A 142,940-nucleotide genomic window follows, 5' to 3' on the forward strand; every position below is an offset into this window, starting at 1 on the left:
TTACAAAAAGTCACGAGCAGACATGCATTTCTCCTTCAGCCGGAGGGCTTAATAGATGCTTGAACATTAAGGCAGTGATGATTCCAAAACACAACAGAAAATCTAAGTTAAGGCTTTATGTCTGTTCTGAACTCACATTTACAGGCAATTGTGACCCAAACCACTGTTTAGCTAGTGGGGTACACTCATCTGCCAGGTGTGTTAGCCCATTTCCGAGGCCTTCCATCAGGTGGGTGGGACACAACAGCAGCAACACCACCCATTTACTTAAGGAATCATCGGTCCCCTTAGGTTTTAAGGGTTCAGCTTTTGGCAGCACAAGCATATGCTACAGAAAGAACAGGGCTTCCCAGGGAGGACTGGATGGTTCCCCAGGCTGTGTGTACTCAGATTTGCCTAAGAATCCATGATCTACTTAGCACAGAGAGCCCGCAAGGCATGTTTGACCACGCTAACTCCTCAAAATGCTCTTGATTATTGAAGCAAATGGTCTACCTTTCCCCTTTAAAGAATGTCTCACAACAGAATCTAGACTAGCATACTTTCGATGGCTCCATTCTACAATTGCTAGTCTCAAGGTATACATAATATACTTGCCAGACCAAAGTGCTTCTTTCAAGGAAAAGGGTAGGGTGGGTGGAAGGAAAGACTTTGTAGGCCACGTTCCTCCTATCAAGATTAGAAGTGCAAAGTACTGAAAGGGGGCTCGACAGGGATGCTTTTGCCTTACCCTACTTCCTTTTTAATTTTTAGAGAGCCTGTAAGTACATAACAGGAAGCGGTAGGGTAGCCCCCAGGGTCTACTGTCGAATGGGAAGGACGTTTGTGGATGCGATGATATAAAGTATGTATTTGCACACAACACTCCCCAACCCCAAAATATTTAGAAGAAAGGTTTGCTTTTGCTTGCTATGAGGTCACTGGTAGCTGATAGCTACTCCAGGTAGTATTAGGACGGGGACAAGTCACAGGAGAGACCAAAGCATGATTAATGACTGGAAGATTGGGATCTTTTCAACTTCATCCCTAACTCCCAATCCAGTGGGGAGGGTGGTACCCAAGGTTAAGTTGATCACTAATGGCAATGATTTAAGCAGCTCTACCCATACAACAAAGCAGCCACTAACCCCAGAAGCCTGGGTTTGAAGGGTTTCTGCAAGGATAATAGGCGGATTCTTGGTGGGTATTATGCCTACAAAAAGTGTAGAAACCCTCTGCCCCTTTCGTACCCACTCTACCCTTTGCAATAACTGTATCCCTGAGTTCTGTAAGCCTCTCTAGTAAATTAACTGAGATCAAAGAGTGGAGAGTCACAGGAACCCAGATTTACAGATAGGTAGAAGCTCTGGGGTCCTGAGCCCCAGACAGAGTGACTGTCCTCCGGCCACTGTGTGCCCACAGCTGGCTGCCGGCTGACATGGGCAACCAACCCCATAAATTTGGTCACAGGGATCTTCTTGACCAACAATAGTGAGAGGAAAACTTTCCCACGATGCAGGATGAGGCTGAGATGAATGAAACAGCAGGATTCCACAGAGCTGACTCCACGGTCTGGAGACTTTACTCTTACTAGAAGGACTGCTAGTTACACTAAGTGCTTGCTACTCTCGTGCTGGCCGGTAACTTCAGAGAGAGAAATGAACAGCAAACAAAGCTGGCAGTAGTCACTGCTTGGGAGAGAAGGGACAGCAGTGACGCTGTAGAAACTGTCATAAGAGCTAAAGACAGCTGTGGCTTCCTTTAGTGTTTCCAAGTCAGAACGGACGTGACAAGGCAAAGGGCGCAGCATCAGAGCCAGGGCCACACAGCGTTGTCTGACGTTGGAGGTACTGTTTAAGCGTGCTATACTCGGTTAAAGCGGTTGCAAAGCTTGCGCCCTACTATCTGGTAAGCTTGGCTTCAGCTAAATGGTTGTAAGTCTTACAGTGTGAAATGCTTTTTTTTTTTTTTTTTAAGATGGAAAAAATAGCTACACAGGAGCAAACGTAGGCAACACTGAAACTTTTCAGATCAACACCTTACACTTTATAATACACTCACATTTGTACACCAATCTTGTGTTCACGAGTACAAAGGCCAAGAACTGCGGAGAATCTCAACAGCTGCTGCCCCACCAACTCCATCCCCAGTTGGTACAGCTGTCCTTTTGCCATGTCCTAAACCACAAGGGGAGGGGAGCCTGGCCACCCCTTCAGAAGCTGGAGACAGCGTGGGCGTGCAGCTCCGAGCACGTCTGGGTCTCCACAGAGCTGAACTGGGACTCCATTGTGTTCCAGGCCAAGTCGGCTAGAAGGAAGTCACCCATTGCTGTCTGAGTTTCGTTGCTGGTGAAGAACAAGTTCCCCAGGGGCTCAAAGCCAGAACTCAGGGTCTGTGTTTCTGTGCTGTTCAGCTGGACCTTGCTCTCCAGCGCGGGTGTGTGTTGAGCCGGGGAGGCGCCTTCAGTCTGGGTCTCTGTGTCAGATGAGTCAGTGCTCATAGAGAAGCTGGAGTGTTTCAGGATGCTGCCCAGGGGCAGGTGAGGACTACTGTCCAAGAAGAAGTTTAAGTCTGTCTGTGTCTGTGTGTCAAACATCTCCAGGCCCAGAAAGCTTGAACTTGCCCTGAAGCCATAGGGCTGTGCGGAGGGGTCTGTGAGGAAGAGGTCAGTCTGAGTTTCGATGTCCAGGGACTCCAGGGCGGGCTCAGTGCTCACGCTGGTGAGCTCACTCTCTTCAGTCTGAGTCTGGATATTTGAGGCTGAGAGGAACTCCTCAAGATCGAAATCAATCCCAGAATTCTGGGCTGAGCCTGCTGGGAGCTGGGTGTCAGGCCCGGGGTTCGTGTCGGACAGAAGACTCCGGTTATCCAGTGCTTGGCCAGGCAGGTTGCTTGACAGGATGTTTTCTAAGTCACTCAGTAGATCTATGGTTTGGGTCTGATTATCAGTCATGTTCTGTGAGGGAAGCATGCTATTCTGGGCACTGAAGTGTAACAAAGGCGCAGACTTTTCAATGACTTGGCTTAATATCTTAGAGTCATTCTGAGGTAACAGACCATGAGTGACCGTCTCTGAAACTAAACTGCTACTCATGATGCTGTCCGCGGGGACACTGTATGATGAATGAACACTTTCAAAGATGTCCCCACACAGGCCAGTGTGGTCCACCTGCACAGGGTCATGGGTGGGGTCTCGCATCCTGCTGGTTTGGGTTTCCCTGGAGATCCCACCTGGCTGGAAACAGGCATCAATAAGTGCATCTGTCTGAGCAGCTATGGATGAAGTGACCTTTGAGCTGGGCACCAGCGTCTGGGTGTGGACACTAACGGGAAGGGACACTTGAGAATCAAACGACAGGTCCGTTTGAGAACACGATGACACAGAGGAATCTGGGCTGAGCCACTGAGCAGAAGGTATCAAGTCCGGTGAGGCATAGGACAGATCTGTCTGCACGTTGATTGAGGAGAGGCTGCTCTTCTGACACGCACTCCCGAGTTCTTGTAAAGGACTACAAGGGCTTTTCCCCAAGTTCACCTGAACACCTGTACTGATCGGCCCGACAATGGGACTGATAACTTTCGAGAGGGGTAGGCTCTCCTTCAGAGAGCAGGCCTCTGGATCCAGGCTGAGGATCAGGGTTCCTACCGGCAGGGGGACTAAGTGCACAGCTCCGGCCGCAGAACCACGGTCCATACCTAACACCACAGGCTGGGCCGAGGGGTCAGCTGTAGGCACAAAAACAGGCACAGGGGAAAACTGCATGACCGGAAGTTTAACCAGAGCCACCTTGGGCTTTGGTAAAAGCAACTTCTGGGGGCACCTGGAAGGTGCTGTGATGCTCTGCTTTTTGGCGTGAGTGCTGCAAGAGTCGTCAAGCGACGCCACTAGCTTCACTTCTGCCGCTTCCAGTTCATGAACGTCTTGGGGAGGGACTGGCTGGTCGCTCGGTGGCTCAGTGTTTTTACTGGACAACTTCTGGTTTTGCAGGTAGCTTTCCAGTTTCCTTTTTTTACTAGGTGGGTCTCTGGAAACAGCGACAAAGCAAAAATAAAACCAATTTTAAAATGAAACAAAAAGGATTTAAAAAAATTTATGTGCACGCGTGTCTGTTAGTATGTGCACATGGCCACAGAGGTTGGAAATGGACGTAGGAATCCCTTGGAACTGGTTGTGAGCTGCCTGGCGTGTGTCCTGGGAACCAGAATCAGGTATTCTGTGAGAGTGGAAAAACCTTTCCTAACCCCTGAGCCATCTCTTCGGCTCCTAAAATGTAGCTTTTGGGCTGGAGAGATGGCTCAGGGGTTAAGAGCACTGACTGCTCTTCCAGAGGTCCTGGGTTCAATTCCCAGCAACCACATGGTGGCTCACAGCCATCTATCATGAGACTTGGTGCCCTCTCTGGCATGCAGGCAGACATGCAGGCAGAACACTGTATATATAAAAAACAAATCTTTTCTTTTAAAAATGTAGTTTTCATTGACTACATCGCTCTATCTTCATTTCTCATTAACCACACAGGAAAGGTGGGATCTGGACAGTGACGACACATCCCTTCTGGCATCTCTGAGAGTTCGGCTTGCACTCAGAAACATTCCCACTCCCTTTTTCCAGGGACTTATATCTATGACTGGCCTTAACTTTTGGGACCTCTACTGCTTCTGCCTCCTAAAGGATTACAGGCTTATGTTACATGAACTCCATCCTCAAATTGGAGTTTTCAAAATTCTTCTACATTTTTATTACATTTATTTATTGTGTGTGAACACATGTCCCACGGCACATGTATTGTATGGAGGTCAGAACAACTCTCAGGAATCAGTTTTCTCCTTCTACCACGTGGGTCCTAAAGATCAAAACTTAGGCTATCAGGCTTAAAAGCAAGAGCCTTTACCCACTGAGCCATTCTGCTGGCCCCCTGGACCTTAAAAATCAGATCAAGAAACTTGTAAGTAAAAAAAAAGAAAAAAAAAAAAAAAAAAAAAAAAAAAAATAAAAGCCGGGCAGTGGTGGCGCACGCCTTTAATCCCAGCACTCGGGAGGCAGAGGCAGGCGGATCTCTGTGAGTTCGAGACCAGCCTGGTCTACAAGAGCTAGTTCCAGGACAGGCTCCAAAACCACAGAGAAACCCTGTCTCGAAAAACCAAAAAAAAAAAAAAAAAAAAAAAAAAATAAAAAGAAACTTGTAAGTACCATACCTGCAGCAGAAGCCACTGCACCAAACATAAATTTGATCTTTAAAAATGAAGTTTAACGTGGGGCCTGGAATTATCATCCTCGCTACACATAGGCTGAGGTAGAACATTTACGACCAGCCTTAGCTACAGAGTGAGTTCAGGGTCAGTGCCAAAAAAGAAGCAAAATAGCCGGGCGATGGTGGCGCACGCCTTTAATCCCAGCACTCAGGAGGCAGAGACAGGCGGATCTCTGTGAGTTCGAGACCAACCTGGTCTACAAAGGGAGTTCCAGGACAGGCTCCAAAGCCACAGAGAAACCCGGTCTCGAAAAACCAAAAAAAAAAAAAAAAAGCAAAATGAGGAAGGAATGTGACTCAGGGCTGAGCAGATGCCCATGATTCATGAGGCCTCGAATTCAACCGTCAGCACCATAGGATGAAAGTAAACAGACAAATGGAACCCTGTGTTACGATGCAGCTTTCAGTGCCCAGCAATCCATTTCTCTAGAGAAGGTGCTGAAGGCTGAGATTCTCAAATGGGAAGAGGAAGGAAGCCTCAGGAACTATGTGCTTGAGAGCTGGCTCAGTAGGTAAGGACACTTGCTGTTTGTCCAGAGGACCTGAATTTGTTTCCAGCACTTGCATTGGGCAGGTCACAACCACTTGTAACTCCAACTCCAGGGCGTCCAATGCCCTCTTTTAACCTCTTTAGGAACCTACATACATGTGTCATTCACACATAGTGATATGTATACATGCACGTAAGTGAAAATAAAAAATTCTTAGGAGAAAACATACAAAGCAAGTGGGTCGGCATCTCAGGCTCAGCTGGGCAGTGGTGCACACATCTGCAAGCTCAGCCTCGGGGAGGCTGCAGCAGGGGGACCACAGGCCCAGGCTCAAACACAAAGTAAAAGATCCTGGCCCAGGAGTGCTCTTCTGTTATTGCTGCTGCTATTCCAAAAGAATTCTTTTCGGGGGCTGGAGAAATGGTTCTGTGGTTAAGAGTACTGACTACTCTTCCAGAGGACCCAGGGTTCAATTCCCAGCACCCACATGGCAGCTCACACCTGTCTGTAACGCCAAGATCTGACACACTCTCACACAGACATGCATGCGGGCAAAACACCAGTGAAAATAAAATTAAAATAAAAGAATTGAAAAAAAAAAAACCCTTTTCAAAGTCACAGGTTCTGTGCCCTGTTACTTTCTTTCCCTACGTGGCTGGCTCCCCAGGAAGCCCCCTTTCCAGCCCCTCACGGCTACTCAGCACCATCTCTTTGTGCTTTACCTGTGTTCTGCAGGGATCTCGTGGCCAGTTCGGTAGATGTGAGATTGCAGTGCGGTTCTGCTGGCGTAGGGGCAGCCACACGTACACTGGAAGGTCTTGCCGCAATCTTCCTCGTGTCGTTTCAGGTCCCACTCGGTGCCGTAGGAATTACTGCATTTACTGCATTTGTGCTTCTTTTCTGCGTGCATTTTCATAAAGTGCTGCAAAAAACACAGTTGGGATTAAGATGAGAGACAGCATCACATAAGATCCACCCACACCCCCAGCTTCCCAGTGATCACCAGGTATAGCATTTGCAAGCAGACAAGCTTCAGTTTAACATATGCTTCCCCTTCTGCAGAGTGGGCAGGCTGCCTTGGAACCAACCCGTGTATTCAGATTCTCAACTACACATTAAGTGCTGTGAGCCAAGAATATACAGTGTGCTGGCTAGGTTTATATCAACTTAACACAAGCTAGAGTTATCTGAGAGGACAGAGCCTCAATTGAGAAAATGCCTCTATAAGCTCTGGTTTTAGGGCATTTTCTTAGTGACTGATATAGGAAAGCCCAGCTCATGGTGGGTGGTGTCATCCCTGGACTGGTGGTTCTGGGTCTTATAGAACCCAGGACCAGACTGAGTAGATCATGTTGAGCAAGAGCAGTAAGCAGCTCCCTTCCATGGTCTCTGCATCAGCTCCTGTCTCCAGGTTCCTGCCCTGTGTGAGTTTCTGTTCTGGCTTCCTTCAATGATGGGCTATGATATGGAAGTGTAAGTCAAATAAAGCAGCTCCTCCCCGACTTGTGTTTTGGGTCACAGTGTTCCATCACAGCAATAGAAACCCTTACCAAGACATACAGTCTCTGCAATGTCCTTCTCAAGGCTCTCCAGAAGAACTTCAGCAATCATTTCACTTTTGTTTATCGAATTTTATCTTTATGTGTGTCTATGTGTGCATGTGAACATGAGTACAGTGTCTGTGGGGCCAGATGGCTTTGAGCCACTGTTGACATGTGTGCTGGGAATAGAATGCAGGTTCTCTCCGAGAGTCGTATGTGCTTATAGCCACTGGATCCTCTCTCCAGCCCTAAGGATAAGTCTCTTCAGTCTCCAACCTCTCTTTCCCCAGCAGCGGGTTCCCTCCCTCCTCACAAGACAGTCTGGTTATGCCTGCTCAGCAGGTAGAGCACAGCCAAGTCTATGCCTATACACCATGTGCTGGTCTGAATGAGAACCGGCTCCCCAGGTGGTGCTGTATGGGGAGGTTTAAGAGGTGAACTCCTGCTGGAGGAAGTATGGCACTGGGGACAGGCTTTGTGGTTTCAAAGCCACCTGCCTCCCTAGTCTGCTCCCTCAGCATCCTGCCTGCAGTGGAAGATGCGAACACTTGGCCTTTGCTCTGGCCACCATGCCTGCCTGCTGCCCCACTTCCCTGCCATGATGGACTCCCATCCCTCTGGAACTGTAAGCCAAATAGACACTTCTTCCTATAAGGTACCTTAGTCATGCCATTTTTATTTATTTATTTAAAAAAAAAGATTGTATGTGTATGGGTACTTTACATACATGTATGTTTATGTACCACATGTATGCAGTTTCTCCAGAGCCAGAAGAGAGTGCTGGATTTTCTGGAACTGCAGCTACAGACATTTGTAAATTGCCAGGTGGTTGCTGGAAACTGAACCATCCTGAAAAAGGCATAGTGACATACCTGTTTAACCAGAGAGAACTGGGAGAATGGTCGGTCAGGGCCTCGAGGACATCCTTTGATTGGACAGCAGTAGAATTTTGGGACAGTTTTCAAATCTTTTCTTATCGTTGGATTTACTATGCCATCCTATAAAAGTAAAATCCAGCAATTATCACTTGTTAATCCATCCATCCATCCATCCATCCATCCATCCATCCATCCATCCATCCATCCATCCATCCATCCATCCATCCATCCAGGACAGGGTCTCTCTCTATAGTCTTGTCTAGCCTGGCACTCATTATGTAGACCAGGCTGGCCTCAAAATCAGACATCTGTTGTGCGATATTCTGATCACACTATGACAATAAAGCTTGTTTTGAATCAGAGGGTGGAGCTAGCCACTAGCTGACCAAAATTAACCATAGAGATTTCAGAAGACTGAGGACAGACAGACAGAAAGTAAGGCAGGGCTTAGAGTGGATCTCAGTCCTTTTGGATGGAGGATCGGAAGAGCTAGGATGTCACTGGTGGTTTCTCCATCACTTTTCTGATCATTCAGGTTCTTACCCTGATATCTGACTCCTGAATTTTTATTGATAAAAAATAATTAAATAAATGCATCTGAGATCTGCCTGTCTCTGCCTCTGGAGTGCTGGAATTAAGGGGTGCCCCATCACACCTTGCTTAGCAATTGTCTTACAAAACCCATCGCCACAGGTTAGTAGAGATAAGGAAATAGGCATCCGTCTACCCTCCCAGCCAGTTTGTCTGCAAGTAGAGTCGCCCTCCCAGGCTCCCAGGCTTCTTCTTACTCCCGTTTCTCATCCTCACCACATTCTTAGTGCGAGCCCCTGGGAAAACCTCCTGTGAAAAGGACCTCAGCCTCACTGGGAGCACTGTGGCTTTCCGCTTTCCAGTGTGTGTGTCTGAGTCCTCACACACGGAGGTGCTCATACGTGCTGTGCAAGTATAAGGTCAGAGGTCAACAGCAGGCATCTTCCTAGCTCATTCTCCATTTTGTTTTTACTTTTAAAATTATGTTTATTTACTTAGTATGTGCATGTATGTGCCACAGCACACATGTAGAGGTCAGAGACAACTTGTAAGAGTCTATTGTTGTTATGTGGGTCCAGGGATTATCCTTAGGTCATTAAGCTTGACAGCCAGCACCTCGACCTGGTGGGCTGTCTCACTGGCCCTCCATTGACCTGGTGGGCTGTCTCACTGGCCCTCCATTCTATTTTTTTGAGATATGATCCCTCACTATGATGGCTATTCTTAGTTTTTTTATTGACTGAACTACAATCCAGAAATGGAGGGCACACCCGTGAGAGATCTTTTGCTTGGTTTGAAGTGTGTGAATCCACTTCTAGTTCATAATTTTGAGGTGGGATGACCTTTAATATGGGCCAAATTAATATGGGCCAAATCTTCTGCTGAAGTCTATATAGGGTCACAGAAGAAGGAAGCATTGAGCCTACTTCTTTGGGACTCTAACGTATACGGAAGACCAGCTGAGACATCCAGCCCCGTGGACTCAACTACTGAATTCCTGACTTTCTGTTCACAGCCACCTATTGTTGGGTTAGCAGGACTGCAGCCTGTTAAGTCATTCCAATAACCCCCTATCTATCCATCTACCCATCTACCTACCCATCCATCCATCCATCCATCCACCCACCCACCCACCTACCATCCTCACAGATCCTGGAGCTCATCAACCCACTAGGTCCCAGGGATCGTCCTGTCCCCCTTCCCAGCGTTAATACAGGCCTGGCCTCCAAACTTGGGTCCCTATGCTTGCATCACATGCACTTAATAAACTGAGTCACCTCTTAGCCTACATGAAGAGCCCTACCCCCACCCCATTTTATTTCATGAACATGGGAGTTTTGTGTGCCAGGACCCACCGAGGCCAGAAGGCACCAGATCCTCCGGGACTGGAGTTACAGATGGTTATAAGCTGCCATTGTGGGTGCTGGGAATTGAACTCAGGTCCTTTGGAAAGGTAGCCAGTACTCTTAACCAATGAGCTACCTCCCCACTTCTGGTAAGTTTCTGCTAATCACAATCCACTTTTTCCTAACCCAATATTCTACCATCTCCAGCTCCTCCTCCCGAACTTTCCTTTGTAAGTCCTCACTAAGTAGTCCAGGCTGGCCTTGCACTTGCCCATCTACCTCAGGCTCGGAAGTAGCCTGGAATGTCTGCATCACCATGCCTAGCTTTTGAAAAGTTTTATTTATTTTTTCATTCTGGGCCAGTGAGATGGCTCCAATGGATAAAGATGTTACATGAGTCCAGTGACCTGAAACCAATGAGAGGAGCGTACCATATCCTGAAAGTTGTCCTGACATCCACACATGAGTCAGCCCTCACTAATCATAGTAACAATAACACATAAATAGAAATAAAGTATATTTTAAGAGACATGGTTTTTAATATGTTGCTCAGGAAGGTTCCGAGGCTCAAGCAAGCCTCCTCCTTCAGTCTCTGGAGCAGACAGGCCTATATTTATACCACCATGTCAGGCTCTAAGTGATGTCAACCAGGAGTTTAAAAAAATGGGGGCTGGAGAGATGGCTCAGAGGTTAAGAGCACACTGGCTGCTCTTCCAGAGGTCCTGAGTTCAATTCCCAGCAACCACATGGTGGCTCACAACCATCTGTAATGAGATCTGGCGCCCTCTTCTGGTGTGCGGGCATACATCGAGGCAGAATGTTGTATACATAATAAATAATCTTTTTTTTTAAAAAAAATGTAAATGCATGTATATGTCCTATGTGTGGAAGCTGGAGAAAACCTTAGGTAACAGCCTCAGGAATGGTGACCAGTCCTTTTGAGAAAGAGTCTTTCACTGGCCTGGGACTTGCTAGCCCTGGGATTACAAGCACATTCAGGCGTTTTTACATGGGTTCTATGGGGGGATCAAATTCAAGTCATTTGTGTGGCTTTTCACTCTTGGCCTGAGATTCTTGGTGGCTTCAGACATAATTCATGTCTGATCACTCTCAGCTGACTCTAAGGAAGTGGGTGGGTGGTGCCCTGCCTGTCTACGGGCCATTAGAGAAAGAAGTGGGTGGCAGTTCAGGTGCCAGCTGCTGCGGAACACCTAGAAATCCCATTCCTCTGGCATCCTGCTAAGAGGTACATGGCCCTGGGACACACCCTCCTCTCTATCTGTTGTGCACTCAGGGTGTGAGAGTTACTAACGGCCCGGCCTAAGTCTTCCCACGTTCTTTTTTTTAACTTTATTCTTTGTGTCTTTCACGTTGTGCATCTTGAGCCCATTCATTTCCCATCCCTTCATGTCCACCCTCTGCCCTTGCAACCTCCCCAGGATAAATTTTCAGAGAAAAAGAAAGAAGGAAAATCTCATCATAGAAGCTGTAGTGTGATACAGTGAACCCTTCTATCCATATATCTTTATGTGCAAATGTTCACTGCAAAGTCACTGGTCTGGTGTGAGGCCTCTGATTTCTATTATACTTTCAATCTTGGACCCTCACTGGGACTCCTCTTGGATATCCTGTTGTTGTTGGGTGACGTGGAAGTCCTGCAGCTTTGGGTCTGCAGGACCGGTTCCTTCATTTGCTCCAGCAGATCACATGTTCCCCTGGTTCTTAAAGTGGAACATGTGGCCTTCCTGCCTGCCCATTCATTAAAAGGGAAGTAAGCCCGGTTTTGCCCAAACTCCATCCCTTGCCTTTGTTCATTTCAGATGCAGTCATTTCTCCAAGCTTTTAGTGCTGGCCTACTCCATCAGGACTATGCCATGGCACTGTCTAAAGCAGTGATTCTCAATCTTCTAATGCTGTGACCCTTTAATACAGTTCAAGTGGCGGTGATCCCCAGCCATAAGATTATTTCCTTGCTACTTCATAGCTGTTATGGATTGTGATTTGATACGCAGGGTTGAGACTCACAGGTTGAGAACCACTGGACTAAACTCATAATCATTGGACATTTACACGTCTCCACTGAAGTCTCCTTTCTCTTCAGTTTCCAGTGAAAGTACTCATCTATCACTGTTTAACCAAAGCAGGTAATTCCAGCTCCTCTGGACCCCTCTAAGTGGTCACTACAATCGTCCTTTTCTGTTCCTTCTTCATGCACAGCTCAGTCGCCCACCACTCTTTAAGGATCCACGGCTTTTACTTTACTCAGCTTGCTCCCTTAAATCCTCTTTTAAAGAACATCATGTATGTATGTGTGTGTCATGTCTGTATATGTGTATAGTGCCTACTGAGGCCAGGGGAGGGCATCAGAGTCCCTGGAGTTGGAGTGACAGGTGGTTGTTAATGAACCGATGTATGTGGGCGCTAGGAACTGAACTCGGGTTCCCTGGACGATTGGAAAGCACGCTTAAACACTGAGCCATTTCTCTAGCTTCAGTCTTTAGCTTTCTGTTTTTGTTATTGTTTTGTGGGACTAATTGAGCTACCTCCCCAACCTTTTTCTTTTGTTTTTTGCCAAGATTTACCATCAATAAACTAGTGCTTTTGCTGACCACTGGTGCCTGCTACTAATGACAACTGACAATGTCCCGCACCAGCAGCCTCATTTCGTTTATCAGCTTTTAAAAAAATGAAATATAATTTTAAAAAATTATTTATTTTATATGTATTAGTGTTTTGCCTGCATGTATATCTGTGTGAGGATGTTGGATAATCTGAAACTACAGGTACAGACAGTTGTGAGCTGCCATGTGGATTCTGGAAATTGAGCCTGGATCCTCTGAAAGAACAGCCTTAACCACTTTTAACCACTGAGCCAAATCTCCAGCCCTATCAGTTTTTTTTTTTACATAATTTTTAATTGATTCTTTAGAAATTTCACATCATGCACCCTAATCCCACTCATTTCTCCAGTCCTTCTGCCCTCCAGCCTTGTAACCTCCCCCCCCAAAAGAAAATAAAAATTAAGATTAAAAACTACATCTTGCCAACCCCCCGGGCAGCAGTTTGCTCCTCTATGGGTTGTAGCTGCCTCTGTCCTTGTGTCACTTCGACTGTCTTCCCTGTCTCTCTGTGACGCTCTGGTTTGTCATAGCGGCATCGGGTGCTGCACTGTGTCACACGGTAGACTCTGCCCAAACAGCTTTCATCGCAACTGGTCTGGCTCAGGGCCTCTGGCTTCTGCTACACCATCAATACTGGACCCTCACTGAGACTCCTCTTGGATATCCTGTTGTTGCCCAGAATCATGGACATCCTGTGGCTATGGTTCATGGGACTGATGCCTTCACATGCTCTGTCAGCTCAGTCGGTCAACTCGGGGGCCCTGGATCTGGGCCTGGGTGGTAGCTGAGTTGGTCAGGCTGGGTCTCTGCTGTTCCCCAGCCCAATAGCTGATCTGGTCAGCCTGGGTTTCCACTGCCCCCCCTCACCCCCCGGCCCCATAAATCTGGTCAGCCTGGGTTACCACTGGCCCCCTCTCCCTATCCTCCTCCCCCACCATCCCAGCTCCACCTCCTACTCCATCTCTCCAGCACATATCTGCTCCTCATAGTGGCCCCACGGAGGGTGCTCGGGTGGCTTCTAGCCATGCCCCCCAGGACTTTTTTGCTTTTATTTTTATAAAAACTTTTGGGTGGAGCATGGGGGTGCACGCCTTTGATCCCAGCACTCAGGCACCTAGGTAGGTGGATCTTTGTGACTGATCTGCCTTCCTCAGCATGAGTTCCAGGACAGCCAGTGCTGTTACACAGAGAAATCCTGTCTTGAAAAACCAAAAAGGAAAAGAAAACATTTGAATTGACTCATACTTTCCCCACCTAGTATTATTAGAGAAAAGGGATATGAGTGTGTTCAACTGAAAGAGCCTCCTGACTCCTTAGCGCGCATGTCCACGATGGAGTTTCTTCCAGCCAGTCCATACTCAGAGTTGTCTTCATCATCAGGTCCTAAGCTGTTAAACTGCCAAAAAAGGGCATCTTGCATATTTGCCAGACATATATTTTTTGTACTAAAAATTTTATTGTGAAGTATTATGTGTGCATGCATGCATGCGTTTTTGCATACTACAAACATGGCCTGTGGAAGGCAGAAGAGAATATCAGGTCATCTGGAACTAATGTCCCATGTGGTTGTGGCATCCGTGTGGGAGCTGGGAACCGAACTTGGTCAACCACACCGTAAAAGCAGCAGTCACTCTGAACTGTTGAGCTATCTCTTTAATTACTATTTTAAAATTAAAAACATAAAATTCCTAGCCCTCAGATTAATTTTATATTTGTTTGTTTGTTTTCTGAGATAGGGTTTCTCTATGTAACCCTGGCTGTCCTAGAATTTACTCTGTAGACCATGTTGACCTCAAAGTCATGGACCATCAGCCTCTGCCTTCCGAGTGCTGGGATTAAAGGTGTGCACCACCACTGCCTGGCTCATATTAGTATTTTAAAAACTTACCTTCAATCATGGATTACCTTGTTCGGATCATTTTCAACAGCTTCCCAACACCACCCACGTGCAGACTTCACCAGCCAGAGACACTCGCAGTTCCCAGCCTTCCCTGTACTACCGTCACACCTAGTGGAACGCAGACTGAAATGTCCGTCAGAGTGCTTGGCACCAGAACCGACTCTGAGATTCAGATATCTGCATAGGCTTTCCTGGCTGAGTCCCCAGCTGGAAACCCTGAAATGATCCCAAACCTGAGGTTTTGAGCTTCATGTCGGTGCTCCAAGAGTTCTGGATTTGAAGCACTTCAGATGCTCAGCCTGTAATTTAAATTTCCCAGCCTCTTCATTTGTGTTACCTGGTGGCTTCGGGAGTAGTCTGCACCCAGTAATGTTCACTACCAGCTTGTCAATTCTACTGGTTGTTCACCTGGCCTGCCCAGGGAACAGCGGCACTTTATGTGGAGATGAGACCTCAAAACTCGTGCAAGTGGATGCTTAAACCCCTGTGCCACAGCAACCGCCCACCATTACACATTTCCCCACTGTCTGGGGGCCAACTCCTTCATCGTAGATCCCCACATGGCTTTGGGGTACCTATGTCTTCCTCCATTCTGAGACAGAGTTCAAAGGGAGTGGAGACACAATGGCACACTACAACAGGGTCACAGTGGGAAAGCAGTCACCTGCAGTCCTTTACACAGTCACAAACACTACGTCTTGTGTCCACAGTCAGCCATTACACTTTTACACCCCCCCCCATCGCTGCTGCCTCCCTTGGTTTACTTTGCTTTCAGAAGGTGCTCTACTTCCAACCAAACACATCTTTCTCAGATGGAAATGTGGGAATACTTTATTTAAGTAATACTCATACGAAATAAACTAATAAGTAATCAAATTTAAATAACATTTAAGTATTCTAAGAATTTACAAAAGATAAAGGCAGTCTTAAACAAGATGTTGGGGGGCAAGAGTGTAGCTCAATGAAAAGCACTCGCCAGCAGGAGTGAAGCCCAGGTTCCATCTTCAGCACCATAGAACAAACCCCCAAAAAACAGGATTGGAAAAAAATACACAAAAGAAAGACAGAGGAGCTGGAGAGGTGGCTCAGTGGTTAAGAGCACTTGCTGCTTTTGCAGAGTTCTGTTCTCAGCACCCATGTGGCAGCTGGCAGTTCACACACTCCACCTGTAACAACCACTGGGTCCCCATCCAGCTTCAAGGGATCCAGTGCCAGGTTCTGGCCTCTCTAAGCACCCACACTTTGGCCACACACACATATACACAAGTAAAAACAAAAATGCTTTATAGAGCAGAGAAAGGAGAGCAAGGAGGCTGAAGAGAGGCAAGGAGAAGACCATAAAGATGGCAGCAGAATGCCGAGCGCTTCTCCACCCTTACAGAAAGCACCCAAGGAGCCCAGTCTGCTTTTTTACCTATTCTAAACTGGAAGTCAGTAACTTCTGTATACTATTGTTTACAGAGCAACCTGTCAGCCTTTCTTTCCCCTCTAAAACAGTTTCACAGGAAATCACGGAAAGCACACCGCTGGATGGAACAGGATGCAGAACCCATTGAGCTAGGCTTTAAGGCATGAATGCTGACTGACAACAGACTCCATCAGTGCCCGCCTGCCCTCCATGCTGTCAAACGCATGTCCAGCAGTGGGGCAGAGCCTGCTTCCTCCCACTCTTCCTCTGGTCATTTCAGCTCTCACTCCAAAAGCTTATGGCTCCCCTTCTCCGCTGAGCCCACTGCTGGCGCAGCTGGCTGATGACGCAGTCAGATTTTCTTTCAGGGCGTGGAATATAGACAGGCATTTATTTTGATAACCCATGGAAAAGCAAAGGTGGCTCATAGCTCCTCAGTCTCACTTGCCTTCCTTCAGAAGCTTAGGTATTCGGCTGGGGGTGGATTAGAATAAAATAACCATATAACTAAATGGGGGAGGGAATAAAAGATTATCATGGCCAGGAAAACAGAACAACAAGAAAAGAAATTAGAATCACACAAGTAGCTGTAGCCCAGACAATGAAATTTTCCACTGAGTTGAAGTCAGTCAATATGGGGCTAGGAAACGGCCAAGAGTGGCTGAGACTGTGAACTGTTCTTGTGGGAGACCCAAATTCAGTTCCTAGCACCCATGCCAGCTAAGGTGGCTCACAACCACCTGTATCTCTAACTCCAGGGGAGTCAACGCCCTCTCTGGACTCCAAGGGCATCTATACTTGTGAACGTATGTCTACACACAGACACGCATAATTTTTTAAAAAATCTAATTAAAAAAAAGTCAATCAGGTAGTCTTCAGAGCAGCTTTGGAACAGGAAGGGGGTACACATACCTAACTGATCCGTCATGATCCCCAAAACACATAGATCCTTTTGGGGACAAAAAGACATTTGCTCCCAAGCCACACTCTTCCCTTCCCTAATACTCTGAGAGTCAAGAACTGAACTGAATGAAGAGCCTCTGGGTAGTGGCAGCCTGAAGGGACCACAGTTCCTGCCTGAGGCCTTTCCACATAGGTATGGCTTCCTCACACAGCTCCCTTCATTAGAAAAAAATGGACTCCTTTTCCACCAGACAACAGATGCCTAGGGGTTGTGGGCTCCGAGGTTACTAAGCCAAGGTTACAGGGAAGCGAGCTGCCTGACAGGGAAAGAGCAGCCACAGTTCTGAGGCAGTTTAAATACTGCCAAACAGGCCATCTTTCTGTTGCTCAACATCTGGGTTCTGGGAGGGAGCAGCCTATTTACTGCTATCTCCAGGTAAGAGAATCTGAAAAATGAATGACACTTCTGGAAAGATGACCTCACACAGGCTCTAGGTAAGAGAGGACCCCAGTACACCGACATACTCAAATCTGAGTAAAAATCTGACTCTTGACATCCATATTTGCTAGAGCAGGGCATGGTGGTACATGCTATAGTCCCAGCACTTGGGAAGTAGAGGCAGGAACATTATTCCCAGCAAGTTTAAGGTTACCCTGGTCTACACAATGAGTTCCGCCCAGCCAGGGCTATGTAGTAAGACCCTGCCTCAGAAGAGAACCGAATGAAACCCGATCTGTATTGGCTCAGATGTGTTCCTCCTGTCACGGTCCATCTGGCCTCTTGTGTATTCCTGAGCTTTGGGCTTCCAAGGCATTGCAAAGTTTTGAGGGGCACAGCGCTCCTAACAGCAGCTCCAGAGAAAAGAGCAAGAGACTTGCTAAGAAATGCTGGCTAGAGTCATAGCAGCCAAGACCCAGGAAGCCTTTGGTCAGACTGGCGGCTTTGGTTTGCAATCAGAAACATATAACGTGGGGCCGAGAATGTAGCCGAGGAGAGTGCTTGCCTACTAGCATTTTTCCTTCCTGGGTTTGATTCCCAGCATCCGATAAAGCTGGGGCTGAGAGTGCATGCCTGCAATCTCAGCATCTGAGAGGTGGAGGCAGGAGGATTAAAAGTTTATCGTTATCCTCAGCTACATAGTAAGTCTGAGGTTAGCTTGGCTACATGAGACATGAGACATGTCAGCAAGGGGACAATACTGAAGAAGGCAGGTTATGGTTTTGAATGCAAGTTACAACTGAGGGATTAGGTTGTAGAATTCTTACAAACACACTCACTTTTCACCTAAATTGTGGTGAGAAAAAGGGAGAGTTTCATTAACATTTAGGATGAAAGCGAAAACTGCAGGTCGAAGCCTACAGTGAGCTGTATTTAAGGAGGCCCATACTTTTGCACAGAACTTTCTCAGCATAGCCCTGCTGGCATTTCCTGACTGACCTTTCTGTGAGATCACTGTCCCTCTTGTGAGCAGCTGCTAAGTAAAGGCGGGCCATCCCTCAGGTACACACTTATTTGCCCGACTACAGACTAAAACTCAAGAGTTGCTGCTGGTTAGTTCCCATGGGAAGGGCCCAAGGTGGATTTACCGGAAGGTCAGACAGAGCCTGCAAGCTCTGAGCCGACCCTCAGATCCGACCAGAGTAACTTGCACAAGGCTGCTTTCAGTTGACTGGTGTCTTCCAGATACTGCATTGCTGGCATACAGAGATCTCATGGTGGAAGGAAGCTTCCTTTTCTAAAAGCGGCGATGCTGTGACTTTAACAGATCTGCTGTGGGGTCCAACATCTGATTTTTACCAAGCTTCCAGAATATACCACAGGTTTGAAAGTCACTGTCTCCTTTTACATAACACGGGGAGGTCTTGCTCAAACTGTCGTGCTGTCTACCGGTGGACCTCCTCCTAACGATCCAGAGAAGCCACCCTCCCCTCTCATTCCGGCGCAGAGATGATCTTAGCAACCTTGTGAAACTTGTAGCTCAAGTGCCGAGAGCCCAGCCCACAGCTGTGTTTGAATGACCACCCGGGTAGGACCCACCGGCGACTTCGCGGAAGGGGCGGAAAGCGCTGGGGTTGCACCTAGGTGCCTTAGTGGCATCACCTGTCGCGCATCCGAGAACCCGGGTAACAGGCAGCTCGCTGTGGTGTTGTGGGCACGCCACCGAGAAGCGGCTGGCCCGGTGCGTGTGCGTGCCCCGCGCTCCCTTCGTGCGTGGTCGGGCGCAGGTGGCCGTGTATCCCGCCAACCCCGCAGACCCCGCGCCCCCCACCACGGCCAGCTCACCTGCAGTCGGTGGCTCTTGACTAGGTGCATGTTGAGCGCCGGACTGTTAGGCAGAATCTTGCCGCAGCCATGCACAGTGCACAGAATATTGGTGCGTACAGCCCGCGACAGCTCGCTCACAGACGGCTGGATCAGTTCCCGGGCCGGTGGCACCGGGACCGCGGCCCGAGCCCTGGCCGGTCGCTGTCGGCTGCCCTGAAGCCGCGACTCCGACGGCCCCCAGGGGCCCGAGGCGGCGGCGGCGGCGGCTCCCCGCAAGCTCGCCGGCATGGCCGGGACGCCCGGGGCCGGAGCCGCGGACGCAGCCGCCGCCGCCTCCGTGGCCGCCATGACTCCCGCACGGCCGCCAGGCCCCTCTCTCAGGGCCCGCCCCCGCCGCAGCCACTTCCGGCAGGGGGCGGGGCCGCCGGGCTCATTAGCATCCGGCCGGGCTACCGCTGCAGCGCCCCCAGCCGGCCGCGTCGAGAGCGGATCAGAGGCTAGTCCATTAGGGGAGCTAACAGTTGGGAGAACAGGTGAACTGGATGGGTTCCATGGACCCACGCATTTTTCTTCCCGAGCTCAGGCAATAGCTGGATAGAAGAAAAAGGGATGCTTTTATTTTTTAGTTGTTGCTTTATTATTATTATGAATTAGTTTCATATCGCCTTGGGTTTGATCTGTAGCACTTAAAAAGGAGGTGGGGGGCAAAGCGCCAATTTATTTTACTTTCGAGACAGAGTCTCATGTAGCCCAGGCTGGCCTCAATCTCCCCAGAGAGTCAAGAAGTCCTCGAATTCCTGATTCTCTTACCTCCACCTTCCCTAGTCTGGAATTATACTAGGCCTTGTTTGTGGTGTTGAAGATTGAACTGAGGGCCTTGGACATGATAGGCAAGTTACAGCTGAGCTACATCCCCAGCCCACGAAGACTGATTATCTTCTATCTCCGAGGAGGGCAGAGAAGTCTGAAATGGATCTATTCAACTGAAGTCAAGGTGTCCGCAGGGCTGGTTCTTACTTGAGGCTCCACGGACCTTGCTTTTTCCAGCTTTCTTTGCCAATGGCCCCCTTCCTCTACACCAGCATCAGTAATGGGGAGTTTAATCTGTCACATTCCATAACTGGTGTCTTCACTGAACACATTTCCTATCACACTGGGCCTGTCCAGGTATCACAGAGCCTGGCGCTCAACTGCAGAATCCCTTTGCCCTGGGATCACACTCAGATGTGTGACATGTTTGAGAATTATTCAGTATGACGTTAGGCTATGAAGGCTGACTGCTGGATGGATATTCATGTCAGCGAAATAAGGTTAGTAATGCTGCTGGAGACGGTGGCTCACCTGCCACCACAGAACTCGGGAAGCAGAGGCAGAATTGCCGCAGGCTCAAGGCAGCTAGGTTGCAAGGTAAAACTGTCCTGAACATTTCTCGCTCTCACAAAGGTCAGAATGCTGCCCGTTTATAAGAATGTGGATAAGAGCTGATACACATGGGGCAACTACCACTGTGCTTGCCACATGCCAAGTGTTTGAAAAACAGCTATTATTTTGGGGACTGGTGGTTTGAATGAGAATGGCTGCCACAGGCTCATGTTTGAAAGCTTGGTTCTCAGTTAGTGGAAGTGTTTAGGAAGGACTAGGTGGTACAGCCTAGGAGGAGGTGTGTCACTGAAGGTGGGCCCTGTGGTTTCAAAAACACAGGTCATTCCCACTTTCCTCTCTGCCTCATGTTTGTGAAGATGTAAGCTCTCAGCTATTGCTCCAACATCATGCCTGCCTGCGGCCATGTTCCCTCCAATGATGGGTATGGACTGTAACCCTCTGGAACTGTGAGCCCTCAATTAAATGGTTTTTTGTTTGTTTGTTTGTTTGTTTTTGTTTTTGTTTTTAAGACAGGGTTTCTCTGTGTAACAGCCCAGCTGTCCTGGAACTTGCTATGTAGGCCAGGCTGGCCTTGAATTCACAGAGATCCACCTCTCTCTCCTCCAGAGTGTTGGGATTTAAGGTGTGTGCTACCACACCTGGCCAACGCTTTCTTTTACAAGTCGCTTTGGTCACGTGGTGACCAAATAGAAATAGTAACAAAGCAAAAAAGTAAAAAAGCAATAGGAAAAGTAACAAAGACGGATTATATTGAGTCGGCTCTTCTGACTCTGAAGGTCTTTGCCTTTGCATTGACTGCAGTATCTGTCCCCAAGCGTTTGCAGATGGCCGTCAAGCACCTAGTAGGTGTGAGAACTTTAAGGAGCCTCACTCTGGGAGGTCCACAGGACACAGCCTATGGTACTACTAGAGGTTACTACTAGAAAATGACTATGCTGGGTCTTGTTCAGATTCCAGTCTTCATTCCCACCATACCAGGGAGAGCTAGGGAGTCGTGGAATACCCCAGGGAGTTCAAAGGTCTCTTTGAGACCCCAGAAAGCTCAAGGATTTCTGCAGTTCCCATTTGGTCATTCAGGCACCTTGTGGGCAGAATGCCTTCTTAGTATGTAGCTGGTCACAATGGTCAAAGGGAGTGGTGTTGGAGGGATGGTTCAGTGGTAAAGAGCCCTTATTGTCCTTACAAAGGATAGGTTTGATTCCCAGTGCCAACATGGTGGCTTACCATCCATGCCTCCAGTTCCAGGGGATCCAGTGCTCTCTCCTTATCTCTGAGGGCACCAGGCATGGTATACATAATCAGATGCAAGCAAAATACATATACATAAAATAAAATCCTAACGAACCCGCCCCCCAAGGTTTCTCTGTGTAACAGTCCTGGAACTCACAGTTCTCTGCCTCCCAGTTGCTGAGATTAAAGGTGGGCACCACCACTGAATGGCCAGTTCCTAAAATCTTTATAAAGGAAAAAAAAAAGGTATGTATAGAGGGTGTAGCATTCGAGCCTGTCTAACTTAGGACTCCTATTCCTGTGATGGAACACCATGACCAAAAGGCAAGCTGGGGAGGGCCTCCCAGAGTTTATTTGGCTTACACTTCCACACCATAGCTCATCATTGAAGGAAGTCGGGACAGGAATTCAAACAGGCAAAAAACTGGAGGCAAGAGCTGATGCAGAGGCCACGGAGGGATGCTGCTTACTGTTTGGTTTTTCGAGACAGGGTTTCTCTGTGGTTTTGGAGCCTGTCCTGGAACTAGCTCTTGTAGACCAGGCTGGTCTCGAACTCACAGAGATCCACCTGCCTCTGCCTCCCAACTGCTGGGATTAAAGGCATGCGCCACCACCGCCCGGCTCAGCCTGCTTTCTTACAGAACCCAGGACCACCATCCCTGTGGCATCACCCACAATGGGCTGGCCCTTCCCACCAATCACTAATTTAAAGATGCCCTCCACTGGATCTTATGGAGATAGTTTCTCAGCTGAGGTTCCCTCTTCAGACTACTCTAGCTCATCATGTTGACAGAGAACTAGCTAGCATAAACCCAATATCCTCATATCACTGAGGGACAAGGGAAGTGCCTGACATCTGATCACATAACATGCAAAAACATACATGTTTTCTACTGGCTGGCCCAGTCTGCACACATCACATTATATAGCATAACTTAGGCCCTTCTTTTTTTTCTTACTTAGTTTTTATTTATAATCATAAAATTAACTCTGCAATCCAGCTAGACTTGAAGGGGACTGTGGAAAATATGGAACCCAAAGAACTTCAGTGAGAGCAGAGATGAAGGGTACTGCGAGCAGATGGGGCTGGGGTGCTCTCCTGAGCTACAGAAGGAATGGTCTGGTGGGAAAGAAGCCCACAAGTCAAAAGAATTAAGAGTTGTCCACAGTCGGAAATGGTGATCTTCTTGCTGGTCTTGCCATTCCTGGACCCAAAACGCTCCATGGCTTCCACAATGTTCATGCCTTCTTTCACCTTCCGAAAGACCACATGTTTGCCATCCAGCCACTCAGTCTTGGCGGTACAGATAAAAAACTGGGAACCATTTGTGTTTGGTCTAGCATTTGCCATGGACAAGATGCCAGGACCTGTATGCTTCAGGATGAAGTTCTCATCCTCAAATTTTTCTCCATAGATGGATCTGCCACCAGTGCCATTATGGTGTTTGAAGTCACCACCCTGGCACATGAATCCTGGAATAATCCTGTGAAAGGAAGAACCCTTATATCCAAATCCCTTCTCTCCAGTGCTCAGAGCACAAAAGTTTTCTGCTGTCTTTGGAACTTGGTCTGCAAATAGCTTGAAGGAGACACGGCCCAAGGGCTCGCCACTGGCCATGATGTGGCCATGATGTCCAAGAACACGGTGGGGTTGACCATGGCTGCAGCAAGCGGCAACAGGGAACAACGGTGTCTGCAAAGTGGTACTTAGGCCTTTCATGCTGTATTTATGCAGTCTATTCAGCCTGGTTGATTTCCTCCAAATTTATGGCTTAAATAGCATGTACTAACTGGGTGGTAAAATTAAAATTAAAAGCAGTATTCTAAACCCCTCTCATAACTCACATAACATAAAAAAAGCTAGAACATGTTAACTGTTGAAAAGTCCAAAGATAGTCTACTTGCTCCTGAACCAGAGCCACTTGTGGTTCAAGGTCAATATGCCCAATTGAATATGTCCATTAAGATCAATTTGAATGTCCAAAGCATTGCTGACTCTTTCAGCCATCTGGTTGACAGTCTCAGCCGTCTGCACAGGGTGCATGGAGAGGAGCAGGGAAGCAGTCTTGCCGCCCTGGAACCACTGAAGGGGCCCTACTTTAACAATCTTTTAGAGAATTGTCAATCTGACTGGCTACTTCCTGCTGACCGGGTGTGTGTGTGTGTGTGTGTGTGTGCTGCATTCTTAGGGGTATTTTACATCAACATTTCGGGGGGGGGGAGGCTCGGTGAATCAAACCACATAAATTTGCAATGAATCCACAGGATCTCATCCTCTGTGGAGACAAAAGCAGAACCTCTTTTCCAAAGCATCAAATCCTTAGGCCTGATTTTTAAAGTCAAAATACCTTTCCTAGCAGCTCCCAGAATCAAATGTCTTTCTCCAGTCCAGAATACAAAAGACAACACAATCAACACAATAACATATATCTGTAAACATTATTTTTGAGGCCTTCAATTCACCCTTCTGCCTCCTCTTTATTACTTCCCTACTGGCTAGTCTTCCAGAGGGTGTCCCTCAGAGCGTCTCTGGGGATGAAAAAACACATACTCCTTTTAATCTGACTTGGCTTGTTCCCAGTCTGGAACATTTAAACCCCCTCCCATAATAAACCAGGGGCTAACTTGAGCTATTGTTTGTACGAAATCTCTGGCTGTCTTCCTTGTTACTTCCGTGCCTTGTTGCTTTCAGAGTTTCAGTTACTTTTTGAGGCCTTCAATTCACCCTCCCGCCTCTTCTTTATACTTACTAGTCTTTTGGAGGGTGTCCCTCAGAGTATCTCTGGGGATGAGAAAAAAAAAACACATTATCTTCTCCAATACACTTCTCAATTTAGCTGGTGGATGGAGTGACCCCGTTCACAAATCCTCACTTTCCAGATCTCGGTGGAACCTCCACTTGCCGCACCAGTGCAGCTTGGATGCTGAGACTGGCAGGGGTGGTGGTGGTGCCGGGATTGAGACATGGAGGTTTCTTTTTAGTTGGAAGAACAGCAACCTTTATTTTTCTCCGAGCTAAAGCCTTTTATACCTTTATGTAGCTGGCCCAAGACCTGCTGAGCAGCCAGAGGTATTGCTTCTCAGATGCCCACAGCTACTGTAATTAGCAGGCCAGAGGAGCAAGAGCGCAAGAGCACACAGGGAGGACATATACAGTCCCAATAGTTACATTAAAACCACTGACTTTCCAATGCCAAGGATTGATTTCTAAAACACAAGAGCCTATACAGAAGCCAGCCGGCTACAATCAGGATTCCATGTGCAATACGAGCAAAGCCACATGTATCTCATTTATCTCTAATTTTAAAATAATTCATTTTCTTGCTTGGTATACAGGTGAGCAGTGGAGAAAGCGGTGCATCTGCTATACCTGAAAAAAAGAAAATAAAAATCAGATGATCCTGGGGACAATCAGTTTAAAAATGGCCAAAACCAGAAGCAAATTAGGGACACCTTCTCTTACCACCTACTAAGCACAGAAGCAAAAAAGGGCTTGGTGGGCAGCAGACTGGAGAGACAGAACACTAAGAGGTAACTAGTTAGTCTTCTACTGAGAACCAAAAGCAGCCGTCTGGCTGGTAGGACATGCTGACCACTCACCAGCAGGTGCTAAGGATTTCAATGCTTCCAAAAGATGTGGGCTTGAGAACTTTACAAGGCACCGGAGGGGTTCTTTCCTGTCAGCCAAGATGCCGCCACTTATGTCACTCTTGAATCTGGTCTCCAGCTGTCAAAGAAAGTTTATAAATGATGGTCAGTACCAGGAGCAGCTAGGATGGTGAGAGATAACGAACAATTTATGTATTCCATTAATTCCTGCCTTCAAAAACCACACGGATTAATACAGGCAGAGCCCATGTAACTTGCTAACTGCAAAGAGTGAAAGCATCTGGTATAGGAAATACATCCAACTGAGAGTGTTGGCACTGCCCTCAGCACAGTATGGATCCACAGGTGAGGCTGAGTGCCAGCACCACCCTCAGGATAGCAACTGATCTGCAGGAGAAGACGAGTCTGGGCTGCCCTCATGTGCCTATTACATCTTGCATCCAACATAAGAACAATAAATCTCAGGGCTGGAGAGATGGCTCAGTGGTTAAGGGCCCTTGTTGCTATTGCAGAGGACCTGGGTTAGGTTCCTACCCATATGGTATCTTACAACCATCTGTCCACAGCTCCAGTTCCAGTGGATTCTACATAGCCTCTGGCCTCCGCAGGCCATGGGCACACATCTGGTGCATTACACACATTCAGGCAAAACACTTACACACATAGGTAAAAGTCTTGGATTTTTACTACGGAGACTGAGAGCATATCTAAACGCTGGATGTAGTAGCACATAACCCTACCTCCAGGAAGCTGAGTCATGGATTCCAAGTTTGAAGCCAGATACCATCTCAACAGCCAACTGCCTCCAAGAGCCCTTCCTACCTAACCACATCACGCAGAAGGAGCACACTGTGAGCTCCACATGCACATCATCTAGCTGAGAAAGTTATCAACAGCTCTGGATTCATCTGTTAGTGCTCTCTTGTCCCCCAGACTGGAGCAAATCTCAAACAACATAGTATTGGACTGGAAATACTTTAGTATGTACCTAAGAGGTCCATTGCCGTACATCATTTTATTTTTTTGCGAGACAGGATTGTACTATGTAGACCAGGTTTTAACCTCAGCCCCCCGAAAATGCAGATTGCAGCAAATGTTTGGACTGCTCATTGTTAACTTTTCAGGTGCTGGGCCTAATGTGTGTAAACACTTGTGATGTTTGAGTAAGAATGGCCCCCCATAGGCTCATATATTTGAAAGCTTAGTCACTAGGGAGTGGCACTATTTGGAAGGATTAGAAGGGTTAAGTGGAATGGCCTTGTTGAAATAAGTGTGTCACCGGGGATAGGCTCTGGGGTTTCAAAAGTTCATGCCAAGCCCCAGAGTCTTTCTATTTTCTTACAGATCAGGTTGTAGCTCTCAGCTACGGCTTTAGCACCTGCTTATACGCCACTATGTTCCTGGCTATGAGGATGATGGATTAAACTTCTGAAACTATAAGCAAGCCTCCAATTAAATGCTTTCTTTCGTAAGTTTCCTTGGTCATGATATCTCTTCACAGCAACAGAACAGTGATGACACCGGTGCTCGACTTCTGAGCTGTAGCCACAGTCCTAAATACAAACAATTCTTCCATGCCATCAAATACCTAAGTATCATAGTGTGTGACCCTAGCTTTTTCCTCTCTTTTTGGAAACAGTGCCTCACTGTGGCCTGACTGGTCTGGAACTCGGGGCAGACTAGCTGCTTTGAACTTTGAGTGATCCTTCTGCCTGTGCCTCCTATAGGCTCACATTTAAAAACAAAGATATTAGACAGGGTAGCTCTACCTTTGGAGCCCGTCCTCGAACTCTCTCTATAGACCCAGTCTGGCCTCAAACTCACAGATCTGCCTGTCTCTGCCTCCTGAGTGCTGGGATTAAAGATGCGCGCCACTGCCTGGTGTGAGTGATTCTTAAGACTTTGAGGCACTATGCTGAAAAATTTATAGGATACTTACTGTCTGCAATGAATTCAATTTCTCTTTAATCTACACTTAGAATAAAGAGAAAGAAAAAGGATGTGGCAAAATGTGGCTATTGGCTAGTTAAAGTGGACAGGTGGCATTTGGTATAATATTCTGGCCATTTCCTGAGGTTGGAGAAAATCAGGTGTGAGGGCACACCTAGACTATCAGAACACAACCACCCTAGAGGTTGAACAAGCAAACTATCTCCTGACTCAGTGGCTCTCCAGCTTTAGTGTGTATCCCAGAGCAGCCAGTATACAGAAACAGATGGTGGACACAACCTCGCCCTGACTCAGGAGGAAAAGGGTGGAGCTAAGATCTATGCTCCCTCCCCATTCCTGCGACTGGTTCTACCAGTTCAGAGACCACACCCTTAAGAGCTCTTTAAAAGACCTCAGTTAATACGACACAGATAAGTGTGGTGGCCACTCCTGTGACAGGGAGGAAGCAGGAGGGCCATAAGTTCAAAGCCAGCCTTGGCTACATGGGAATTTGAGGCTGTCCTAGGCTACAATACCTCGTCTGGAAAAAACAATCAAGCAGACTGGAGAGATGGCTGAGTGGGTAAAGTGCTTGTTGTTTGAGGATTCGGACCTGAGTCTGGGTCCCTAGCACCCAGCCATGTCTGTGTAACCCCAACATTTGGGAGGAAGGAAGAGACAGGAGGAAGCTGGGGCTCCCTGCAGTCAGTCCAGCTGAAAAGAAGCTCGAGGCTCAGTGACAGACCCTATCTCAAAGAGTAAGAGCAGAAGATGGCTACACTGACCTTTGGCCTCCTTAACAAGTGAGCAAAGCTGTGTGTGCATACATACACATTAACAAACATAAAACTTCTCAAAACAGCATGAAAAATGCCATCTTCCTTTAAAACAAGTCAAAGCAAAACGCCTTTGGGCCTAAGTGAGCAGATCAATGGCAGATCTTTAGTGTGTCCTGTAGCTGTAAGAAGATTCATAGGAAACTATTTTATTGGGGCCGGGGGAGGAAGGTATTAAGAGTAGGAGCATGGGCTCATGCTAGGGTGACTATGACATATACTGAAGTTCTTCTAACGGTGGCCATGGGCTTGACTCCTGTATTCCTATTTGGTCACGTGGTGGGCAGCTGCACCCCTTAGAAACTATTTAATTTACAGTATATTTGCACCGCTGATTTTCTCTATCTGATGTCAGTGGGGCTACATAGTAAATGTGTTTTCTCTCTTGTTTTTGTGCTTCTGAGTCACTCAGGCAAGTTTGCTACCAACTTGCTAAGTAGCCCAGGCTCGCCCTGAATTTAAGATCTTCCTGTCTCAGCCTCCTGAGTGCTTGGACTACAGGTGTATGCCACCATACCAGCTCATCCATTCAAGTATTTATGAGCATTTACTATATGCCAAATACTGTTCAGGTGTGCACAGGCCCTCCCCGCAGGTAGCAATATACAAGCTGAGTTACTGAAGGCAAAAGCAAATTCAAAATTTCAGGATGTGTCCTTTGCTAACAGGAGAACTTACAAATATAATAAAAAGATCTATGTAACTTACATATTTGTTACATAAAGCTGATAAATGAAAAAGGAATAGGTTTTGGACACGTTTTCCAGTTAAGACTTCTGTACCTCAAAAAAAAAAAAAAAAAAAAAAAAAGGAAAAAAAAGGCACTAACTTGCAGGTGCTGTTCACTGCGCCATCCTACCTTATACTGTGCAAATTCCAGCTGTGGCTGGGAATAGGTTCCAAATGTCTCCTGAGTGACTCTTTGGATTCTTTCTTTTTCTTCTGTGTTTTCAAGAATGATGTTTGAATCCACTGTGGATGAGAGTTCGGATTGAGACTACCATTAGGAATACACTTCGCCCCATATTTCTTTCGATCCTTAACTTGCAGATGATTTGTGTAGCTCAGATATGCTTCCTGTCCCTTCTTTTTATTGAAATAAAGTCATTTCACAGAACAGTTGGAGAGCACAGGCTGACAAAAGGGAGTAAGAAATACCTACAGTGCCATGATACTGTCTAGGTCCTAATACACTTTCTGTGTGTAGTTACCATGAATAATTTTCTATTGAGTTTCTTTAATTAACATGGGACCCACAGCAGGTCTTATGCCTCTGGAGTCTGTGCTCTCTTCCAAACATGGGTTCTGTTTTCTTCCACTGTTAACTCGAGCTTCGGTTTTCTGAGTTTTCTGAGACTCAGGTTCTCTGAGTGAGTAGCCATGCCACCACCATGTTATTCTAGACCTGGCATATCCAGCTCACTAAGAGCATGAAACCATGGGCTCCACCTCGGACAGACCTAGCTCTGTGACCCTTCTTGAGACCCAGTTTCCCAGTGGAGAGTGTCTCTTCACAGGCCGGCTGTCAACACTGACGTGACAGTCGCATGTAAACATTGTGTCTGCTGCTGGGCACGAAAGGCACTCTCAATGACTGCCAGTCATCTATGAACTCTGAAGAACACCTGTGCTAGCGTGGCTTTCTGCCCCCAAATACTTAAGTCTTGGTTTTTCTGCAGTATGAACCAGATCTGCAATGTGGTCCTAGCACAACTGCTTTATTGTGGAGCAGCCACCTGAGAGGCAAAGGTGCCCTTCCCAACCCCAGCTGTTTCAAAGCTCACATACAATTCACGTCTAGTCCAAAGCTTTCTTCCTGAAGAGGCACTGTGGTGCTGTGGCTATCAAAGTTCTAGGAGAGAGAAAAAGTGAACACGTTGGGATCCATAGATATCAACTGGTTCTAAGATGTAAAGTGTTAAATCATTATTTTTTTTTTTGTGTGCGTTTTTTTTGTTTGTCTGTTTTTGTTTTTCGAGACCGGGTTTCTCTGTAGCTTTGGAACTTGCTTTATAGACCAGGCTAGCCTTGAACTCAAGAGATCTGCCTGCCTCCACTTCCCAAGTGCTCTGGAATTAAAGGTGTTACCACCACTGCCTGGAAAATCTTATTTATTTATTTATTTATTTATTTATTTTTTAAAAAGAGGTCTTATATTGTATATTCTTACTTAGTAGAAAGAAACAATGGTTCTGCCACAGGCTAGCTAAACTGAGCATAGTTCTTAGGACGGTAAGCTGTGCTGCAAGGTTGCTTTAGGAACTGACAGAACAGTGCGCCTTGTGCCGAGGATGCACTTCAGTGGTAGAGAAATCTGCCTAGCAGATGTGAGGTCTTGGGTTCATCCCCAGCACCGTATGAAACAAAATCACCTCAAGGTGCTGGGGTGGCACAGAGCCAGAGGAATGGAAGACAACCCTGACATCTTGGCGTCAGCACTGTGTCGTCAGACCCTGAAAAACCTCTCAGGGCCCTTTAGGAAAGATAACTTTACTACCATGAGCCCACATTTCTCGATCCTTTCTATTGCATCTCCCTTGAGGGAATGACCGTTTCTCCAGTTTGGTGGCTAACAATGTGAACTCTCTCAATAATGCTGTGGTTGGACAGCAGTTGATGTCTATTTGGCAGGAGGGTAGAGGGCTGACAAAGAAGGGGCAGAGAGGGAGAAAGCCATCATCTAACTTCTTAGGAGGTCAACATGGTAGCTCAGGCTTGCAATCCCAGCACTTGGGAGGTAGAGGCCTCAGCTAAGTAAAGAGTTTATGGTCAGCCTGGGGTATGTGAGATCCCATCTTAAAACCCCCAACAACAAATAAAAATTACTTTCTTTTTTTAAAGGGAAGAAGCATTTATTTTGGCTCACAGTTAGAGGTTCCTGTCTAAAGTGGCTAGCAATACCCTGAGGCAAAAACACCTTCAAGTTTCTACCTTTCCCCTTTTAGGATTCAGGCATTATGCTGGCTTGTCCCATCACCTGGCAGGATGCACCAGGCAGTACCCAGGCCAGCCCAGGTTCTACGGCTGCTACATAATCACTTCGTAGTCTGTATGCAGGTGCAAAAGATCCCTATAAGAGACAAGTTCTGCACATTCCTTCTCTCTCCCCCTTTACTCTGTGCTCAAGCTCTATCTGCATGGTGTATTTGTCTCCTGCCCGCTGTGAGGCCTCTGGCTCTTGCCCGCCAAGGTCGCCAAGGTCCATTTCCCAGTTTTACAACATTCCCCTTAAAGAGTGACTTGCAGACAGTCGTTCTTTCTCTCTCCCTAGAACATAACACACAGCATAACCTTCTTAAGGAAGCCCATTCACCTAGAGAATATGAACATGCACAAACACTTGCCATGTACAGAAGAAAACTTAAGACCACAAGGGTAGACCTGTCCTTGTCAGGAAATGGAAACACCACATGCAAACATTTCACATTTAATCCTGGACAGGGGAGGGCTCAGGAGGCCCCACCCCTTTCTGAGGAGCTCTGGGCAGCTTATGGTTGTTGGAGGAAAGAAGTTGAGTTGGTCAGTGGTGTAGCCAATGTGGGTGCTCTTGCTCTAGGAAATAACACCACATCCCTACGCATGCAAGCAGCCCTAATTAAATGCAGTGGGCTCAAAAGAACCCCTACTAGCCCCATGACAGTAGGAAGGGGACTTGTTGGGAAGAAAAGGTTCAGGAGGGATGGGGAAGGGGTTAAGAGGATGATGAGGGACAATATGATCACAGTACATTATATATGTATGAAATTGTGAAAAATTAAAACAAACATGAGCAAAGTGAAGCAAGGGAAAGCTTCATCTACTCATCTCCAGGCGGGCTGGGAGTGGCTGGCTCCACCTGCTCAGTGTGCAGAACAGTCAAGGAACACTCGACTTTAAAGGAACACTGACTGGCTCACCTGGTTATACTCTCTAAAAACGATAGCCTTGAGTGAGTCCAGGTGCCGGCTTCTCAGATTCAGGTGCACCATCTGATGGTGTTTGCTTGCAATCTTCAGGGCCTTGGAGGGAAAGGAGCAAGACTATTAGGGCTGCACCTGGGTGCGTGCACACACGCACGCGCTCCAGCTAAGAATGGAAAGCGCATTGTGCGGAAGCTCAGTGCACACCTGGGATCCCAGCCCTTGGGAGGCTGCAGCAAGTGTGAGCCTGGCTCAAAACAATGACTTCCCCCACCCCTCACAAGTGAAAAGGAATTTAAGAAATTTAATCCTATCACCTGTTACCCTTTGGGACCCTGAGGCCCGCTGCTGACAGTGGAGTGTGTGGTGCTTTGGCAGATAGGTGTGTGGGAAGCAGGCAGCCAACTACAGCGCTGCTCACCTGCACCCCACTCAAGCTCGAGCTCTGGAACTCTATTAGCTCTGTGCTAACAGGGGGCATAGCAATGACTAGGCCAACTTTGGGAAAGAAGCTAGGATACCTGTAATACCAAAGTGTGGTTTGAATAAGAAAGGCTCCCACAGGCTCATATATCTGAATGCTTAGACCAGCCAGTAAAATGTGTGAAAGGATTAGGTGTGGCCTTGTTGCAGTAGATGCAGGAAGTGTGGCTCTAGGGTGGGCTTGAGGTTTTAAAGCCCATGTCCCAGTCTTCCCCCTCCCCCCCTTTGCTTTTGGATCAGGATGTAGCTCTCTCTCCACTTCAGTCCATGCGTGCTGCCTGCTCCCCAGCATGGTGATAATGCTGTATCTCTGGAACTAGAAGCCAGTCCCCAATGAAATAGTTTATAAGAACTGCCTTGGTCATGATGCCTCTCCACAACAGCAGAACACTAAGACACAAAGGTAGACCCCCTGAAAATGAGAGGGGCCACCTCTGACACAGGTAATATTTTTGGGTACATGCGTGTGGAAAGTGGTCACAGCAGCTAATAGAAGGATAAATAGCATCACTGGGGACACTGGCGAGACAGCGTTGGAAAGACACAGCAAGTTGATAATAGCTACTACTTGGGGTGAATAGAGCAGGAAGGAGGGGCGGAGTTTTGATGACTCCCCTTTAGAGACTTCTTTTTCTTTTTTGGTTTTTCGAGACAGGGTTTCTCTGTAGCTTTGGTGCCTGGTCCCGGAACTAGCTCTTATAGACCAGGCTGGCCTCGAACTCCCAGAGATTCGCCTGCCTCTGCCTCCTGAGTGCTGGGATTAAAGGCCTGCGCCACCACTGCCTGGCCCCTTTAGAGACTTCTGAACTGCTTACATTTGTTTTCATATTAAGCATGCATTACTTTTACATTAAAACAAAAAACTAGACCAAGCCATTATCTTCTGTCACATTTCCACTGTAGGTAAGAGTCTTACTTAGAAGAACGGGAACTAAGTTACTTTACACTAAATCTTATCAGCGTTTATACTTATGTGGGCCTTTGAGATAAGAGCACCGAGTACTCCAGCTGCTGGAATCTGTTCCCTACCTGATGGAGAAGGGGTACAGTGCTCTTCAGAGGGCAGGTAGAAATGAAGGCATATGGAGTCTGGGGATAGTACACCACAAAAGTGGGTTTGTACTGGTTTGGTTGTGAATGTTGTGTTCCCCAGGCAACCCGAATCCACACAGCATTCCTCTGGTCGACTTTGAAGTTGACTGAAACCTTATAAAGAAAAGATTTAAGCTTTCTGATTAGATCTCACCGTGGCACCAACTCACTTTATAAATCAGGTTGGCCTCAAACTCACAGAGATTCTCCTGCCTCTGCCTCCCTGAGTGCTGGGATAAAGATGTGCGCCACCACTGCCAGGCTTGAAACAAAGTTCTAAAAAAATTAAAAAATGATCTATCTGGCTGGGCAAACATTTATTGCCAGCCTTGGGAGGCAGAGAAAGGCAGATCTGAGTGAGTTCTATCCAGCTAGGGCTACACAGTGAGATTCTATCTCAAAAACAAAACAAACAAAAGCGAAAGGGTGTTTTTCTATGAAGCCTTTTTAGTATCGCTGGCTAGCACACTTAGTGTCCCTGAAGTTCACAGCAGGATTTCTGTGTGGCAATGAGCTCAGAGTACACTGATCCTGATCATTCTTCCACACACGTCTCAGCAGCTACAGCCACTTAGGAATGTGGCAGCCCATGAGGTTCTGCGTGGTATCCATGTCACAGCCAGCCACCGGTCTTTCTAAACTTGCAGCTATACTTGACTGTACTTGCTCAGACTTTAATAGCCACTGCTAGGCCATCAGCAAGCTCCAGTCCACTTTCCCTCTGGGCCCTGACCCCGGAAAGGAGAACCTGAAGAGAGGACCAGCTGGCTTGCTATTTCTTCACTCTGGGATCATACTCCAGGAAAAGCAGGTGGTTATGCTGTCTGCTGGCTCAGAACAAACTCTGCCACTCAGCACTCGGCTGCCTCTCCCTGTTTGGGCCATGGGTTTGCAGAATGGTGTCTCATCCCCTGGTGAGCAGTAGAGAACTCAGTGGCCCCTACTGGCTGGAACAGCAGAGGGTCTTGCTCTGGATGCCTTCACTTCCCATTGCAAAAGCCAAAGTGACTGGTAGCCAACAGCTGAGCCACTAGTCACATGTGGAACATGTAATGGGAATTCATTCAGTATGTTTAAAGATTCATTCGCTCAGTCACAACAGCCACGTATCAAATCCTCATGTGGCAACCAGCTATGTGCCGAACATTGTCAGTAGAGGACGCTTCTACCACGGCAGAGTTCCCGTGGGCAGTACTGCTCCTATAGAGCAGTGGGATGGGCAGGTAAGAGAGGGAAGGTTTTGTAATATTTCCATTTGTTGAGGTAATGACATATTATTCCCCTCCTTCCTTCGATAGCACTAAACTGAATTTTGTAGAAATCCAAGAGGATTATTTTCTTACATTTTTTAATGCTCTCTGAAGAATTTTCTTAAAGGAACCTTGGAACTGTTTCATGTCAAAAAGGTCGACATCTTCACCTGTCAGTGCAGAGAGAAAGACAAAGAGGTTAAGGGAGCCATACTATCTTCATCCTGTGCATCCCAGAACAGTAATGGCCACACCACACATACCAGAGCGCCAGGGGATATAAATGAGCAATAGTCAAATCACAGAGTGTGAGGCTGGGTGTGGAAGCATGTCACTGTCACCGCACCACTCTGGAACAGTGGTTCTTAGCCTCCCTGATGCTGCAACCCTTTAAGACAGTTCCTCTTGTGACCCCAACTGTAAAATTATGTTCGTTTCTACTCATAACTGTAATTTTGCTACTGTTATGAATCATAATGTAAATACCTATGTTTTCAATGGTCTAGGCAACCCCTGGAAAAGGGTCATTTGACCCCACAAAGGGGTCTTGATCCACAGGTTGAGAACCACTACTCTGGAGGGAAAGGCAGGAAAACCACCACAAGTTCAAGACCAGCTTTATCTATGCAGTAAATTTAAGGCCAGGCTAGGCTACATAGTGAGTTCAAGACCAGCTTTGTCTACATAGAGAGTTCTAGACTAGCCTATGCTACACAGGGATACAATGATTCAGAAACAACAAAACAAAACCCTCCAACAAAAAGACCACATTTGCTCCTCATTTTTAAATTGCCAAAAATATCAAATTCAAACATTCAGTTTAAAGTGGAAAACATTACCTGGTTCTTTACTCATCTCAAAGACATCCCAGAGCTTCTTGTGCCGATGAACTTGAGTATCTAAGAGAGAAGGGCTCACAGCTCAGTGCTGTGTGTTAGGACCTTAGGTGTGTGCTTATAAACACATTCGTGTTTTTAACCAGTATGGATGCATTAGATGGCACCGACAGTTGTGAACAGTGTGCTTTGTGGGTCTCCTTCCCACCCTCCCACAAATACATATTGTTAATATTATAAAGTAACACCAACCCATGAACAGGGTGATGCAGTTTTGAAATTAAAGTGCAAACTTATAAAACCCAAACCATAAAATTTAAATGGAGGAAATTTACTGCAGACAAACAAATGCTAATTACTCAATTCAACATAGATAATCCAGTCCAGTTTTGGTGTTTATCATTATTTTTTGGCAAGTCTTTGGTTGTTTTAATTTAGATTTTAAATGGGCAGAGGTATGCTCTGTATATTGAGGTTTTCCCTGAATTTATATCTATGCATTATATAAGTGACTGCCCACGGAGGCTAGAAGAGGGCAGAGCCCTTGGACTGGAGTTACAGATGGTTGGAAGGTGCCATGTGGGTGCTGGGAATCAAGCCTGGGTCTTCTGGAAGAATACCAGGTGTTTAAATAGCTGAGCTATTAAATCTCTTCACCCCACATTTGTCATTTTTAGATACCTTTGTCACACAAAACACAGCATATACCCACAGGACCGAATGACTCTGACAACAGGATTACGGCAGGTTGGCTGGTCGTGAGGCCTGAGACCTCTGTTCCTTAACCACCTCCTTCCCCAGCCCAGCCCACTCTTTCCTCAGCAGCAACTATTCAATGGCTTACTCTGATTACACCCAAGCTGCCCCTGGTTCTCTCCATGGCGTTGTGAAGATGAGGGCCTTGGTCAGTGCTGTGGCCCAGGCTAAGCCTGCCTGTGGAATACGGCAAGGCTGCATGTGACACAGAAGATGCCCTTCAGGAGATGCAAAGAGCACCTGAAGGAGCTCAACTCTTTCCCTTCATCCCAGATTGAAGGGATGCCCCGTGCTGACCTCCTTCTGTGTCCTCACCTCAGATCAGGCTTTCTGAACTTGAAGGGGATATGGGCCCAGCACTCAGGGTACCATCAACTTCAGCATCAATGTTCTCCATGTCTCTCCCTAGGTAGAACATCGTTTCCTTTCCTGGGCCTGCATGTCCCCATTACTGGCCCCTATTTCTCTTCATGGCAACGGGCCTGGCAACAGATCACTGATTGATTAGTTTTATCTGCAGCAGGTGTCAAAAGGCAAGCATGATGTCTGTCCCAAAGTGTTTTCTTCTGGCACTATTTATCTGGTTCTGTGTTGCTAATTTGTCTCAGAATAAGACTGGTGCAACAGAAAGGTAGAACTTCGCTCCGTTGCCTATCACATAGAAGGTGAACATCTAGGACTCAGATACAAAGCTTTCCCTGCAACAGGCACATGCTAGCCTAGCCCCACCTGTGAAGGATGTGCTATACCGGCACCTGGAGCCTCCACTTCACAGCGGGGAGGGCTCCTAGCGCTTGTGTAGGGCGAGAGTCCTGCAGGTTCAACCCACTTGTCTTTGTCCCCATGTAAGTGTAAGTAAGCCCCTTCCATCCCTTGGCCCTCTACCCCCCTCTGCACACTGACTGCCACCTCCCGTGGGCTACTACCCTCCCCTTCTTCTACCTCTCCAGACGCTCTCACAGGCGTCTCAATTCTCTTCCCCTCTGGTCTCTCTTGTGCCATAACCAGCATGATCTCTCAAAAACAAGCACCTATTTTTTTTTTGGCTCATAACCTACCAAGGGCTGACATAATTCTTTGGATAGAGGTTGATAATCTTCTAGTGGCTTCCAAATCTCTGAACTATCTCAATGTTCCTTCCACTGGAGCCCAGCTTGCGCCTTCTCTTGCACGGCTAGCACTCTTCTCCCATCCCATGCCCATCAGTTTCCTCCTCCTCAGCTTTCCTCTCCCTGGCTAGTGCTAGCTCATCCTATGGCTCTCAACTTGAAAACCATCTTCTCAAGGAAGTTTCCTTCCATGATCACTGAAAAAGTGCTCTGTGCTCTGATAATTTCTTAATTCTCCTTCACACACTCGTTACCATTGAGATCGGTTCTGTGAGATGGGCTGGTTAACCTCTCCTCAGCTAGACCTCGGTATCCATAGTTTGTGAATTAACTGGGCAGTGGTAGCGCACGCCTTTAATCCCAGCACCTGGGAGGCAGAGGCAGGTGGATCTCTGTGAGTTCGAGGCCAGCCTGGTCTACAGAGTGAGTTCTAGGACAGCTTCCAAAGCTACAGAAAAACCCTGTCTCAAAAAAAAAAGGAAAAAAAGATTGAATCACTGGCTCTGCTCACCACGCCTCAATGGAGTCACTTTTTTTTTTACTTTTATTTTATGTGTATGAGTGTATGTCTACAGTCATGTAAGTATACAATGTGTGTGCCTGGTTCCTATAGACAAGAAGATGTTGGAACTTCTGTAACTGGGGTTGGAGACAGTTGTGAGCTGCTATGTGGATCTTTGGAACAGAACTCAGTAACAAGCACTCCAACAGGATCTGTCCCTCCAGCCCTGGGTCTACCTTCTAGCTCAGTTAGAAACTAATGACAGGAATGAGGGAAACTAAATCAGAGGCAGATTCAGGCACAGCACAGCTGGAAGAAAGCTGATAGAGATGATTTTTTGATACACTTCCAGTCATACAGTCAGTTAATGCGTGTCATTTATTTTTCTGTCAACTTGACACAAGCTAGGGACATCTGAGAAGAGGGAACCTCAATTGAGAAAATGCAGCCCTTGATTGGCCTGTCAACAAGCCTATGGGGCATTTTTTGGAGGATGATTGACATGGGATGCTCTAGCCCACTGTGGGTGGTGCCACCTCTGGAAGGTGTCCTCTATAAGAAAGCTAACTGAGTAAGCCATGAGGAGTAAGCCAGCAAGTAGCATTCTTCCATGGTCTTTGCTTCAGTTCTTGCTTTCAGGTTCCTGCCTGTTTGAGTTCCTGCTCTGAATTTCAACTTCATGATGGACTAAATACCATAAGCTGAAATAAAGTGACCTTTTCCTCCCCAAGTTGCTTTTCATCATGGTTTTTATCCCAGAAATAGAAAGAAAATGAGGACAATATATAATGACAACAACAGATTAATAAGAACCTGGCTCTGGGGCCAGAGAGACAGCTCGGTTGGTAAAGGCGGACAAGCCAGGCAACTGAGTTTGACCCCTGGGGTTCTCCAGGTAGGAGAGAACTGACTCCAGCTACTTGTCCTTGATGTCCACTGTGTGCTACAGCACTTGTGTGTCCCTCGCAATAAATGACATGTAAGAAACAACCCCTAACCCGGGAGACCACTCCTGTTCCAAGTGCTTGGCTTGCACTTTCATTTGACCCTGACCAGGACCTTATTCGATTATTACCATTATACAGATTTGCCAAAAGGAAATACCAAGGCAGGCAATGTGAGCCACCATCCCCTAGCACTTACAGGGAAGCAATGATGGAGCCATAAAACCAACCCAAGCAGTCTGTGTCCTTAAATTTTAAAAAGTGAATATTGAAGATGAAAAAAAAAATCTAAGAAATATCAAGAAATGAGAAGCTCTAGCGCATGACGGCTTCCCTGGGGCACACGCTCAAATGTGCAACAAAGCAAAGTCCAACAAAGGACACTTTATGCTCACGGTGAGCCAGTTCCTGTTTCTAAAGGTCCTGAAAAGCAGGAACTGCCCACTCCATGTCCACTGACTTAGGTGGAGTCTGAGGGTCAGAGAGGAGACACAATTCAGTAGGAACACTAGATCCGCCAGTGAGACAGCAGTGATCTGGTACCAGGCGTCTCAACTCTAGATTCGCTTATTTTTATGTGTATGGGTGTTTGCCTGCATGTGTCTATGTACTATGTGCAGGCAGTGTCCTGCAGAGGCCAGAAGAGGGCATCAGATCCATGCAACTAGAGTGCCAGGTGGTTGAGTCACTATGTATGTATTCAGGTCCTCTCCAAGAGCAGCCAGTGCTTTTTAATTGCTGAGCCACCTCTCTAGACCCTAGAATCTGCAGTAATATAAGAAATTCCTTCTGATAAAACAAAACTCCAATATGTAAAGACAAATCCCCCAAACTTACACACGATGTCTAAGAGGGCCATGTCATCAAGAGTTGCATTCTTTCCCTGAAAGAAAGGGTGAACTGGTCAGGAAATGAGGCACCTGGTCTGCTGTTAATCCCCTTAAGCCTATTTTAGGGCTGGCGAGAACATTCTATTCGCATGCCTGAAGTACTGTTTTGATAATCTATCTCCGATCTACACTCTCCTATTAACAGTCACACCTTCAACTTTTGCATCAGTCCACATTCTCCTGAAACTCACTCCACATTTATCACTTAACTTTTAGATTTTTGAAACATTCAAAATCCAGATGTGGGGGCTCACAGCTGTGATCCCAGTACTTGGGATGCAAAGCAGAAGAATTGCAATGAATTTGAGGCCAATCAGGACTACAGAGTGAGGCTCTGTCTCAAAACAAAACAACCACTCTTGAGCATACACTAAACTGCATACAAGCTGTGGCTTGCATGTGAAATGTCCCTACAGGTGCACACGGTGAGCATCTGGTCTCCAGTAGGTGGTGCTGTTTGGGGGAGGGTGGAGCCCAGAGGAGGAAGCAGGTCACTGGGAGTGGCGCCATGAGGTTCTGGCCATACTTCCTGTACACTGGGTGTCCCTGCAGCCTAACCAGCCCACGAGCCCAGGAATGTGACCCTAAACAAACACTTTCTTGCTGACATTGCTTTTGCCAGGGCATTGTATCACCGCCACAAGTGAGACAATATACTTAAATATTTCAGATGTGGCCATAAACATACTTATGAAGCCACTGTTGGGTCAATGTGTTGGACATGCCCAGCAACTTCCACGCCCAATCTCCCCCTGCCTCTCACTCCTATCCTCTTCTGTCCCCACTTCTCTTCCTCCCAACCTTTGCTGAGCAGCTACAGATCCTCCTTCTGTCACAACATTTGTATTTCTTAGTTTTATATGAATGTGAACATAAGGCTGGATTCTTTTCTGATCTGGCTTCCTTTACTCAGCATACTTATTTTGACACTTAGCCATATTTTTGCATCTATAGTTCAATTCTTTTTTATTGCTAGTGGTTTTCTGTTATGGGAATATGATACAATTTGTTCCTTACCCATAGATGGACTTGGGTTGTTTCTAGGTTTTAGCTTTGATAAACACTGTGCTAATATACGTGTCTTTTTGTGGATATGCATGTGTTTTCATTTCTCTTGAGCAAATGCCTGGCAGTGGAATGGCTCAATCTATGGTGGCAGATGTTTAGACTTTTAGACAAACTGTCAAGGGCTGGGAAATGTAGCTTGGGGTAGAGCACTTACTTACTCAGCATGTATGAGACCCTGCCTTCAATCCCAAGCACTAAAACACAAAATAAATGCTGGGCTTGAGGTACAAACAGCTCAGCAGACAGCCTTTGCTTAGCAGGCACCAGGCCCTGGGTCCAATGTACAGCACCAGAAAGAGAAAAAAAATCCCATCTATTCCAAATAGGTATGATCAGTGTTGCCAACCCTAGCCATCCTAATGACCATATTTTGTAACTTTTATTTGCATTTATCTGATGACTAGGGATTCTGAACACTTCTTCGTATGCTTATTCCATCTGTATGTTTTCTCTGGGGAAATGTCTAACCAAATCTTTTCTGTGTTGAAAAAATATTTTTAATGTGTATGGCTGTTTTGCCTGCATGTATGTCTGTGCACCATGTGTGTGCCTGGTACCCTAGAGGCTAGAAAAGGGTATAAGATCTCCTGGAACTGGAGTTACAGATGGCTGTGAGCTGCTGCGTTGGTGCCGGGAATGGAATCAGGCATTCTGGAAAAGCAGCTGGGGTTTTTATCCACTGAGCTAAGTTTTTTTTCTTATTACTGACTCTTGAGACTTTCTAACATATTTTAGCTGCAGGTCTTTTACAGGCCAGGGTTTGGGAATAGTTTCCATCAGTCTGTGGCTTTTTTAAATACCCCTTTTCAAAGAAAAGATCAATTCTACTAGGTTATCAACTGTTTTTTCTTTTATGAACCACCTTTCCAATGGTCTAAGAAACCTTTGCTTAGTCCAATGACACAAAGATTTCTGTCTGTCTGCTTCTCTTTCTGACATATTTTATGGTTTTGAGACTACATTTGGATCTTGGATCTATTTGAGTCTCCTTTTCTTTTCACAGTAGAGGGATGGACTGAACTTGTCTTTTTCTTCCTATGCAGTTGCCCTTGCATTCACGATGCAGCCCAGGCTTTACCTGAACACTAGACATCCCTACCTTGGCTTTCATAGTTCTGGGACTGAACAGATGCAGCACCTCGACCAGCAGAGGTGTTTTTGCATATGAGCATCCAATTGTTTTAGCCAGGCTGTTGGAAAGATTGTTCCAGTCAGGCACATGCCTTTAATTCCAGCACTCAGGAGGCAGAGGCAGGTGAACTTTTGTTAGTTTGAGGCCAGCCTGGTTTCCAGAGAGAGTTCTAGGATAGTCAGAGCTGTTACACAGAGAAAACAAGTCTTGAAATAAACAAAACAAAACAACACTTGGAAAGAATGTTCTTTCTTCCCAGAATTGTTTTTTGTACCGTTGCTTAAAAAGATCCATTAACCATATGTACAAACTGGTCTAACTTTATTCTATTGATTAATTTCTTTGGCTGATATTTTTCAACACTGTTACCTCACACAGCAGAATTATTTCCTGGGCCAGAGATTCCTTCCTCTGCCTCAAGTTTATGGTCTCCAGCTGGTTTTCAGACAGAAAGTCCCAGGTTTTTAGGATGGTCTTTATCGCATGCAAGGGGATTTTCAAGATGCTCCTCCGGAGAAACTCGGCAACATTCTCATCCATCTTTCTGGCCGTGATACAAGAGGAGCACAGTCATGCATTAATCAAGTTCAGAAACCTCAGGTGAATTGCTTAGTATCCTACTTAACCCAGGGCTTGTTAGGTTTACCTTTTCTCAGCGGTCTGCATTATTTGAGAATGCAGAATTTAATTACTCTTTAAGCTGCATTGACATATGGTCTCATGTAGCCTACACTGGGCTTAAACTCAGCTTGTGGCTGAGGATGACCTTGAACCATTAAAAAACTATATAATACATTCGTGTGCCCGTATGTATCTCTGCACATGGATGTGTGTGTCTGAGGAGGCCAGAGGTGCCAGATTCCCTGGAACTGGAGTGATAGCTGGTTATGAGCCACCTACCATGGGTCGTCCAGAACAGCAAGTGCTCTTAACTGCTAAGCCACTTCTGCTGCCTGACCTTCAACTTTTGATCCTTCTGCCTCTACTTCCCAAGTGTGGGATTATGCAGTGAGTCACTGCTGGGTTCTTGTCAGTGACAGGTCAAACCTAAGGCTTCCTGCATGCCAGGCCATACCCTACCAACTGTGCTATACCCACATCCCAAAATCCACATCTCCAGTCCCAGTTGACTGTATTTTAAAAAGGCACTGAAAACCAAAGCATGGTTTAGAATGAAAAAAAAAAATAGCTGAATTAAGGTTGTGAAAATGGAGTATCATTGCTGTATTGTTTAGTTATGAGACTGTTTTTCCTGAAAGGTCAAAACCAAAACCTTCAGCATGGTCTACAAGACCACGTATGACCTGGCCCTTGCTTCCTTCCTTCTGCCTACCTCCCCTCATCTTCTTCGTTTCTGCACGTGAATTTGAGGATGGAATTCTGGGCCTTCCCTGAGGCACATACTCTACGACTGAGCTATTTCTCCAGGCCCACCTCTTCAGCTAGATTGTGTCTCAGTTCCTGTAAGACTAAAGGATCCTTCTGGGGATAGGGCATTGTGTTTGCAGCAACCCTTAACTAGAAGGTTCTTGCTGTAATTCAGCCCTCAGCCTAGTCTCTCCCCGGAAACTTATTGCAACCATCCAATAAAAAGTTATTTTACGACCTTCCAGTGCTTACTGTCTTTACAGAGCCACCTGCCATCAGCTTTATTATTTTATCACAGCTACAATAATTTTTTGTGTGTGCTCAAGACAGGGACTATGTTTGTCTTATTCATTACTTTGTCAGTAAAATCTACAGCACTGTTACTGTCCTGGCAGGAGTAAGGTCATTCTAAGTAGAGTCCCTTTTGAGACAACAGATACCAAGAAAATGTATCTCATCCAGGAACACAATGGCAGAAGCAAAGGCTGACACCTGGGGCCGGCGGAGGTGCTTTTCTGGCAACCTGTCAGCCGCTCCTGCAGGAGAGACTGACACCAAGACACACTGGCTCAGAGATGGGCAGGGTCACACCGTGACCAGGACTAATGAGCTGTGTATAGCTGCTGCTCTCTGTTTAAACGTCTGTCTCAAGTCTGGACACCAGAGGTGAACTTGGTGGGGGTGGATCACCGGGCCTCTTTGTTCTTTCCAGTGTAGTCACACTGGATAAATCTCTTTTCTCTGCTTTTCATTGTGACTTGTCCTGTTAATTGGCATAGTGAGGATGGCCACTGAGCCTAGCTTGTTAGGGCTGCCCGGACCCAGGTTCTGATCTTAACAATTTCTTTTTTAAAATTTATTACCTATACAGTGTTCCACCTGCATGCATGCCTGCAGGCCAGAAGGGGGCACCAGATCCCACAACAGATGGTTGTGCACCAACATGTGGTTCTGGGAATTGCACTCAGGACCTCTGGAAGCTCTTAACCTCTGAGCAATCTCACCAGCCCGACCCTAACAATTTCAGTGCCTGTCAATCAAGTCATCCAGGGAGTTCAGTCAAGGGCCATCTCATATGCACTTGACAAATGCCTGAAGGACGAAGGATGGATACTCCCCCTAAGCACAATGGGTATGGCAAGGATTTGGGGTTCATAGTCTGTCAACTATCAAGCCAACACTTCATCCATGAAGAACATCTGGGAGGGCTTTCGTGGGCACTGATAAGGTAAACGGGGAGGGTATATACAAAGCAGGCATCTCTCCCATCCCCGTACTAACCAGGCTTGACCCTGCTAAGTCAGGCGAGGTCAGGGCATTCAGGGTGGGGTGCGCAAAAGATGAGATATAACATTCCTTAGCACTTCTGAAGATTCTTAATTCTGAGTGGCTTGAAGAATGTCATTCCTAGAAGAAATGACAGAAAGGGGCGTAAAATATCGGCAAAGTTAGCAAGCCCTTGAGTGAACGTTTCCCCTGTAACTGTGTCAACTCCTATCTTCTGGCGCTTTACCACAGTAGGTGCTATGACACTTGTTGAATAAACAAGTGACAGAAAAGATGCCTCGTGAAGCAATCCATTAGACGCGCAGGGGGCATAAGGAGTAAACCAACAGAATGTACGGACGAAAAACACGCAACGCAAGGGCTAGAGAACCAATGCCCTGATGGAGCCCCGCGTCTCAAAGCAGAGCCACTTCCTGCAGACAGAGCTGTAGATCGCAGCGCAGACCCCAAGCGGCACGTAAAGTCCCGCCCCACTCCGGGCGGACGTGACGCAGCGGGCGCGCATCACCGCCCTCTTGCTCCAGACTCAGGCTCCACTAGTCTCAGGCCAAGGTCCCGCGGCGGTACTGCGCCGTAACAGGGCCCCGGTAGAGGACTGGGGGCTGGCTCTCTTAGTCCTCTCACCACCCTCCGGGTCCCAACGCGCGTCGCTGAAGCCTACCTGGCCTGTCCACATCGCCCGCCGCGTCTGCAGCCCTTCCCGCCGCGGCGCTTTCGAAGCCGCCAATAGCTGCTCGGGCCCTGCCCACCGGGCCAGGCCTCCGCACTGCTCCCGGTGTATGGTGGGGGACGCGGTAGTGGCCGCGCCCTATGGGAAACGCGTCAGGTCCCCAACGTCGCTCTAATCAGGGTCAGGATCAGATAAATAAAGGTTACCTCTGTCTAGAATCCCTCCTTGCAGTCCGCGTTGTCTGCTGCCCACGCCGAGCGTGGTGAACCAGCCCTTGATTTCCCCTTAGTCTTGGACAGTGGCTCGATCCAGGCGGGGCGGTGCACGCCGGGCGGCGCATGCGCGGAGAGGCGGGGCAGGGCGGTCCACTCGGCGGAGCTGCGTGCTCTGAGCCCGTGACTTTTCTCTTAGTGTTTCCCGAGGGGGCCGAGCTGCGGTGAGTGTCTGGCGGGCCTCAGCTTCGGGGCTTCTGGGAGCCTGCGGCGCGAAGACACGGCTCTTCGGGTTCCCACGCCGCTCGAGGCGAGATGCTGAGGCGGCTGGGGTGCACCCACGTCCTTGTCCTTGGACCTTGGCTAGGGACACTCGGTTGGTGAGCCGCGGCCGTGACCCTCTACGGAGTGTGACTGCTCGCGGCCGCTCTTGGCCTTGCGATCTGGAGCACACGTCTTATAGAGTGCGCGTCCCCTGTCTCAGCGCTTTTGGAGATACGTGACACTCGTCTAGGGATCTGCCTGCAGAAACGGGCATCTGGTAGTGTGCGCTTTAGCTGCCGTGAAAGTTCTTGTACAGAAAAGTCAATTAACTGGCTGGTGATGAGGGTATCCACAAGGATCTCCACGGTACGCTGGGCAAGGAAAGTTACGTTTCGTGTCCGTTTTATAGGCTACGAGGACCATTCTGATTGTGTTTTCACAATAGATGTATGTAGAGTCGAAATATTAGAAACCTCTGCTAAAACTTTGCGAAATCACACACACACACATACCCACAAAACAAGCTTGGTAAGGTGGCTCGTACCTTAATCGCAGCACTGGGGAGGTGGAGGCAGGGGTCAGGGTCAGGAATTCAGCGCCATCCTCAGGTACATAGGGAGTTCGAGCCAGGCTGGACCACGTGAGACTGTGTCAGTAACTAAACCCGCTTTAAATGTCTACAGCTCTGCATCAGCAAAAGGGATTCGCTTGTAACATTCGTTCTGTGTTGTACATTTAACCCTTTGTATTGGTTTGGTTGAACAAAGTCAAAATGAGCCTCTTTTCATCCTCTTCAGTAGTAATATCAACATTCAGCAAACATTTATTGGGCATTTCACTATATACACTTACTAGACTACTCCCTCACAAGCTTCTGTTCAATTATGAGTGTGAGGACTGATTATCATCATCATCATTATTATTATTATTTCTCTCAAGTTCCCTTGACTTGGCAGAATGCTTACCTGCCGCCCTGGTGCTGGTAACATTGTTCCAGAAGGATGCAGAGGCGGCCTATTTCTTGAGAAGCAGTTTGATGGAATTCAAGGCAGTAGGCAATGTGACTGTTATGAAAGTCTGTGGGGAGCAGGTTTTGGCTCTAAGAACAAAGGTTTGGCTGAGTGAATACTTTCATATCAGGGCTTCAGTCTGTGGGGAAGGTATCCAGTTACCCTTGCGGGGGTGTGTGTGTCAGTTTTATACCCTGCTAGGATACTATAGAAGGTAGAATGCCATGGTTTCAAAGGATTTCTACAGAATTGACAGTAACTTATCCAAAAGGCAGGTTTTCCCGTAGCTCTGCAAAAACGGGCTAGTCCAAGGGGATGTGTACATATACACTTCCATTGGATTACTCCAATAGATGTCTGCTGTGCATTTATTTATAACACTTGTGGGCTCACCATTCATGCATACACGCATATGCATTTTGCAAACATGAAAAGAATGTGAAAACAGAAAACACAATCCTTCAAAAAAGTAGTAGCCACCCAGTATACTTTAGTGCATTGGTAGTTTCTCTACACTGTGCAACTCTGGGGCTAGCACTGGTTCACACTGCTCAGCACCATGAGACAGGACGGCATTGGTCTGTATACTGCTAGTTTATGAAAAGTTTCAGGTCAAAACAACAGGTTCCGAATGTGTGTCATCTTTCCATGAATTGAAGTCGAGAAATTGTAAGGTGGGCCATCAAAAGTTGGAGACCACGTGTCTGCTTTGCTAATTAGAAAAGCTGTTTCTGAACATCTTAAATTTGCATTTGAACCATGAAGGAACAAATTTGAGGACTGCTTGATCAAAATGTGCAAAAATATTTTGACAAGTACATTTTTGAAACAAAACATTCAGATCATTTTCTAGGTGGCAAATCCGTGTACTTGCAGAAAAAATAAGTGAGATGGAAAGAAGATTAACTCCCTTCTACATTCTGTTACAGTACTATACATGATAGCTTCTGGTGATTAACACCATAACATAGGCTGATCACTTACACTGATGAACTATGTCGAACTTCACACTTCTGAGGCATATAGTTTGTGTCATTAAGATGACATGTAGTCAGTGCAGAGCAAAGAAAATCTGAACTTGGCTGTGTTTCTGTTTTCCATTTCAAATCCTTAGCTGGGTGGGAGTGCTTGATTTGTGGCCTTTAGCTGTGGTGTGGATGTGTGTTTAGTAGTTACTAAATTGAACAGTGAGCAGATATAATTGCAACTTAAGATAGTGGCTATGCTTTAGTACTTGGGAATTATTTAGGTTTTCTTTTGTATTTGTTGGGAATGAGGTGGGCAGTTTGACAATTTCAGATACACACACACACACACACACAAACATTTCTCAGATTTTTTTATATAAAATTTTTTTTATAAAATGTGCATGCCATAAAATTTGCCCATTGTAAGCGAATTTAGTGATATTAGTAAGTTTGTAAAATTGTGCAGCCATTACCAGGACCCCATTTTAGAACATTTTCATTACTCTAAGGCACTGGTTCTCAACTTTCCTAATTCTGTGACCCTTTAGTACAGTCCCTCATGTTGTGGTGACCCCAACTATAAAATTATTTCATGTTACATCATAGCTGTAATTTTGCTATTGTTATGAATCATAATATAAATATCTGATGTGCAGGATATCTGATACGTGTCTCCAAAGGGGCTGTGACCCACAGGTTGAGAACCACTGCTCTGAGAGATTTGTTTGTATCCATTTACAAATTAGCCCTCACTTTCATCTTTAGTCCTGTACAACCAGTGGCTTGATTTTTGTTTCTGTGAACATGAATGTAACCTTTTGTAAATATTGTCTGAAAATAGAGACATGCCTTAACGTGCAGACTAGGTATTTCAGGCAGTGCCATTGTGCTGTGCTTTTTCTTTTCTTTCTTTCTTTCCTTCATTTTTTTTTTTTTTTATTTTTTTTTGTTTTTTTGAGACAGGAACATTTTCTTCAGCCTATCCCCAACTTCACCCACGTTGCAGTATGTAGTTCATTTCCTTTTAAGGCTTACTGGTATTCCATTGTGTGTGGCCAAGGTAGCACTTCGCTGTTTGTTTGCTTGTTTTGGTGTTGGGAATGACCTGCTGTGTGTGGGTGTCTTGCTGTCTCTTCTAGACGCTGCCTGCAGTTCTTTGGGGGTATTTCTAGGAGCGGAATTGCTACCTCGTGTAGTAATTCTATTTTCATTTTCCCCTTTTTGAAAACAAAATCTATTTTCTATGTATGAGGGATTTCCCCATACAATATATGTGCAGGGCTGGCAGAGGTCAGAAGAGGGCGTTGGAACCCCCAGAACTAGAGTTAGACAGCCTTGTGCAGGAAGCACCCATCACTGATGAAGCTGGTCCATTTCATTCCCTTTTTGAGACAGTCTTGCTATGTAGGCTAGGCTGTCCTGAGATTTGCTGTGTAGCCTAGGCTGTCCTGAGATTTGCTGTGTAGCCTAGGCTGTCCTGAGATTTGCTGTGTAGCCTAGGCTGTCCTGAGATTTGCTGTGTAGCCTAGGCTGTCCTGAGATTTGCTGTGTAGCCTAGGCTGTCCTGAGATTTGCTGTGTAGCCTAGGCTGTCCTGAGATTTGCTGTGTAGCCTAGGCTGTCCTGAGATTTACTGTGTAGCCTAGGCTGTCCTGAGATTTGCTGTGTAGCCTAGACTGTCCTGAGATTTGCTGTGTAGCCTAGGCTGTCCTGAGATTTGCTGTGTAGCCTAGGCTGTCCTGAGATTTGCTGTGTAGCCTAGGCTGTCCTGAGATTTGCTATGCAACTGTGTCAGATTGACCTTAAGCTTGTTTCTCCTGCCTCTGCCTCTGAGAGCTGAGATTGCAGGTGTGGGTCCCTATGAAATGTTTTGAGTGTTTAGATGACTCTTATGGTGACCACACCATTTTATGTTACACCAGCAGTGTACAAGGGTCACAGTCTCACCAGTTTCTTTACAGCCTCTCCAGCCCTTGTTATTTTCCTTTACTTAAAAAAACCCATATATTATTATGTGTGTGTGTATGTGTGTGTGTGTGTTACACACACCATGTGCATGCATGTGCCCTTGGAGGACAGAAGAGGAGAGGGTGTTGGATTCCTCGGAGCTGTGGTTACAGGGGTCTGTGAACTGCCTGTTGTGGGCTGGGAATGGGATTCAAGTTCTGTAAGGACAGCAAAGTTTATACCTCTTACCTACTGAGCCGTCTCTCAGCACCCCTTCCTTTTTGTTTTTTTCCTCAGCTTTCTTTTTGTTTGTTTGTTTGGTTTGAGAGAGACAAAGTTTCTCTGTGTAGCCATGGTTGTCCTGGAATTCTCTTCATAGACCAGACTGGTTTGGAACTCAGAGAGCCACCTGCCTCTGCTTCTTAAGTGCTGGGATTAAAGGAGTGCACCACCATACCTGATAACAACAGCTTGCCTGCCTGCCTTCCTTCCTTCCTTCTTTTTTTTTTTAGTTTTTCAAGACAAGATTTTTTGTGTAGCCCTGGCTGTCTTGGAACTCATCCTGTAGACCGGGCTGGCCTCCAACTCACAGGGATCTGCCTGCCTCGGCCTTCTGTGTGCTGGCCTAAAAGTTGTGTGCCACCACACCTGGCTGACAGTGGCTTTCTTAATAGATCTGGGGTAGTTCTAATTTTTTTTTTTTTTTGAGAGAGAGCTTTTAAGATTAAAACAATTAAATGGTTCTTTTGGTCATGTTCTGAGTTAGAAAGTGTAGTTAAAAAATAGGGTAACACTATATAACTACAGCAGACATTTTAAAACCATATATTTTCTTAATCTTGGTTGCTAATTTTCTCTTTTGTGGTTGACCTATTAAACTAATTCCTGGGATCTTCAATTTTTGTTTTCGGTGCAGTGATTACTTTTGTGCACAGCTCTGTGAAATTTGAAAACCACTTATTGTCTCACTTCATCATTTAGCTAGGTTTTCTCAGCCAGATGTTAAAAAGCAGTCTGAGTTAATTCACACTAATGTGAGACTGACTTACGGCCCTTTAAAACTCTCTCAGAGGAGCATACGATTTAAAAGAAGTAATAACCAATTCTCCTTGTTGCTAAACTTTCACCTGAATAAGATGAGTCGTAACCAGTTCCTGGTGTGTGAGCAAAGTTTTTAAAGTCCAGCTGTTGATGTTGGCAAGTGTTCCAAGGGAGGGACTGCTCTTCCTCCTCGGGACCTGCAGGCTCTAAACCTGGGGAACATGCTGGCTGTTTCATCACTGTAAAGGAGCTGAGGCTCGCATTGAACGCTTGGCTCCAGCTACACACTTGGTTCCTGGTTGACACTTGATTCTGATTAAGGTCATTGCAAATACAAATATATTCATGCATACTCAAGGAATTCTTGTGTTCACAGGTCGCCCTGCCTTTATTCGTCCTCCTAAAGATGCATCCTGACTTATCGCCACATTTGCACACCGAGGAATGCAACATCTTGATTAACTTGCTTAAGGAATGTCACAAAAATGTAAGGATTCAGAAGAGTGATCTTAACGCACAAGTGAAACTTAGGTACAGCACTGATGTGAAGTGTTTTCCCATAGCACAAAGGGACAGGGGCAGTGTATTATTAGTAACAGAAGTGAGCTGCTTGAAGCTTGTGTGTGTGATTCCATGCTCTTTATTACTAGCAGGGTAGAACCTGTGCGGTCCTATGCAGTCCTGTGCAGTAGTTGGAATGCATGTTCTTACAGGGAGAAGTGTTACTTTCCTACTGAAGGATGCAGGGACAGTTAGTGCAGATCCAATCCCTGACCATGTGGCGTCATTCTAAGGTTGTCTGCTCCTTTATAGTCACCTTTATGTAAGTTTATGTTAGTGAGCTCCAGTTTTTGATTGGCCAGATTTGATGAATTTACTTAACACTTAGTAGAATGGAAAGTAAAAATGAGCCCCTATGGAGACTACATTAAGTCAAGTTGGCTTTTTTTGTAGATGTTGAATATTAGGTTCATTTTAATGGTTTTATGAATTATTAGTGTTTTTCTTTAACGTGGTGCTTTTATTTATCTCATGATGATGTAAACTGTAGATATATTACATTTAGTAATAGTGACTGCCACTCAGATGGATAAGATTAGGACCCAAAGAATGATAATAAGTAATACCTACAGATGTTTTATTGGGTCAAAGAATGCTGTTGATGACAACATACTTGGGTAAACAATTCACACAATATGTATGTGGATCAAGAATTAGGCACTCTTATGCTGGGAGGTGGTGGGGCACACCTTTAATCCCAACACTCAGGAGGCAGAGACGGGCAGATATCTGATTTTGGGCACTAAACTTATATTGTCAGTTTTATGAGGCATGCCTTTTTTTCTGCTGAGCTCTCTTGGTATATTTCACACACCCTTGAATGCTGTTTGCCTTATGTTGTCTCTAACCCATAATCCAGCTGTGTCTTTTCCTTTTAGGGAGAGAGTCTCACTGTGTAGACCTGACTGACCTGAAATGCAACGTCTTTTTTAAAAAAAGTTGTTTTTGTCTATTCTAGAACCTTTTTCTTTCTTTCTTTTGGTTTTTCGAGACAGGGTTTCTCTGTATAACAGTCATAGGTGTCTTGGAACTCACTTTGGAGACCAGGCTGGCCCTTGAACTCACAGAGATCTACCTGCCTCTGCCTCTGCCTCTGGAATGCTAGGATTAAAGGCCTGCACCACCACCACCTTCCTGCTTAGAACCTTTTCCCTTCCTTATAAGTTTTAGAATTAGCCCATCACTTTAACATCGTTTTAGTAAGTGTTTTTCATTTGCAGCTGAACACTTGGGTTTGGGGGTTTTTAGCTTTTTTCTTTTTTGGCAGGATTGAAATCTGCTGGGTAGGTGTTTTTAGGACATGTCTGGAGTAGCTAAATCAAGTGTGATTCTAGTATTCTATTATATTAGTAGATTCTCTACTGCCTGGGTGTTTGTCTTGTAAGAACTCCATAGATTCTTAGCTGCTTTCAGCCTTTGGTTCTGTGTAGTTCTTTGTACTTACTGCAGCCTCGTGATGTGCCAGCTGATAGGAGTGGCAGCTCCATGTGGTCCCCTCCCTCGCTGACAAAGCCAACTACCCGGAGCCGCTCCTCAGCTCTCCCAGGGCAGTGTTCTCTATCCAGCTGTGTGACTGGAAGCCAGGCAAACACAGGGTTCATCTTGATGCCATAGATCTGCGCCATCTTAAAATGATTTCCTCCTGTGTTCTGCCCAGTTTGGTTGTTAGAAGACCAGTTTCCCCCATTTATTCACAGAATTGGAGGATTTCAAATGGATTTTTTTTTTAAAAAAATCTTTTTTAAAGATTTTATTTTATGCATATGGTGCTCTATTTGCAGATACACCTGCATTCCAGAAGAGGGCATCAGACCCCATTGTAAGTAGCTATGAGCCAACATGTCATTGCTGGGAACTGAACTCAGGACCTCTGGAAGAGCTGCCAATGCTCTCAACCTCTGAGCCGTCTCTCCAGCCCTCTCAAATGGATTTTTTAATAGATGACACTGGAACAATTACATAATCGAGTGAAAAAGTTAAAATTAGATTTTCATACTAGCCCTATGAATCTGTTCTAGTGGGTCAGGGATTTAAATGTCAAAAATAATCCCACAGATGCTAAGACAACATTAGTGTGTAACCGAGTGTGGGGAAAGACTGCCTTGCCAGGTCATTAGTCTAGAGCCTCTCTATAAAGTTGTTTCTAGCTGGATGTCTTGGCACATACCTTTGATCCTAGAACTCAGGTAGAGGCAGACGGATCTCTGTCAGTTCAAGAACAGCCAGTTCCCTGTTACACAGAGAATCATTATCTTGAAAAACCAAACCAAAAACAAACAAATAAAATTGTTCTTTTTTCCTTTCCATGGTTCTTTGAAAGAAAGTCATGGTGCACATTTAAAGACTAATGGATTAAGTTCTCCCTCCTTAGTGGTGCAGTGCGTGTGCAGTTATTTATTATTTAAAGTCTGTGTTATAGACTTGTCCTGCTTATTCGCCACTATGGTTGTGGACTAGCGCACACGCGGGTAACACAGTACAGTTTTGTTGCCCAGGCTGTTTTCGTTTGGGCACTAGGAGTGTTTGTTTCGGTGTGCTATGTACAGTGGTTAAAATAAAGAGAAGCTAGTGGTAGCCCAGGCCCTTACTCAGGTACAATATGATGTGCTCAAGAGTCGGAGACAGGAAGATCAGGAGTTCAAGGCCAGCCCCAGTTACACCTTTAGCTGTGCACGACGCATACCTTTAATCCCTGTACTCAGAGATGTGCTGTGAGTAGAACCAGATAATTATAACTTTATTCCATATGAGTCACGCCAAAGGAAAGGATGACTGACGTCAAATAATTTGAACATAGGCTGAGGATGGAGGTGCTGTTGGTTAGAGTGTGATGGCGGTGGCCAGCAGCAGTTCAAGAAGTGCCTTCCGCGTGTTCTGTTTACCCCAGAGCTGAGCAGTAAGAGACTGCTCTCAGAGTGGCACCACACTCTGGCAGTATCACTGGAGCCTAGCAGTCCCTCGTGCTCACAGTAGAACTAAACCACCGGCTATGCATCTGATGTGAGCGGGATGTGCTGTATGTGTGCTTTGATAGGATTCTTGCTAAAGCTGCAACTTTCTGCCTTTTCCTGCACTCTCTGAGGATGCTGGGTTATGTACCACACATTGCCTCTGTAATTTAATTGATAGGATGGTAGACCAAGTTGTTTAGCTTCTGTCCCCAATATGTGTGGATGTTTTAATCTTTCTGTGTTACAAGGCCATCACTCTGCATGTCCCTTTCCATGCAGGGATGCTGCGGTGCTCTGTAGTCCGCTTGAAGTCCAGGGCCCCTGCATCTCCGCAGAGCCTGCCTTGCTGTGCTTTCATCATTTTCCCGTGTTTTATGGTTTTCCTGTGGTCTTTGCTGCTGCATGTCATTTCTGTGGCCGTCAGTATCTACAGGCTGCCTCTGATCTACTGAGCTGTTTTGCCTGCGTTTGTCAGCAAGACTCAAATCATGTACACTTAGAATACAGAATATAAAGCAGCTGCTTTCCTCAAAGCCACTTGCAAGCCCTTAATGTTTTTTTTTTCTGATTTATAAAGGCAATATTTAAGTAACACATGTCTTTGTAGACAGTATGAAAAATCCAAGACAGCATCAAGGAAACAGAAGCTACCATTCCTTTACCACCCAGAAATAAAGTCACTACGAATAGGCTTTACCGTGTGGGGGGGGGCATTTTCTTATCTCTGTATTTCCCCGTTTTGCAGGGAGTCTTCCTATTAACATTTTAAAAGACTCCCTTTTTTCCCTTGCTGAGAACACAAACACATAAACCTTTCAGTAATCCCAGGCTTCAGAGCAGACTAGAAGGACTGTTTGCTTTCTCCTCTTTCAGCTGGTTGTCTGCTCCTTGGGAGGATGCTGAACCAACTGAGGCCACTGGCTAGAGCATGGTTAAACTCCGTAGACATCTTCCGCCAGCTCACCGCTTCAGGCCAGCATTTGATCTCTTCTGCAACCTTGTCTCTTCCCTGGATTTACTTAGTCTTGAATATGCTTCATCTCCTTGGCAGTCTTGCCTCTACCTTAAGACTGTTTCTCAGCTATGCGTCTGGAGAAATTCTTCTGTGATTTTGGCAACTGAAATCTCTAGCTCAAACTTTTTCTTTTTCTGAATTCTGTTTACTTCTGCGTTAACTCCATGAATTAACTGTTCCACAAACAAACTCAGCTTGTCCAGACAGACTCAGCCCTTTTTAAACTGTCCCCCCTTTTCTGTCTTGTGCATCTACTTGTCAAAGCCAGAGACCAGTGTCATCTCTGATTCCATCTGCCCCACTTCTCCCCAGCCTCTGGGGATCTCTGCTGTCACTCTTGTGAAGGGTGAGAGCGAGCAGAACAGATAAGTACTTGGGTTATTGGGGAAGTTTTCAAGTATTTAAAGTTATTATCATTACTATTGTATTTTTGTTGTTGTTGTAGTTTTTGAGGCAGGGTTTCTCTGTGTACAGCCCTGGCTGTCCTGGAACTCACTTTCTAGACCTGGCTGGCCTCAGACTCAGAGATCCACCTGCCGTTGCCTTCTGAGTGCTGGGATTAAAGGCGTGTGCCACCACTGTGCAGCTTCAGGTATTTAAATTCATATCAAAATTGTATGTCTATTTTGTTGAGTTCGTTGACAGTTTCATACATGTATACAGTGTTTTCTATTTATCCCCTCCCTCCTTCTCTCATCTCCCCCACCTCTGCCCTCTCTCCTCCCCACTGACCCCTCCCCCACATTCACAGTTTTTTTGCTTTGTTTTATCACCACTGACTTTAACCAGAACCGCCCATGTGCATCTCCTGATGACAGATTCTTGGGCCCCCAGGTGCCCCTCCACTACAGCAGTGCTGTATGGAAATGGCTCGCTCTGTCTTCCCCCTGCACTGCTGATTCCCCAGCGCCCGGTCCACTGCTCTCTATATGCAAGGTGCGCAGATCCCACTCACCAGTTACTCCGGTGGGTTGGTTTCTAGAATGCCCATCCACTACTAGCAGTTTCAAGGAGGCCTCCGTGCACAGGTGCTGTTTACCAGCTCCCCCTGGGTGTTCGGCTGACATTCCCTTCACAAAGTGTGGTTCTCATCTGGTCTGAGCTAGCGTGGAGGTGAAGGACAAAAGTTAGCCTTTATCTTAGATTTTAAAATAAGATGTGTGTCTGTGGGGCAGCTGCAGAGATGCCCACTGCAAGTGTGAGGGCATGGTTCTGAGGTGAGCACGTGTGGAAGAGCTGGTCGCAGCGGGGTGGGTTCCCCAGGGGCTTGCTAGCCAGCCAGCGTAGGCCAATTGGACAACTCCAGGTTCAGGAGAGACCTGACTCTAAAAATGGGGTGGAAAGAGATTGAAGAAAACACCAGCATTAACCTCTGGCCTCCACACACGGTGGAATCGTGGTCACATATGTACATGCTTTGGGGTGGGGAGATGTATGTGTGTGTACACACACTCCTGTGGGTGCTGTAGACACTAAACACTGCTGTGATTTCTAAGAGTGTCAGCTTGTAGTTCTTATTAGAAAGGGTGAAAATGTTTTCCCTGTTTATTTATTTTGATTTTCGAGACAGGGTTTCTCTGTGGTTTTGGAGCCTGTCCTGGAACTAACTCTTGTAGACCAGGCTGGTCTTGAACTCACAGAGATCCGCCTGCCTCTGCCTCCCAAGTGCTGGGATTAAAGGCGTGCGCCACCACCGCCCGGCTTCCCTGTTTATTTTTTGTCACAGAAGTTATTTAGGGAAAACACAGGAAGTGTTTATTCTGAAAAGGCCATTAGGTAACAGAGAGGAAATCCTGGACTGACTTAAGGGCTTATTGGAACTGCTCTGACCGTTTATGCAGCGTCGACCTGAGAAGTGATTCTGTGGTGGTGAAGGAGGAACGAGAAATAGCACAAGGCAATAGCACCAGGCGTCGCTTCCTAATTATGTGTTGTCTGGTTCCCACGCAAGTCATAATTAGGGGGAGAAGGAAAACCGTGCTCATTACACGCACAAGTTCAGTGTTTACAGCAGATCCTTATTGCAGATCACTGTGCTGCCTGCCCCGCCTTAAACATTGTCGCATGCAAACAACCCTGACTTCGCTAGAGCCCAGGGTCTTGGCACCAGCTCGGCGTCTGCCACGCAGCATTCACAGTTCTGGCAACAGGGTTTGAAACCTAGATGAGATTTTTAGTTTTGCGCTTCCAACAAAGCAGACTTTGAACTTTAGACAGATTTAAAAACTTTTTTTTGAGGTTTATTTATTCTTATTTTATGTGTATGGGTGTTTTGACTATATGTGCATTTGTGCACCATATGCATGCATGACCCATGGAGGCCAGAAGAGGGCATCAGATCTACTGGAGCTGGAGTTATGACCCCTTGTACGCCTTAGAATAGACCAGAGTAAGAGTAGGGACTGAGCCATCTCTCCAGCCCCAACACAGGTTTTTCTTATAAGCTAGTGGCTTATTTATGTGGTCTATACAGGTCATCTAATGATGCAGTATATGTCTGATGTATTTTGATGGTAACTTTTGGGATAGAGGCACATGAGAAAGTGGCTTCAGCAGCAAACATTTTAATAAATAACATTTTAAAAGTTTTAAATTCTCACTCACACACACACACACACACACACATTGCATACATGCATGAGTGCTGGTGCCCATAGAGACCAGAAGAGAGCCTGGGATCCCCTGAAACTGGAATTATACTCAGTGTGAGTTCTGGGAATTGGATTTGAATTCTCTACAAGAGCAGCAAGCACTCTTAACCAGACTTATCTCTTTAGCCCCTTAAGTAACTTTTGTGGATCAATGTTTGCTAGTGAAGTAAGTCTTTGCCTATGTTGCTGGAGCCATATCCCTCTAATAGGGATGGGGTGGTGCGTGATAATTAAGGAGATGGTTTAGGTGATTAAACCCTTTACTTATTAAAAAATTTATTATGTATATGGTGTTCTGCCTGCACACCAGAAGAGGGCACCAGATCTCATTGTAGATGGTCGTGAGCCACCTTGTGGTTGTTGGGAATTGAACTCAGGACCTCTGGAAGAGCAGTCAGTGCACTTAACCTCTGAGCCACCTCTCCAGTTCATCATTTTAAGTTTCTAATTATGTGTTTGTGTGTTTTTCTATAAGAGAACATGCATATGGCTATCTTTGGAGGCCAGAGGCATTAGATTTCTCTGGAGATGAAGTTGCAGGTTGTTGTGAGCTGCTTGTTGTTGGTGATAGGAGCTGAACTTGGGTTCTGGAAGAATACGAAGTGCCCTTAACTGCTGAGCTGTCTTTCCTGCCCTGTGATTAAAACTTTTCCATTCTTTTATGCTATGTAAGATTTTAATGGGGTAGGAGGCTTCCTTGTTTTTTAAACTAAGAAAAGTGTGTGTGTGCGCGTGTGTGCACGTACATGAGTGTAGAGGGCAATGTCTGATGTCTTTATCACTTCGCCCTGTTTTGAGACAAGATCTCTCACTAACATGGAGCTCATGGACTCAGCTAGGTGGCTGACCAGGGAGTCCCCAGGATCTCCTTGTCCCCACCTTCCTGGGCTGCCGACTTCTCTGTCCGTGCTGTGGGTGTAACTCACATCTCTGTGCTTACAAGCTTTCCGCCCACCAAGTCATCTCATCGATCACGTTTGTCTTTGTTTTTGTCCGGCAAGCATTCATTCCTGCCATGGAGGGAGGGCAGGGTAGGCCTCCTTAGGTGTTTTGCTTGACTCCTAATTGCTTATTACCAGAGCCACGTGTGGCAGACCCCATTACCATAGCAGCATCTGTTTATGTTCTGTGTTTCAGAGACATTAGCATATTATGAGATGAAATATCTTACCCCTTTCTCCCCTTTAGCACAACATTCTGAAATTTTTTGGTCATTGCAACGATCTTGATCGGGAAATGAGAAAGTGCTTGAAGAATGAGGTAAGAACTGTGCCCAGAGTTAAATAGCGTAACATTTTCAAATGTTATGTTGTTTTCATTATTAAATTTTCTATAATTTTAGTCTCTCAGATAATCAACTTTATATGACATTCTCTTTAAAACCTAGAGGCCTACCGGGCGGTGGTGGCGCACGCCTTTAATCCCAGCACTCGGGAGGCAGAGGCAGGCGGATCTCTGTGAGTTCGAGACCAGCCTGGTCTACAAGAGCTAGTTCCAGGACAGGCTCCAAAACCTGTTTCGAAAAACAAAAAACAAAACAAAAAAAAACCTAGAGGCCTGAATTCTGCTTTGGGGATAGCTTTAGAACATTACTCCCTGTCTTAGTTTGGTTTTTTTGTTTGTTTTTGTTTTTCAAGACAGGGTTTTTCTTTGTAGCTTTGGTGTTTGTCCTGAAACTAGCTCTTGTAGACCAGACTGGCCTCAGAACTTACAGAGATCTGCCTGCCTCTGCCTCCCAAGGTCTGGGATTTAAGGCATGTGCCACCACTGCCCTGCTTAGTTTGTTTTCTGTTGCTTTGAAGAGACACTGCTGTGGAATGCTTTTGTACACTGTAAAGATTTGTCATTCGTATTGGTTTAATAAAATGCTGATTGGCCAGTAGCCAGGCAGGAAGTATAGGTGGAAAAACCAGTCTAAGTGAATTCAGGGAAGAGGAAATCATCAGCCAGATGCAGAGTAAGCAAGATGAGAATGCCTCACCAAGAAAAGGTACCAAGCCATGTGGCTAAAGATAGTCAAGAATTATGGGTTATTTTAAGTTGTAAGAGCTAGTTAATAATAAACCTGAGCTAGACCAAACAGTGTATAATTAATATAAGCCATATAAGCCTTTGAGACTGGACAGTGTGTGTGTGTGTGTGTGTGTGTGTGTGTGTGTGTGTATGCTGGTAGAGGTTTTTGTCCTGCCCAGTCCCGCAATAATCACACAGAAACTATATTTGCAATACAGTTTGGACAGTAGCTTAAGCATATTTCTGGCTAACTTGTATCTTAACCCATTTTTATTATTCTGTGTATTGCCACATGGCTGTGGCTTACTAGCAAGGTTCCAGTGGGCTCTTGCATGCAGCTACATGGCTTCTCACTGACTCCACCTTCTTTCTTCCAGCATTCAGTTTAGTTTTCCTGCCTAGTTGTACTCTGCCCTATCACAGGCCAAAGAAGCTTATTTATTAACCAATAAAAACAACACATACACAGAAGGATTTCTCACAGCATTTCCCCTTTTCTGTCTAAATAAAAAGGAAGGTTTTAACTTTAACATAGTAAAATTACATATAATAAAACAAGTATTGAGCAAGAATTACAGTTACAATATTTATATCTACTTTATCTTTTATCATAACTAAGGAAAACCATAACTATTCTTCAACTCCGTCAAAGACTCTAGAAGGATATAATATTACCTAAGTAAACAGGAAGTGCATTGTAAGCAACTCCAAAACTCTAGAATTGACAGAGACATTTTGCTGCTTGGACAGTCACCCAAAGTTCTTACGTAACATTGCGGGCATCCATCTTCAGCCTACAGGCTCATTGTATCCGGCAGGGCTGAAGACAGAGAAACCTTGTCTTCAAAAATAAACAGCAACAACAATAAAAAAGTGACTCTCCTGTTATCCGTCCATGTTTGGAACTTTTTTAAAAAAGCATGTTTATGTGTGCAGGTGCCCTCAGAGGTTAGAGATGTTGGATCCCTGGAGCTGTAGGTTAAAGTGGTTGTGAGCTGCTGGACATGGGTGCTGCGAATTGCAGTTGGGTCCTCTGTAAGAGCTGCACAGGCTCCAAACCAGTGAGCCGTCTTCAACCCCAGTGTGTTGGGGTACTCATGCCCCTTTCAAAGTGCCTGCCTGTTTCTGCCTCTTTGCTGCCTTTTCCTTTGTTGTTACTGCATTTGCACATCCTCTGTTCCTGTGCCTGCATTGTGTGGTTAACATCCTCTTTATTCTGTTTTTTGATGATGTCTTGGGAGTGACTTTGCATTTACCCTTTCCCCCTTTTTGTTCAAGGGCCATCTTGACTTTCTACATTAGGATAGACTTATTAACTACATTAGTATAACTTTTACTTCAATGTGCTCCTTTTAGTGGCCTGCTGTGTCATCACCTTCTGAACTCTTACCTTTAGACTCTTCTCTCCTAGTCGCTGCAGACAGTCCAGTGTCAGATCGTTTTTCCTAGAGCACATGTCTGTCTATGTTCTAGAATATTGTTTCATATTGTTTTCTCCCAAATAGTCCTTTTGTTCTGTTTTGTTTTTGAGGCAGGGTCTCATAGAGCCCACGCTGCCTTGGCCTCCTGCACCTACAAGGTTGCTTGAAGAGCCTATGTGTCTGTCCTCCATCTCTTCTTCCCTGGTTTGATTTGGTTTTGCTTTGCTCTGGTTTTTTGAGATAGGGTTTCTCTGTGTAGCTTTGGAGCCTGTCCTGTAAGTTGCTCTGTAGGCCAGGCTGGCCTCGAATTTACAGAGAAGCCTTTTTTTTTTTTTTTTTTTTTGGTTTTTCGAGACAGGGTTTCTCTGTGGCTTTGGAGCCTGTCCTGGAACTAGCTCTGTAGACCAGGCTGGTCTCGAACTCACAGAGATTCACCTGCCTCTGCCTCCCAAGTGCTGGGATTAAAGGCGTGCGCCCGGCTCAGAGAAGCCTTTTGATGAAGGAAACAGTTTGGAAAATTGTTATTCAAGGGCTGAGAACATGGCTTATTGGGTGAGGGTGTTTGTGGTCAAGTGGACCACCTAAGTTCCATCCCTGGGACATGCACGGTGGAAGGAGAGAATGAACTCCTAAAAGCTGTCCTCTGGCTTTGACTATGACATGTGTGCACTCACACACAGAAACAGATGCAAAATAAATGTCTTTTTTTTTTTTTTTTCTGAGACAAGATTCCATTATGTAGCTCTGGTTGTTTTAGAATTTAGATCAGGCTGGCCTTATATTCACAGAGATTCACCTGCTTCTGCCTCCCAGGTGCTGGGATTAAAGGCATGTGCCATTATGTCTGGCAATAAATGTAATTTTTAAAAACTGCCATTCAAAAGAATTTATATAGTTCTTTAATCAAAATCTTTAGTTTGTAATTAAATTGATTGAAACTTCTTAATGATTGTTGTTTGCCCAGACAAGTAGAGGAGTTGAAAATCTTCATATTTTTCTTCTTGGGAGTGGGGGAGGAATTCAATAAAGTCCTTGCTTAGATGTTACTAAGTCCTCTATTTTTATGTCCTTTCTTCCCATGTCTCTGGCCCTTAAAAGATGTTCCATTGTTGAGATGTGCTCATGTTTTAATTCATTTTCTTTCTTTCCTCTTCCTCAGGGAAGAATAATTAATTTATTTTTTTAAATCTGTCAGTATCTATCAATAGCATATAAACACACATGTATTAAGGCATTCTGTTCTGAATGTAGTTTAATAAACATTTGAGAAAATCAAAGTGCTCTTTCATAGTGAGTAGCTGTACACTATGTTCCCCATAACCTACAATGGCTGCTGGCCGTATGTCCAGACAGGCACGACAGTTGTGAACCTCCGAGGTGGATACTGCATTTAGAGCAGGCCAGTTGTAAAAGCTTAGAGTTTATGGAGGATCCAGTGTGGTGACAGTTGATGATGGAGAAACCCTGGAATGTTAACCCTGGGAATCACTGGGAGGCTGTGACTATCCAGGAGCTGCTTACTCTTCCTGATGTTTAGAGAAACGTATCAGAAGTAGGCTCCCTCCCGCTGTCTGCCAGTCATTGGCTGGAGAATCGTGTTGTTCAAGTCTAGTTCTGAATTTTTAATAAAGAGCGTTGCGGTTACAGTGCTGTATCAGAAGAAAAAGGCCGCACCCTGTAAACACTTGGAGAAAACAGTAACGTGGGCTAAAGAAGAGGGAAAGGAGGTCATTATTGGCCGCCAGTCACTTGAAGATTAAAGAAGGCAGGATAATGGCAGGCGGGGGGAGTTTACAGGAGAATACGGGTTCACCATGACAACTCTGGATCAGTAGAACCGCCCAGCATCTGAACAGGTTGCTCTCAAGGTAGTGACCCCAGTACTTAGAGGAGCTTCTGGGGCCAGGGGCAGAATGCATCTGTCCATAATACCCCTTTATTTCTTTGGGAGGAGCATGATGCTGTGGCTGTCCGTGCTGCTGTTGGCAAGTCTGTGTTGGCCCAGGAATCACTGCCTCTCATCTCTGGTCAGTGAATGAACGACCAGAGTCTCATCGATAAAAATGTTCATTATTTTGCGTAACTGAGGGTGGTGTGACCTGTTGCCTCTTCTCTCCCCTTTCCAGTATTCAGAGAAGAGGACCAGGAGCCGGCAGCACGGTGCTGCCATGCGAGCAAGGCTTTCCAGCCCTCCGGAGGAAGCTGGAAAATAGGTTCACCGGATGCCTTGACTGCGAGACCTGAAGGTGGCTGGGAGTTGGAAAAAAATCCCTTCTTTTGGTCTCTATGGCCCTTTGAATGAAAGGTGACCCATGAAGAACGGAACCATGGAAAAACATGAGAATATGGATTCTTAGTACTTGTTGAGCAAAAGCCTTTAGTGCCATGGGCTGTGCCTGCCAAACAGTTTCCTCTGCTGCTGCTCCGAGTCTCCATCCACCTACTGCCAACTCCCCTCCCACAATAAAGTCATCGGACAGCGTCGTCCTCCCTTTTCTTTAACCTTCTCAGGGCGAGGGAGAAAGTGATGCCAGTAGGCCCCTCTAAGAGAAAGACAGTAGGCTCCTCTATTTGAGAACGTGGTGGTTGGAGATTAGGCGCTGAAGACAAAAGCTAGCATGAGAATTCTGGGGAAATTCCAACAGAGTTAACTATATGAAGTTCCCAATTTTATCTTTTTAAAGAGACATTTTCTGAAAGACCATGTATTTCTAGTTAGCTTACCAATTATGGGTGGAAGATATTTGAAAAAGCTTGACCTATAGTGGGCACGTCCATGTTCCTTCCCACTTTCTAAATGATACAGCACAAGAACTGCTTACCATTAACGTCATGTCAGGCACTAGGTAAGCTAGAGCTGGAGTGGCCACTCGTGGAAGTGTGTAGGTTTTATGCAAATACTTTGTCCTTAAGGGATTTGAGCATCTGCAGATTTGAGCAGTGGAGGGTCCTAGAAACAGTACTGCCCAAACCTTTGAAGTGATGATTGACATGGATAACACTGCATCCAGTTCAGGTCCCGTCAGACTCCACTTTCTCATTTGGTTAAATGTTCCCACCATGGGTACCAGTTGACTCCTGGGCTTTAGCTTTAGAACCTCAGGTCTCTCTATGTGTTCACTCCTGGCTCCTACCACTGGTTTCTGAGACCTTCAGCGGTTTGGAACCCGGCAGCTTTAGCCACAGCTCCAGCAGGGCTTCTGAGGGCTACTCAGGATCCACAAGACAACTCAGGCTGTAAGTTTCTGCTTGTGTTTGGTGTGTAATGCTTGTATGAGACCTTGGTGTTTAATAAATGATTTTCCTATTGCAGGAGAAGCTGGACATTCAATTTGCAGGGTGGCCAATCAGGATAAAACAGGAGTGGGATGGAACCAGAATTCTTGAAGTCCCTGCTATGAAAACTGATATGGATATTTAGACATTTTGCTGGTAGAAGCTTAGAGCAAACCAATAAATTGACTGTTAATCATAGTCAGTTACAATGACAAAAACCCCATGATTATTGAGGTGTTAAAGAAACCATGCCAAGGGCGCTTGTGTCCAGTGTTCGTGGAGTCATTCCAGGAAAGCTTTTTGATGAGGGTGACCTTTGGCAAGCTAACTTGGGGTACTGTCACTGTACCAGCAGTGCATCGGTATGATGGAAGGTGGGGCTGATGATGGAGGAAGAGCCTCCTGGAAAGCTCTGAAGTCTGCAGTGCTGATTTTAATGTGGTAGTGGGGAGAGTTGCCAGAATGAGCTGTTTCGGTTTGTATTTTAATGAGATTTTTCTGATTATAGTTTGGGGAACAAAATCAGTCCTTTTGTTCAGGGAAGCCAGAAAAGCAAAGGAGAGTCCAGTTGCGCTCACCGAAGCAGCTTGTCCTGCTCCCAGTGTCTTTGCTGATTTACAGGGAAATGGACCTCAGAGGAGTGCCGGTGACAGAACTAACAGAACTTGATGCTAGCACTGACTGTGGAACTGGGCTCAGAGCCCCCGGGATGGCTGGGTTGTCCTGTGTTCCATCCTAAAAGGTTCCTTGGGTTAGTCATTTTGTTGAAGACTGAATAATCACTTGCTTCATGGGTTAAGGAAGGAAATGAGACCTGCATGGGTTTGTGGCCCAGGAGCAGAGTTCAGGGTCCCAAAGGCCTCTTGTCCTAGCCTAACTCTTTGTGATCACATTAGATATGCAGCTGTCTCCAGCTTCAGTTGCATCCTACAAATGGCCATGGGTTGTCTCTTATTTTATTTTTTTATTTTTGTTTTCTGAGACAGGGTTTCTCTGTAGCTTTGGAGCCTGTCCTGGAACTAGCTCTTGTAGACTAGGCTGGTCTTGAACTCACAGAGAACTGCCTGCCTCTGCCTCCCAAGTGTTGGGATTAAAGGCTTGCACCACTATCACCCAGCTTATTTTTCTATTTTATTTATTTATTTATTTATTTATTGAGTTATTTATTGAGTTATTTATTGAGTTATTTATTGAGTTATGTATTTTCTCTGCTCCCCTTCCTTCCTCCCCACTCCCCTTCTACCCTTTCCCATGATCCCCATGCTCAGGAGATCTTGTCTACTTCCCATGTAGATTAGATCCATGTATGTCTCTCTTAGGGTCCTCTTTGTTGTCTAGGTTCTCTGGGATTGGGAGTTGTAGGCTGGTTTTTCTTTGCTTTATTTCTAAAAGCCACTTATGAGTGAATACATATGATATTTGTCTTTCTGGGTCTGAGTTACCTTACTCAATATGATGTTTTCTAGCTCCATCCATTTGCCTGCAAATTTTAAGTTGTTGTTCTCTTTTTCCACTGTGTAGTACTCCATTGTGTAAATGTACCACATTTTCATCCATTCTTTGGTTGAGGGGCACTTATGGTGTGTCCAGGTTCTGGCTATGACAGATAATGCTGCTATGAACATAGTTGAGCACATGTTCTTGTGGTATGATGGGCAATCTCTTAAGTTCACTAATTATGCCACTTCAGCCTCTGGTTCATCTCTAATATTGGTGTTTTTTTTTTTTTTTATGATGCACATGCTTGTGTTTATGCTTGTTCACTTATGTATAGGTATGTGTATGCATGTAGACACTAGAGGTTGACAGTCCAAACCGCCTCAAGCCTGGGTGCTAAGTTAGACAAGAAGTAGGAGGGCTGGGCAGTAGTGACATCTGCCTTTAATCCGAGCACTCGGGAGGCAGAGGCAGGCTGATCTCTGTGAGTTCGAGGCCAGTTTGGTCTACAAGAGCTAGTTCCAGGACAGGCTCCAAAGCTACAGAGAAACCCTGTCTTGAACAACCCCCCCCCCAAAAAAAAAAAAAGTAGGAGGCAGCTTGTGTGTGCCTTGCGCCCGGGACCTTGCACAGGATAAGCCCTTTGCACTGAGTTCCATCTCCAGCTGAGGTAACATTTTTTGGCTTTAATGGATTTTGTAGTCAGGTTTCTGTTTGTTTTGTCTTGTTTCCCGTGGGAGCTAGGCCTCGGCTTACGTGCTGACATTTCTCACCCCTGCAGGAACCACGTCACTAGTGGGATTTACCATGCTGAGTAGTAGTATTGCAGTCCTGTGCAGGCGTGCAGTCCTGTGTAGGACGATAGCCCTGCTCTAGTCTGGCCCACCTGCAGTCCTGTCTGGGAACTCCTTTCCTAGGGTAGCAAGCCATGGGTAAGGTCTTAGTCTTAGGAGATTCTAGCCATTCTCAATCCCTGTAAAATATACACTCAAGGTTTTGGCAGCGTGAGCTGTGTCCGTCTTAGAACTTGATAACACACGAGCTGGGCAGCATGAACAAAGCAGAGTGAGACCAAGGGGAGGTGGACAGGTCCATGCTCCTGGGTCTTGGCAACCACAGCATGCAACATATATTACTAAGTTGATCATGGTGTTCTGTCACACCAGTGGCAAAGTCATTAACACATTAATTACTCAAGCTTGTGTCAAGTCAAAAAACCAGCAAATACTCCAGTCTGACCCACTCTGCTGGCTCCTTGCCCCAGGGAAGGAAAGGCTGACCGTCCCTCCACAATCATCACACCTCTTATTTACACCACGTCTTTAATCTGATTTTCTTCAGCTTTCTGTAGATGGTGGAGGGATCTCCCTGCTACTCTTTCCAGAGCAAACAAGAGTTTTGACTTTTTTTTCTCTTGGTGCAAAGGAGCAGAACCTCTTCTTTCTCACATTTGTAGACTTGTGTCTTTGTCATTGCTATATGTGTAGGAGCCAGCCATGATAAGCTAAATATGAACAGACCACCCAAAGGAAGTTCTTTGCTTCCAACCATTATCACCTGCCAGTGTAGGACTGGGCCAGTCATAAGTTTAATGGAGGCCCGAGTCTCAGTACTTAACCCTGAAGCAATACCTGGTTGCAGGAAGGACCATAAACTGAGATTACCTGAGCATCACCCAAGAACAGACTATCCAAAGGAAATGCCTAAAGTTCCAACCACACTCACCAGGACACCCCTAGACAAATGTCAGCCAATCAGGGGTCCTGAACCTTAGAAATCCCTCACTTTAATGATTCAGCCACACAACATGGCTGACACTTCGGGTTCCAGGGTCATGCATGTGCGGATGAGCCCTCAGGCAGACGTGCCTAATGGCCCTGGGAATCTTAAAGGACCCCGAGTGACCCATGTGCAGCATGGTTGCATCATCTACATATGACGCAGCTACGTGAGCCCTTGCACGCATATGTGAGCTCACTCATCTGCTTATGTTGTAACCACACCATCCCCCTGTGCGTATGCGCTAGGCAGTCCCTAAAAGTTGGAGGAACCGTCTTCAGTCCCCCCTCTTTTTCTTTCTCTTTCTCTCTCTGCACACTGACTTCCCCAGGCCTGTACACGCCCACTCTAATAAACTAAGTGAGTTGCATGTTGTGTTTCCTTCTCACTCGCGCCAGGTAATTTTACTCACCCCCACCTTTACTCCTATAAAAACCCAACTCTCTTAAAAAAAAAAAAAAAAAAGAAAAGAAATAAAAAAAAAAAAAACCGGGGCTCTCCAATTATTCCAATACATTAAACATACAGAGAGACCAAGTTTGTATAAAATAAAGGCTCTTTGCTTTTACATATGGGACTCAGTCTCTTTGTGGTTTTTGGGGGACTTTGCAGATCTGGGCATAACAGGTGCTGCAGGTAAGTGAGGGCCAGGGAGGTGGTGTGAGTAGGGTCTCATGACTGCAAGTGCAACCTAAGTTAGCTTCCGAGGCTCAGCTTTCCTTCTGTGGGAACTGGGGAGGCATTTGGTCTGCAGGATGCCGAGTAGGAGAATAGATACATATTTCAATTCCTCCCGCCTTTGGTCTTAAGGTAAAGTCTCTTGGAAGTTGAGGGACTCAGGCCAAGGTTTTCCTGAGGAATCTAATATTTTGAACACGAATTCCTGATGCTCTGCTCACAACATATTTACTAATGCTTATTGCGAAAAGCAGAATTTATTTAAGAGTGAGGATAGAAAGCTGAACTGCTTCTGACCTTTTGTAAATGGAGCTTAAAGTCAAGTTAATCTCCAGAGGTTTTAGCTGAATGCACAGTGTTTTCCTGAAAAATCTTGGGCTGAAACAAATAAACTGTGCCCCTGACTTGCCTGGTGGACAGAGAGATCATGTTGTACTTAGCAGAGATGAACAAACATGTCTCTCGGGCACAGAGGCTCACCGCCTTCTCCACCACAGCCTGAAACTGAAGTTGGAACCTGCTGAATACTTGTATCCAGAGGTCTGCATTTACTTCCTTTGTTTTCTGTTTTTTTGTTTTTTGTTTTTTTTTTTTCAATCTTTTTCTTTTCCCCTCCCCTTTTTTCCCTTTCTGGTGCTGGGGACAGAACAAACCCAAGGCCTTGTTCTTGCTAGGTAAGTGTCCTGTCACTGAGTCAAATCTCCAGTGTCTTAGATTCTTAGATTTGTCTGAATCCTCCCTCAATCTGTAGGCTCTCTGCCTGTCTGAGAGAGTTCACTGAAGGCACTAATTACCTATGGGAAGAAAGGAAAGTGCTTTGAGATACTTCCCATAGTCTTGGGCATTTGAATTCTTGGTCCCTAGCTGGTTGTACTATTTGGTAGTATTAGGAGGTGTGGGCTTTGAGAGTTTTAAAGACTCCCACCATTTCTTTCTTTTTTGTTTTATTCATTTATTATGTATACAGTGTTCTGCCTCCATGTATTCCTACACACCAGAAGAAGGCACCAGATCTCATTACAGATGGTGGTAAGCCATCATCATATGGTTGCTGGGAATTGAACTCAGGACCTCTGGAAGAGCATGCAGTGCTCTTAACAGCAGAGCCATCTCTCCAGCCCGGAACTCCAAAGCCTCAGGCTGCTGCATGCACCTGTATATACATGGCACATACACACAGTGTAACACATTTACATATACACATAATTAATAAAATCTAAAAATATGAAGATCTTGGATTTTTGGATACTGTTATTTTATATCATTACTATGAAACATAAAACATATCACAAAATAATGCCCATGTTAGTATCAATAGAAACAAAGATTTTCAGTCAAAGACAAAGCAAAATGTAAGAATAAAACCCAAGTCAAAACATTGTAGCCACCCATTTGACTTGGAAGTAGGACTTTGAAGTCATGATTTTTCTCTTTCTAAATCACACTTTCCTAGTTTGGCCCCCTGAAGAGGTGTGCAGAGCGCTGAGAACAGTGATTACCACCCTCGGTACTCAGGTGAAGCTTTTTAAAGATCTGCCCCTAAACACACGAGAGAAGACTGAGTCCAGCTGTTGCATAGCAACATCAGGCTAGCTTGTCCCAGAAAATGAGGACACTGTTAAAGATTAATTGGGGGGTCACACCAGGTATAGAAGTACCCCCTGGCCATGAACAGACTTTGTGAACCCCAAACTGTAATGGACTTGAATACATTGACTAAATATCCCTGAGCTGTGGAACTACTTTAAAAGGTGTTGTCACCACAGAGGTCTGCTAGAACATCCAGCTCATTACTTGGAAGGGAAAGAGAGAATTATATTAATTTTACTAGATAAGCCATATTCAAAAGAAAAAAAATTCCTTGGTACTGGGAATTGAACCCAGGACCTCACGCATGCTAACACTCTTCCACCGAGCACCAGACCTCAAAGGAAAGTTGTTTATACCTCTCTTGGGCTATAATTCTGCATATGCCACAAAACTCACCCACTTAATTTAATGGTTTTGCTGTATTTGTAAAGTTGTGCAAGCACCTACCATATCCTGATTCTATAATATTTTCACTCTTAGAAGAAGCTCTGTACGTGTAAGCGGTCATTCCCCATCTCCATCTCTCTAGCCTGGGCAACCACTAATCTCTGTTCTGCCTCTGCATTTTCCTTCCCTAGACCTTTTACATTAAGTGAAAGTGAATGGCATATGTTCTTTGTGAGTTCCTTTCACCTAGCACAGCTTTTTCAAGGTTCATCCATGTGCTATCAGCTTGTCATTCTTTTTTTTAATTGCTGAATAATGACAAAGTTCTTTCTCGAAGGATCTCAGTTAACAAACACAGACGGACTGGTGGGAAAGGACCATTTAGCAGCACCCTAATGCAGTAACAGATCAGCGATGTTGAAAGTTGGTCTGATTGATGTTGCTAGGTCAAAGAGAAATGCTGATGGGAAAGTGGGAAATGAACGCATCAGACCAATGAGCCCTAAACACGCTGACCATTCCTGCATCCTGCACGCCACCACAGGTAAGACGAGCCATGCACTTGGTGTGCCTCCTTTGAAAGAATGAATTGCGGGCCATAGTTTCCAGAATCTAATCCAGCCTCTAGTTTCAGCTTCCCACTCAGGAATCCAGGAGCCAGAGGAACAAGCTCCACAGCTGTCTCTGGAGTCTCCTTGTAGCGTGCGCTATGGGGAAATGAGCCAGTGGCTCCGGCAAGTAAGGCATAAAACAGGGTGAGGCTTGTTTTAGATTAAGGGATGAGGGAAACAATGCATATCAGGTCAATGGGATGGCTCGTGGGATGACCAGTGGGATGGCCTGTAGGATGACTCATGGAATGGCCAGTGGGATGACCCGTGGGATGGCTCAAGGGATGGCCAGTGGGATGGCTCACCTGGTGAAGGGACCTGTTGTGTGGGTCTGACAACCTCAGTTTGTTCTGTGGGACCCATGTTGGAAGGAGAGAACTGATTCCTGAAAGTCCCCCCCCCAACTCCCCTGGTCGGTACCCAAACTGACACACACTAATAATAAATGTATTTGGGGCTGGAGAGATGGCTCAGTGGTTAAGAACATTGCCTGCTCTTCCAAAGGTCCTGAGTTCAATTCCCAGCAACGACATGGTGGCCCACAACCATCTGAAATAAGGTCTGATGCCCTCTCTGGCCTGTAGGCATACAAGCAGACAGAATACTGTATACTTAATAAATAATTAAATATTTAAAAAAATAATAAATGTATTTATTTTATTTTTAGAGAAAGAGTCTCTCTTTTTCCCTTTTATACATCTTTTATTGATATTTATTGAGCTCCACATTTTTCTCTGCTCCCCTCCCTACCTCTCCCCTACCCTCTTCAACCCTCCCCCAAGGTCCCCATGCTCCCAATTTGCTCAGGAGATCTTGTCTTTTTCTACTTTCTACTTCCCATGTAGACTAGATCTATGTAAGTCTCTCTTGGTGTCTTCATTGTTGTCTTAAGTTCTCTGGGATTGTGGTTTGTGGGCTGGCTTTCTTTGCTTTATGTTTAAAAACCACCTATGAGTGAGTACATGTGATAATTGTCTTTCTGTGTCTGGGTTACCTCACTCAAAATAATGTTTTCTAGCTCCATCCATTTTCCTGCAAAATTCAAGCTGTCGTTATTTTTTTCTGCTGTGTAGTACTCCATTGTGTAAATGTACCACATTTTTTTTTTATCCATTCTTCGATCGAGGGGCATTTAGGTTGTTTCCAGGTTCTGGCTATGACAAACAAAGCTGCTATGAACATAGTTGAGCACATGTCCTTGTGGCATGATTGAGTATCCTTTGGATATATACCCAAAAGTGGTATTACTAGGTCTTGAGGAAGGTTGTTTCCTAATTTTCTGAGAAATCGCCACACTGACATCCAAAGGGGTTGTACCAGCTTGCATTTTCACCAGCAATGCAGAAGTGTTCCCTTTTCCCCACAACCTCTCCGGCATAAGTTGTCATTAGTGTTTTTGATTTTGGCCATTCTTACAGCTATAAGATGGAATCTTAGGGTTGTTTTGATTTGCATTTCTCTGATGACTAAGGATGTTGAACATTTCCTTAAGTGTTTTTCAGCCATTTTAGATTCCTCTGTTGTGAGTTCTCTGTTTAGGTCTGTATTCCATTTTTTTTTAATTTTTTTTTTCTGTACTCCATTTTCTTATTGGATTATGTGATCTTTTGGTGTCCAGTTTCTTGAGTTCTTTGTATATTTTGGAGATCAGATCTCTGTCTGATGTGGGGTTAGTGAAGATCTTTTCCCATTCTGTAGGCTGTCATTTTGTCTTGTTGACCGTGTCCTTTGCTTTACAGAAGCTTTTCAGTTTCAGGAGGTCCCATTTATTAATTGTTTCTCTCAGTGTCTGTGCTTCTGGGGTTATATTTAGGAAGTGGTTCCCTGTGCCAATGAGTTCAAGTGTACTTCCCACTTTCTCTTCTATAAGGTTCAGTGTGGCTGGTTTTATGTTGAGGTCTTTGATCCATTTGGACTTAAGTTTTGCGCATGGTGATAGATATGGGTCTATTTTCATTCTTCTACATGTTGATATCAAGTTATGCCAGCATCACTTGTTCAATATGCTTTCTCTTTTCCATTTGATATTTTTTTGCTTCTTTGTCAAAAATCAGGTGTTTGAAGATGTGTGGATTGATATCCGGGTCTTCTATTTGGTTTTATTGGTCCTCCTGTCTGTTCTTATGCCAATACCAGGCTGTTTTCAGTACTGTAGCTCTGTAGTAGAGTTTGAAGTCAGGGATTGTGATGCCTCCAGAAGTTCTTTTATTGTACAGGATTGTTTTGGCTACCCTGGGTTTTTTGTTTTTCCATATGAAGTTTGAGTACCATTCTTTGGAGGTCTTTGAAGAATTTTACTGGGATTTTGATTGGCATTGTGTTGAATCTGTAGATTGTTTTTGGTAAGATTGCCATTTTTACTATGTTAATTCTGCCTACCCAAGAGCATGGGAGATTTTTCCACTTTCTGGTGTCTTCTTCAATTTCTTTCTTCAAAGATTTAAAGTTCTTGTCATACAAGTCTTCCACTTGTTTGGTTAGAGTTACTCCAAGATATTTTATGCTATTTGTGGCTATTGTGAAGGGTGTTAGTTCTCTGATTTCTTCCCCAGCCCTTTTATCATCTGTGTACATGAGGGCTACTGATTTTTTTGAGTTAGTCTTATATCCTGCTACATTGCTGAAAGTGTTTATGGGTTGTAGAAGTTCCTTGGTAGAATTTTTTTTTAATTTTTATTTTTATTCTTTTTTAATTAAAATTTCCACCTGCTCCCCGTTTCCCATTTCCCTCCCCTCCTCCCAAATATTGCCCCCTCCCCCCACTCCCCTCCCCCTCCTTGGTAGAATTTTTGACATCACTTATGTAAACCATCATATCATCAGCAAACAGTGAGAGTTTAACTTCTTTTTTTCCAGTTTGGTGCCAGTGCGCATACTTGTGGCTTTTGGTGGCAATACAGGCCACGAACATGCATACAATGCACAATATACACGCGGGCAAACACCCATAGATATAAAACTAAAATCTCTCACATTGAAGATTCAGAGGTCAAGAAGCCATTTTATCTAGAAATATAACTTGTCAGAATGGGTATGTTTCTGAGAAAGAAGGATTTAAACTAACTTTTCTTTCTTGAACACTTAGGGTTTATTTTGGTCTTTTTATCTCTGAAGAGTTATGGGTTATTTTACTAAAATCAGGGACAGCCTTTCAAAAACAATTCCCTCCCCCAAAGAAAACCAAAACCAAAACAAATACAATGCCAGGCACAGAACAAGAATATGGTCAAATATGAATGTGTGTTTCCACACAGAAAAGTCACTCAAACTGTTTAGAAGACATTTTTTTTTCCAACCCAGGGTTCCATTTTTAAAAAATGCATCTAAATTTCTTTTTCCCCTCCAGATGTTCTTTTTTTCAAAATCTTAAATTGCTTTTATTTATCTCTATGATTGTGTATGTGCTTTCATGTGTGTGTATGACTCTGTGTGTGCATGTGTGTGTGTACATGCTGTGCTGCACATCTGGAGGTCGGAAGACAAACTGCAAGCATCAGTTCTCTCCACCGTGTGGTTCCTGGGACTTGAACTCAGGCGGTCAGGTCTGGCGGCAATTACCTTTATAGACTGGGCCGTCTCATTAGCCCTCAGGTTTTTGTAAAGCCGCCCAGCGACTGTAATCCGCCTAGCGGGTCAGTTATTCCAGGGTCCTGAAGAGGCGCTATCTGAAAAGGACATGGGCGGGAAAGAGGAAGGAGACCAAGCAGAGTTCTTGTCAAGGTCTCCGTTTATTAGCGTAATGGCAGCAGCTTATATAGCCCTTGGATGAGGAATTTGGCTTGGGATGGGGGCAAGGGCAGGAAGGGATCTTGCAGCAATGGTCACGAGTCGACACTTGGTCACGAGTTGGTCACGAGGTCTCGAGTCGACACACCTAGTGTTCTCTACGCAAGCGGAATCATTCCTTTTGTGATTCCAACCACAAACAATTCTCTAGATAGTTGGAATGTGGGGCGGGTTCCACTAACAGATAGCTCTCAAGATAGTTGGGTGTGGGGTGGGCTCTGCCAACAAACAGTTCTCAATACAGTTGGGGTGTGGGGCTCTCCGCAAACATCCTTAGGACAATGGTTCCTGCTATACTTTTTGGGAAAATGGCTCCTGACAGATTTTCTTAAGGGGGTTGGGCTACCGCCTTTGTTAGAAATTTGGAATCAGATCTATAATCAGATTGTAGCTTTCACCTATGAGCTAGGGTGACGAAGGGCAAACTCACTTAAGCTCTGAGAACCTCCTTTTCTTCCACTGAAATGGAAGTAATTAATTACAGCGTCTGCTTCATAGGCTTGCGAGGGGAACTAATTAAACCACAGTTCATATGTGGTGAGGTTTAAATTGCTTAGCATAGTTTTCCCCGGAAGCCTAAAATCCTGCCCCCTCCTCTCCTGCCCTGTGTGTGTGTGCGTGTGTGTGAGAGAGAGATGACCATATTCTGGCACACTCCTTCTTTCTTGCTTTAAGTCCACCCCAGCTGAGATACATCTCAGTGTGAGGAGGAATTGCTTTTCTGAAGTGAATTTGCAAACTGCCTCCATCTCTGCAGCTGACTGCTCGGATGTGTGGCTCCAAATATTTGCATCCTCTCTTTTCAGACTTGATTGGTCTTCTCAGCCTCCCCCAGGGACGAGAGGGAAGAGAAAACCAGTCTGTCACAAGGACCTTTCCATTGGTCACAGCAAGCGCTGCCTGCTGCGTGCTCAAGACTGGGCTGTCGGCACTGTAAAGAGAAGCCGCTGGCCGGGCGGTGGTGGCGCACGCCTTTAATCCCAGCACTCGGGAGGCAGAGGCAGGCTGATCTCTCTGTGAGTTCGAGACCAGCCTGGTCTACAGAGCTAGTTCCAGGACAGGCTCCAAAGCCACAGAGAAACCCTGTCTCGAAAAACCAAAAAAAAAAAAAAAAAGAGAAGCCGCTGGCGGTATGTCTGTATGGTGCGCTAGTTTCCGGTGATTGTGGTAACATCACCACAGTTGGGGTTGGGCCTTGGAACAACAGTTTCTTTTTTGGCTCTGCAGTGGGTGTTAGTGGGTGAGGTGTCTCAGGAGCCTTTGTTCCCTGGAGCCCCTGGGGGAAAATCCACCGTGGTCTCCTTCCTCTTCTGGTGGTGGCTGGTCCTTGGCTTACGGCACACCACCTGTTGCCATGTAGGCTCTTGATCAGGTTCTTTTTCTCCACCAATTACATCTCTAGAAAAAAAATCTCAGACACAGCAGGGAGCAATGGGTAAGAAACTTTATTCCAGGTAAAGAAGCTTTTGTGCGCATACATACATTCAGAACAAAGCACGCACAGAGAAATATGCCCCACAGGTCAGAGAGGGAACCCAAATCCTAATCTCTTGGGAGGGCCCAGATCTTTATAGTGTTTTTGGTGACACAGGACAGGTCCTCCCCCTCTGATTTTGAATTGGTCGCCTAAACAAAGAAAGAGGAGCTTCAGGTAAACATGCTCTGGTCTAGCCTAAAACACATCCAACAACCCTGGGCTAGTCTCTGAAAGGAGGGGCCATGCTGACTGGAGAAAGAGCCCTCCAGACCTTTGTCTCAGGTCAGGAGGGTGAGGAAGAAGCTGGAAGTTTCCCGTTTTCTTTACCTGTTTGCCCCTTTTCCTGTCCATCTGCCTATCGGGGGCTTTGTCTAGCTCCTGGTTGTTCTGTGATATTTGTTTGTGTTCTAACAAAGCCTGCCTGGAGATCAGAGGGTGGAGCTAGCCACTAGATAACCATAGAGGCTAGTTAGTGATGGCACACACCCTTAATCCCAGTACTTGGGAGAAGGAAGCGTGAAGATCACCTTGAACCAGTCTGGAAAAAGAGCTAGGTGGTGGTGGCTTACACCTTTGATCCCAGCACTTGGGATTTTATGTCTTTAATCCCAGCACTAGGGATGTAGAGATAGGAGTGTAAGGTGGGTGGAGACAGGATCTCAGGCCCATTCAGTCTGAGGATCGTAGAGACAGAATCTTACCCATTCAGTCTGAGGATTCATAGAGATAGGATCCCCCTACCCCCATTTGGTTTGAACATTCAGAGAGGTAAGAAGTCTCTGGTGCCCGTCTGCTCCTCTGCTTCTTTGATCTTTCAGTTTTCACCTTAATATCTGACTCTGTTTTTTTTTTTTTTTTTTTTTTTTATTGTTAAGACTAATTAGAATACTCATCACCTGGTCCATCCATGAACCTCCACGCCCTGGGACATTTTCCTTACCCAAGTTTGACCTCTCTTCCCTCTGCTTCTTTCATAGGAAGATGGCATTTAGGCTCTTGCTGACAACCCATGACCCTGGCTTCAGCATGGCCTCACACCTTCAGAGATCCTTTTTCCATTGAAAGCAACACACACGGACAGGTTCTAGGCATTCGATCTCTGACGGCTCCTGCCCCTCCAGCCACATTTAGTAACAGTACTTCTCGGAAGTGGGCTACTAGAGACGTCTTGTGTGAAGTCTGCTGCCTGCCTGCCTGCCTGCCAGGGAAGGAATTTTCTCAGCATTCTGATGGATACCTGAATTTAATCAGAGAGGGGATCTGAGTTGCTCCCTGCCCTGGTCCTACTGTTAATTATCTTGATTTGTTTAATGTCAGATCATTCATACGAAAAGGTCAACTCCTGAGATTACTCTGGTACACACCAAACTGACAGTTGACTCACCCCCAACCTCCAACCTGTGTGAAACGGGTCTGGGCTTGCGGGAGGAGAAGCCGAACAACACTGCATTGGAACCAGACAGAAGTGCCTTTGCTCCCTTAGCTGGACATTCGCAAATCTAAAGGGTCTGCCCAACACAGCCAGAGAACAGTGACCCAGGCTCCGATGTGAATGCCAGGCTTTCTGTCTCTTCAACAAGTCTAAGAGCAGTGGTTGGGAAGTGGGATTTGTAAATACTGCTCCAGTGCGTTCCCATTTCAACAGGAAACAGATGCCAGCATCCCCATTAGAGTGGATGCTCCAAGTCATTGGACTAAGACACAAACCTGCTCCTTGGTAAAACAAAATGCCTGCAAGAGGCCAGCAGGAGGAGCAGGGCAGTGGTGTGGGATGCGGGAATCTGTAAAGTCTGCATGTAGAGTCTGGAAGACCTTCATTTTGGCAAAAGAGGCTCAAAAGTGAAATATTTATCACCAGAGGGATAATGAAACACAATTATAATGGAACGTGTGAGTCATAACACTTTTGTTCAACCAGGAAACAAAGTGACTTTGAGATAGAATAAAATCATGTCATTTGTGTCTCTTAAGAACATGATGTTCTCAGTCTGCTTGTGTCCTTGGGGTAAAAGGTGAAGTGTATGCTCTGTTCTGAGGTGGTCGCAGGCCTGGTGACTGGCCGACCATCCGAGGCTCCTGTTCAAAGTTCTAGTGATGCTGATGATGCTCACTAAGGCAAAGCACCACGCATTGTACTCTCCTTGACTTGGCTTGACCTCCTGTTACCCTTGAGGGTAGAGACTTAGAATCAAAATTTTCTATTTATTCAATGTGTGTCTGTATTTTATTCTAAAAACATATCTCACTGTGGGAGGCACTAGAGTTTCTCTCTTGCCTTCCCTCTCTCCTTTCTCTCTCGTCCACTTCCCTTTCTCCTGCTGCTGTCCAGGATTGAACCTGGGGCCTTGTGCCATCTAGGCAGGGATTCTACCACTGGGCTCTATGCTCAGCCCAGCATCCCATTTTCAAAGGAGACAACGGAGGCTCAAAAAGTTAAATCATTTGCCCAAAGCTGAGCTATGAAACACAAGGCCAAGTGTCAAAGGCCAAAAGCTCAGGCCTCTGTTCATCTGGATCATGTAACTCGACTCCAGCTGATGTTTGACTGTTACATAACCACAGGGCTGGCTCGTCAAAGGTTTCCTGCCAGCCAGGACACCTATAAGTCTCTGTTACCTACTCTCTCTTGAGTCAGAAAGAGATTCAGGATGTCCTGGATAGTGAACTCATAATGGCCTTTCTCTTCCTTACACCTTGGACAGAATCTGCAAGTGGAAAATTCCAGGAATGTCTTGAATTAGAAAGTGAAGCCTAATTTGCTTCCCCAAAATAAACAAATAAATAAATAAATACCAAACCAAAAACAAAAACACCACCCAAAAACGAAACCAAATGAAACAAGCAAACAAAATTAGCCAAGGAGAAGGTCACCCTATCATTGCCTTTCCATTTGTCAGGTATAATGGGCAGGACCATTTGGCACTGAAATGGGCACCTCACTGCAGTTTCTGGAGGGGAAGCCTTTCCAGCCCCGAGGGCTGGAGGAAAAGCATCTGCCTCTCTTGTCTGGCTCATGCTGTTTGGGGCTTCAGGAAGGGCATGAGGCTTAAGGACAACCACCACAAACCCCACAGTTTTGTTTTGTTTTTTAAAAATATAATTATGGAAGTAGCACTATAGAGCCCGGGGGAAATTACTCACTAACAGTGCCCAAGACAATGGTTATTCTGACAGTCATGGTCTATCTGCTCGGATCATCGTTTTGTGGGCCTGATGTTTTGTTAGGTCCCCAACTGGACCCCAGATATTGAAATCTCTAGTGTTCAAGACCTTGTTTGGCCTGTAGAACCTAGCCTGGCCAAAACCAGGTCTCCATTCTGGGGTCTGGGAGTTTCCTCTGTTCCCTTTCCGTCAGGCATGCTGGTGAGACTTCCTGACCATAGGTAGTTTTCTCCCAAGTCCCATTGTGCTGTCTGTGACTTGGTGTAACAGGCAGGGCTGTTGATGGCTACTCTCTTCTCACGCTTTTTCCTCTCCCATTTTGCTGTGTGGCTTCCAGGAGCTGTTCCAGTCAGCAAAACACTGCAGTAGGCAGAAAGGATTTCTCTCAGGAGTGGTTCCAGTAGGTGGAGTACATCTGTAGGCTCGGCCACTGGAATGCCAGCAGCCGTGATTTATTCTGAGTCTGGACAGAAGCGTCTGCAAGATCGCAGAGGTGGGTTCTCCGTTTCTCACTTTCCCGTCTCCCGCCGTAAGAACTGTAAGCACCACAGTGTGGCTGTTCCTTCTGCCTGAGTCCCGGAGGGAGCCAAGCAGCTAACTTGAGTGCAAGAAATAAGCTTTAAAACAAAACAAACAACAAAAAACCTAGGCACTGGAGAGGTGGCTCATTGGTTGAGAGCACTAGCTGTTCTTGTGGAGGATCCAGGTTGGAATTCCACACACTGCTTCAGTTCCAGGGCATCTGATGCCCTCTTCTGGTCACTGTGGATACTGCACCCGGGTGCTGCACATGTTTAAGAAGATAAAATACCACATGCATAAAATAAAAATAATCAAAAATTAAAGTGATATTTATTAATTTTTCTGTGCCTCTGTGTGTGAGTGAGGGATGGCCACAGGATGGAAAGAAGAGCTCCCGCGTGGACCTGGACATTCTGCTGCTCATCTCTTGCCTCTTCTGGCTTTTGTGACTCTGTTCTCTGCTCACTACCCGAGCCTTCTCCCTGGCTGAAGAGGCAGAGGTCCTCCGAGGCTGTTGTGAGGTACAATGAACAGTAAAGACCTTGGGTGAGTCTGACTTGGAATAGACTCCTATCCCTAATCACTCTGTCCAGTGGGGAATTCCAGGAAGAAGTAGAGGCAGGGTTCTTGCCAGAATCAGGATGCAAACGTGTGTGTATTCCTGTAATACCGCTCACTGGTACTCTCTAGCTGGCCAATAAACTCATTGGTCCTCCAGAGTGCACTTTGGTGGAATGGTACCTCAGTTTGTCACTGGACCCTTACAAGGAGGGATGGGTGCTGTTTACATTTTCCCCAGGAAGAGAAATTTTGCAACAGAGGGACCACGCCCACCTTCCAAATCATCTTTTACTCTGGCTTATTTCAGGGGCTGTTTACTTCGCGGCCCGGGCACCTGCTCAGACCTGCAGAGCAGGCTTTCCTCAATGGACAGCTGGTCTCCAGTGCTCTATGCCATTGCAGCCACGGGTCCTGAGGAGAGGCCTCCTTCCGGGGAATTCCTCTTCTGCCTCATGTCCACTGCCTACAGATCTAGGATTCTGCTGGGAGCTTCCTCCTTTCCCTGTATGTCATAGTCACTGCTTTGTTAGTGTTGATGACTTAACCTTTTAAGTTTAAAGTTTATTTGTTGTGTGTGTGTACATGTGTGTGTGCTCATGTGTCACAGCGGGCACTTGGAGGTCAGAAGACAACTTGCTGTAGTCGGTTCTCTCCTTCCACCATGCAGGTCCCAGTGATTGAACTCAGGTGTCAGGGTTGGTGGCCAGCATCTGAGTCACCTGCCAGCTGGCTTTTCTTTTCTTTTTTTTTCTTTTCTTTTCTTTTCTCTCTCTCTTCTCTCTCTCTCCCCCTCTTCTTTCTTTCTTTCTTTCTTTCTTTCTTTCTTTCTTTCTTTCTTTCTTTCTTTCTTCCTTTTTTGGTTTTTCGAGAAAGGGTTTGTCCTGGAACTAGCTCTGTAGACCAGGCTGGCCTCGAATTCACAGAGATCCGCCTGTCTCTGCCTCCCAAGCACTCGGATTAAAGGCATGCGCCACCACTACCCAGCTTTTTTCCTTCCTTCTTTCCTTCTTTCCTTCTTTCCTTCTTTCCTTCCTTCCTTCCTTCCTTCCTTCCTTCCTTCCTTCCTTCCTTCCTTCCTTCCTTCCTTCCTTCCTTCCTTCCCTTCTTCTTCTTCTTCTTCTTCTTCTTCTTCTTCTTCTTCTTCTTCTTCTTCTTCTTCTCCTTCTCCTTCTCCTTCTCCTTCTCCTTCTCCTTCTCCTTCTCCTTCTCCTTCTTCTTCTCCTTCTTCTTTAAAAAAATCAATAACCCACACATCGATCTTTAGGCATGGACACGAGAACAAAGTGTCTCATGAGGAATGCCCCTGGAAAGAGGCGTTTCCTCAGGGCTCGTGACTGGGATGGCACAGATTACTGGAGACCAGCTGTCCACTGTGGAAAGCCTGCCCTGCGGGGACCAGCGATGTCCCACCAAGCAGTTTCTTTCTAACCCACATTTTCACGGGGCACATGCCAAATGCCACCTGCTCTTGCCAGGCACTCTTACACGTGTTACTTTCTTTATAATCTCCACCCTGGAACTGAGGTGAAGACCACATCTTCATCTTAAAAACGAGGACAGCAGAGGATTCTCAGGTGCAGCATACTTGTCCAAAGACAAAGGCAGGAGAGAGCCAGCACTGGGGAGCCAAATTCAGCTCCTTTCAGGTCTTGCAGCAGGTGCTCGGAGCCACCTGGACCAGGAAGGACATGGACTTGTGCTTGTGACCGCGGGGATGTTCGTAGGCCAGGGGAACCAGAGGGGACTTGGACTGAAGAGGCCAGGATCCCAGAGATACCGTCCCCTCCCGCCTGAGGGTCTAGTCTTTTCCAGGGTGAAAAGAGAGGTTCATGGAGCTATGGCAGTAGCCAGGAGGAAGCCGATTGGACCTCTTTCTAGAAGCCTGGCCTTCATCGTCAAGGGATGTCCCGCCAGGAAGCGGATTGGAAGGAACTCATGGCCTTTGGCGCCCGCAGAAAGTCCTGGCACGCAGCCTGCCTGGCTTCCTCCTAGGCTAGGGCTGAGCTCAAGGCTTCGCGGTAGCGCTGGCTGCAAACCCGACTGAGAAACTAGGTCAGCCTGCGGCCAGCAGCCTCCTGGAGAGTTTCCTGCCTCTCCCGAGCCCTGGCTCCCTCCCTTCCCAAGTCTCCTCCACTACTTGCTGCTCCCTCTTCCTCTCCTCCATCATCTCTATGAGACAGGCACCTCCTTCTAAGAGGCAGCGGACTTGTTTTAAGTAAATCAAAAGATGCAATAAATTTCACACTGGAGCAAACCAAAATTCCCACTACCGAAGAACAGCTATAGTTACCAGAATGACATCCCTCAAGTGTATTGTATTTTACGGGAATATGCAGTTTAGAGGAAGAGATCTTATTAAAATGAGACTTAAAATAGTTACTTTTAAATGAAAAAAATTCACTTCAGTGATTTTATTCGGATCCAAGAGACTACAGTGAAATGGAAAAAAATTGCTGAATTTTTAAGTAAATGTATTTTACTACAGGATGAACAATAAAATATTCCGTATTCCTTTAAGAAAGATTCAGAAAGAACGTGAAGAAAGGAGAGGGGAGGGAAGGGGGAGAATTAAGTGGTTGGAGATTTAAAAAGCGATGTGTTTCAATTTTAGCTAGTTAATTAATTCCTGCTAGGGGAACTGAAAGCATTTAGCACAAATCCTTCCTCCCACCCGGCTTTTAGCTTCTTGATTTGTAAGTTATACTATGATTATTTTTAATTTTTCACACTTAGAACATCACTGTTGAGTGACATAAATATATTTCCCATGCATCTTCACTGTTGGTTATTTATTTATCTGTATTTTTTTTTAAAGGACCGGCTTGCGCTGAACATCTGTCTTTTTGCCTCCACTTAAAATTTTGTAAAATATCATTTTTATCTATGTGTGTAGATGTTTTGCCTGGGTATATGTCTGTGCACCATGTGTTTGCCTGGTGCCCACAGAGGCCAGAAGAGGGCACTGAGTACCCTAGAGCTAGAGTTACAGACCATTGTTCTCTCCACCCCCACACCCCACTCCAGCTGGCTTTGGCTGGCAGATGACAAGTTGCTTTTCTGCTCCCACTGTGACTAAGCTCAGGTTGTAAGATCTGCTAGCAAGAGCTTTTACCCACCTCCCTGGTGCCATGATCTGTGTTTGGATCCAACCCTCATCACTAACTCTGAGCTTTTGTTTTGTGTGGTGGGCATTGTTGTCGTGGTGAAACAGGTTCTTGTGTAGCCCAGGCTGGCCTCAGACTTACTATGTAGCCGAGGAGGGCCTGGAGCTTCTAATCCTCTGGCTTCCACCTCTTGAGTGCTGGGATTCCAGATGTGTGGCAAGGTCCCAGGGATTCCAGATATGTGACAGGGTCCCAGCTTCCCCTTGTTTGCACTTTTCCGTTGCCATCTCTGGATATAATATAATATGATATAAGGATTATATTTTGAAATTGTTCAGTAATGATTTGTGAATCTGTTTTTTCTTTAGGAAGGAATATTGGCTAGGTATAATATTTTCAAGATATCACCTTCCAAATTCATACCATTGTGACCATTATCCTAGTACTGTGTGTGTGTGTCTTCACATTAGGAAAACAGTCTATACGTTTTTAGGTGTATCTTCTGTTTGTTGAATCGTCTGTCTAAAAGAATCATTCAAACACAGTAGATGCTACTGCTTTGTCAAATTCTTAATTGGAATTTTTAAAATTGAGATTCATATTCATATTTGTTATTCTGTAGTATGAACAACTTCCCTCCTTTCCCCCCTCTTTTCCTCCCCCCACTTATCCCCCTCCCCCTTTCCTCCCCATTTATTCCCCCTCCCTCTTTTCCTCCCCTATTTAGCCCCTCCCTGCTTTCCTTCCCCTCTTTCTTTCCCCTTTCTCCTTTCTTCCCTCCAGCAGAGGTGGGGCAGGGGCATCTGGGTGGGTAGGTGGGTTGGGACTGGAGTAGGTGGGACTGGGTGGGAAGGACATCCTGGGTTTATAGTCTCCTGTCCGCATCTGACTGCACTGAACACAAACCCTTGGGCTGGGGTCTTAGCTCTTGTTTCACCTGTCTTAGGCACTGAGCGTGATTCTTCACACTGGGAAAAGTGCTTTACTGGTTTTAACTGTTGAACCCAGTCTTGAGTGTTCTCATGGTCAGAATTTCCAAGAAGAGACGAAGTTTTAAGGAGCATTTTCAGCCCCTGCAAAGGGTTTGAAGGGTTGAAGAGACGGCTGGGCGTTTAAGACTGCTTGCTGCTTTTGCAGAGGACCGGAGTTGGGCTCGCATCGCCCACAACACATTAACCTGTATCTGCAGCTTCAAGACCCTGATCCAATGCCTTCTGGCCTCCAAAGGCACCTGGGAGCACATGTGCACTTGTGAGCAACCCTCCCCCCCCCCACACGAGCGCACACCAGGACTCTCTTGAGGTTTTTAGAACTTATGTCATCTTACAACTTCACGTTGAACTTTACAGTTTTTTTTTTCCCCTGGAGATTTAAACTCTCTTCTTCTATAGTGCATTATAGGTTAGAAACAGGCAACATGGAGACTGGGAAATTAAAAGGAATCCCTCACCCCAGAGTCTGACTGAAGCCTCTCACCCACTGAGAAACAATAATTCAGCACCAGTAACTGATTAATTCTTTTGCCCTTCCCAAGTTAGGTGCAGACCTGCCATCTTCTAAGGCTTTCACCAGAGACCCCTCCTGTATCTCTATGGCTTCTGGTTTCACCTTATCATACTGTAACTCAATACAAGACACCTTCTAAACCTAAAATCTTACACACACACACACACACACAGAGAGAGACAGAGAGAGAGACAGAGAGAGAAGGAAAACTTAAGGTTTATAGGAATCTTTGACTATGTAACCCGAGAGCTAGCAAGATGCTGAGAAGGCTAATACGGAGACTTTTGCTTGAGTGGCACCCACGCTTGAGTCTGCCTTACTTCTGTCACCCTTCTGGAGGTCTGCTCCCTGCCCTGAGGTACGTCGATCTTTCTTTCTGAGCACACCTCTTTCTCCTAACTCTTGGGCTTAAAGTCTACATTAAAATCTCCTTAATAAACTGTCTAACTCAGTCTTACACAACCTAGTCTGCAATTATCTTCTGTGTCAAAGTCACAAATCTGGGTTTGCTGGAGTTGAGGTCCTTAAAAGATTGGGAGGTTGGGGGAACTCTTCAGGCTGCTAAAGATGACAATGTGAAGCTGTGTCACTGTGCCCTCACCACTGACAGAGTTTTCTTTACTTTTCCCCTCTCGGAAATTTGTTATTTACCTTAGTTTACAATCCAGGAGCAGACACTTAAGGGATGTGATTCTCCTACACAGCTGGTAAGGACAGGAGCCCAAGGGAAGCAGAATTGGATACAATCCCTATTCTTGTTTTCCAAATGTTATTGGCTTCTGTTATCTTGAAATATATAGGCTGTTCTTGTTTACAGACAATAAAATTTAGTTCTCCTCTGAAGTGAAAAGCTATTGCACATGAAAATTTGTATCTTTTTTTTAAACCCAGAAATACTCATTAGCATTTTTATAGTCTCTTCAGCTTTTCAGATGTCATTTCTACTGGATATGTTATAATTTATCATCCTATTTTCCTAGCTTTAGATATTCAATTTCTAGCCATTGTTATTTTTCTGTATTAGCAGACAATGTAATAAGCATTTTTGTGACACATGACATTTTGATTTTGCCGAATTATTTTTTTTTTTAGAATGCATTTCCAATGCTGAAATTATGGGAAATGTTTACAGCTGTTTCCCAGAGGCCGTCTTTATTTGTACTGATACCCATAATGAATGGAGGCCCTCTCTCTTTCCATTACCACCTGACCCACTATACATATTGCTTATTTTATGAAAGTTCACCAAATCCAGAAGCTTGCCGACGACATGTCAGGTTCCTTTGGCATCACATTGAAATTTAACAGGGAGCAGGTGATTGCTCAGGCTATAAATTAGTTATTTATTTATTTTTTTGTTGCTCTGATAAAATACTGAGATGAGAAGCAACTTAAGGAAGCAAGAGTTTCTTCTGGCTTATAATTCCAGATGGCTAGAATATATAATGGTGGGGAACACATGACAGCAGGAAGCTGCAGCTGGAATCCAGTTAAAGACATTTTGTCACCAGGAAATCAAGAGTACACTTGGAATGAGGTGAGCCTATGAGCTCTTAAACCCCACTTCCTAGGACACGCTTTCTCCAGTGAGTCTGTGTTCTAAATGTCCCATAGTCTCCCAAACAGCACAGCATGGTAGCTGGAATGAAAAGAGCCTCCACAGGCTCATATGTTCGAATACTTGGAGCCCAGTCAGTGGAACTGTTTGGGAAGGATTAAGGAGGTGTGGCCGTGTTGAAGGTGTGCCACTTGGGGCGGACTCTGAGGTTTCAGAAGACAATACACTCAGTGAATTCTCTCAGCCTCATGATTATGGATCAAGCTGTGCGCTCTCAGCTGTTCCTGCTAACATGTCTTAGTTCTACCATCACAGCCTCTAACCCCCTGAACTGGTAAATTCAATTAAATGTTTTCTTTTATAAGTGCCTTGGCAGAACGTTTAGTCACAACCATAGAAAACTTACTAAGACAGAGGGTAAAGGTGCTTGCTGCCAAGCCTGACAACCTGGGTTCGATCTCCAGAATCCACAAGGTAGAAGGATGTCATGGTCCCACATCTGGGCAACATCTGTCGGGGTCCAGCTCTGGGGTTTGCATACTTTATTCCCAGCTGGAGGTGCTGTTTAGTGAGTATGGTAGTTTGAATCTAATTGGCTCCCATAATCTCACAGGGAGTGGCTCTATTAGGATGTGTGACTTTGATTTGGAGTGGGTATGGCCTTGTTGGAAGAAGTGTCTTGTAGGAGGCCGCTGCCTGTTTGTTCCCAGCTGCTCAGCCCCAAAATAACCACACAGAAACCATACTATTTCCAATACTGTTTGGCCAATAGCTTAAGCATATTTTTGACTAATTCATATCTTAAATTAACCCATCTTCATTAATCTGTGTATCACCACATGGCTGTGGTTTACTGGGTAAAGTTCAAGTGTCTGTCTCCAGTGGGGCTACATGGATTCTCCTTGCTCCACCTTCTTTCTCCCAGCATTCAGTATAATTTTCCCCACCTATTTCTACTCTGCCCTACCAACAGGCTAATTCTTTATTCATTAACCAATAAAAGCAACACATAGACAGAAGGACCTCCTACATCAGAAGTGTGACATTCTGGGGGCAGACTTTGAGGTTTCCTATGCTCAGGATTAGCCCAGTGTCTCAGTCAACTTCCTGTTGCCTGCAAGATGTAGGACTCTCAGCTACTCCAACACCACATCTGCCTGCATGCCACCATGCTCCCTGCCATGAATAATGGACTAAGCCTCTGAACTGTAAGCTGCCACTTCAGTGAAATACTTCCTTTATAAGAGTTGCCATGGTCATGGTGTCTCTTCACAGCAATAGAAACCCTAACTAAGACAGTGAGATTGTAGAATCTTTGGGAGCTGGGGCCCGGTTGGAGGAAGAGAGTCCTTGAGGGCCAGCCTTGAATGTACAGCCAGGCCATGCTTCCAGCCTTCTCCTTTTGCTCCTGACCCTCCCATATGTGAACAAGTAGCTTAATGCTCCTGCCAACAGAGCTGAGAGCCACTCCCACTGGCCAGTCTTTCCTGCTCTTGTATATTCTTTGCTACCGTGCCTTTCCTACAATTATCTACTATGTCCTCAAAACACACCCTAGCAAACCCATCCTTCCTTAGCGTCTGTATTTGAACCTTGGCCTCCCTCTGTGGCAGATGGTTCTGGTTGGAAGACTGGCTCCAAAGGTGGTTTTTTTTTTTTTTTTTTTTTTTTAGCTTTCTTCAGTCAAACATTTCTTCAGCAAATCTTCCCCTAGCCCCTCTTCTAGGTCATGTCTCTACTTTTCCATGGAACAATTTCCTTGTATCTGAGAACCCATCTCAGTGTATAATCATTTCGTCATTTTGATCAGTTCCCACTACTACCATTAGTCACTGGCCTCCATGGGGTCAGACAGCACTGCTGCCACCAGGCAAGAGCAGCTGCAGACAACAGCTGACCCAAGGGCTGGAGTTTAGACCATCTCTCTCAAGGGGGCATGCACATGTGTTTCACGATTTCATGTCAATCAGGAACTCCCCTGCTTCAAGATTCCAGTGGCATTCCATTGCACACTAGGAGTAAATCCCCACACCATGCCCTATGGCCTGGCTTTCTTCACTGTCATCTCTGAGCAGCCTCTTGGCTTCCTCCCTGGACCTGTAACCATCTAGGTCCTGCTTCTCCCAGGCCCTCAACACAGATCCCTTTCCTCTTGGCAAGGCTGGGTCCTTCTGCTCAAGTCTTACGTCATAGGGTTGCCATTCAGAGGCTTTCCTTCATCCTCCTGCATGACCTAGACGCTCGTTCCCATTATCACTTTATCCCACTTTGGGTTTATCTGCCAATTTTGTTGTGAACGATACGAAAGACTCGGTGCTGAAGGTTTTGTCTCTGGTAGAGGCAGGATTCACAGGTGGGCGATGTGACTGAACCATGAGGACTCTGAAGTGATGCATGAATTAACCCACAGATGATTCATCTTTGGAAGGACTGTTGGGACATGGAATCTGATGGGAGGAAGGAGGATAATGGACATGCGTTAAAGCATACATCCTGTCTCCATTCTCCACCCCCATCTTTCTCAGCTTCCTGGACACCACCCAGTGGGCAGCTTTGCTCTGCTGTGTGTTCTCCGTGATGTTTTGCCCTGCCGTGAACCAAGAGCAGCGACGCTCACTAGTCATGGGCAGAAGCCTCTGAAACTGTAAGCTAAAAGAAACCCTTCCTTTAGTATGTTGTTTCTCTTAGGGGACTGACTGGCAGACAGAGCTGTCTCCTTGTTGCCTAGCATGTGACATTCACCCTGGAGGGGGTGCAGTACATGAACAAATAAAGAAGAGTCCCCAGTGCCACCTCAGAGAAGCTGACTGAGAGCAGAGCCCAGGCAGCCATAGGTCCCTGAGCTCTGTTCTCATCTGCTCTCTCCCTGTCTTGACATCTTGTTCCTGCCCTCCAGTCTCCACCCAGCTGTGCTCAGGGGAGTGTAGGATGGAGAGAGGAGGCTCCTCCCCACGGCCCAGAAGGCACTAAGTGTGAAGTAATATCCTCTTGTGGCCAGTGTGCTGGTGGCTGTGATAGATTCCAGAAAGAAACATGCAGAGACGGAGTTCAGAGGTCTGCCTGCCCTCTGTCTGGGTAGAGTCATGGAGATTTGTTTCCTTTTTCTCCTTCTAGAGTCTGGACTTGACTGGTATCAGCGAAGGTTGCCTATTTCTCCTTCTAGAGTCTGGGCTTGACTGGTATCAGCGAAGGTTGCTCTTTTTTTCTTTTTAATTAACTAGAGGAGCAGACTCTACCCAGCTATGTTTGCCAAGATTGCGGTATCGTGTAAAACATTGCAAATATTAAGTTTGTGACTCGGTCACTGTTCCTAGGCAAATTGACTTACAACTGTTGGTTTAAATAAGAAATGTCCCTCACTGGCTCAGGTACTTGGACAGTGAATCATCAGTTGGTGGTGCCCTTTGACCTTGCTGGAGGAAGTACATCATTAGATATGGGCTTGAGGGGGGCGGTTCGTAGCTCTGCCCCACTTCCAATTCTCTTCCCTTTGGGCTTATGGTTGAGACTGGGAGCTCTCAGCTTCTGGTTCCTGCCTGAGCCATTGCTGCCACACCTTCTCATCATGATGGACTCTTAGCCCTCTGGAACACCACCCCCCCCAATAAACTCTTCCTTCTATAAGCTCCTTTTGGAGATGGTGCTTTACCGCAGGAATAGAAAAATAATTAATATAGCGTCTGTGACCTGTCTTTGGCTTCTAACTTCCAGGAATTAAAAACCACCTAATCATACTCTGTGAACAACTGTCTTTCCTTCACTTGGTTCGGCAACAGCTTTGCTGATCTTCAAAGGCCCTCACCCCAGGACCTTTGCATGTACTGTTGCTGCTGCCCCAAGGCCACTTGCTCTGAGTCTTCACAGTTCACGTCGTCACCTTCTAGTCAAGTCCTGCTCTGACATTCCTATTTAAAAGTGCAGCCTGGACCCTTCCAGAACCCTCGCTCGCTTTGACTAGTGTAATAGTAATTATTATCTTTGGCTAGTTGTCTGACGGTGTGAGCATGCACTAGAGGCCTGAGGTTGAAGTCGGGAATCAGTCTCAATAACTCTCCTACCTACGTCACCGAGACAGAATCTCTCAATCAAACCCTGAGCTCGCTGATTGGCCTCGCCTCACTGGCCACCTTGTTCAGAGGTTCTTCAGCTCCACCTTCAGAGACTGGACACTGGTGGACAGCTATGCTGCCCAGCACTTACATGAGTTCAGGGGGTCCAAACCCTGACCCTCACGCTTTCGTAAAGACCAGTTTAGCTTTTTGTTGGCTTGACGCCGCTGGAGTCATTTGAGAAGAGAAAGCGTCAATCGAGGAAATGCCCTCACCAGATTGGCTCGTTAAATGATGAGTATGAGAAGGTACCGCCCCTGAGCAGGTGGTCCTGGGAGCTATGAGGAGCAAGCCAGTGAGCGGTGTTCCTCCGTGGTTCTGCTTCAGTTCCTGCCTCCAGATGCCTGCTCTGACTTCTCCCAGTGACGGAGTGTGACCTGGGAGCTGTGGGATGAAACAAACCCTTTCCTCTCCAAACTGCTTTTGCTCGTGTTTATCACAGCAATAAAAACCCTAGCTAGGACAGGTGCTGAGCACCTTAACTTTGGAGCCATCTCCCCAACCCCTGCCTGTGTTTGCCAAGGCCTCCAGGTGTTTCTGAGGTTTGAGAGCAGCTGGTATTGAGATCAATGTTAAAACAGGGGCCTGGTGGCCCCCTGGTTCTCTTGCTCAGTTCAGTTTGTGGTATTATGTGAAATCCAGTTACTTCTGAGCTGGCATGCAAATTAAAAAGCAAAAGTAGTTCATTTCTGCAAGGCTCAGTTTCCTTACCTGTAATGCATGGACAAATATTAGCCCCTATGGGGTATGATTATAATTAAGTTAAAATTAAATGAGGTGGTGTTTATGAAGTTTCCGGCACACAGTTGGTACTCAATAGCTTCCTTAACCTCCTTGCCTTAACCTCCTCTGTCTGGACTTTGGGGTGAGGGATCAATCTGTGAAGATCAGAATGTTAACTCAGGGGCTGGAGAGAGAGATAGCTTAGGAGTTAAGAGCACTGGCTGCTCTTGCAGAGGACCCAAGTTCAGTTCCCAGCATCCTGGCGGCTCACAACTCTCTTTAACTCTATTTCCAGGGCTGGTTTTATAGGAACATTGTCCTAAACAGAGCTCCTGATAGGCGCACTGTGACGATTAATGTTATCCATCATCTGTTTCCCTGGAGAACCTTGACTGAGACAACACGCATAGCACAGTATGAGGCTGAGCATCAGGAGCCATGACCTTGCCTCTGGCCCTTGCTGGGGATGCCCCATCCAATTCTGGAATTCTAAAACTCACGGACTTTTCTTGGCTTGTGCCAGGGAGGACAGAAGAGCCATCCTGAGAAAATGGTTGAGTTTCACCAGGGTAGCAGGCCTTCCTTGAGTGAGTAGCACTTCCTACCTGTGACTAGTGAGATGGGTCAGACTCCACCAGGGTGGTGCCTTTACCCATTGTAAGCAGAGGGCAAAGAAAATGACAGGGAAGCTGGCGGGGAGCACAGTGCTGCCAAGGCTTTGATGAGGAGATGGACAGTTCAGCTTCCCCGGAATTCTTTCTGGGTCTGGTCTCTACTAGGGCAGGGAGGCATAGGCACCCAGAAGCATGCATGTAAGATGATTTGTCTCTGTCCCACCAGCCAGCTCCCAAATCAAACGCAGAGACTGATTATTAACTATGGAAGCTTGGTGGATAGCTTAGACTTGCTTTTAGCTAGCTCTCATAACTTAATTTAATTCTATTCATCTATGTGCTGTCCCGTGGCTTGTTTACCCCATCTGCGTATTGTCCATTTTGTTCTCCTGATTCCTCCATGTCTCCACATGACTCCGCCCTTCTTCTTCCCAGTATCCTCTCTGCCCCCCCAAATCCTCCCTAACTGCTGGCCATTCAGCTTTTTATTAAACCAGTCTGAGCAACACATCTTCACGGTGTACAAAAAGATTATTTCACAACACCTGCAGATCTATGTGCCTTGGGTGCACGCTACTGTTTAGACACAGAACTCCAGCCCAACAGTGCTTCCCGACCCAAGGGTAACAGTGCCTCAATGGTTCAGAGCCTTGGAGGCAGGAGAACTGACTTCTGTACTCACCAGCCTGGGACAGTGATCTCAGCTCCCTTTCAGAGGAAGTATGGGGTTGAGTCTCTTTCAAAACAGAGGTCGTATGTAAAATTGCCTTAAGCGTCCCCTTTTTCCTCTGTCTTTCTGAAGGAAGGATAATTATGGAAATTAGAAAGAAAAGTGGAATACTTCTTTTGAGTGGCTGAAGGCAGCTACCAAAGTCCACTCGAGTTATTTTTAGAGAGAACAGTTTAGACTGAGCGCTTGAAACAAAACAAAACAAAACAAAAAACGGGTGATGGGTCGCCAGCACCAAGATGTCGGAAGCAAGCCTGAGAATACTCTGGAGCTCTGAGCATTAGTGAGCTTTTCCTCACAAGGGGAGATTACATCTGAGAGATCATGGGAAAACAAAAACGGAAGCTGAAAAGCATGGAAAGCCACAGAAGTCTAGTTAGAGAGGAGGCTGACTAACTTCTTCACATATCTTGACATCTTGGTCTCAATTCCCTTCATCTTAGCAAATGCTGCAGTTGTATGTCCTGATTAAAAAAAATACAAGTACTTTAGTATTCTATGTTATGAATCCTCCCTGTTTCTCATTTCTCTTCTCTTCTCCTCTAGCATACCTCTCTGTCTTTCACCCCTGTAGTCTCGAAGCTGCTCTTGCGAGCCAGAGAGGGAGTCAGAAATGCTACAGCCACTTACATAAGTTTTCATGTAAGCTCTGCCTTTGAGCCCAGCCGGAAGCTGTGTGGGGCCAAAGGTGCTTTCAGTGCAATAGTGGCATGACTGTTTTAGGGGTAACCAGCCACTTTCTGGATGGATATGGGGTCTGCCCCACTGGATAGGATGCTCATCTTCCACTTTAAACCTGTTCAAAAGCTGGCAACTAGGGAAGTCATGGGCTCTCGACGTGAAACGGCTATTACTTATTGTCTTGCTAAATTTACATGCTATGGCTATCGTATACCTTCATAATGTTTATTTATATTCATGCCCAAAGATTAGCGGTGCTGTCAACTTCAGAGAAGCAGCTTTTTGCATTAGGTGGTGGTATTGCAGTCAAGGTGATGAGACACTGACTGTTGCATACTCAGCTAAAAACAGAACCTCTATACCACTCTAGCCAAGGCTCAGGGACCATCCCAGAGGAAGGGGAGGAAGAATGTCAGAGCCATAGGAATGGGAACAGTGTTGGGAAACACTGTCTTCTGAGCTTGATCACCTACACAGTAGCTGACAGTCAACATTCCCTATGAAGCAGGGAGGCCTTACTTTTCCTCAAGATCTGTAGTCAGTTAATGGTTGCTCGGGAAGACAGACATGTCCTCTTCAGTCATGTAGCTCCCAGTACATTGTCCATACTGATGTAAGCAAATCTAATTAAGTCATTACGTCACTAAAAGAGAAAACAAAATACAAACCCCAAGCAAAAGCCATGAACTCGAAAGGGGATGAGTTGGGAAGAGGGGAATCCATAGATGAGAGAGGAAGACAAAAGAGGGCAATGGTGGCGCATATGATCAAAGCACATTGTGTATGTGTGAAAAAGTTCTAATGAAACCCATAATTATGCATTATTAATATGCGGTACTAAAACTTAAAAAAATAATACTTAGAAGTTTAAAAACATAGAAGCTGCTTTGCTTTAGTAATTAGTTTCTCTTTATTTAGTAGACTATACAGTCTAGTGGAAGAGTGTACCCACACCATCCCTGGGGTCACAGGTTTCCCAAGTAGATTCATATACCCATCATTCAGAAGCTTGATTAAACAATACAAATGCAGAGGTTTCACCCCTGGGGAGTCTACTTAGCAGCGCCTGGATGAGGCCTAGTGACTTCAGTACTCTTGGTCAGTTTGGCCTATTTGGTTGGGAAAGGACATGTGTGCCTATCGTCCAGACACCACCATCAGGGCAGTGCACACCCGTAGGGCAGGCAGAGAAGGCAAGAGGGAAGCCATGGCATCCTGGACATTGGCCTCATAGACCTATACCTGTGAAATGTCATGAGTGTCACAGATGAAGCCGGCAACACGGAGAGAGGAATGGGGTGGTGGAGGTGGCCAGAAATTCTGTTGTGAACTGGGCAAAAGGTATCGGAGAGCTTTACAATAGCAAAGTTTCTGGGGGTGTTTGTGAAGGTCTCTCCAGGAAATGTAAGAATAAAACATTCAATTTCCAATTGATGATCTGCACTCATCAATGTGGACAGGCATCGGCCACTCTGCAGAAGGGCTGAATGAAACAGAAAGGCAGGGGAGAGACAGGGTCTCTCTTCTAGAACTGGGCCATCCATCTTTTCCCACCTGGGACACGAGAAGCCCTGGCTCTCAGGTCTTTGACTTTACGACTCAACTTGTGTTTGAGTCTCAGGCCTTTGGGCTCAGATTTAATTATATCACCACCTTGCCTGACTCTCCAGCTTGGGGAAAGCAAACTGTGGGACTTCTTGGCTTCTATAATAATCCCGAGATTATTAATTCTGTTTAGGTGGGGGTCCTGATTAACACAGGTTCCAAGCGGGAGATGTGGGTTATCCAGGTTGAAGGTGACCCTTCTGGTCCTGTCAGGTGGAGAGAGGAGTTTAGAGATTCAAGGGGCCTGGAACTGGCAGATGGTGAGGTGTAATGAGGTGGAAGGCAGAACAGGATCATCTATTTGGGGCCTTGAGTGTATAAGGAGCAGACAGAGGCACAGGCCACATGCAGGTGAAACTCTATATTTCAGACCTCAGGAGGTAGAGGAGAAGTCATGGAGAGACAGAGATCTGGGGAGCATGGAACAGGATGTCCTAAGTGAACTTCAGAGGCTGAGCTGCCGAAACCGTCTCGGAGAAGAAAGAGGCAAGCAGCTGGGAGGCTGGGCCTGTTCCACCTGCAGCCCGATGATCACGTATTTAATGAAGAGTGTGTGTGTGTGTGGGGATGGCAGGGAGAGGAAGTACAAGGGATCCCAGGGCTGAAAAGTTGCTCTGGTTCCGTGGAAAGTTGAGCCAGGTTCTAGTCAGAGGGGAGGAAGACACAGAATGGATGTGGAGGAGGAGGGATGGTGTTGGAGGAACAATGTTCTCAAGGTTAGGTTTCAGTTAAGAGTCCTGCAGGGAACGGCTGCTTCAGGTGGGATGAAGCATTTTCACTAGGGCAACGATCTCAGAGGTAAGGCTAGGGTTAAAAAGACCAACAAGGGCTCTTGAGGATCCTAGAGAGAAGCATCAGCTGAAAGCTCTTGCCAGCCATGGATTTAAAAGGATGAGAAGAATGAGGGGGCTACTGGAACCCAGAAAGGGATTGTGGCTGCAGAGGAAGTGCATCCAGACACTGGTTCAGCTAGAGAGTTCTGGGGTGCTGGGCAGCTTCAGAGGAATGTGGAGGATAGAGTGGAGGAGCACCTTGAATGAGAGCAGTCATCAACATATGGAGGCCAGTGGGAGATTTCTCCAGAAAGCCACATTCCCTAAGAGCAAAGGGGCTGTGGGCAGGCACGTACTGCTGAGAGAAATGATCTACAGGACAGAGTTGATTTTGGCATGGTCCAAGGACACGGGGCCAGCCAGAGCTTGAGTGAAGTTGAAAGGAGAGCTAAGGTGAGGCTGTGTGAGGGGTGCCACACCTGTCTCAGATGGGAGTCTCCACTGAGGTGAGGCTGTGTGAGGGGCCCTACGCCTCTCTAAGATGGGAGTCTCCACCGAGGTGAGGTTGTGTGAGGGGCCCCACGCCCATCTCAGATGGGAGTCTCCACCAGGGTGAGGGGCCCCACGCCTGTCTCAGATGGGAGTCTCCACGTCACCCCTTTGTAGTAGTCTCTGGGTTTGATTACAGCCTCATCCTTGTCTCTTATGCCCTGGTTTCGGCTGGAGCCTCATCTCTCATGCCCTCCCCTCAGGACCTGAGAGCCAAACCCATCAGCATTGTTCTCTCCTTCTGGCTAAGTGACCATGGGGCTGGGGTTATAGCTCAGAGGGTGCCAAGTGCTGGCTTGAGTCTGATACCCCAGAACCTGGGTTACAGACATGTAGGTGTGTTAATTTTATCTCTGTCATTGTGATAAAATATACCAACAAAAGTACTCGAGGGATAAAGAGTTTACCTTGACACACAGTGCCAGAGGGCCCACTGTGGTGGTGGGAAGGCTTGGTGGCAGGAGCATGAAGCCAGCTTGGCCACATGACATTAGCTCCTGCAGGCTACAAAACCTCAAAGCCACTTTAGTGACAGACTTCCTCCAGCAGGCCTCCACCTCCTAAAGGTTCCATAATCTCCCCAAATGTCACCACTATCTGGGGACCAACTGCTGGGACATGAGTCTGTGGGGACACATTTTACAGTCAACCCTCAATGTGGAGTACAAGGGGGCAAACATAGTCTCAGCGATGGTGATGTAGAGGCAGGCGGATCCCTGGAACTTGCTGGCCAGCCAGCCTAGCCTACCGGCTAAGTTCCAGGCCAGGGACAGACTTTGTCCCAAGGAAGAAGGTAAGGTGGATGGTACTTGAGGAATGGTACCTTGGCTTCCATGTACACATGTGTGCACACATAGGCTCTCACACCCATATATCCAGCTGCACACCTTCCCCTCCCCAAGAAAGAGCACGTGACTCAAGTCGATCTAATCAGAGGAAACCCAGGACTTAAGAGCTAGCAAGAATGAAGTTTCTCTTTTGGTGTGGGACTTGAACCTGGGGATATGTTGAAAGGGAAAATGGAAGGCTAGGGGACACGAGGGGACTGGGAGGTGGAGAGCAGCTGTTGGCGTTGCTAAGTCCCAGAATTCACCATCTCTCGGTCTGCAGCAGACCCAAAGCGTCACTGTTTTATGCTAAAGAGTTCTTTTCCCTTTCGCAAGAACGATTTAAGGTCTTTGCTGAAGACCAACCCAACCCCTTGCTTGATCTCTTTGACACTGTGGTGCCTTGAACATTTGCTTGCCTGTGGCTTTAACACCTGTGTAATTCATCAAAGAGGACTTTAGACACAGGTGACAGAACACTGACAACAGGTTTGCCCCAAATAGCCGCACTTTGTGCTTTTCCATTTGAAATCCTTCATTGTCAAGCCGCAGTGAGAGGCTTTGGCCCCTGATTTTTTGTAAGGGCATGGCATTGAAACAAAGACCCATGAAACAAGTTTCCATTTCTTTTTCTTGTGGGAGGGGGGTAGGGAAATGAGCAATTATAAACCAGCCATTTCCAGAATTCCACGTGCTGGATAAACATACTTGTGAGATAGTGAGTTCATTTAGGATTACACTAAACTAATCAGCATTTCAGAATCCCTTACCCTTTGCAAAATGGGTGGGGTTTGAGGCTTTATGGTCTGGCCCCACCTCCTGTTCTCTGTTTCTTTTCCTAATTGCTGGGTCAATGTGACTAGCTGGTGTTATGGACCCCCACCCCCTTTAAACCAGGACGGACTGAATATCTCCCCAACCGGGAGCCAAAAGACACTCTCTCAAGCTGCTTGTGCCAGGGTAATCTTTTTTCACAGAAACAGAAATAAAATGGACATACCTGGTTGTTTTTTGTTTGTTTGTTTGTTTGTTTTCCCTACGTGGATTCTGGGAATCAAACTCAAGCAAGCACATCACCCCAACTGAGCTATCACCCCAGCCCTACATATTCATTCTCCAAGTGATCATTTAGCCTAAAAGACATAATGATGCTCTCTGGTTTGGATCTCAAGGCCAGTGAGTGGAGGGAGAGAGATGGGGCTCTAGCCAAACAGGTCCCGAGTATGGAGAAGAGACATGAGCTTTTCCTACAGATCATCTGATTGAATTAGCCCAGGTAAGGTCCGCCATGGAGGTATGTGTCGCTCTTGTTATATGGGGCTGTAAATGGCTATGTAACGGAAATGGATCAAGTCCTAGCTGGTGGGTTTCTGTGACTGAAAACCCCCGAAGCGTGGTGACTCCATGCTGGCAGAGTGAGGATGTTTGTGGTAACGTTAGGTGGACTCTGACTCAGAGTCCAATCTATACACTACCGAGGTTCTCCCTGTGACATCCGTGGGCCCCTGAATAAGATCCACAGTCCAATCAGAGTCCTCCTCAAGCAGGGTGGTGCAAACCGTTAAAGGCTACCACTTTCTCTCTCTCATGGCTCATCGACCCTTGTTAATTCTTCATCTTTCCCTCCAGGTCCGCACATTCTGGTGGTTTTTCTCCTCCCAGTCCCCACCCTCGTTTTCATGGACCACAAACGGCATCTCCGCTCAGGTCTCTCTGCTGCCCCTCTTGCCAACTGCAAGCCAGTCTTTCATTATTTATTCAGGAAGATGGGAACCGGGTCTCGTGTAGCTCAGGGTGGCCTTGAACTCGCAAAGTTGCCAACGATGAACGTCTGATTCTTCTGCCTCCTACTGTGAGTGCTGGGGTTATAGCTGTAAGCTACCAAAGGATCCTGGAATGGCAAGGCCAGAACCCGGGGATTTGTGCACATCAGGGAGGCGCTCTAGCTACTGGTCCACACCCTCAGTTTCTTCAACACATTCTTCACCATGTGGGGGAGCAAAGTGAACACAAACTGGATCCTGTCCTTTATCTAACACCCCTCTTCCTCCTCCTCCTGTCTGCTCTTCCACCTTCCTTATTTCTGTCTCTCACCCCCTCTTCCTTTTTGGCAATGCTATAATAGGTATCAAACCTAGGGTCTGTTCCTGTTGGGTAAATGTTCTCCCATTGAGCCACACTCCCATTCTCCCTTAGAAACTTCATCCCATCCTCTTTAGGAATAAAGAGCAAATACCTTGCAAAGCTTTGGGTGCCGTGCATAGCTCGCCTCTCTGCTCTCTCCTCTCTGTAGCCAAGAACTCAGGTCTCTACTACTGATCTTGAACTTCTGGCTGCCTCGGTCCCTTTTCAACACTTCCTCTGTTGCTATCCCCTTGGTTCCAGAGCCCATTCCCCTGCCTGGGATGTGTTAGCCATACCTCTCATCTGTCCCCAACCTCCACCCCCTTTCCACCGAATTGGCCATCCCTACTTTTTCAAATCATGGTTCTGAAGGTGTCAGGAGCTCCCCAGTCATTGCGTCAGTGCTGCTGTTATTCCTTCCCCCTGTGGGACAGAGTAGTTTACGATGATATTCTTCTGCAGCCTTGGACCTGCCTCTCCCTCCTCCGTGAGAGTGAAGATATCATGTATTGGCTGCTTCGAGTGGATGCTGGTTACCTGATTACCATTCTTTCCACTGCCCTCCGGCGCTTTCTTCCTAAGAGCAGCCAGGCTTTCCTTTGTGAGGTCAATTTTACCCTGTTGTGTAGCCAACAGGCGATCACAGATGTGCTGCATTCTCATCTTGTCCTTGCTATAGCGGCTGGCACGCTGTGGAATACAGTGTAGTGTGGTCGTGCATTGGGGAATATTATTTTAACCTGTGCTGTTTTTGTTTACGTTGCCTTTGTTTAACTCTGTGAAGCTGTGGTTCTTTGCCTGTCTAAAACACCTAATAGTGAGCTGAATGGCCAGTAGTAAGGAGCAAGGATAGGTGGGGCTGGCAGGCAGAGAGCTTAAATAGGTGAACCGAGGAAGAAAAGGAGCAAGAGAATAAGGAGAGAGGACGTCAGGGGCCGGTCACCCAGCAACCCAGCCAGCCACCGAGTAAGACTGAAAGTAAGATACCCAAAAGTAAGGAAGCAAAAAGTCCAGAGGCAAAAGGTAGATAGGATGATTTAAGATAAGAAAAGCAGGCTGGAAACAATCCAAGTTAAATGGGTATTAATAGGTAAGACTAAACCTCCATGAAAGATTTATTTGGGAGTTGGGTGGCGGCCCTCCCCCCAAAAGCTGAAAGAATAAAATAATCACACAGCAATTGTCGTGCTGTTTAACTGGCTGTTCTTGCTTGGTCTTTTTTATTTTGAGATTTAATTTTTTAAATTTTTATTTTGTGTGTATAACTGTTTGCCTGCGTGTGTGTCTGTGTACCAAGAGTGCAGTGCCCTTGAAGGCCAGAAGTGGGTGGCGGATATCCTGAAACCAGAGTTATAGAGGGTTGTGAGTTTCCACGTGGGTGCTGGGAATTGAACCTGGTTCTTCCAGAAGAGCGGCCAATGCTCTTACTTGCAGGGCTGTCTTTCCAGCCCCTCAGCTGGTCTTTCCAGAAGGTGATGCTAAGCCTTTATTGGATGGTTGATGGGGTGTCTTCTGATCTGCCTGTCGCCATCTTTTCAACATGAAGATAGCAAGAGGGCAGAGTTGATGTTCACAAGACGGTGTCACAGTGAGCACTGTGGTGAAGCCAAAGCAGAGGAAGTCTTACCACTTTATGAGGTCATGTTCACACTAATGTCCTGACTCGGGTCTTCAGGGGCAGAGAGAGGCACAGTTTCCCATCAGTGGAGGACTGAATTGCTCTTTCTTTTTGTTGATTTTAATTCATAGATACTTGTCTTCAGTGGAAGGACCCCAGTGAGAAAACCATCTTCTCCCATGCCCATGATCTTTGCAAGGCCTGATTACAGGTGGAGGACTTTTTTTTTTTTTCTTTTTTCTTTTTTTTTTTTGGTTTTTCGAGATAGGGTTTCTCTGTGGCTTTGGTTCCTGTCCTGGAACTAGCTCTGTAGACCAGGCTGGTCTCGAACTCACAGAGATCCGCCTGCCTCTGCCTCCCGAGTGCTGGGATTAAAGGCGTGTGCCACCACCGCCCGGCAGGTGGAGGACTTTTAATCTAACCCTTGAGAGCATGATTTCTTTTGGGCAGTGATATATGTTGGTTCTCACGCATTTCTACGTTTTCTCTGTTCTGCTGACACCAGGGAAGGAACATTTCTAGGAGAGTCAGGTGGTCCACAGGGAAGGATGGGAGATGTGTGGAGCAAAGTTGTCTCAGAAGAGCTCAGTCTGGATCAGCCAAACCCAGGCTGATGTGTAGAGTTTGAGGTGATTTGTTACACAGCAATAGCTAACTGGCACAATCCTCAATAAAAATGATGCTCACAGGGCAGAGTTGCTTCCGTGGCCAACGATGAGGCCCCCTCCCTTCTTTCCTGTCACATCAGGTTGTGTAGAACTTCTCACACTTCCCACACTAACTCTCTTGAATTCACCTCTTTCAACTTTTGGTCATTATTCCATCTCCCCCTATAACTTTGCACACTGTCTCCTACTGCTGGACAAGGAGACAGTTACCATGGCAACCCTCCATCTGCCTGCTGTCTCTGCTCTCCAAACTCTAAATCCCACCACTCTCTTTTTCAACAACAACAAAAATAAAAATCACAAGAACATCAAAGGCTGCTTGCATTGTTAACATACACACTCACAGCACACAGAGGAGACTCAGCCTCAACAGCCTTTCTGGTTTATTAAACAGCTGGCTGGGTGTCAGGTCAGGACTCCAGGAAGCAGGCACCCAGGTAGGACCAGATATGCAAATAATATGTTAGGAGACTTGACCTTGGAAACCAGGCACCAGTTGGGAGGGGGAGCGGACAAAGAAGAAAGAGAAGGAACAAGACTCCTCCTTAGAGACAAGTCTGATGCCTGTCGAAGGAGAATGGGAAACGGAGGCGTGGTGCAATGCAAAACCTCAGGGTGCACCATGCTGTGCGAGGAGCCAGCAAACCAAACCTATCACTCAGGAGCTGAGGCCTCTGGGAAGGGGCTGCTGGCTCTCTGCAATGCCTGTGCTCAACCACTAGGGGGAGGCGCCTGAGAGGAGTGGGCGCAGGCTCACTGAACGCCAGTAAATTGTTTTCACACAAACTGAGCAGAGCCCGGCTGTGGCCCCGAATTCTCAGTCCCCTTCCCCCAGCCTGCGTAAGGAAACGTGTTTTTATAAAGTGCGGAAAGAACGGGTGCTGGGGTTGGAGAGATGGTTCAACTCACAAAGTGCTTACAAGTAAGACCTTACCTCAAAAAACTTACCTCAGTGCTAGTGACGCAGAGACAGGAAGATTCCTTTTTCACCAGGCAGCCTACTCAGTGAGCTGCTAGGCCGCGGAAGACCAGCTTCAGAAACAAGGTAGGTGGCTCCCGAAGAACGCCAGATTTAGCCTGGTCTCCGCAAGGACCAGCCCATGTATGCAGCTGCCAGCCGTCCCCAGCCACGTGTGCCCCCACGCTTAAGAAATAGGCAGTGGGGGAGGGTAAGAATTCTGAGCTCTCAGGAGAGAATCTGGCCATTTTAGGAGGCATTCGTCTGGAGCAGACATATGGAGTACCTGCTTCAGCGACAGGTACCCAAGGCAAGGTGTCTTTCTCTGTCTAAATTTGGAAACCTCACCAGATGGCTTTTGAGCAGGCCATAGGGCTTGTGTTTTCTTTTTTCTTTCATTAAAGTGGTGTAAATTGTCAAAGGCTACCTGATCCCCCAAATAGGAGTACGCAAGTCATTTCTGTAGTTCCCCTTGATGTAAAAGGTGTGCAGAATATGCAATAACCAGGCATGCGAGAGTTGGACCAGTGTATGAGTGTTCGTTCGTTCGTTTATTAATTCATTCGTTCGTTCATTCATTCATTCACTCACTCATCCACTCATTCATCCAGCAAGTACTGGTTACGATATTGCACGCATAGGAAGAGAAGCTTCTACTCATCTCCTCCCAACCTCTCGTGGCTGATATAATCCATCTGGACATATCCTTGTTCTATCTCCTTACGTCCTAAGATTTGAGGCTCATTACAGTTCTTTCTAAATTCATGTTTGACACCTTCATACAAATCTTTCCAAGGTTGCCTCCTCCCCCCTCTCTGCTCCGAGGAAGGGGACCCTGGACTGGGGTGCTGGTCAAAGGCTATGAAGTTTCAGCCACGTAGAAAGGGTCAGCTTGGGAGCTCTAATGACATCATGACAAATTCTTGTCATGAATTAAGAGTTAATAATACTTTATTGTGCACTTGAAATGGAAAATAGACCTTTTGTTTTGAAGAAGTGCTCTGTAGCCCAGGCTGGCTTCTAATTCATGATCTTTCTGCCTCAGTCCTGCCTCCTTTTAGGGATTGAGACTACAGGTGTGGGCTGCCAGACCTGGGAAGAGTAGACCATTTGAGTTAATGCAATATGCCAGGCTAGAGAGATGGCTCTGTGGTTAAGAGCATTTGCTACTCTAGCAGAGGACCCGAGTTCAGTTCCCAGCACTCATATCTACTAATGTTGTCCAAGGTCAGGGACATCCAGGGTGAGCCAAGTGAAGCCTCTCCAGGTTTAAAGAGCTAAGGAAAACCTGAGGTGGTGTCTCCCGCTGTAGTTCCTGAGACCCACTTGTCAGCAGTCTGAATGGCTCAGAGGCAGAAGAGCCTAATGTATAGAGGGCTGCTGACTAAAGGTTCCCAGGTGCCAGGGAACACAGACAGAAAGTGCTTGGCAAGGCTCTCTGGCATCTCAATTTATTGCATCCATTATCTGAGATAGGGACGATGTGAAGTTATGGTTGTGAGACCGACAGAAACACGTGAGTGTTTACACTTCCTTGCTCCTGCTTGTCTGCGTTGGGAGCATTGCAAGAACCTCTCCTATCTTTCTCCATATCTTAGAGCCATTTAATTAAATTTAATTTGTTCTCTGGACCCTGGGAAAGGCAGAAGGGAGCCAGTGCTTACCATGTGCCAGGCTTTTCATTAAGCATTTTCATGCTGGAAACTATACACAGGACTTCCTGTTCCCATTTAATCTTCTCAGCAGCCCTGTGCAGAAGGACTTATACTCCACCATTTATGAGCGTGGCTGTGCTGGAGCTTTGCAAGGTTGGGTAACCCAAATGTGGTCCCTTGGGTATTGCCTCTGCTTGTTCATTTGTCCATCTGTTCACCTATCTGGCCACCTCCACCACACACCTGGCAATTGTTTACTGGTCACACGTCATAGGCTGTAGGCTGTGTACTAGGGTGTTAGCATCTGCCCTTAGGGTGCTCAGGCTGTGCTAGGGTAGGTGCTCACACCTTCCTGGACTCCTTGGGTGGGATGTCTCAATAACTTAGCTATAGTTTACCTTCAGGGTCCTCTTCTTAGCCTCCATGTATAGACCTGAGAACCCAAGGGGATTTGGGCTTTGCAGTGGTGTATGAACTGCTCGGACTCCTCCAAAGGGAAGGAGTGATTTAGGTGAGCATATATTTCCAGGGTCAGGGACTGAGGGGCCTCTGAAGTTGGAAGCTTTGAGTTCAAGCACCAGTTAGAATGGTTGGTCTCCACAGTTCAGTGGTTTGCAACAGGGGGCTGGTTTTGCACATGTCCACTCCCCAGGGAACAGTGACCATATCTGTAGATGTGTTTGCCACAAGAGGAGCAGAAGGGCTGCTTCTGACCCCTGGTGCGGAGGCCAAGAATGCTGCTAGATACTGTCTCTCCTCTCTGCCCTTTCCTTTTCGCTTCTGAGGTAGAGCTTCACATATCCCAGATTTCACACACCCAAACACTATGTAGCTGAAGATGACCTTGAAGTTCTGATCATCCTGCCTTTACCTCTACCTGCTGAATGCTGGGATCACAGGCATGTGCTAACCTTGCCCTTTTTAGCAGTCCTGGGTGTTGAACCCAAGGCCTCTTGCATGCCAAGTGAGCACGCTACCAAGTGAGGTCCATACGTCCCCATCCATACTTACTTTTCTCATTGCTGTGGCCAAATAGCTGACAAGAAGCAATCTAAGGAGGAAGGGTTTACTTAAAAAATTAAATTATCAGTCAGTCAGTGGTGGTGCACGCTCTGAATTCCAGCACTTGGGAGGCAGGGTAGGCAGATACCCGAGTCTGAGGCCAGCTTGGTCTGACAGCCAGGGCTGTGCAGAGATACCCTGTCTCCAAAAAGAAAAAAAAAAAAAAAAACCAACCCCCTCAAATGAAAGTATCTATTTATGTGCATGTGTATATCTATGTCCATGTATAAGCACATGGTACCAAAGGAAGTCAGAAGAGGGCGGGTGTTGGAGTCTCTGGAGCTGGAGCAATAGGCAGTTGTGAGCCACCCAGTGTGAGTGCTGGGAACTGAACCTGGACCTGTACAAGAACAGCATATGCTCTTAACTGTGTAGTTCTCTCTTTGGTCCGAGGAAGGATTTATTTTTAACTTACAGTTCAATGGCTTATATCCCACTGTGATAAGGAGGACACAGTGGGCAGAATACTAGGTGACTGGACCAGTGTCTAAAGTTAAGAAGCAGGAAGTAGGACTGGTCTCTAAAACCAACTGCCAACTGTCAACTCTTGACCCCCTCCTTCCAATGAGTCTCCCCAGGGATCCACAACCCTCCAAAACATCACTGCCAGCTGAGCCCCAAGTATTCAAAGACACGAGCCTGTTGGACAGTTCACATCCAAACCCCAGTGGTAGCCTGTAGCGTTCAGGGCAGCTCCAGCCCCGCCAAACTGTCAGGGCGTGAGAAACCCTGCCTGAGTTGAGAGGAATGGCAGCTGGGTGAACTGTGCGATTAAACTGGCAGATGTATTGATCTAGACCAGATAGGAACTGAATATTGTATGCAGCTGTTCGGGGCTTAGCTGTCTCCGTGCTTACAGCCCACAGTTCTGCTGGGTCATGTTCCTTAGCTTTGTTTGGTTATAAGATTGCCTGGGGTGTTTGTGGCTAGGGGCTACACTGGTGCAGCTGTCCTGAAAGGGCCGGGAGACCAGACTGGGACTGGGATATTCTCTCTCTCTCTCTCTCTCTCTCTCTCTCTCTCTCTCTCTCTCTCTCTCTCTCTCTCTCTCTCTGTTTTCTCTGTAGTCCAAGCTAGCCTCGGACTCACAGAGATTCACACTGCCTGCCTCTGCCTCCTGAGTGCTGAGATTAAAGGCACGCCTCACCTGTGTGCTACTGGAATCTGTTTTATCTCTTTATGTGACTGTCATTGTGCTGAGTCACCGTGGAGTCACTTAGAGCTGAGTAGGTCACTCTTTGGTAAGCCTGGCATTGGCCATTATGGTAGTGGGCTCACCACGTTGTTGGACTGGAAAGAAGGAGCGTTTGGGTTGTTGGTTGGATACTCGTAGCTTGCTCAGGAGTTATTTGGGCTGTAGGAGAGGCCTATTGGCCATGGCTCTGTGAAGGCAACCTAAGAAGATGTCTATGTAACTGGAGAGTCTCTGTGAAGTCCCATGGGGAGGCTGTGTTGTCTACTGAAGGAAGCAGGGGCCTTGAGGTCAGGTTAAGCAATGGCTTGTCACAGAGTTGAGAAAGGGCCTAGCATGTTGAAAAGTCTGTTGCAGTAATATTTTTATTAATCTGTGTATCCTCTCTCAAGAGCTGAGAGACCAAGGCATATTGGTGGGGAACACAGCTAGGCTCTGCTGGACACTGTAAAACCCAGTGGGAATTCTCTTGACTAGCAGAATGGGAAATTATTAGTTCAATTTAATTTACAATCTGTCTTGCTCTACAAAACACTTTTAATTGTCTTATAAAACAAACAAAAATAAAGCATCCAAACTAAAACTCACATATGAGAACATGGGAAAATATGCATATGAATTAAAGAAAACCAGACTCAGAGGGATTTTTTATAAATATAAATATATAGAATGGGCAATCAACTTCAATGTTTAAAAATGGGCTTATTTTACTTATGATTATGTGTGTTAGTGTCTACAGAGGCAATTCTGGTGCCCTCAGAGGCCATCAGAAGTCAGCAGATCTCTTGGAGTTACAGGTGACTGTGAGCCATTAGATGTAGGTGCTGGGAATGGAACTAGGTCCTCTGGAAGAGTAGCAAAATGCTTTAACTGCTGAGCCATCGCTCCAGTCCCTCAACTTCATATTTGATATTGACTTTTCTTCTGGGCAAACCAAATGGAATGCTATTAATTGCTTAGCTTTATGTCAAAGGTTTTGAAAGTCTTTTGTTCTTTCCGTGCTGTGGCTGTAAGCAGGGTAATTTCTTCCATGGGCCTTCACAATAAGGGGAATGCGTTGTTCTTCTCAACCTTTATACAGTGCTATAATCAGTTACAAATAACTATTTTTTTTTGGTAACAACACAAAACAGAGAGCTCATTTTCAGGGACTTTAAGGGTTTAAAAAATATTTTGATGTTGGCCTGCTTCGGAATTCTCAGTGCTTGAGAAACTGAGTTAGGGAGAATCTGAGTTTAAGGCTAGCCTGGGCTGTGTAGTAAGACCCCAACTCAGCCACCATCACCACAACAAGATGCCAATCGACCAAACAACGAAAACAAAAAAATAGAGCCAGTGAGATGGCTTAGTGGGTCACCTGCCACCAAACCTGATGACCAGAGTTTAATCGCCAGAACCTACATCGCAGAAGGAGAGAAGTGGCTTCCACAAGTTGTCCTCTGACGTCTACATGTGTCCCCTGGCAGGTTTGTATGCTCTGCGTCCAAAAAAAATAACCAAACAAGTGAAATAACACAATAAAAAGGCAAGTATATTTGATGCTTCTATAAAGAGAGTGTTTAAATTCTTGGCCAAATGACCTGATAATTCTATGTCTAGAAAATCCTCCTTAAGGAAAACATTGTAGTCAAAGATTCAGATGCTGAGACATTTGCTAAGCACTAATTCATCCGTCCCCATAAAAATGTTTTGGTGTTTCTCCAGTAGCAGGCTGTGTGCCAGCTGTGGTCATGCAGTGGTGACCATGAAGGCCACAGTCTACAGAACTGTTGTTATTAAAGACATTGACATTGACGTAAATAACACAGCTGTGTATTCGCAGTAGCGTGGGAGTCGTGCATAGCATCCGACAGTCGGGAACTAACATTTTTGAAAACATTTTCTTTTTTCATTGTTACATGTATGTGTGTAGATTGCTATAGTGTATTTGTAGAGGTCAGAAGACCGCTTTTGAGTGTGCTTTTGCTCTTTCCACTGGGGGATCCGGGAAGTGAACTCAGGTCACCAAGCTCACGCAACAAGTAATTTTACTCGCTGAACCATATCACCAGCCTGAAGGCCCATATTTGGTTAACTTGGAAAGCCAAAGAGAAGAACCGGTGTGATATGCTATTGGTAAGGAGAGAGAGAGAGAGAGAAAGAGAGAGAGAGAGAGAGAGAGAGAGAGAGAGAGAGAGAGAGAGAGAGAGAGAAGTGTTTGGCACACCAGGGATCACCATGGTGGTGTCATCTCTACATGCCACGTGAACATCACCATTTCCTGATCTCCCTGCAAATGCATTCATTTATTTAGTTATTTGTGTGTGTGTACGCGTGCGCGCGCATGTTCACCAGTGCCGTAATGTGGCTTTAAGAGGAAATTGTGGGAATCTGTTTTCTCCCTTCACAGTGCGGGGCCTTGGACATTGAACTCAGGTAGTTAGTCTTTGAGCAATCTCCTTTGCCTGTTGAACCATCTTTATGGCTATGAATTTTGCAGTTTTCAAATTATCATTCAACCCTCAAAATGTGGCTGGCTATGTGCCACCATACATATGTGCAGAGATACGATCCACAAAAGCGGACAAAGACCTATTTTCTTTCAAAGTGTTTGAACTGTGGATTTTCGAGAATACACAGAAGTGGAAAAGACACCACCATGCAGCCTGAAGTATCTGCCTCTCAGCTTCACGGTGATTAGAATCTTGGCAGTCTCAGCATGTGCACTCACCCTCGATGTTTCTGTTACTGGAATATTCTGAAAAACATCCAGGCACCAAGTCTTGTCATCTGTCACCCTCAGTTGACATGGTCATGCAACTTCATTTTTTTCCTCACCCACTGTTTGCAATGCTGTATGTGTTCTGGGCTTCGGGATCACACGCCTCCTCTGCATGGTCCTCGCCCTCTTCTGACTGCTCTTTCCTCATGGGCTGTGTTCGAGGTCAGATCTCATTTATACACAGGTGTGCTGGCTGCTACCTCTCCAACCCTATCTGATGTGATTTATGCCGAGTGTCTGGACCCGCGTTTCACAATAAATTCTTCTTAAACAGCCTGGTGTTCAAGCTCGTTTCTCATCTCCAAGGAGGCTTTTGACTGATAACCTGAAGAATTGCTTCCCTGTGACTGGCAGGGTAATGCGGTACCATAGCCTGGATGCTTTCTGTGCTCCTGGAGGCAGGTCAGAGCTGTGACTTCCAAGTGTTGCTGGCTGCTTTGCATAGAGTCACTTACTCCCTGCGCCATCTTCTGCCTGTTTTCCTCTGCACGTCCGGATGTTAGCTCCTAGGCACCAGGTCTGCTCCATGCTGAGGATGATCCTCTGGGACACATTTCCCAGAAACTCAGTGTGAAATACTCCAAGGAAAACTGGGGCTCTGTGAATGTTCTTACTGCAGTCTGCAGGCATCAAAAGGCACAGTTTCATGAAGACCTTGAATTCTGCTGGATGCCAAAGTTGTAAAAGGAATTATGGCTGAATTCTTTTCTTTCTTTTTTTTTTTTTTAAATATTACTTTATTTTTTCCTATATGTATGTGTTTGTGTCTATGTGTTAGTATGTGCATATGTACTTAGGTACCAGCAGAGACCAGAAGAGGGTGTCAGATCCCCTGGATTTGGAGTTATTCGTGGTTGTGAACCACCTGATGTAGGTACTGGGAACTAAACTTAGGTCCAGCAAGAGCAGCTAGCACTCTCAATGGCTGAGCTGTCTCTCCAGCTCCTGTGGCTGGAATTCAATCTTGGTTTGGATGCCACAGTATTTTTTAAATTTTTTACTTTTTTTTTATTGCTTTATAAATAGTACCATTCAAAAATTCCACTTCCTCCCCTCCTCCCATTTCCCTCCAGCTCCCCTACTCTCCCTCTCCCTTTCCTCTCCAGTCCTAAGAGAGGGCAGGGTATCCTGCCCTGTGGGAAGTCCAAGGCTCTCCCCCTTTCATCCAGGCTTAGGAAGTTGTGCATCCAAATAGACTAGGATTCTAAAAAGCCAGTACATGCAGTAGAGACAAATCCCAGTGCATTATCATTGGCTTCTCAGTCAGCCCCCATTGTCAGCCACATTCAGAGGGTCCAGTTTGATCCCATGCTCGTTCAGTCTCAGTCCAGCTGGCTTTGGTGAGCTCCCATTAGCTCAGGTACACTGTCTTAGTGCGTATATCAACCCCTCGTGGTCCTGACTTTCTTGCTCATATTCTCCCTCCTTCTGTTCTTCAACTGGACCTTGGGAGCTCAGTCTAGTGCTCCGATGTGGGTCTCTGTCTCTATCTCCATCTGTTGCCGGACAAAGGTTCTATGGTGATATTCAAGATAGTCATCAGTCCGACTACGGGACAAGATGCCACAGTTTTTAGGACAGGTCTTGCCAAAGTCTCCATAGGCCCCAGTCACTTCTTATTTGTGAACCATTCTGTTTTACAAGATTCATTTTTATCTTAAAGTTTGTGTGTATGGTGTGTGTGTGTGTGTGTGCGTGCAAGTTCTCAGTATCCTACGAGTCCATAAGAGGGCACCAGATCACCTGAATGTTTGTGAGCTGTCTAACTTAGGTGCTAGGAACAGACTCAGGTCCCCTGTCAGAGCAGCAAGATCTCTTGTCCCACACCTCTTGAGATTTCTCTTTATCTTGTCACTTGGGTTCTTCCTATAGTTCCAGGTACCTTTTCTCATGTGCTAAACACACAAAGAAGGTGCCCCGATACTGCTGAGAAACTGGAGGCAAAGAAAAGCATCTAGTCTTAATCATTTAACTATGTTTGCCCCCCACCAAGGAATCTAGAATTCCTGCAGTAAAGAACTGAGTCCTGGGTTCATCACAAGGCACCACTAAGACAATCCACTGAGACATTTATTATAATTTGTCTTTAAAAAATTAGATTTTTATTTATTTATGTATGTGCAAATATACACACATGTGTGGACTAGTTTTACAAACTAATTTCTTTTGGGAAGTGTGAACATTTCTTGAGAAAATACCCCCACCAGGTTGTCCTGTGGGAAAATTTGTGTTGAATTTTCTTGATTGATGATTGATGTGGGAGGGCCCAGCTCACTGTGAGTGTTGTTACCCCTGGGCTGATATCAGGTCTTGGGTGCGATACAAAAGCAAGCTATTAGGGAGTAAGTCAGTGAGCAACACTCAGCTCTGGATTCTGCATCAGTTCCTGCCTTCAGGTTCCTGCCTTCAGGTTCCTGCCTTCAGGTCCCTGCCTTCAGGTTCCTGCCTTCAGGTTCTTGCCTTCAGGTTCCTGCCATGTTTGAGTTACTGCCTGACTTCCTTTGGCAATAGACTGTGGAAGTATAAACAAGATAAACTTTTTCCTCCCCAAAGCTGTTTATATCCATGACATAATTATCACGTCAGTAGGAGCTCTAATGCAGAAATTTGTGCCAGAAGTGGGGTGACAGATTCTGACCATATGTTTTCGGGAGAATTGTGGTGTTTGAACTTTTGTCTAGAAAAGTTTTTGAGTTCTCAGAGCTCAGTGGGCTGTTCTGTGGGAGACTGGAAGATAAGAATTCTGAGAGATATACAGACAATGGAGATCTGCCTTGTGAAGTTTCAAAGGGAAGCAAAAATTCTATCAGTTTAATTCAAGTAATATTTTGAATTACAAACTATTAAAGTGAGATTTTTCCTCCTTGGGCAATTGGTCACTTATAGGGGAGAAATTAATGATGATAAAAAGAGACCAAAATAAATGCAGCAAAATCTCCTAGTAAATGTTTCTTCTGGTTGACACATAGAAGCTGTGGTCTAGAGGAGGCTAAAGCTATACCTTATGCTGACGGTCAGACTTGGCAATTCTTTTCAAAGGTGGTATTGAAGGCATCAGGTGATCACAGAGAGCAAGCCAGTAGGCAGCATTCCCCCAGGGCCTCTCTGCATCATCTCCTGCCTCCAGCTCCTGCCCTGTTTGAGTTATAAAACATTTCCTCCCAGGTTGCTTTTGGTCATGGTGTTTTATTATAGTAGTAGAAACCATGACCAAGACAACACTCATGCTACAGTGTGCACATGGTTGTCAGAGGACAACCTGCACAAGTTGGATTTCTCTTTCCACCATGTGACTTCCAGGGATTGAACTCAGATCATCAGATGTGGCTGCAAGTCTCTTTAACCATTGATCTATCTTGCTGGCCTCCAGTTATGATTTACTACCTGCCTAGCATGTCATTATTTCTAGCAGTATAACACATGAGCTGATAGTATAGCCTGGGAGTCAAAATGCATGGGTTCAAGTCCTCACTGTAACGTGCACAGAGACACAATGCTATGATTGTACCCAAGTCATTGAGTAATTACTTATGGGGTGTCTTACGTGTATGTGAACTACCCCTCAATAATCCCTTCCAAGCAGTTCTAGCTCCCCTTTTATAGCAGTATGACCTCATGCAAACAACTGCATGCATTGGTGTCTAAGTTTTCTCATCTTTGGCATTGGAGCCTGAGGTTATGACAAATAACTATAATTAGATGACTAAAAAAATAACAGGCCTTAGTTCTCCCACAGTTCTAAAGACTAGATGTCCTGAATCAAGGCATCACCAGAGGTTAAATGGAAGAAACTGTTCCAGAAATATCTGCTAGCTCCTTTATGGCCAATCATCATCCAAGTCACCTTTCAATCTCTATTGCACATGCCAGATGGCTTTCTTTCCTAGATATGTTTTCAAAATGATTGTGTATGTGTGTGTGTGTGTGTGTGTATGTGTGTGTGTATGTGTATCTGTGTGCAGGTGCCTGCAGAGGCAGAAGAGACCATTAGATTCTTTGCAGCTGGAGTTCTATGCAGTTGTGAGCTGCCTGATATGATGCTGGGAACTGGACTCTCGTCCTTTGTAAAAGAAACAAGTTCTCTTAAGCATCGAGCCATCTATCTAGACCTGTACATGGTTTTAAGCACATGTACCTCTTCCCAAAGCACATACAAATCCAATACCACCCCCATGTTAATTTAGCTATATATTCAAATATCTTATTTCTGAATATTGTCACATTCACACATTACAAGTAGCTGTGAATTTTATGGGTAAAGTGTTTAACTAAGTAGCCTACCCTAAAGCTTGCTTCCTCCACAGTTCTCAATAATGGGCAACAAAATCCTCTTATTTCAAAGTTGGTTTTCATTGGATGTGTGTCATTTGTTAGCAAGAATCTTGACTAATGCAGGGACAATGATACCCCTTATTCAGAAGAACAAAACAGGAGGAGCCTTTAACTGGGGCCAACCTGAGACATACTTGTAGGTCTCATCTCTGTATTTGTGCCCTTCCGTTTGTGTCTTCAAGGTGGATGCCATTGGAGGTGGAGAGCAGAGGGGACATGAGACCCTGGTCTGACATTGGGAGTGACACCAGAGGTCTTCCTGTTCTCTGGTCACATGAGGCAGACTTTCCTGATGTTCTAGATCTGTAGTCAGTGACTCAGGGTGCAGCATGACGTCATCTCAATGTTGTGTCAGTGTCTCAGGTGTCTAGGATTGGAACTAGGGGTCTTCTCCAATGAAAAACAGAAATAAGCTATTGATGGATAGAGAATGTTCTGGAAGAAAGAAACTATTTTTTTTTTTTTTAATGAAAAATATCACACTTCTTGACTCTAATTCCAGCCTGCCATGCTGGCCTCATGATCCTGCCGCCCTGCATTCTCACCATGCCTTTCTACTGTCGTGCACTGTGTTCCTTCAGGAACTATAAGCCAAAATGATTCCCTTTGCTCATACAGTATTAGGTTTATTTATCTAGTTGGGAGGCTCACGTGTGGAGGTCAGAGGGAAACTTGAAAGTGTCAGTTCTCGCCTTCCATCTTTATTTGGGTTGCAGGGGTCAAACTCAGGTTCTCAGGCTTGGTAACAAGCACCTCTACCTGATGAGCCATCTTGCTGGCCTAAGAAAGAGGGAAATCTCATCCAGCAGTCTCAGGACTCATGACATAGAACATGCCAGAAACCAAGAGAGAAAACTGGCAGATGGACTCCCTGCCAGAGACTCTGAGTAGAGGCCTGGCTGAGATGGAGTCAAGCAGAGGCATGTATTGGGGTACCAGGATCTTAAAAATCAGGAGTCCAGGTTGCTTTTACAGCTGTAGTAAGTTATTTGATGTGACAAGAATGTGTAGAGTTGGATTATAGATGGATGAGGACCAAAGGAGTCAGAAGGGGAACAAAGGGTCCAAACACTGAGAAACAGTGATGATGGCCCAATGATGACAATTTGTGCAGATGTTGATGCTGATGGGGCTGAGAAGGATGCTGGCATTTGGTTGCCATGGAGATCTGTACTGTATACAGACACCATCACAGATGTGCTCTGGGCTCACTGCTGCCCATGACCAGTATGAAGGGATGAAAGACAGACCCTTTCTGAGAAAGCCATCACTTGGTGCCACCAAAATGAAGCAAAGAATGGCAACTCTTCATTTGTTGTGTGCCTCCCGGGCTTGGTTAAGGTCTTCAAGAAGTTGCCTTCTTCTTTCTCATTTCATATGCAGGAATGTATTTGTCCAAATGTGTTTTGTGACAGAAAAACAAACTTGTCCCGTCAGATAATACAGTACAGTTGTAAAAGTGATCTGGACTCCTGCTTTTGAAGCGACCTTGGAGCATTTTCATTCTTCCATGTGAATAGAGTTCAGGTTGGAGTGACCAAATTGATTGAATGGTGCGTCAAGGCCCTTAACCAACCCTGTCTCAGAGGTCAGTCAATAAGGAAATAAAAGTACCACAGAGAAGGGCCTCAGACTGTGGTTGGCTTAAGGCTAGAGACAGCATCTAAGATCCCAGACTTCCTCACTCAGAAATTTATTACTAGGCTGTCCCTGAAGTGGACACCTTGGTTCTGACCAGAGGACCTTGCTATGGGCTGAGTTATGTCTCCCAAATTCCTGAGTGGAAGTCTTTATTTTCAGGACCTCAGGCTGTGACTGTATTTGGGGATGGGGGTCTTTAAAAAGGGACTAAATTAAGATGAGTTTATTAGGTGGGTCCTAATCCCACAGGACTGTTGTGTCGATAAGAGGAGACTCAAATACATGGAACACATAACATGGATGGGTGTGTGTGTGGTGAGTTAGATACAGGAAAAATTGTCACCTGCAAGAGACAGGCCTCAGAGGAAACCAAATACAGCAATACCTTGACTCTAGAACTCTGAGGCTATCATCTTCTGTTGTTGAAGCCTCTGTCTATGGTACTTTGTTATGGAAGCCCCAGCAAGCCAATACAGCCCTAATTCTGGAGATCTCTTCTTTTGTAAAGATTTAGTTTAATTTAAATTGTGTGTGTGTGTTGTTGATGTGGGATTCCCCTCTGTATGCTGTGAATATATTTTATTACCATTGTTTAATAAAGAAGCTGCTATGGCCTAAGGCAGGGCAGAATAAAGCCAGGTGGGAAATCGAACAGAATATATATATATATATATATATATATATATATATATATATGGTAGAATCAAGAAGACGCCACGTAGCTGCCAAAAGAGACAGGCGTCAGAACCTTACTAGTAGGCCACAGCCTCATGGTGATACACAGATTAATAGAAATGGGTTAATTTAAGATATAAGAGCTAGCTAGTAATATGTCTAAGCCATTGGCCAAACAGTGTTGTAATTAATATAGTATCTGTGTGATTATTCAGGTCTGGGCAGCTGGGAACCAAAGAACAGTCTCTGATTACAGAATGGCACCCACCATCTGGGACATGGATCCACATAAAACCTAAAAAAAATCTTAAGAAAAAAAGAGGACTTCTAGACCCACAAAAATGGAAGCCAAGTACAGCTGGGACATGGATCCACATATGACCTAAAAAAATCTTAAGAAAAAAAGAGAACTTCTAGACCCACAAAAATGGGAGCCAAGTGCAGCTTTTTGGTATCCATATTTTTTTTTCAGATAGGCTTTGTTTTCTGGCAGTAACCAAAGGTGTGGCTTCTTTAAGAGTAGATTTTCTGATTCAGCTTTAGCAGCAAAACTGTGCAGTTTCTATAGGAAACTGCTTCCTGGTTTGTGCTGGTGGCAGGAATGACTCTGGCTTTTTCAGGATGTCCTGCTTGAATGGGGTTTGTGGACAGCATGCTACAAGTTACTTCATGGCAGCATGGGCCAACTTCTTCCCAGAGTTGAGGTAATGAGCATGACTCCCACTGGGTGGTTCCAGAGCTGGTGTTGAATGTATCTCCACTATGTTAAAAGGCTGAGAGAGGTGGAGTCAACATCCAAGGCCATCATGACCACACCACTTACCATTTTTAAAAAGCCTCTCCTTGTCAGAAAATGGTTACAGATACACAATAAAACAGATTCAGATGAAAAAGACCTCTGAATGGGTCCTAGTGTTAGGTAAATGTACATGGACTTAAGAGAGAAAGAAGAGTACAGTCATAGATTAAAGAAATAAAGATAATAAAGTAAATATTAAAAAGTAATACAGTAATGAAAAAGGCACATAAAGATGGAAAATACACAGAGAGTCTGGATTATGTATATTATTGTGCTTTCTTTGAATTTTTTGAAGGTAGAGAGATATTTAATTCTGGGGGCTGCTCAACTAAACCAACATATATATTTTAAAGGTATCTTGACTTCAAAATTTGAGTCTAAGGATATGCTACTTTGGAAAAGAGGTTCTGCTTTTGTTTCTATGGATGAGAACCTGTGGATTAATTCCAGGCTAATGTGGTTTGTTGGAATAAGACCCCCAAAAGGTCTCCATGATCCCTAAATAGCTGGAAGCAGTTTGGAGAAAACAATGCCCAAATTCCCAAAATGATTGATTATAATTATTTGTTTTCATTTAAAGGGGCTATCATATAGAAATGAATACTTTACTTTAGTATGGATTTTGATCTATTGATACAAATTTTAGGGTTGATTTTTGTTATACTGTGTATATGTTTTTTTAAGGTATTCTTTTGTGCAGCTCATTTAAAGATGCAATGTATAATTAAAAATTACAGATTAATAGTCATTTATAATAGCCAAACTGTAGTCATGTTAGCTAGGTTTTCTAGATACACAGAGATGTATTTCAGGTCTTCAAACCTTTCAAAAACCTTCAGAATATGGCATTTAAAATGTTTTAAGAACTTAGACTTTTCTCGACAGTGAGACACATCTGCTCCTGGCAGCACCAATTACTTTAGAGAGGCTGATGGGCATTGAAGAAACTTGGTATGGATTTGCCTTCAATGTGACAAGGCTAGCCATTTGGGCATCATCATCATCACCATCATAACTCACTAGCATCACCACCATTGCCATCACTACCACTACCATCATCATCACCACAATCATCATCACCATCATCATCACCATCACCACCACTACCATCATCTTCATAACCATAATCATCATCACCACCACCACCAAAATCATCATCACCACTACCATCACCACCACTACCATCATCATCATCATAACCATAATCATCATCACCACGACCATCATCTTCATCTCCACCATAATTATCACAATTATCACCATCCTCAGTACCACCATTATTGCTGTCATTGTTCCCAGCATCATCCATTACTCTCGGTGTTACTCTTCAGAAAGAGCCTCTTTCCCAGTAGCTGCACCCCAGAAGCATACTGTGGTGTTCACAAATGTTTATCAATCGACTGATGGTCTCCAAACATTTCAGAAAGATCCCGAATGACTCAGTTTCCAGTTGGGTCCAGTAGCCTGGCCTTGAGTCTGGGGCTTTGAAGATAGCGCAGGACTCCCCCCACCCCCCACTGCTGCCTCTTGGAGGCCCTCATACAGGAACTGGATGCACTTAAAATCACAAGATTGACTCTGCAACTTCCAAAGCATTCATTTATTCTTCGCTCAGCCAAGTTTCTGATCTGCTAGCAGCTTACTCCTCGTGACCTAGAAGTGGCCAGTGTCCCAGGGAAGGAGGCTGTCTAAACTTCCTCCTGTTTACTGGCCTCCCACTTCCTCCCATCGGTGCTGAGAGCCTGCTTCTTCCCAGTAGCCCTTTTTGCACCAGGCTCCTGCAGGGCTCTGGGCAAAACCTCAGCCTATCTGATGCAGGCCCCACACTGGAGGATGGCCAATCGTGGCTATGAATGTTGGCACGGGGCTTAAATCCACACTGGGCTCCCTCCCGCCACCTGCAGTGGGCCTAACCTGGCTTTGCTGTTCCGACTTCTCTCTCTGCTCTGGCCAAGGCGAGTGTGTAAGGGTTTTGTGGTCAGTGTTGTGCACAGACAGCTGGGATTTGCGTGCTGAATACTCAGCCCCGTAGACATGGACGGTGGGAATGTTGAGTGACGACCGCAATTCGGGTTTCCTTTTGCACGTAGGTTTGTCTGATCTATCATCCTGTGTACCCTGTTTAAGAAACCCCAGAGGCCCTGCCCCTCCTTTCCTTGTTTGAATGAAAATGACTGCTTGTGTGATTGCCCAGATTGGGGTGTGAGTTGGGCCAAGAGCTCCCTCTTAGGTACACACTGCAGTGACCACATGCTTCTGAAAGCCCCTTAAAATTTTGGCTCATCCTCTTTAATGCTGTCATTGATTTGTTACAAAAGTATGCAGACCTTCTACGTGCTAGGGACCCCAATGGATGTTAAGGGAATAATGCATCTGGGCCTGTTATCCTTGGGGTCTCCCAGGGTCAGAAATGAATAATGTTCTTCGTGCTATGATAGGGAAGCAACACAACAGACAAGCTCCCCATGTAGTCCCGGGAGTCCAGGGGAAGTTTCAGAAGACATGCTTCTACGCTGAGGCTACAAAATGCTGACACAGGCAAGGAGGGCCAGGGGATGCTGGCACTGATAGTCACCTTGGGCCACTCTGTGTATCTGTCATCTAGGCATAGGTCAGGACCCTGACCTAATCTTGATCCATTGTGTAGATGACACCAGGTCCAAGGAAAGAAAGAAAGGCATTGACCCACTGGCCTTTCCTTCTTTTTTGGTATTTACCTCTTTATCAACAGACTCTCAGAATGGTATTCCAGGCATGGACTGTAACTCAGTTGGTAAAGCATTTGTCTAGCATGCATAAAGCCCCGGGTTCGATCCCTATCACCCCATAAAAGCAGGCAAAGTGGATAATGCCGGGTAGCCTCAGAATTTGGGAGGAGGAGGCAGGGGATTAGAATTTCAGCTATGCTCAAGAATCTTGACTATGCAGGGAGTTTGATGCTAGCCTGGAATACATGAGACCCTAGTGGGGGATGGATGCACTCCAGTTAGTTACATACATGTTGCTATGTCCTGTGGAAGAGTCCATGTTTTGTAGAATCTAGGCTTTTGATTCTGTAGAGTCAAGACGTATTTAGTGTCCGGGTGGACAGGCTTATTACTCCCAAGGCAAAGCTCCAAATGGAACCCTTCAAGGTCAGCCTCGCTGATAAACTGTGATTTCCAGGCACCGAAATTAACTTCTTACAGGTCAAATGCCTGTATAAGTGGCTATAGAGCTGGCTCTGTGGTTAAGAGTGTTTGCTCCTTGCCGGACAGGTGGCTGCACACGCCTTTAATTCCAGCATTCCGGAGGCAGAGGCAAGTGGATCTCTGTGAGTTCAAGGCCAGCCTGGTCTACAAGAGCTAGTTCCTGGACAGGCTCCAAAGCTACAGAGAAATCCTGTCTCAATAAACCAAAACCAAAAAAGAAACAAAACAAAACAAAACAGTGTTCGCTGCTCTAAACCCTAGTTCAGTTCCTGGTACCCATGCTGGACAACTAATGACCACCTGTAACTCTATCTTCAGGTGATCTGATGCCCTCTTCTGACCTCCTTGGGCATCTTTATTCACATGGCATGAATAAACACACACTCACAAATAAGCATTTAAAAAACTTAAAATCATGTGCCAAGGGCAGGCAGACTGGGAAAACATCACCTCCTGTTTTATGTCCATGCAAACAAAGCATCCAGAGACTTGGAAAACTTAATTACACTTGTGTTATTTCAGGTGAATTATGTAGGCAATATCTTCCTGTTGCATGGCAGATGCTAAGCACTTACTGTATGACCTCATAAGCCTCACGTCAGCATAGGAAATATTAGATTAAAGAACTCATCTAGTGTCTGAAGATGAATGAGCCGGGCAAGGCCAATGATGCCTCTCCTTGACCCTGGGCTCCTAACTACATCTCAGTCCTCCTGAAGCCATTGGTGGTCAGTGTCTTCTCATACATGAAATTGAGCTTCTCTGCAGGCCCTGGCTTGATTCTTCAGGGAAAGAGGAGGACAGGGCTGAGGACTCAGAACACAAGAGACTAGGGAGGGAGGGCCGTGGGCACTGGGACTCCACAGCAGCCTTATCTGGGGAAAGGCTGCCCAGCCACGTTCTTCAGGAGTGACTTTGAGGATTCGGAGTTTCCTAGAAAACAGGTCCGGGGAGAACCAGGGGCCAGGGAGGCAGGAAGGAAAGGAAAGGAAAGGGGAGGTGGGAGGAAGCAGCCTGGCTAGGTAGAGTGCATTCCAAGTCTCTAACCAAAGCTAAGGGAAAAGAGCCCACACACCCCATGCTAGATGGAGTTCATGCCTCTCTTGTTCTTTGCAGCCAGCATGGCAATATTAGATGGGTGGAGCCAGCGGACTTGATGTTCGTGCACAAAATGCTGAGTGGTGATTTCTTAAGCTCCTGTAAGAGATAGGAAATAGCATGACATAGACCTGCTTGGTGCAGCTTTAGAAACGGTCTCATCTGACCGTAATAAGAAATACGTCGACTTTCCTTTCTAAAAGATGCCATGTTCCCACAATCCAAGGACTGGTGTCTGGGTTTGTGTCCCTATCTGCTCGTGCCTCACTGGCATATACCTGTGCATTTTGCCTGTGTGCACACACCTGGGTTCTCTGCAGCCTTAGCAATGCATGTACATGCACCTGGGTTCTTGGAAGTTTCAGTAAAACACAATGTCCTAGTTGCTTCGGAAGCAGCATTGCTGTCCTGTCATGGCTGGGGATAAGGAGGTGTGCCAGCTGTGAGCTGACATGGTGGCTTTGATTCTCGAAGGATGGGAATGACTTCTGCCTCTGGGTCCTTCAGTATGGACTGTGTCTCTGCAGAGGGCACGTGGGAGAAGGCGCTGAGGGAAGGTCTCCTTCAGGGAAGTTAAGAAAGTCTCACTAGGAAATTCATCCATTGGCTTGGGGGAGTTGCTTTAGGAGTCTTGATTTTCACCATCTGCTTCCCTTTGCTGGGGTACTTTCCAGAGACGGCATGTACCAGGACAAGATGGTGTCTCTCTCAACATTCTAGGGAGTGTCCTATATTGGTTTTATTTATTTACTTTTATTGATTGGTTTTTTTTTTTTTTTTTTTTTTTAGGGTGCTGTGGGCTGGTCCCCTGGACCTCATGCATATTACTCTGCAAACACTCTACCATTGATTTGTAGCCCCAGCCTCTGCAGTGGTTTACATAATGAAATGTCAGCACCCCCAGTCTGTGTTGGGGTGCAGTATCAGTCACGAGATCTCCGGAAGAACAGAATCGATAGAATGATATATATTAAGTGGACATTTATTAGATTGGCTGACACAGTGCGGGGTGGGTAGGTTAACGGTGCTGTCTCACTTTGCAGAGGCCAAGAATATGCTTCTGGCTCAGTCCCTGAGTCTGTGTGTCTCCTCAGTCCCCATCTGGCACTGATGGCCTTGGGGATTCCTGCAGAGGGGCTGGGATTCAGGCTGTGTTAGAAGCCAGAAGAAATTGCTTCTAATGCCAATGAAGGGATGAAGTTGCAATAGGATAAATGAACTTGTCACGACAGTGAACATAAGGGGCTGGAGAGATAGCTGAGTGGTTAAGAGCACTGACTGCCCTTGCAAGGGACCCAGGTTCGATTCCTATCACCTGTATGGAGGCTCATAATGGTCTATTACTCCAGTCCAAGGGGATCCAGTATGTTCTTCTGGACTCCAAGGACACAAGGCACCAGACACACATGTGGTACACAGATACACAGACAGGCACAACACCCATGCATATAAAATAATGATGATGATGGTGATAATAATAACAACAACAATAATAAAGGTAAATAGGCAAAAAGCAAAGTTTGTAACCACATGAAGGTGCCACCCATATTAGGGTGGGTGCTCCCTTCTAATAATCTGACTGAGGAAATTCCCCACAGGAGTGCCTAGGCTTGCCCTTTGGTTAATTCCAGATGCAGTCACGTGGACAATCATTATTAATCATTGCAAGCACATGGCCTTTTTTCTTTGTGATTCCTGCAGGGCAAGTGAGACTGAGCCACAAGGCAACATTTGAGTAGAGTCATGCCTGTGGGGACATGCACAGTTACAGTTATATGCTGTATTCTAGTGCACCTTCTGAGGAGGTCCTACTCATACCTTAATGGATGGCATGAAGTCATTTAAGAAATCCAGGTGCTATATAAGGAAGACCTGGGAATGAAATATCTGGTGTGTGTTCTGGGAGAATCCACAGAGGGTGGAGAAGCTGTTGAATTATAAGTAGATATGATTGCAATGAATTGTGGTTAGTTCTCAGGAGAGAGAAGTGTGTGGCATCCTGGTGGCCTGATGCCGGGTGCAATCTAATTGTTGGGCTGTCTGGCCCTGTCTGCTATAAATTGAGGTTCTCAGAAAAAAAGCCACGTGTATGTTCAAGGTGTGAATTCTCCAAGGCTGACTGATGGGAACCTCCTGATTGTGGAGAGTTGGAATGGTGTATTTCCAGAGCCAAGTTATCTTTAGAATGACTGTAAAAGAGGCATCATTTTAGCTTCTTTTTTTTCCTTCGGTATATTCTTTTTCTTTTTTTAGTTTTTATTTATTTATTTATTGATTGATTTCTTAAAGATTTCTGCCTCTTCCCCGCCACCGCCTCCCATTTCCCTCCCCCTCCCCTGATCAAGTCCCCCTCCCTCGTCAGCCCAAAGAGCAATCAGGGTTCCCTGTCCTGTGGGAAGTCAAAGGACCTCCCACCTCCATCCAGGTCTAGTAAGGTGAGCATCCAAACTGCCTAAGTCAAATTATTTTTGACTAAGAATTTCATATATATAGGAATTTCATATATATAAAATGTTTTGATCAACTCTACCCTTTATTCCCTCTCTCCCCAACTCTTCCCTATCTTCATCACTACTATTACCTCATATGCTCTCTAATATATTTTCTTTTAAACTTATGGAGTCTTCTTAGCACTTTCGGTATGAGCACGAGTGATTCTAACACAAGGGGATATGATACCCCCTCCTGGCTTCTGAGGGCACTGCACATACTTTGCACATATATACATAAATAGATGTACATACACGTTAATAAAGATAAAATAAATATTTAAAATTTCCTCTGAAATTGACCATAATTTCTGAGGAATTTCTTGTACTTGAAGATGGGGTGTGTAGAATTAGGAGAACAAGCTATTCTTGAAGGGGCTTACTCTTTAAACTGGGAACTAGCGTAAAGGAATTATTTATTATATGCACTGTGCTTAGGAGTATATTTGACACAGTCAAATTTGCAACAGGAATAATTTGTTATAGGAAACAAGACACTTTTTCCTCCACCATACAGCCCATAGGGGAAGGAGAAGAGACCAATGATAATGATGTTCTTGCATATAGCAGTTATTTTAGGTCATGCAGTTTGTCTCCTGGTGTTTCAATCTAGCTGGTACTCAGGAGCAATGAAGCATTTTTGATATTGTTTTCCAAAGCACTTTTAACTCCAAAAAGTGGCATTATTTTTCACAGAACTGGGACTTTAGAGTGTCTCACTTACACATGTTATTCTTAAATATTATTTTTAATATTTTAAAAAATATGTGTATATGTACATGTCTTTGTGTGCACGTGTGCATATAAGTGCAGTGTTAATGGCATCCAGAAGAGGGCAGTGGGCAGCTCACAACTACCTGTAACTCCAGCTCTAGAGCATCCAACACCCTCTTCTGACTTTAAGGGCACTTGCACTCACATGTATGCACACACACTTCAGAAATGGAGTATGGTGGCTCCTGACTGTAATCCCAGCACTTGGGAGGTAGAGGCAGGATGATCAGGGGTTCAGGGTTATTTCTTTGACTGTATAATGAGCTTGAGACCAGGATCTGGACTACACGGTACCATATTTCATGGTGTTTGAAGTAATAGGTACATCTTTAGTAAATGTGTTACTGTATTTCTATTGCTGTGATAAGCACCATGACCAAAAACAACTCGGGAAGGAAAGGTTTTATTTGGCTTACTCTTCCATATCACTGTTCATCCTCGAGGAAGTCAGGACAGGAACTCAAACAGGGCAGGACTCTAGAGGCAGGAGCTGATGCAGAGGCCATGCAGGGGTGCTGCTTACTGAGTTTCTGGAGCAGGAATTTGAGAGATTACAACCTCAAACATGAAGCAAAGAGAGGGACCAGGAAGCTGGGTGAAGCTATAAACTCTCACACCCTGCCCCACTGACCTACTTTTTCCAGCAAGGCTCCATCTTCAAAGGGTTCTACAACCTCCCCAGACAGCCTCACCAACAAAGGATCAACTGTTTTAATACACGAGCCTGTGGGAGATATTACTCATTTAAGCCACCATCATGGGATTGCTGTCAGTCCAGAAGTTAACCTTTATGAAGCGCAATTTTGAAAAGTCACCTGTAAACTCAGACGTAATGTCAATCTGGTCTAATTATTGGAAGAGCAATAGATACAGTCTCTGAACGTTCTGGAGCATTCCTGTTCCCTCCACACCCCACCTCTCTGAGAAGAACTGTAGACACTCTCTTTGCAGTGACAGAGAACTGCTTTCCTTGTGAGGCTGGGGCATTTTATGGCAGTGTGCAAACTTGATATCCTCCTTCTGTGGTGGTTAATTAAAAACCTATTTATTTTACATGATGTGTATACATGTTTGCCCTCGTGTGTGTGTGTGTGCATGTGCATTATATTTGTGTCTGGTGCCCAAGAGGCCAGAAGAGGGTGTCAAGTCCCCTGGAACTGGAGTTATGAGTGGCTATGAACCACCATGTGAATGCTAGGAATCGAACCTCGGTCCTCTGCAAGATTAGTTGGTGCTTTATAACTGCTGAACCATCTCTTTTGGTCTCAAGATGGTTATTTGAGTGTTAACTTAATTAGATTATGACATGCCTAGGTCATTAATATATATCTATAAAGGTGTTTTCAGAGAAGATTGACTGAGGAGGGAAAGCCCACCTCGGATGCAGTAGCTTGGCTTGGCTCTCTGCTTCCTGCCCTGCCCAGCTCCTGCACACTGCTGCTACCCGGAGCCACTCACTGTCCTCCTTTCTCTTTATGAGGGACTGCGTCTGTAGTTGTTTCTTCCCGTCTTTTTAGGGCCCACCACCCAGCTTCCAAATAAATATATAGAGACTTATTTTTACTTATGAATGCCTGACCTTAGCTTGGCTTGTTTCTAGCCAGCTTTTCTAACATAAATTATCCTGTTTCTCTTTAACTACGTTTTTCCTCTGGGATTTTTCCTTCATATATATATATATGAAGGAAATATATATATTCAATATATATTCTATATATATTCAATATATATATTCAACATATATATTCAATATATTATATATAAATATATATATATTCAATATATATTTTTATTTATTCTTACTCCATGACTGGCTGTGTGGCTGTATGGCTGTCCCTAGCATCCTCTTCTCCTTCTCCTTTTCTCCTTTCTCTTCTCTAGATTTCTCCTTTTATTTATTCTCTCTGCCCACCAGCCCTGCCTATTTTTCTCTCTCCTGCCTAGCTATTGGCTGCTCAGTTCTTTATTAGACCAACCAGGTGTTTTAGGAAGGTAAAGTAACACAGCTTCACAGAGTTAAACAAATGCAACATCAAAGAATGCAACTCAGCTTTGCACCATTAAACAAATATTTCACAGCATAAACAAATGTCACGCATCTTAAACTAATGCTCCACAACATGTGTCCCCTTAAACTGTGAGCCAGGAAAAAATAATCCTTTCTCAGCAACAGGAAAATATTCCTGACAACTTGAACTTGGAACCCCGAGGAAACCATTTCTAGGTAGCATATTTGGTGAGGTACCAAGTATAAGTTTCCATAGTAAGGAAGGAAATGAAGGTCAAGAGACCATCTACCTCTCTGAGGTTTTGAGAATAAAGGCGGAGACCAGGGTCAACCAAAAAACCAGGCAGCCTTTCCATGAATAACCAGGCGATTCTGTCCTCTTTCCCAGGAGAAATGATAAAGGGCCCACAGTGTAGAAGTAAGGCCGTGACAGTGTGTTGAAGGAACCAGACCCAAGTGCACTCAAAATAAACACAGGCAGCTTATAAAAAGTATTTGGGGACTGGAGGGGGATGACTCAGTCTAAGTGCCATGCATGTTGGCATGAGTTAGTAATTCCAGCTCTGGGGAGTCAAAGATAGGATTTCCAGGGCTTGCTGGCCAGCCAGCCTGGCCTAATCGGTGAGCTCCAGGCCAGTGAGAGACCCTGCCCCGAAGAGGTGGAGATGTTCCTGACCTGAGGCCCTGAGCCAAGGTAGATGACACCTGAACTGAGGCTACCCTCCACCCTTCATAGGGATGTACACACACACACACACACACACACACACACACCACACACACCCCACTTATATTTTTCTTAAGCTTGGTTTTAAAGCCAGGACTAAATGAAGCACTCATAATTCCTCATTTTCCCCAGACATTCCCCCGCTTTAAGACATAGCTATTTCTTCTTTCTAAAACTGTTGGTGAGGATCGAGTGAGGCGATCAATATAATTGTATTTGAAAATGATGAAGCGGTGTTTCCATTCGCAGGCAATTGGGCTTACCACTTTTAATCATAGCGTAATTAGGGGAGGAAGCACGATGCATCGGGTGACCTGCAGGAGGTTCAGACAGGTGGGCATCGAAGGACCTCATCGCTTTCTGTGTGGCCTCTGGTAGTCCAGGCAATTTAAATCTCCCATTAAGCTAATTACAGAGATGGTCTTTTGAACTGTCTCCCCTCAGATCCCTGGCTTTCTTCTTCTCTGTGTGGTGGAACCTGACAGATGAGGGAGCAGCCCCACACAGGCTCCCTCCGCACCAGACCCAGACACAGACATGCCTACTTCCTCTTCACTGTGTTAGAAAGAGGGACTTTTTCTGTCTACCTTCGCGTTTTCGCTCTAGTGACCCCTTCCCAGGAGCTGCTTGGTTTCTTCATCTGTGACCTCATTTGCAAATCATGCTTATTTCGGTAACCCCGAGAAATGTTTTCGGCAGTGAAGTGCTGATAAGCCTACAGCCCCTGACTCTAGGAAGCGTGCACACATACGTGTCCTGGTTAGTGTACATTTGTCAGCGTGGCCCAGGCTAGGTGCCGTCTGAGAGGAAACCCTTGGTTGAGGAATGGCCTAGATTAGATTGGCTGTGGGTATATCTAGGGAAGGGTGATTGTCTTGATTATTAAACGATGCAGGAGGGTCCAGCCCATGGATGGTGGTACCGTTCCCTAGATAACATGATCCTGGGCACGTAAGGGCGTTAGCATGTAAACCCGACAGGGTGAGCAAGCCAGAAAGTCACCCAGCAAACAGAGCTGCTCATTCTTCCCACCTCCATGTTCCTGCTCTGAGTGTGATCTGGAAGTCTAAGCCAAGTAAACCCTTTGGTGCTCCAAGTTGCTTGTGGTCTGAGTGTTTTATCACAGCAACAAAATGAGCCTAGAATAAGCGTACAGGTTTGTCATAATACTACTGCAAAAAAGGATGGCGAGGCCAGATGTGACTCACTCCTGTAAATGAAGCATGTGAGAAGCTGTGTTAGGTAGAGGGGAGGGATGAATAGAAGGAGCCCAAGCCAGGTTTTTATCAGGAAGTCATACTTAAGTTCACAAGACACAGCATCTATGATCCAAAAACTCTACTTAGCTTTGAGAACTTGAGGACAAATTGCTCCATAATCATACTTAAGTTCACAAGACACAGCATCTATGATCCAAACACTCTACTTAGCTTTGAGAACTTGAGGACAATTTGCTCCATAGATTGATTCTTCCCAGATCTTTTTAAAGGTGTTTGTATGTATGTATGTGTGTGTTTGTGTGTGTGAATTTATGTGCTTGACACTTGGCCCAGTGCGGGTGGAGGCAAGGATACGTATCAGATCCTCTGGAACTGGAGTTACAGGCAGTAGTGGACACTTGATTTGAATGCTGGGAACTGGGCTTGGGTTTCCCGACAGAGAGCAGCAAGTGCTTTGGACCACTGAGCCATCTCTCTAGCCCTCTCCATTCTGGCATGGACAGATTGATGATTTTTAAAAAATATTACTCTTAGGTCTAACTCAACTCGTAAGACAGATAATGGCAGAATTATGTGACTCAGAGTCCTAACTATTTGGCCACATTCTGGGCTTGCTGTTTCTCTATGCTTAAAGGTCATGACCTGTTGTATAGGAGGTGGACAATTTTTGTTAATCCCTGTAACTTCAATCTTTTTGCATGTGAGTCTTTGATCATATCCCTTTGTTTTTCCCTCTTTACTCCTCCCACCATCTTCCTTCCTTCCTTTTTTTCTTTCTTTCTTTTTCCTTTCTTCTTGGCAGGATTATACTCTGCATCCCAGGTTAGCCTCATTGTCAAGATCCTCCCACTTCGCTCTCCCAAGGACCTCAGTATGATGGTTCATTTTGGCTGTCAGCTTGGCTGGATCTGGACTTAACTAACCAGCAAGCTGCTGGACCCCTCTGTGAGGGATCCTCCTGATCAGCTGACTGCAGTGGGAGGACCCATCCTAAAGATGGGCAGTACTTTGGGGTGGCAGCCCAGAAAAAAGGAAGTGAGAAAAAGAAAAGCTTTTGATTTCTGCTTTCTTGCTTTCACATTGTGTTGTCATGTGTGTGTGTATATGTATGATATATGTATGCATGTATGTCATGTTAGTCTACCCTGCTAGCATCTTGCTGCTGCTTTCATTCTGCTTCTTTAGCCTTTTTTTTTTTTTTTTTTTTTTTTTTAGACAGGGTTTCTCTGTAGCTTTGGTGCCTGTCCTGGAACTAGCTCTTGTAGACCAGGCTGGCCTCGAACTCACAGAGATCTGCCTGCTGCTGCCTCCTGAGTGCTGGGATTAAAGGCATGTGCCACCACTGCCCAGAGCTTCTTTAGCCTTCTAACATGTACTAAACCCAAGTGGCTCTCCAGTACCCTGCAGCCCATCAGACTGGGATTTAGGCACCTGGCCTCATGACCTGCGCCTATTGGGTTCTCAGCTTCTGTAGTGTGAAGGCAGCTGTTATTGGACTACCCTGTTGATATCATGTAGCCAATCTAATGAATTTCCTTTCAATATGTATTCATTCTATTGGTTCTATTTCTCTAGAGAACCCTGGCTAATACACAGGGTTATAGACTCATACTTCCATGGCCAGCATAGATTTCTCATGGAATCTACAGAGGGCAAGGCTATGATTATTTTAATGCCCCTGCTCTATTTTGCCAAAACAATTTTCAGTCTGAGCATCATGGTACAACTGCATGCCTGTCACCTGGACTGGCATTAAGGCCAATATCCGTACTGGTATTTAAAACTCATTTGCAAATTTGTTAGATGAAAGGTATTACATTGTTGTTTTATTTGCATTTTCTTGATTAGTTGAGTTCTGATCATTTTTTCGTATTAATCATTTGCATGTTTTCCTTTTGAATTGATGAGAATGAGACATTTTGAGAATAGCTTAAGTAGAGTTTTGAAAAAAATACTAATAAATCAGTTATTTTTTTTCATCAGGGCCTAGACTAATGATTGGAACGAGGTCATGGTTAATAAAAGTAGAGTTTCAAAGAACCCTCCTGAGTAGGCAAGCTTATATTTTATTCTGGATGCACTTTTAATTGGAAAATTGTATTCTTTTTTTCAAGTATTTAAAAAGAAGGCAAAACTTTAAGAAACAACCCTGCTCATTGTTGAGAAGGGGAGAAATGACACTCAGTACAGTGAAGGTATCAGGATGAGTGGCCCATAGGGAGAAACACTACTATGAGGTGTGGCCTTTTTGGAAGTGTGTCACTATGAGGGTGGGTTTTGAAGACTCATATGCTCAAGCTATGCCCCTTGTGGTACTCAGTTCACTTCCTGTTGCCTTTGAATCAAGATGTAGAACTGTCAGCTACATCTCCAGCACCATGTCTGCTTGCCTGCTGCCTTGCTTCTTGTCATGATGATAGTGGACTAAACCTCTTAAACTGTAAGCCAACCTCAATTAAATGTTTTCCTTTATAAGCATTGCTGTGGGCATGGTGTTTCTTCACAACAATAGAGCACTAATTAAGACAGGAAGGAACATCTGTTGTTGAACTTTTAGTCTGTGACCTGGTAGGACAGCAACTGCAACTAAGAAGTCTGTATTAATTGGAGAAAGAGAATGAAATATTTATGTGAAATTATGCAGTATTATGTTATATTAGTTACTTCTCTCTTGTGATAAAATCTCATGATCAAGAGCATCTTGGGAGAGAAAATGGTTGAATTTGACTTAAGCTCCAGAGGGATAGAAGTTCATCATAGCGGGGAATGCATGGTAACAGGCAGGGGAAGCATGCAGGCAGAGCAGGGGCAGGAAGCTGGTTGATCACATTTTCAGCTACATGCAGGAAGTAGAAAGAGAACAGAAAGTGAGGCCACCCTCCAAAACCCCAAAGTCCGTCCCCAGGTACATATTTCCTCCAGCTTCTAAAGGTTGCACAACCTCCTAGAACAGCAGCTCCAAGTGGGGACCATGAGTTTAAATACATGAACCTTTGTGGGGCTTTTCTCATTCAAACTACCACATGTGCATAGAAAGATCTAGTGTACTAGTTGGGTCATGGGGTAGGGAAGCTGGATAAAACTCATGAACTATTATCTGTAATGCCGGGACCCAGGTAAGATTGTGGAACAGTTCAATGTCCTAAGAGCTAATAAACCAGGGGCAGAGTGTTCACTGTATGTCTGGAGGCCCGAGAAACAGGAGTGCACAGATGTGAATGGAGTTGATGTCTTAGCTGGAATAGTTGGGCAGAGTCAGGGTGTATTCAGCTTTTGCTGATCAGTTCTATTCAGGCTCTTTGCCTTAGCTTCTTTTTCCATTGATGTGATAAACTACTTTAATAAATACAACTTAAGAGAGAATAGGTCTATTCTGACTCACAGCTTAGGATATCGTCCATCATGGCAGAGAGGTGAAGGCAACAAAAAAGTCAAGGCTGAACACACAATCAGTGTGCTCAGAGGATGGTGAGTCAGTGCTCCTACTCAGCTTCCTTTGCACAGGCCAGGATCCAGGCCAAGGAATGGTGCTGCCCACAGTGGGCGGGCCTTCCTCCCTTCAGTTAACTCCATTAAGATTGTCACCCACAGGCAAGCCCAGAGCCAGGTCCTAGTTAGTCTAGATTCTGTCACACTGACAACACTAACCTGGAAGGATTAGAGGGTGCCTGTGCATCCAGGGTAGGGCAGAACTGTCTACTCAATTCATTGAATCAAATGCTGTTTTCTCTCTGAAATGTTTTCTTTTTTTTTTTTTAATTTATTTATTTATTATGTGTACAACATTCTGCTTCCCACACATCGTAAGAGGGCGCCAGATCTCATTACGGATGGTTGTGAGCCATCATGTGGTTGCTGGGAATTGAACTCAGGACCTCTGGAAGAGCAGTCAGTGCTCTTAACCTCTGAGCCATCTCTCCAGCCCCTCTCTGAAATGTTTTCATCACATACCCTGAAATGATGTTTGACCAAGACCTAGTTAAGTATAAAGGAACCATCACACAAAGACCCCTTGGGGGTTGGTTAGGAGAGAAATGCTTTGCCTTTCTGAAATACAAATTCTATTAAAAAATCTAAATTACCTTTATTTGCTGTGTGCATGTGTGTGTGTGGTTGCATGCACATGAGCACATATCCCAGTGCACAAGTAGAGGTCAAAAGACAACTTGTGAGAGTTGATTCTCTCTTTTTGCCATGTGGGTCCTGGGGATTGAACTCAGATTGTCAGGCTTGGCGGCAAGTGTCTTTACCCACTGAGCCATCTTGATGGCCCCTATAACTTTTCTCAAATAAATGTTCATCTGTTGACAATAATACCAGCCTGTTTATGCATTCTACTGCTTCCCACATTTTTATTTTTTTATTTTTTTTTAATTTTTTTTTATTTTTTTTATTTTTTTTATTTTTTTGGTTTTTCGAGACAGGGTTTCTCTGTGGTTTTGGAGCCTGTCCTGGCACTAGCTCTTGTAGACCAGGCTGGTCTCGAACTCACAGAGATCCGCCTGCCTCTGCCTCCCAAGTGCTGGGATTAAAGGCGTGCGCCACCACCGCCCGGCTGCTTCCCACATTTTTAAAATGTGTTTTTGTGACTTGCTTTTCTAGTCCTTATTGCATCTGATATTTCTTTCTTTCTCAGTCGTAAAGTAACATTTTTTTTTCAAGAATTGGTTTAACTGTCAAAAGGAACATTCATTCCTTTGAATATTGTATCAGCTTTTTTCATCCCATAGTTATATTCTTGACTATTATGGAGCCTTTCAAAATTACATAAATGTAAAAAATACATACACTCACATGAATCTGTTAGCCAGCTTCTGCAAAGAGCATGCCTTTGCCAGTCTGATTTTTTCTTCCTGTCTCCCACACCAACATATGTAGTAATAGGAGCGGCGGGCTGCGTCCCGCCACCCGGCTAGCTTTACACCCGAAATAATTACACAGAAACTGTATTCTTTTAAACACTGCCTGGCCCGTTACTTTTAGCCTCTTATTGGCTAGCTCTTACATATTGATCTAACCCATTTCTAATATTCTGTGTAGCACCATGAGCTGGCTTACCAGGAAAGATCTTAACCTGTGTCTGTCTGGAGTGGGAGAATCATGGCTACTCACTGACTGGGCTTCTTTCTCCTAGCATTCTGTTCTGTTTACTCCGCCTACCTAATTTTCTGTCCTATTAAAGGGCCAAGGCAGTCTCTTTATTTAACCAATGAAATTAACACAAAACAGAAGACTCTCCCCCATCAAACATACACACATATACATACATGCATACACACATACATACATACAGAGGCACATGCACTTGTGGATACAAGTATGCAATAAAAGCTTGCAGAATAGTCACCCCATTTTAAGATGTACTTACCTCATCGATTGGCCTTCAGCACCTCTGGTCTCTTTGTGGCACTAAACAGGGCTGGGTTCTTCTGCTTTGGCCTGGGCCTCTCAGACTCCTTTCTCTGTGGGTATCATTGCTACCTTGCTGTTTTAGGTCACCGTTTAAAGGTCACCGTTTAAAGGTGCAGCGCATCATAGTGGGAAAGGCATGGCGGCAGGAGTCAGAGGCAGCGGCTCACATTCCATCTTCAGACAGGAAACACAGAAATCAGTCCTGGCTCCAGGACTCTGGCCCATGGATAGTGCTGCTCACTTTCAGGGTTGATCCCTCCTCTTCAGTTAAATATCCCTGGAAAAGGCCTCACACACACTCAGAGGTGTGTTTCTGTGAGTCTGCGGTAATGCCAAACCCCATCAAGCTGACAGTCAGGTTAAGTGTCCCATTACCTTTGCTGGACACATGTTCTCTTTAAGTGTCCTGTAACCTTGCTGGACACACGTTCTGGTAAAGTGTCCCGTTACCTTTGCTGGACACACATTCTGGTAAAGTGTCCTGTAACCTTGCTGGACACACGTTCTGGTAAAGTGTCCCATTACCTTTGTTGGACACACATTCTGGCTAAGTGTCCCATTACCTCTGCTGGACACTTTCTTCCAGGTCTTCTTTGTGTACTTCTCTCTCTAACCTTGTCTTCAAGAACTGGAGCTCCACAAGACTCAGGTCCAGATTCTTTTCTCTCTAGGGAAAGAGAGATGTCCTTTTCAGGACACCTGCCCCACCTTCGTGGCTTCAGAAACCATTCTTAAGTGGATGATCCCATATTTGATTTTCCATTCCAGAGCCTTCCTTTAGTAAGAGATCAAATTCCCGGGCCTTTTTTTTTTTTTTTTTTCCATTTCCTGGGCTTTCCTGCTGTTTCTCTGCTTTGCCTCCTGCTGAACTTGGACTCTCTCCTGTGTTTGTGATTATGCAAACAGGCTACAGCCTATCATGGGCCAATACCTAAGTCATTGGTACCACTGCCTTGACCTCAGGCCCACAGAGGATAAACTCCCAAATTCTTTGGTTCACCCCTGTCAACTCTCCCTCTCCCTTTCTTCCTCCCCAACACAGGGGTCATCCTCTACCTGCTTCACGCATATTCTTTCATTCCTTGCTGTCACTGTCCTAGGGCACAGTCTGTTTAGTTCCCCCTCCCGAGCCCTCAGATGCCCTCAGGGGAATTCCATCTCACCCCTGATGTTAGGTCAGAGCCCCTGGTGTGTCTTCTGAACTTCTCTGGCATGGTGACAGAGGCAGTTATATAGCTAAATGGTGGGTTGTGCAATGCAACCTTTGGTCTCTGTGCTGTGGTGGTCATGTCAATTAAGGTGGAAACAGTTGGGAGGTAGAATTAGAATTGCAGGCAGTTTTCTTGGCCATGTGCCATACCTCATTGCAGAGGTCTAGGGTGACATCCTAATCTGAGGGGTGTGCATGTGTATGTGTGTGGGAGGGAGAGCACACGCGAGAGAGAGGGAGAGAGAGAGAGAGAGAGAGAGAGAGAGAGAGAGAGAGAGAGAGAGAGCTGAGTTTCTCTTCTGTCTGCTAGTTGATTCTGACACTGATGGAGAAGATGTCGTTGGGATGCAGGATAAATGAACTCCTCAGAGCAACCTTTGCCCTGTGTTCTGAGAGATCATTCTCTGCTGTGTCTAACAAATTAAAATTAGTTTATTTATTCATTTATTTATTTAGTGTGTATATGTCAGAGACAGAGGGAGAGAGAGAGAGAGAGAGAGAGAGAGAGAGAGCGCGAGCTAGCGAGCGAGCGTAATTTACATGGTGTTGTTTTCCTTTTTCCACCCTGTGGGGTTTAGGTGTGACACTCAGGTCGTTGGTGACAAGCACCTTTTAGATGTTGACCTATCTCCCTGGCTCCCTCGGCCATCTTATGAGCCTATGGCTTCTCATGCGCATCTGCTCATAAATGCCACAGAAACCATTTTATTTGTTTGTCTTTTTTTTTTTTTAAATTTTTTCCCAACCCAATTTCCTTTCTTGGCAAAGGTTCCTTCAGGGTGAGTATGGAGTCCACTGAGTGAGGCTGTCTCTTACCCAGAGAGAGCTCAGCTTACCAACTCTACTGTAAGTAAAGGAAGAGATGTGGGAGATGCCTGTCCCTGAGGTAGCTGGGACAGGACCCCTACCATGTCATATCAGAATGTATTTCTAGTTTCTAGGAAATTCTCACAGGTCTCCGCTGACTGTGGGACCCATGAGAACAAAGGAGCTGGGGTTCTCTTCCTTGCTACGTCCTCACGGTCTTGCTGTGCGGAGCGCACATGTCAGTTTCTCCTTTGTAAATAATTGTTCAGTGTGGGAAGAAGCTAAATTCGTTAATCCATTTGGGATTCATTTTTGTGTGTAGTGTGACTTATAAAATTAGCCTTATTTCTTCCTACAAATGACTAGTTGGTTTCCTCGGAGCAAATGTTAAATAATTCATGTTTTTCTTCTTGAGTTGAGACAGGATAGTTACTGAACACTTATGTGTGTGTGTGTTGCTGTTTTGAGCCTTTTAAATTTTATATTAAACTATTTTATTGTAATCCTTAGTCTATTTAACACAGTCTCTGTCTCTGTGTAGTGTTACCCTGTAGGTGTTTAATTTTTGTATGGTGCTAAGGTTCAGACCCAGGGCCAGGCACTTGCCAGGTGAGAATCCTTCAATTAAATGACATTACCTAGCCCCAAACTATTCTTTTTTCCCCTTTTCTTTTCTTTTATTTTATTGAGCTCTACATTTTCCTCTGCTCCCCTTCCTGCCTCTCCCCTCCCCCTTCAACCCTCTTCCATGGTCCCCATGCTCCCAATTTACTCAGGAGATCTTGTCTTTTTCTACTTCCCATGTAGATTAGATCCATGTATGTCTCTCTTAGGGTCCTCATTGTTGTCTAGGTTCTCTGGGATTGTGGTTTGTAGGCTGGTTTTCTTTGCTTTATGTTTAAAAACCACTTATGAGTGAGTACATATGATAATTGTCTTTCTGGGTCTGGGTTACCAACTCAGAATGATGTTTTCTAGCTCCATCCATTTGCCTGCAGATTTCAAGGTGTCATTTTTTTCTGCTGTGTGGTACTCCATTGTGTAAATGTAACACGTTTACCTTATCCATTCTTTGGTCGAGGGGAATTTAGGTTGTTTCCATGTTCTGGCTATGACAAATAATGCTGCTATGAACATAGTTGAGCACATGTCCTTGTGGCATGATTGAGCATCCTTTGGATATATACCCAAAAGTGGTATTGCTAGGTCTTGAGGAAGATTGTTTGCTAATTTGATATTGCCATACTGATATCCAAAGGGGCTGTACCAGCTTGCACTCCCACCAGCAATGCAGAAGTGTTCCCTTTACCCCACAACCTCTCCAGCATAAGTTGTCATGAGTGTTTTGATCTTGGCCATTCTTACAGGTGTAAGATGGAATCTCAGAGTTGTTCTGATTTGCATTTCTCTGATGACTAAGGATGTTGAGCATTTCCTTAAGTGTCTTTCAGCCATTTTAGATTCCTCTGTTTAGAGGTCCCTTTTAGGTCTATACTCCATTTTATTTATAATTGGATTATGTGTTCTTTTGATGACCAGTTTCTTGAGTTCTTTGTATATTTTGGAGAACAGAGCTCTGGCTGATCTTTTCCCATTCTGTAGGCTGTTGTTTTGTCTTGTTGACCGTGCCCTTTGCTTTACAGAAACTTTTCAGTTTCAGGAGGTTCCGTTTATCAATTGTTTCTCTCAGTGTCTGTGCTACTGGGGTTATATTTAGGAAGTGGTCTCCTGTGCCAGTGCGTTCAAGTGTACTTCCCACTTCTATGAGGTTCAGTGTGGCTGGCTTTATATTGAGGTCTTTGATCCATTTGGACTTGAGTTTTGTGCATGGTGATAGATATGGATCTATTTTCATTCTTCTACTTGTTGATATCCAGTTATGTCAGTACCATTTGTTGAAGGTGCTTTCTTTTTTCCATTTTATATTTTTTGCTTCTTTGTCAAAAATCAGGTGTTCATAGGTGTGTAGTTAATATCTGGGTTTTTAATTCAGTTCCACTGGTTCTCCTGTCTGTTTTTATACCAATACCAGGCTGTTTTCAGTACTGTAGCTCTGTAGTAGAGTTTGAAGTCAGGGGTTGTGATGCCTGTGTAAAGGAAGGCTACTGATTTTTTTGAGTTAAGCTTGTATTCTGCTACATCACTGAAAGTGTTTATGAGTTGCAGAAGTTCCTTAGTGGAATTTTTGGGGTCACTTATGTAAACTGTCATAGCATCAGCAAATAATGAAAGTTTGACTTCTTCTTTTTCAATTTGCATCCCCTTGATCTCTTTTTGTTGTCTTATTGCTCTCTAGCTGGGACCTCAAGAACTATATTGAATAGATATGGAGAGAGGGGACAACCTTATCTTGTGCCTGATTTAAGTGGGTTTGCTGGGTGTTTCTCTCCATTTAGTTTGCTGTTGGCTGTTGGCTTGTTGAATATTGTTTTTATTATGTTCCTTGTATCCCTGCTCTCTCCAAGACCTTTATCATGAAGGGATGTTGTATTTTGTTGAAAGCTTTTTCAGCATCTAATGAGATGATCATGTGGCCCAACTGCTCTTGATCGGGCTTTCTTTGTCTTGTTTGAGGCAATATCTCCTGTAGCCCAAACTGGCCTCAACTTGACCTTGAACTGCTGAGCCTTCTTCTTCCACCTCCTCAGTGAACATGGGTGTTCACAACTATATCCGGTTCTTGGTGACATTTCTTCAATAGTCAAAAAATAAAAACTGAGCATATATGATGTTTTGCCCGCATGTAAGTCTATGCACCATGTGCATATACTATCCTTGGAGCCCAGAGGAGGGTGTCAGATTTCCTGGGTCAGATATTACAAAGCATTGTGATCCACTGTGTGGGCTTTGCCAATGGAATTAGGGTCTTTTGGAAGAGCAATCAGTGCTCTGAACTGCTGAACTATCTCTCCAGTCCCAAATTTCCTTCTTAAATAAAAATGTTATTGTTTTTTATGAATTGTGCCGTAGCTCAGAGCCCAAATCACAGATCAGTGAAATAGTGAGCTCTGTGAACACACTTGAGTTCATTTACACAGTGGGGCTTTTTAGTTCATTCCCAATGTGGTCTTCTATTTTAAAAACAAAAAATGTAGACATTTCAAATGTAGCTGTTATGGTCGTTAGAAGGTGTTGGCTGGCTTGCAGCTATCCTGTAACCCTTCACTAGTGAGCTGGAGGAAGCTGAGCCACTCTTCAGACCCCTGGGTACCGTGTTACAGGCTTCTGGGTGCGCATGGTCCAGACTGTTGAGTACCATGTTACAGGCCTCTGGTGTGCACACGGTCCAGACTCCCGGGTAACAGGTGAACGTCTCTGGTGTGGGGTGACTTCTCTATTGCTAATTTCAGAATCTCCTTGGCTGTGCTCACTCAATTATCACTCTGACCAGCTTTACAATTACTCTGTCAGATTCCGTAAGAGCAATCCTGCTGGTATTTTGACTAGATTTAAATTGCATTTAAGGATTAATTTTGGGGAAATTTTCATGCTTTGCAATACCAAATATTTCCCATCTAGGAATATGATAAGGTTTTAGAGAAATTTGGTTGTCTCTGATGCAGCTTAGTAACCAGTTTAATCTTCACTTGTGTCCTTTTCTTGTGTTTTTCTTTTCCTCCCCTCCTTCTCTCTCCTCCCTCCCCTCCTTCTCTCCCCCTCCCCTTCTTCTCTCCTCCCTCCCCTCCTTCTCTTCTTCCTCCTTTCTTTCTCTCCTCCCTCCTCTCCTTCTCTCCTCCCTCCCCTTCTTTCCTCCCTCCCCTCCTTTCCTCCCTCCCCTCCTTCTCTCCTCTCTCCTCCCTTCCCTCCTTCTCCCCTCCCTGACTTCCCCTCTCTCCTCCCGCCCCTCCTTCTCTCCTCCTTCCTTTCTTTCTCTCCTCTCTCTCCTCCCTCCCTTTCTTTCCCCTCTTTTCCTACCTCTCTACTTCATTCCTTCCCTCCTCCTTTTCAGTTAACTTAAAAGTCACACAAGCAGAAATAGCATTGCTAAGCACTTAGAGTACTGTTCCTATTTGTGAGTGTGTCTGCACCTGTAGGTCAGAGGTCAACCTCAGGTGTTGCAGCTCAGTAGCTCTCTATAGCAATATTTGAGACATGGCTCTCACTGTGCCCAGAGCTGGCTGGCTGGGATGGCTGGCCTCCTCTCTCTGTTTCCCTAAGCCAGCCTCAGCTTTGCTCTCTGTCTCCCCATGGGTTCTGGGGTGTAAACTCAGATCATCATGTTTGCATGACTAGCACTTTACCAGCCGAGTTATCTCACTAGCCCTTTATTTCATTTATTAAATTTTAAAAAGTTTTTTTATTTTATTTTATTTTGAGTTTGTATGTGTGTGAGTGTTTTGGCAGCTTGCATGTATGTATACCATATATGTGCCTGGTGCCCCCAGAGGCCAGGAGTGGAAATTGGATCCCTGGAACTGGAGTTAGGGATGGCTGTGAGTCACTATGTACTGGGAACAGAACCCAGGTCCTCTGAAAGAACAGCAAGTGCTCTTAACTGCTGCGCCATCTCTCCAGACCCTCGGGGAGCTTTTTGTTCCATATCTTCTATGGTGATAAATATTTATCTGTATTTTCCCCATTTTTTTTTTTTAATTTTTAGTTTCAGTCTGTGGACTTAAGACTTTAGTTCATTTTGAAGTAACTTTTGAATTATTTGTTGATTTGATAGATCACTTTAGGGAGTACTATCATCTCAACAATATTATTCTCCAATCCATGAACATGGGATGCTTAGTATTTTTTAAATGTTATCACATTTATTTATTTATTGAGTGTGTATGTGTGCTTGTGTGTGTTTGTGTCTCTAGGCTCCTGTATCACAACGTATGTATGTAGGTCAGAGAACAGTTTAAAAGGAGTTGATTTGCTCTTCTCACTGTGTGGGTTACAGGACCAAACTCAGATTTTCAAACTTGGTGGCAGTCACCTTTACCCACTGAGCCATCTTTCTGTATCCCTTTCTATTTTTGAGATACTATTTTTATTTCTTTCAGGAATGTTTTGTAGTTTTATTTTTGAGACAGGGTCTCACTATGTAGCTTTCACTGGCCTGGAACTCACTATGGAGCAGGCTGGCCTTGTACTCATAGAGAGCTACCTACCTCTGCCTCAGGAATGCTAAGATAAAAGGTGTGTATCCAAATGCCTGGCTGTCTTGTAGTTTTTGTGTGGACACATCTGATATCTCCTTGACCAAATTTATTCTGAAGTAGTTTATTCTTTTGGCTGCTGTTGTACTTCGAATTGTTTCCTTTATTTCCCTGCTGGGTAACCAACTGCAATTTTGTTGAATTAATTGATTAATTAGTTGCAATGATTTCTTGTGGCTTCCTTTATATAAGGTCATATAATCTGTGAAAATAATCTCATTTCTGTATTTTATTTTAAATCATTATTGTTTTGCATGTCTGAATGTTTTGCTTGTATGTATGTCCATGTATTATGTGCATGAAGTGTCCTTGAGGGTAGAGAAAGGCTCAGGATCCCCTGGGACTGGAGTTACAAATGGTTGTGAGTTGCCATGTGGATGCTGGGGATTGAACCCTAGTCCTCAGCATTCCTTCTTTTCCACTGCACTTTTTGAACGCTCAGCTTTTTTATAAACATTTGTTCACAGCAAGATCCTGATTGAATGGTGCTTGTGTCTTGGATTGAGGTGACAGTGATTGAGGAGAGAGATATATGGAAGTGAAAAACAGCAGTGGACCAAGGTCTTTCAGTGTCTTAGTGTGGTTTCTATTGCTGTGAAGAGACACCATGACCATGGCAACTCTTCCCAATGAAAGCATTTAATTGGGGTGGCTCGCTTGCCGTGTCAGAGGTCCAGTCCCTTGTCATCACAGTGGGGAGCATGGCGGCCTGCAGGCAGATGTGGTGCTGGAGGAATAGAGGGGGTGCTACTACATCTTTCATGCAACAGGAAGTCGGCTAATAGTCACACCCAGGGAAGATTCAGCAAGAGAGACCTCAAAGCCCTCCCCCACAGTGACACACTTCCTCCAACAAGGCCACACCTCCTAATAGTGCCAGTCCTTTTGGGGGGCATTTTTTTTCACACCACCACACAGTGTATATACAAAATTAAAAAAAAAATCACATATTTATGGTTTGAACAACAAAATAGTTAATGCCATTTATTGACTTAGATAATAACAACCTAGGAGTAAATCTGATAAAGGAAATAAATGAGGAGGTCAGGATTAGTTGTACTAGAGAAATAAAACATAAATTCAGAGTTTTTGGGATAGCCCTGAACTGGAGGACGTTGTCCTAGAGATGCTGCCATAGTTAGCTTCAGCTGTCCACTTGATTCTCTAGAGTCACCTGGGAAGAGGGAATTGCATAGATCAAATTGTCCATAGCTGTGTCTGTGAGACATTGTCTTCATTGCTAATCATTGTAGGAGGGCTCAGTCCACTGTGAGAGGTGTAATCCCTAGGCAGGCAGGCTCAGTCCACTGTGGGAGGTGCAGTCCCTAGGCAGGCAGGCTCAGCCCACTGTGGGAGGTGCAATCCCTAGGCAGGCGGGCTCAGCCCACTGTGGGAGGTGCAGTCCCTAGGCAGGCGGGCTCAGCCCACTGTGGGAGGTGCAGTCCCTAGGCAGGCAGGCTCAGCCCACTGTGGGAGGTGCAGTCCCTAGGCAGGCAGGCTCAGCCCACTGTGGGAGGTGCAATCCCTAGGCAGGCGGGCCTGAGCTGAGCAACTCTGAGAGCACAAGCCAGTAGTAAGCAGTGCTCTGTCACGGTTTCTGATTCAAACTCTTGCTGTAGGTTCCTGCCTTGGTGTGAAGACTCGGGGATGGGCTGTAACCCATAATATGAAATGAACCCCTTTCCTCCTCAAGTTTTTGGTTTGGATGGAAAGCAGAACAGGTGGCGTGGCGGCTCAGGGAGAAGATGGAGCTGTCTGGAGAAACTGTATCAGGAGCAGCCATGAGGAGCCCAGGAAGCTGTCTAAAGAGTGGAGAAAGAAATTCCAGGAAAAGAGGAGGCATGAGTAAAAATACCTGGGAAAAGTGGTCTGGAAATGAGAA

General features: G+C 45.4%; 3 protein-coding genes across 6 annotated transcripts; 1 reads left to right on the plus strand and 2 right to left on the minus strand.

The window, feature by feature from the left end:
* Positions 1-383: 383 nt before the first annotated feature.
* Positions 384-19,491, minus strand: Atmin (ATM interactor). Its single transcript, XM_057753883.1, has 4 exons — positions 19,135-19,491; positions 8,136-8,261; positions 6,445-6,644; positions 384-4,004 (listed from the first exon to the last, which is right to left on the minus strand). The coding sequence occupies exons 1-4, from the start codon at positions 19,462-19,464 to the stop codon at positions 2,192-2,194; spliced, it is 2,469 nt and encodes an 822-aa protein (XP_057609866.1). The 5' UTR covers positions 19,465-19,491; the 3' UTR covers positions 384-2,191.
* Positions 19,492-22,631: 3,140 nt separating this feature from the next.
* On the minus strand, positions 22,632-45,437 carry Cenpn (centromere protein N). Of its 2 annotated transcripts, XM_057753740.1 has the most exons (11): positions 45,381-45,437; positions 42,434-42,608; positions 39,812-39,857; positions 35,667-35,726; positions 34,921-34,997; positions 33,515-33,691; positions 32,000-32,101; positions 29,892-29,955; positions 28,963-29,075; positions 25,330-25,456; positions 22,632-25,099 (listed from the first exon to the last, which is right to left on the minus strand). In XM_057753740.1, the coding sequence occupies exons 2-11, from the start codon at positions 42,602-42,604 to the stop codon at positions 25,017-25,019; spliced, it is 1,020 nt and encodes a 339-aa protein (XP_057609723.1). In that variant the 5' UTR covers positions 42,605-42,608; positions 45,381-45,437; the 3' UTR covers positions 22,632-25,016. The 2 variants fall into 2 exon arrangements, with proteins under 2 accessions (XP_057609723.1, XP_057609725.1); XM_057753742.1 differs by lacking the exon at positions 33,515-33,691.
* A 311-nt stretch (positions 45,438-45,748) lies between these two features.
* On the plus strand, positions 45,749-64,791 carry Cmc2 (C-X9-C motif containing 2). Of its 3 annotated transcripts, XM_057754341.1 has the most exons (6): positions 45,749-45,825; positions 51,207-51,317; positions 56,147-56,293; positions 59,197-59,268; positions 63,569-63,688; positions 64,756-64,791. In XM_057754341.1, the coding sequence occupies exons 2-5, from the start codon at positions 51,237-51,239 to the stop codon at positions 63,653-63,655; spliced, it is 387 nt and encodes a 128-aa protein (XP_057610324.1). In that variant the 5' UTR covers positions 45,749-45,825; positions 51,207-51,236; the 3' UTR covers positions 63,656-63,688; positions 64,756-64,791. The 3 variants fall into 3 exon arrangements, with proteins under 3 accessions (XP_057610324.1, XP_057610323.1, XP_057610325.1); XM_057754340.1 differs by lacking the exon at positions 64,756-64,791 and having other exon boundaries at positions 63,569-64,754; XM_057754342.1 differs by lacking the exons at positions 56,147-56,293; positions 64,756-64,791 and having other exon boundaries at positions 63,569-64,754.
* The last annotated feature ends 78,149 nt before the right edge of the window (positions 64,792-142,940 follow it).

Source organism: Chionomys nivalis, chromosome 21, assembly GCF_950005125.1.
Source record: "Chionomys nivalis chromosome 21, mChiNiv1.1, whole genome shotgun sequence".
NCBI lineage: Eukaryota > Metazoa > Chordata > Mammalia > Rodentia > Cricetidae > Chionomys > Chionomys nivalis.

Bases quoted from the DNA above. Each gene is read 5' to 3' on its own strand.
- Atmin (XM_057753883.1), bottom strand. From the start codon at position 19,464: ATGGCGGCCACGGAGGCGGCGGCGGCTGCGTCCGCGGCTCCGGCCCCG. The intron at 8,262-19,134 runs GTGAGCTGGCCG...TTACTTTTATAG, and splicing joins TCAAGAGCCACCGACTGCAG to GATGGCATAGTAAATCCAAC. The intron at 4,005-6,444 runs GTAAAGCACAAA...CGCTGTTTCCAG, and splicing joins GAGATCCCTGCAGAACACAG to AGACCCACCTAGTAAAAAAA.
- Cenpn (XM_057753740.1), bottom strand. From the start codon at position 42,604: ATGGATGAGAATGTTGCCGAGTTTCTCCGGAGGAGCATCTTGAAAATC. The intron at 32,102-33,514 runs GTAGGGAACAGA...TTTCCCTCCAAG, and splicing joins CTGTACCCCTTCTCCATCAG to GCCCTGAAGATTGCAAGCAA. The intron at 29,076-29,891 runs GTATGTGAGCTT...TCTCATCCACAG, and splicing joins CTTTGGACTAGACGTGAATT to TGGATTCAAACATCATTCTT.
- Cmc2 (XM_057754341.1), top strand. From the start codon at position 51,237: ATGCATCCTGACTTATCGCCACATTTGCACACCGAGGAATGCAACATC. The intron at 56,294-59,196 runs GTGCGCAGATCC...TCTCCCCTTTAG, and splicing joins CACTGCTCTCTATATGCAAG to CACAACATTCTGAAATTTTT. The intron at 59,269-63,568 runs GTAAGAACTGTG...TCCCCTTTCCAG, and splicing joins GAAAGTGCTTGAAGAATGAG to TATTCAGAGAAGAGGACCAG.